General features: G+C 39.1%; 1 protein-coding gene across 2 annotated transcripts; it reads right to left on the reverse strand.

The window, feature by feature from the left end:
• Positions 1–22,477: 22,477 nt before the first annotated feature.
• On the reverse strand, positions 22,478–116,629 carry CRHR2 (corticotropin releasing hormone receptor 2). 2 transcript variants are annotated; one of them, XM_026051925.1, is made up of 12 exons: positions 116,405–116,629; positions 116,146–116,265; positions 85,408–85,493; positions 77,973–78,079; positions 65,655–65,772; positions 60,826–60,979; positions 58,395–58,455; positions 51,957–52,029; positions 36,698–36,783; positions 34,258–34,393; positions 32,534–32,575; positions 22,478–23,476 (listed from the first exon to the last, which is right to left on the reverse strand). In XM_026051925.1, the coding sequence occupies exons 1-12, from the start codon at positions 116,523–116,525 to the stop codon at positions 23,336–23,338; spliced, it is 1,245 nt and encodes a 414-aa protein (XP_025907710.1). In that variant the 5' UTR covers positions 116,526–116,629; the 3' UTR covers positions 22,478–23,335. The 2 variants fall into 2 exon arrangements, with proteins under 2 accessions (XP_025907710.1, XP_025907711.1); XM_026051926.1 differs by lacking the exons at positions 77,973–78,079; positions 116,146–116,265; positions 116,405–116,629 and having other exon boundaries at positions 85,408–85,449.
• Positions 116,630–132,512: the final 15,883 nt, after the last annotated feature.

The following is a 132,512-nucleotide window of genomic DNA, read 5'->3' on the forward strand; positions in this document are numbered from 1 at the left end:
AGTCCTTCCCAGTGCTCCTGTTAGAGAGTATCTGCCTATGAAATATTAGATGTGCTGACAGATGTTCAGCCTGGTTCAGGGACCCCCTTGGAATATCTAAAGGCCAGTCAAGGGTCTGTGGTGACCTTAGAACTTTCACTAACAAGGCAAAGGCAAGCTTATGGTCCAAGAAATGGTACTTAGAAATGTTTCTTAGTTCAGTGCAAGTTTAAGCAGTTGTTTGATCCATGAGAAGATCCCTTTCTCATTCCTGTGAAGGGATAGGAGAGAGGATCACTCAGGCATCTCATTCACCTATGGGCTAATTTGATTTGGTCTCCAACCAAGATAATCACAGGGGAATGATGCTCTTATGGGGCAGGGAAAGGCAGGATATTATTGTGGACAGATTCTAGTAGCTATTCACCATTGCTTCTCCATGAAGGGCATCTATTGCCTTAATTTTGTCAAAATAATTTAGTGGATCTACCCTGGAAATGAGGAGGGGTTTTTGCAGGGAGTTGAGTCAACCACCTGCCCTTGTGCTGATGCATTCTTTAGAGCATGTCTGACTGCAGCAAAAGGCAGCTCTGGAGGAGGAGATGGCTGCAGAAGGGGGCTTGTTTAGATCTGGTAAAGGGAAAACCTTTGGGGTTTCTTGCAGTCTCCACTATTTTCAGCAATAGAAATAGGATGCTAAGAGGTTGCTCAAAACTTGGATGTGAACAAAGGACAACAAAAAAGATGTTGACACCAGCCATGGATCTCTCCAGTGGGCAAAAGTAAAACAGATGCCCTTAGCGATCTGAATGTTTGATGAACTGCTGATGGTGGAGATGTTCTCCAGTGAAGCCATGGCAGATGAGTCAGCTTCTGTCTCACCAGAGGATTTTTGAGATGGGATTATTTCATTTAGACATACTGTGCAGCTGAATGGCATTATTTCTCTGTAGATAGTAGGAGGGAACTTCTTGGGGAATACTTTATCTTTACAGCTGATTACATTCCCCCTCTGCCCCTCAGGATCACTTGGTATTAGGAAGAAATCCAGGATTGGGATGATAGACCAATCACTTTGTAACAGCCTGTCTCAAGCTTGTTTTATATATTTCCAGGATGAAAATGTAGATGGATAAACATTCTGTGCGAAGCACCCTACTGTACTGAAGTTTTGCTAAAATCTGTGATATATTTAGAGAATAACTGCAAAGGCACTGCTGAGATTTCTGAGAGTTATATTTCAGAGGACTGCCTCCAGGCTGTGGAATTTTGTTTCTCTGGTGGATAACTCCTTTACCAGAGCAACTCCAAGTCAGACTTTTTTTTTTTTTTTTTTTTTTTTTTTTTTTTTTATTTCTTAAGGACATTTTCACGCTAGATGTGATGTTAGCATAGATATGACACTTGCAGGAGTGGGGACTGCGGGTGCAAGGATGTGCCTGCTAGGTCTTGCTCTGCAGGGTGACCCAAGAGAGCAGGTTGGATCAGAGTGAGGTTTGCTAACAAGTCAGAAATGTGCTGGCAGCCATGGAGGTCAAACATATGGTCCCCCTTCCCTCCTTGCCTTCTGCAGGGATGCTTGTCTTCCCGGCGTGATAGGAAAGACTTCTCATAGTTATAATGTCAGATACAGACTTCTTATCAGCTATCCTTCCTATCCCCTTTCCCTCTCTTTTGCTCAAGTCATTGTGTGTCCAAGTGAGGACAGATTTCATTTCCAATGGGACTTCTTTAGTTGTGGGGTCACTTAGTAGCTCTGTTGCTGGACACAATAGTGTGGATCAGAAACCAATCCCTCGGGAGCAGATTATTAGCTGATTTCAGCTATCAGAGTGCAACCAGCAGCCTTGGGCACTAGAGACTAAGAAGAAGAGTTTGTAAATGTTGCTTCTTTGTTGCTGACTACTGAGCTATTTGTTTTATTTCATGAGACAAACTGAATTCTCAATATGCTAAAAAAAACATGCTGGAAAAGGTTACAGGCAGCATAAGATTCTGTAAAGCAATGAGATATTTTTGAGCACATATTTCCTGAGACAATTTGATATTTTTAAGCAAGGAAACTGGCTTTTGATTGGACAAGGCGTGGGTGAAAGCTACAGCAAAGATCAGATAATACATTATAGCACTTTTCAAATTGTCTGTTGATGCAAGATGTGGGGAAGTATGGGACTCAGTGTTTGGCTAGGCTTGTTTGTAAATACCTACTTGTGTGCTCTGTAATACAGTGAGAAAAATTTGGTGGAATTTTTAGAGGCTGAGCTTCTACTGAGCAGTTCTCTGTCTCTCAGTCACAGCGGTGGGAACGTCCCCAGTGGGACAGAGCGGCGCCCGTGTGCTGTTCCTTGCCAAAACTGCAGATAGTGGTTTTATGAGTGTTTTTTGACATCATGGACTCCCTGGAGAGCTTCTCAGAAGATCTTAGTGGAAGTGAAGGGAACAATTCCTTTAGAGCAAGTGGCAAATGTGAAGGGCTGGAGTCAGCTTGACCTGCAGAGGGTCTTAATTCAATTAGAGGGCTTTGCAAATACAGAGGGATGAGATCAAGGACACTCAGCTGAGGCATTGCAGACATTGTAGAGGTTCAGGGTTAGCACATTGTTCTGGGAAGTGGAACTTCATCCTCTCCTCAGCATCAGTATCTACTCCTTAAGAGCAGTGCACGTTTCCTAGCACTGCTGTGTGCCTAACAGTCATAAGGAGGGCAGCTGATGGGTTCAGGAGTGGCTCATGCAGTTGTTTCCTCTGCGAAGAAGACAACTGAGAAGCTCAGGTGATTTCTAGGGGGTCATTCTGGAGTTCTTGGGTGCCTTTGAGAGATTTTAAAAATGTCCTGAGATGATACTGGCTATAATTGTCCTCAAGGAGGCCTGTGACTATTTTTTTTTTGTTCAAACTACATGGAAAAATGTGGAATGTGTCATGAGAAGGAGGGCCACTGGCCATATGAACAGAATTGCAGAGCTTTGATTTCCACATCAGCAAGCAAACTGGGACTGTGGAGAGAACTCCCACCCAACAGGGTGTTGCAGTTGATGGTCACCCAAATCCTGCCATACATAGCAAGGATAAGCAAGGATAGGAAACTGAGTGATGGAGAGAATGGGATGGGCTTCCCAAAGCTTCTAATTATGAACCTACCTTAGGTAGAATGGGTAGAGGCCTCAACGTTGTATTTCCTGGTCTCTTATAGCAGACTGCTGGTTCCCATGAGATGTAAGTGGGGGATCAGGAGGAAGCAATGTTCTAGCATTTTGAGATGATCTGGGAATTTGTTATGATCCTGCTTTCTTTTGGAGCCTTTTTGAGGTGATAAATGTCTCTTGGATTGCAAGGAGCCAGAGTGCAGCAAGTCAAGCTTGGGAAAGGAATGTTTATAGAGAATGTCCTACTGTCACTGCGGCATTTCTGATGGGGCGAAGGCACAGCATATCTGTAATTAGTGTTCAGCATTTTGAAGTTTTCATCTGGTGCTTAACAGTTTAATGCATTCGTTTTTGTCCTTTAACCTTGATTCATTTTAGAGGCTCACCAGACTATTTTATGTTCCATTCTAATGTTTTAGTGCTTGCCCTAGACAACTAAATGGGTCATCTGTCAATCTGTCAGCTACGCAAACCAGAGAGGAGTAAGTAAGACTTTCCCTCTTAAACTCTTGTGTTGTCTCTTAGTAACCAAGCATCCAACAAAACTCTGTCCTTAGTTATAATGAGTTGTTTTCTTGTTTCCCTTGTCTTATATATATGCTTGTATTGATCTTCAATCCTGGATAGCTCTGAGGAAACTGAGCCTAGATATGTCTGCGAATAGTCCAACAAGGGAGTTGACAGGCTTGATTCTTGCAGTAGCCCAGAAACCTCCATATTCTGACAGGACTTCACATTAAGGCTAAGTGGAGTTTAAACGTGACTGTAGAGTTGTCTGATCTCAGGATTGGTGTGTGTGAAGGTGGAGCAAGATACATTTAGACAATATGCCTACATGGCTAATTCTGGACTCCTGATTCCTACTCCAAAAGACAAATATTTGCAAATACTGGTCATTGTAATGCTGCTGGTGTCAGAAAGGTAAATGCTACTATGAATCCATAACGTTAGCTATTGTGGCAGGCGGCTTAAGTTGGATATATGGCTTGAGTTCATCAGCTGCTAGAGGAATATTTATATAGTTATAATAGGATTATATTGTCAGAGAGGTTTTTCTTTTGTTTCAGAATAGGAAGTCAAGGAACAGTGTCTAAAGATAGGAAGGTGACTTTTTTTTTTCATAACATACTGTAGGTTTACTTTTTTCATTGAAACATAAAGATTAGGCCAGGAACATAGATCCAAGATTAGACTCCAGTATGACAATTCTCCTTTTCCTCCACCATACATGGCTAGCAGAGAGAAAGACTGTCAAAACACTGCAGTTAGGGGAATTTCTTCTACTTTGACTCATCTAATAATTTCTGATTAGATTCAGAATGGCAATTTGAGCATGGATCAAAGCATTATGACATCTGCCAGTCTTTGATACAAAGTTTTAATTGGAAAAAGTAGTGAAAGGAACACAGCTGTTAGATTAGTGGATAATAGATTTTAAATTGCAGATAAAATCACACCTGAAAAGCCTCGGATTTGTGCTCAGAAGTATTGTTCTCTTTCTTTAGACCTCACTCTGCAGTTGCTTAAGGGAAAATAGGTTTCCAGGACATGACTCAAGGCTGAACTGATACCCTGTTGAACTGAAAATATTTAACAAGACCCCAAGTTGATGGAGAACAATCTTTAACCATGTTTTCTTTTTTTTTTTTCTTTTTTCCTTACTGTAACACTGAATCAGCAAAGCATTTCAGCACAAATATATTGCTGCTACTTGCAGTTCTCTGGCATGTGCTACTTGTTTGTTAAAGGTACACAACTTTACATTAATCTGTCTTGTGGTAGTGCTTGTTGCTGTTGTTATAGATTTACTCTCAAGAAGCATCTCAGATCCCTGGCAGTGCATAGACCAGGTCTCATGCAAGATGATGCACAACCATGTCAAAGAGACAGACTAGGGATTCATCCTCAACTAGACATTTGGCCCTGGGCCAGTCTCTCTCAGTTCCTTTTATTGCCAACAGAGACACTTGTAGTGTCCTCAAAATCTGTTTCAGAATTTAATTTGAGGATTAAATTGCTCATGCCCTAGGCTCTATTACAGATGTTGACTAACACTCTGAGGGCCACCAAAGGAATATATGGTAGCTAATGAAGAAGACTTATCAACCCAAGAAAAGCACCACAAGTGATTCAGCACAAAAGATGTAGCAGTCCTGGGTGTTGTGGTAGAATTTGGAAATACAGTTATCTTGGATTCACCTATATTTTTGTATTTTCTGTGTTCTGTGCCTCATTTTACTTCTGCCATATTACCATGTCGCGGCTTGTCTCTATCACCTTCTGCCACCTCCATGTTCCGTATCCTCTACGTGCTCTTCTTTTTTTATGGGCAAATAACTATCAAGTAGCTGAAATTTTTGAGGGCTGAGATTTTTTTAGGAGGAACAACCTGGAACAGTGTTTAATTATAGACAGAATGATATCTTAAACACAAAGCAGAGTCTTCTTTAGTGGTGTTATTCAACAACAAATAGACTGCATTAATCAGAGACAAGATACAAGGTTACCCTTTTGTTCTGATTCACTTTTCTTTAATTTGACTTAATTCCACCTACTGTCAGCTCCTTCCTGAAAAGAAATCTACCTGAGTTGCTATGGTGCTAGCTTATGTGATACTTTGTCTCTTCAAGTCCAGAAGAGCGTATTGTGCAGAGAGGAATTTCTGTAGCGGGACTACTTTGTGTTTAGTTTCAATATTATTTGCAATAATCAGAGCAGGATTATGTGATTATTGTATAGCCTGGCAGACTTTACATGGGCAAAGCGAGGATCATCATCCCCATGGGTTTATATGTAAGAATATGCAGTGTATGCTTATGCAGTTTGTCAACTAGTCAGGCCACTAGTCCTTAATATTGCTTTATGTAATTCCTATGTGGTCTATGTTATTTTTTTTTTTTTCCTGATATTTCAGTTAGCTACATATAAGTAGGTGGAATGCAGTGAACAGTCCAGGTATTATTTTGTATTATTACTGAAGCATGGTTTAGTAATACATGGAAGGAGCTCTTAGACTGTGCATTATTTGGGGTAGATTTGATTTTCTGATCTCATATATCCCACAATCTAATTCAGCTATGATTCCCTCCAATATGGAGTAATTCTATGAATATTGGGTAATGTTCTGAGCATACATTGATATGGATCTGGGCAGGTTGGTCATTGGGATTATAATGGGGTAAAAATGCAGGACAGAACAAAATCTGTGAGTGACATCCATCTCCAGTCTGGACTTCCAATTTCCCTTATAGTTCACAGAAATCAAGTCTAGATCAACAATGGTGCCTAGAGAGTTTTTCAATGGACTGAATAGGAGAGCTTTCATCAATTACCCACATTTAGGAATGCTCTAGCATTCAACACATCCTACAGTCTTTACAGTGGACTCCGCTGGAAAGCCTACTGGTAGGTCCTGTGTTATACAGGTCAGCCCATGTGTATGTCTCTAATATTCTGAGGCAGCTCATACAGCATTTGTATTTAGGTGAGCAGTGAATGAGGAAATGGTGTATTTATGCATGAGAACGCCACTCTTGCTGAAGGTTGTAAAAAAATGAATTGGAAAAAAGAGGCAGTAAATCATATTTTTGAGTGTCCTGATTTTTTTTTTGCTTTGAATTAAATGTTGTTTTTACTGTTTAATCTGAAGATGAATTTTTTGTTGCTATGTATTTTGTATGTGTAAATAGTGCTATTTAAGTAATAAATTTGGTAGTACAAAATACATATGTCAATGTTCAACTTTGCAAAATAAATTTATAGTGACAGTCTGATACAGAGAATGATTTCCACTAGAGGGATGATGATATCATTAGTGGTTTTCTCCTCCCACTTAATACCACCCTAGATCAAAAGAAGCTCAACACAAAACAGTAGACATGATTCATCATTACATTATATTAATTTAAAAATAAAAAGTGGCATAGCAATGAAATGATCCCAGTGGGCTCAAGCAGATACACAGTCAGGGCAATTTCCGTGCTGCGATGTAAAGGGTGAACCACGTGAGAGTCACTAAGGCTCCCTCAACAGTAGATAGAAAAGTCAATAGTCTAGAAAATGGAGTCCAGTGTGCACAGGTCAGGCCTCTACAAGAAGATGGGTTAATCATGGCCCCAAAACATCCATTTCTTTCTGCAGTATTGAGTGGGTAGTTCAAAGATACTCAGAGGTATTATATATTGTAGATCCATCAAACAAGGTGAGATGAAGCCTTCCTTCCAGCACCTTTGCCACCATTATCTGCAGACAAGTGTCCTCATTGTACATCTACTAGCTGCTTCAGTCTAAACTCCATGGCCACTTCAGAAAATAGCCCCAAATTGTGCTGAAGTTATTGATTTTAGTTAATCCAATACATTACTGATTTTAAGTAATCCAATCCATAGTGTGGAAGAAAAAAGGAGAAACTCAGAGGAAAACTAGGGCCTAACAGAAGTTGGCATTACAGAAGCTTGCCTGGAATGATGCACAGTTCCCACTTCCAGGATGGTTGGTACATATGGACCCTGCTCCTCCACATATCCCTAGGCAGGACAATCTGCCCTCCTTGCAGCTGCAGAGAGGAATAATGGAGGATGGAGTGGAGTGGAGACACCACGATCAAACTTTGTTTTACTCCTGGTGCTGGGTCACTGATAAACTACCAGTAGCTGCCCAATGGGAGATATAAGATGTCCGGTACTGAGCAAGCAAGGGTGCCAAATCACTCCTTTTGGATGAATTTTGCTCAAACTTTGCTCGTAATAAGCTCATAGTAATGTCAAAACACACCTCCACGTGAGGTACAACCGCTCCTCACTGAACATGAGCTCTAGATTTTCAATTGACTGTACCATTAAATGAAAACGAGAAACTTTTTCACAAATCAATAACAATATTAAGTATGACTACAGTCACTCAAGTTCGACTTTGAATGTAAAGAAAAGGTATAAAAGGTGAACTAAGGAGGAAAGAGGAGAGAAGGGAAGATTCTATTGTAAATTTTGCATCAGTCAACAGGTTGATCCCCTTTCCTCTCCTTGGGATGGGACACTGCTAGAGGAGACTCGAGGCTGAGAACCTTCTCCCATCTTCTGGGGTTAGTGATGGTTGCACATTTGTACATCAGAGCTAGCTAAAAAAACCCACGCTGTAGTAGAGAATTTCCTGCACAGACGTCCAAAACCTGCTTTGTAAATGTTGCATTTGAACAAATCATATTATTCATGATATTGACTACTTGTTAGGAAAGTGATCAGACCTGTTCACTGATAGACTGTTCATGAATCCGATACTGCCAGAATCAAGTTTATAGCTAAAACGGTATTTGATATCTCCTCCCTCCCCACCACCATGGCTTTCAAATTGTGACAATAGTGACCAAAATGAATGATAGCATACATAAAAACTCTGAGTCCTTGAGAGAAACAGGACCTTTTTGCACAGCCTGTAATATCTTCAGCCCTAGTTCAAGTTTTCTCGTTGTTTCCTTTGTCTCTGGGAAGATGCCACCATGATTTGTTCAGTTCTATGTGCTTATACTTTAAAATTTGCTAGTTGCCCTCAGAAAGCAGAAATCTATTTCTGCCTGCCAAATCTGTGGGAAAGTGTTCAGTCAGAAAGAAGCAATTGTTACAACAGTAATTGGTGGAAAAGATAAGATGCCTACATTAACTTTGTACCTCCTCTGACTGTTACTTAAATACAGCTCTGTAACTTCAATTTTTCCAAGTGTTGTGGCACCTGGCCAGGTAACATGATGGTGAACAAGTCTTCTGCTGTAGACCTTGTGATAGCTGAGGGGCTGAAGGAGGCTCTGCTGTGGGAAAGGGGTAGTGGCAGGTCCACCAGGCAGGAGTGGTGCTGGCCATGTGTTGGAGGCAGGCCCAAAGCTCTCTATTGATGCTTTTCTCCTGCTCTAGTTACCTGGAGGAGAAGGAGGTAGATGAGGCTGGTGGGTACAACAGGGCCTATTGGCATGTGTGGATCACATGCTGGACTTACTGTCCAATAGGACTGAACTTGGCAACACTCAGACTTGCCAGGCCTGCCAAACATGTTGAAATGGTCTGTGCCTTATCAAGGTGGACTTCGGTGTCTTCAGCTCTGATTTAACTATTTCTGTGATTTGTAAAAGCTGTACTTACTATGCAACTTTTGCTTTAGCTGAAACAAAATAGGGACACGCTCCTTCCATTTTGGGTTTCTGGCTATTTAAAGCCACGAAGGCCTGCAGCACTGGAAGACACTCACTATATTTGTGAGTGTGTGCTTTCAAATATTGATCATATCCCCGTCTCTGGTTTCCCATCTTACTCCTGTATCACGAAGCTTCCCTGCTGAAAACTCTTCTGAGCACTGATGATGGCTTTGTGGCCTGTCCCCAGGAGCAATCATCTTTGCCATCGATGGCCAGAGGTGCCTAAAAAGCACCCCTATGACCCAGGTTAAGTGAGCAATATAAACTTATCTGAGGTTTTATTTTAATCATATTCTTCTGGTAAGATCTTAAATTATGAAAGGCTGAAATCATTCAGTTACTGTTATAGAGGTGACTTTGAACTTTCTGACTGGTCTCTGGGAAGCAGCAAGTCATTGAAAGAAGAGTTGATCGTTGGAAGTCATTAATTTTGAAGACTCTCAAGGGAGAAAAACTATTAATATTCATTAAAAAGTTTTAGAAGCTACCACCAGAATTAAATTTGTCTTTCATATCAGAAGTTTATAAACATTTTTAGAGAATCCTTATTTCCATTTTTTTTTTCCTTGGAGATAGTCCTGGTTACGCTAATTTGCATTATGAGTCATTGACAGGCTTCATGCGAGGTCTTCATGTCTCAGCAGATCTGACATAGGTATGGAAAGTGAAAGGGTTTTAGTGCTTCCTTTCTGCTTACCGAAATGATTTGGAGTAAAGTTCACTGTCTGGAAACAAGGCAAGTGCTAGCAAGATTGATGCTCTCATGATTCTGGCTTATAGGCAATAATACTTCACATTAGATAAGGATTTCTCTTAGGTTAGGATTTTGTGAGTTTTACAGAAGACATTATAGGATAGAGAAATTTTATGCTTTTGATTTTCAGTCTCACAGAAAGAGTCAGATTGTGCGTGTTTACAGAGCTTATGATCCCTGTCAGTCCAAAATTAAAACTAATTATAATAACATTTGTCCTGGACTTTTTTGCTTTGCTACTACTAGAGCCTATGGTTAGGAGAAGAAGTAGAACTTACTTTCCTCCTGGGCTCTGTGTCAGAGTGTATATGAGCTCAAATAGATCGAGAAGTGAAGCTAAATCTCTTTAAAACAGAAAATAAGCATGAGAGTAAGATCATCATTATTAGTGATGATGACATTATTTCCAGTAACTGTAAACAATCAATCAATCTTAATTAACAATCAATGTTAATCTCTTTTAAGTTTAAATTGTTGGGATATGGTCTAAAAGCAAGGGCAATCACAAAATAGGGATGACAGAGTAAAGTTCTACCAAACACTAACAATAGTCTTTCTTTGGGCCTCAAAGCGTGCAAGATTGTCATCTATAACATGTAATAAAACAAGGAAGGGAGGAAAATATCTGATATGTCATTCAGTGGTTAGCATTTTGACACAGGAGAACTTTCTATGATAAGAATAAAGCTTACTGAAATAGCAAATATTACAGCGGACTAGTTTAAATCTCTGGGATGAATTTCCTGCATGAACAAATGATCTTCACTAGCATCAATACCTTTTCTTGGAGCAACTTTCATTAACAAGGCTGCAGAACTGCCTATCCCTATAGGCAGTTCCCTATATCCCTTAATATAACCCTGTGTTCCCCTGCATTCATACACAGATTGTATACAAGGAAAAACAAAAGAAAAAAAAATGTTAATACTGGTCAGATTAATGCCATTTTCATTACTAGTCAAGGCATTGTTAATATCACACTGATGTTTCTGAAGGGCTAGAGGTATCTGTCAGGAATGAAGCAGGATTTGTGAGGAGAGATGAGGTTTCTAACTTTCTCGTACCTGACTTTAAATGCCAGCATTTATTAATTCTTACCAAAGTTAGATAAATCTCTTTTTCCTTTTTTTTAATTGCTGAACGTTAGCTTGGCCAGATGATTATTCTTTACGTACAGTAAATTTTTATTGGAATAACATAATACCATAATGACTCCATGCTCTAGTCTGTGTTTGAATTAGCTAATAGACCCAGAGAGAAGATAGCAGTCAAATCCTAGGTCAGGCATAATCATAGAATCATAGAATCATAGAATGCCTAAGGTTGGAAGGGACCTCAGAGGTCATCGAGTCCAACCCCCCTGCTCACGCAGGGTCACCTAGAGCACGTGGCACAGGGCTGCATCCAAGCGGGTTTTAAAGATCTCCAAAGAAGGAGACTCCACAGCCTCTCTGGGCAGCCTGTTCCAGTGCTTTGTCACCCTCACAGTGAAGAAATGCTTCCTTAAGTTCCTGTGGAACTTCCGATGCTTCAGTTTGAAGCCATTTCCTCTAGTCCTATCCCTGCCCACCACTGAAAAGAGGCCGCCCCCCTCCTCCTCACTGCCTCCCTTGAGGTATTTATACACGCTGATCAGGTCCCCCCTCAGCCTCCTCTTCTCCAGGCTGAACAGACCCAGCTCTCTCAGCCTTTGCTCACAGGACAGATGTTCCAGGCCCCTGATCATCCTCGTAGCCCTGCGCTGGACTCTCTCCAGCAGCTCCACATCCCTCTTGTACTGGGGAGCCCAGAACTGGACGCAGTACTCCAGATGTGGCCTCACCAGGGCTGAGTAGAGGGGGATGATCACCTCCCTCGACCTGCTGGAGACGCTTTTCTTAATGCACCCCAGGATCCCGTTGGCCTTCTTGGCCACCAGGGCACACTGCTGCCTCATGGTCAACTTGTCGTCCACCATGACACCCAGGTCCCTCTCTGTGGGGCTGCTCTCCAGCAGGTCCACCCCTAATCTGTACTGGTGTCCAGGGTTATTCCTCCCCAAGTGCAGGACCTTGCACTTGCCCTTGTTGAACCTCATGAGGTTTCTCGCCACCCAGTCCTCCAGTCTGTCCAGGTCCCTCTGGATGGCAGCACAGCCCTCAGGGCTATCAGCTACTCCACCCAGTTTGGTATCGTCGGCAAACTTGCTGAGGGAGCACTCCAGCCCTTCATCCAGGTCGTTAATGAATAAGTTGAACAGGACCGGACCGAGAACTGACCCCTGGAGGACACCACTAAGTACAGGCCTCCAGCTGGACTCCGCACCATTGACAACCACTCTCTGCACCCTGCCATCGAGCCAATTCCTAATCCACCTCCCCGTCCACTCATCTATCCCACACCTTCGGAGCTTGCCCAGGAGGATGCTGTGAGGGAATAATGTGAAATCCCAGTTTGTTTATCATCCTGTGCATGAAGAAATGGAGAAACTCATTGAAAACTGAAGTCAAATGGATAATACCTGCACCAATGTCTTGAGAGATGGAGCATTGCCAAGAGGATGAGGGAGGTGATCTTTGCTCTCCACAATAGGGGAGATATGAGGTCCCTTCCAATCCCAAATATTTTGTGATCCTGTGATTCTGTAAATGTGCTGTGGAAAGCACATGGAAAAAAAGGAATGAAAAACAATGAAAAGGCAATGAAAAGACACAAAGGAAAAAGACAAAAGGAAAAAAAGCAATGAAAAGACAATAGGAGGGAAAGAACTGCTAGGGTATATTGTGCAGATTTTTTTCCTCAATTTAATTATAGTAGAAAAGCAGGGTTCCTAAAAAGTCAATCTGGGAAAATGAACAAACCAACCCCCTAGCCCTTCAATCCCTTCTTGGTCTCTCTCTAAAGAACTGCACATGTGTTAATTTCCATTCCCAAGAAGCAATTTTAGGATGGTGGCCTCCAGTCACTGCCATTTTCTATTATCACTCTAATCCCTTCTTAGCATTGAGATCCCAGCATGTGACCCCTGCTTTTATCAGAGAATACACGATGGTGAGCTCCTCTTTGTCCATCCCTTCATTAATTCACAATTTTTTACTTACAGTCCCCTCTCACTTCACTACCAGCCCAAGATGTGAAGTTCAAGCCTGCTTTTCTTCTTACTGAACTGAGCCCATGTCCATTTAAGTTTGCAAATGTGCTGTTTTCTATTTGCTACATTGTGCTGATTCAGTCATCACCACAGGAGAATGAGGCATAACCTCATTTTTTTTTTTCTCCCTTTTTCTCCGTGCTGTCCAATGCTGAGATAAAAGAACAAAATAAATATGTCTTCATTTAAGAAATTACAAAGTTGGAAAATGGGGTGACTAATGCAGAATAATGACAGTAACTTTGTCTTAAATGAAGAGCAGAAGGCACAGGAGAGATTAAGTAAATACAGAGTAGTTTTCTTTGACTTGATATAAAATGATAAAGCTAGCCAGTGCTTGTGATAGAAAAGGTCTCTGAACAAATGATTCTTCTATAGATGTTCAGAGCCTTTTGAGAAGAGCCAGACCCCCTTCACGGCTTTCAGTTTCTTGTCTACCAGAGTGCCTCCATGCAACTCCATGTGGATGTCTTGGATGCCCTATGACAGCTCAGATGGCACTTGGAACCTATATTCAGGCAATACAACTAATCAGCTTGTGCATTTTAGTTCAGAAGATAACTAAATTTACTGTTTTTCTACTCAGCTGTCTGCCCATGAGCTGGCCCCTGAACATCCTTTATGTCAGTGAAGATCTAGTCAATTCAGCCTGTGGTGTCCAGGAGCTGCTGGGTCACCCAAAGGTGACCAAATACCTGTGGTCAAGACGAGTAGCTCTCTGCATTGTGCTCACTGCATGGATAAGGACTCAAAAATGTAGACACCAACTCCCTGGAGACACATACATATGGACACATCAGCTCAGGTGTCCCAATCAGCGAGGAGAATCCTGATCTGTGGACCTTGGAGATGGGTAAAACAGCTAGTTGCAGACAGCTGCAGATAGATGTAGACAGTTGGCATAATCGCTGTAGAATTCATGATGAATATTTCGCATGGGTCTGATGTTAATCTTGGCCAAGGTACCCAAAAGATGCTTCCTTCAGCAATGACACAAATGGGATGTGCAGAGAACAGGAGGGGTGTACAGGCTCTGCCTTGTCAACAATTTACTGTTTTGAACAGTAAACTAATAGAGCTGAGTCAGGCTGATCATTTGTGTTGTTACTTCAGAGAGAAACAACTAATAAATAACACTGCTCAAAATGAAGCTGAAGAGTAATTGATAGGGAAAAGAGTGTGATCTTTTCTTGCTGAAATTCAGACCAGAAGGTCTGACACATTTGTTTTTTAATCGACTTTGACAGCAATGTTTTGGTTTTATGCTGCAGATGGGACTTCTTATAATTATTTTGCAAAGAGCCTATCTCAAATGAATCATAAATGTCTTGTGGCTAGAAGCTAATATCATTTCAGAACATGTGGGAAGAGCTGATTTATTGAAGGAGCCACATGCTAAATTTTAGCTCTGCAAGAGCTTGGAGCTTTCCTTTTGGTCCTTAGGCACACGGTGAGTTGGAGGGGGTAGCATACTGGATTTCTTTCATTTTACATCTCTGCCTTCATAAGTTCAGTCTGAGCAGAAACTACAAGCTGCCTAGAGGAATTATGAAGTTAGCAACTTTGATAAAATATTTATCACAACTTTTTTGCCCTTTATTGCTTTTCAAGCAATTTTCAAACCCAAGTGAATGCTGACAAAAGCAAGAAAACCTGCATGCACCAAATGTAGGGGGGGAAGAAACCATGCATGCAAGGCAGCTGCCTCTAACAAGGTACACGTTAGCCTATAAAACAGCACAAATGTGGAAGCAAATCACTAGTCACAGATATTTAGCAGTGAGCATGTGAAAGATTCAAAGTGAATAAGCCTATAAATACTAAAAACTATACAAAACTGAAACAAAGCAGTCTTACTAGTTAAGGCATTGGATGCTTGCATCATTCTGTACTATTTCCCCCAAGCAATGAGCTTCCAGAATACTTGACAGGGAAAGTGTTCTAGACTCTACCTGACAGTAAGGAGGAGAAGACAGTCTGAAAACAAAAAATCATATTTTCCAAAGGACTTATGTCCAAAACTCATCCACCTTTGTTAGTAATATGGATGTATTTAATAAATGATACTGTCTTTACCAGAAAGTTATATAACACTGGTAGACATATTTATGCTACTATATCCAAAGCTGATGTGGATTTTGGAATCTAGAACAGGTTTGTTGTTTGTCACGTTCTAGTCAGGCAAGTTGGAGGTGAAATGTGGAAATCATGGAGACAGTAGCGATCAAAAGATGTTCCCTCAGTGGATTGCTCTGGGGTCGAGATTATGCTGGGGCACATCTTCCCTTCTTCTCCTCTGTGCTTGTGGGTTGAGCCCCACAGTGTGTCTGTGCATGGAGCCTTTCAATGGGAAGGCAACATATCATCAAATGGACAGGGAACCAAGACCTGACTGGTAAGTGTCAAAGGGCTCGATGTAGAAGACTTAATGGTCTCACGTTCTTGCTTACATTATGTTTCTTGCCTCTATGAGGCACTCCAAAATCTGTTCATTCCAGCCAACCTGGTCATTTCCACTTCTAGAAAAAAGAGGTTTAATTACAGCACTTTTCCTTTGCAAATCTCTTCTGCATGATAAAGGTGTGCACAGTAATCAGGTATCTATCTGCTGCAGAAGGGAGGAATTGATGGCAGTAGGATTGCTCATACAGCTTAGAAATGCATCAAGAAAGTCACCAAGAAGGAGCACTGCTAGGAACAGGCAGTACATGATGGTCAAATTGACTGGGCAACCTGCTAAGTAGCTTTCATCTCTAATGTCTAAGGCAGAAGAGAAGAATCAATATTATTTTGGGCTCTTTGGGATAGGCTATTTTTACAAGCCCATCCTTACAAGATATTGTGTAGACATTTGAAGAAGGAATGTCATCCTCCTCTATTCATCCACAGATATATAACTTTTTTAACTTTGGTCAATTTCATAGTTTTAAAAAATCTCTGTATAAAAAGTCAGTGTTTCACACTCACCTGTGAAATGCAGTGCTTAGTCATCAGTAATGACACTTTGAGCAACCTCTTTTCCTTCAGTCAAAATTATTACCTAATTTAACACAATTTTGCAAACAACTTTGGTTCCTGTGAAATTCCCTTTTGGGAAAGAGATGTGAATTTTCTGACCATTGGAAAAATGTCACGTTTCTCTGGCTTAACCACCTAAACTGATTTAAGGATGGAGTTGGGTATATAATTAATATGACTTGCACATATTTACACCTGCAAAATGGAAGCATTGCCTAAAAGAAAATAGAAGAGAAAAGAAAAACCTGTTCATCTAAACAAAAAAAGAAGGTAGAAAAGAGCAGTGATTTATCCTCATCTTCTAATATACACCACCAGTAAGTCTGCAATGGCTTCAGGAGAAGGAGCAATGCTGTTCCTCCCTGTTCATGTTTTCTATATGACATTGAGTTCAAAATCTTTATGGTTGTTTTTAAAGTTCTCAGTGGAGTTTAAGTTATCAAAAAATGAGAGAGAGAAATCAGTGCTTGTGATTAATTATTTTGCATCTATGGATTTGCACTATGGAGCTTTCTACAGCATGCGGAGGACTCCTAATTACACAGTGGCTGGTCACTACCTGCTGTCACAGCTTGTTTTGCTCACTGGGACAAGGCTGGGTGTAGACAAAGTCTGTAGAGACCCAGCAAAGTCTTTCCATCCAGGGCAGGGGACATTTGCAGAAGACCTGCCAGATGTGCTTCACAAAGACATGTACTCGCTGGAAAAGACACGAGCACCTGAAATGTTTTCTACAGAGTCAATTAACTCCGATATGCTCTCTGCCACTCTACCTGAAATCAATAGGAATTAAGTACTCACCCTCTATAGGAAAGTCTGAAAATCTTATTAGGTGCCTATCTGCTTCCTTAGATCCCAAAATACGTGTGGTTGGCTGCACGGAAAAATGACTTTTGCCTTATTTCTGAAGAAAAAAAAAAAAAAGGCAATGTATTAGGCAGTCTCTTTCAGCAGCAGGAGAGTCATTTTCCTAAAATATACAGTTCACACTGCTGATATGTGTAAAGGCACGGTGCAAAATACTGACTCAGTATTGTACTCTAGTTTTCAGATTAGTATTGAACTTCCCAGATTATACAGGTCTGTATATGTGTATTATATATATACACACATGTATATATGTGTGTATATATAGGTACATATGTATACATATGTGTATATACACACACATATATACGTATATGTATGTGTGAGTATTTTTTGGTACTGCATACTGAAAGAAGATCATGTATTTTGTTAGGTGCTATACACACATCCTCTGGCAGAAGTCTGTATTTTAGAGTTTTTAAAGGCATTAATATATTAGATAAGGAAAGAAAAATTCTTTGTATGACATAACTATGCAGGAGTCGTGGGAAGAGTGTGCAGGGCTTCTGTTTCCAGTCCAAAACTTGATTTGCTTACCTAGTGTTTCTTGGTCTGTGAGTCACCATTTAACCATGAGACATTCTCTTGAGCTGACAACAACTAAAAACACATGCACGCTCCTATATATACATCACAAAAAAGCTAAAGGGTAATAAAAAACATCATTAGCTATTCAGAGAGAATGCTGTTTTTTATTTGGTTATTGCTACTGTGGCAATACAGCATAGGCTGATTGGATTAGTTATTTTTTCCCCATAAGGTTATGCAATCTTCCCATTAAGGAAAGGTTGCCTTAGACCTGATAAGGTGTCTGTAAGACCTGCACACATTAACGTAATTGAGGTAAACCTCAACCCAGCTGGGCAAGGAGAGCTGAGTCACAGGGATCTCTGAGAGATAAATAATCATCAGATGACAAAAAACCTGCCCTGCACTGCCCTGCACTGACTTGGCTGAGTATTGTTGCAGAGTCTGCCAAGAAGATGCTCTCTCAGCACTGTCCTTCAGAGAAATGCCCTCATTTCACACATCAGAGACACTCAGCTAAGGTGTCAGGAGCCACGGGTCGATAGGCAGCCCAACAGGTAGCCACAGACTCAACTGCTGAGCCATAAGTCAACAATCAACGAGCTTGCCCAAGGTGAAAGAATTAGCCAACTACTGAATCAAGAATAAGTTAGTTGAAAGACTGCCCAAAATCTCCACTGCCCAAATATGCTTTTGGGTTAGATGTGCCTGGTCAGGATTGAGATGACCTAGGTCAAGCACTATTCCCTGCTCAGGTTGAACTGAACAGCTCATTAGCTGTTGTACCAATAATCAGCAAAATAACATTGGACCCTGAGGAGAGCCTCCCTGCAGGCTGCTGGTGCTGCTCCTTACAACCCTACCAACAGCTTTATATTTCATCATTTTTCCACCCCAAGCGACTGAATTACTCATTTGACATATGCAGATATCCAGAGTGCAATTAATTGGTTCAGCCTTTGACATGATCCCGTGCTTTCTTGGAGCACAGAGGAGAGATGTGTTGAAGGGGTCAGAGGGTTCATTTCACAGCCTTTAGAGACTTCTGTGTGCAGATACTCTTCGTGGGAACTGTCTTGCTCATTAGCATCCGGGAAAGTCATTAGATTTTTATGAAAGCTTTTTTAAAGCTTTGCCTTTTCATAGTTTAAGGGTCACTGCAGCACTGCTCTATAGTAATTATACTAATCAGGAATGTTTTCTTCCTGCTATACCAATTATCAAGTGGAGAAACTTAAGAAATCAATGTAGATTCCATCCACATAAAGATGATGCACTTTTTTCTTTTGCTTTAGATGTGTATTTTGTATTTTAGCTATCGATCCAAAATTTACAAGCATTGCCCATTTTTTTTTCCAAAAGTTTCTTCTGAGATGCTTGTTCTCTTCCATTTATTCTGCCTTAAATAAAAAATAAAAAATAATAAAAAGAGCAAGGTGAACCAGCCTAAGGGTTTCTGTGAGACTTTCAGTCATGAACTGTAGTATCCTTTTCTGGATAGGAAAATGCTATTTTCTGTTTGAGGACCTGAGACTCAGAGGACCATATTCCCAACAGAATTTGTATGTAAATTAGTAAAAATTCTCCTGTAAAAATTAGATTTGTAGGGTGGAAATCATCCAGCAGAATACAGATATCTGTGCTGCACAGGGCTCCTCAGAGATCTAGCCAAAACATCAGTGAAGTGCAGCACATGATTCAGCTCATCGGAAAGTAGGTCAGCCAAATTCATGCCCTAAAAATGCCTGTTTCTCTCCAAGGACTATAAGGAAAGTGTAAGAGCAGAGCAGATATCTACACTGCAGGTGACACAGCGAGGCAAAGAGCAGGGTGGTCAGAAGCTGGCTGCTCCTTACACAGCTTCCCCTCTGCTGTACGCAGACCAGCGTGACTCATCTCCAGCTTTACAGCATCATTTCTTCCCAAGAACTTGCTCGCCCACAGCACTTGCTCATGTTGCAAAGCAAGCACACGACCACCATGACAGCGAGTTAGGATCATAAGTACTCCTAGCAAGAGTTGCAAGGTCTCAGGAAACAACCACCTCATCATCATCAACGGCCTCACACATGAGTCCAAACTATGGCACTCAGGAGTAGTCCAAACTGTGTTAGCACAGGAACATTTCAGAACTCATTGGAGATATGTGCCATTTTATAATAAAAGTCTGGTCTGTGGGCAGAAATTGATTCTAAGGCTCTCCTTTCTCTCCCAACCCTTCCCCAGAAAAAGCAAGTTACTTGTTTACTTGAGCAGTGGCCTTCCCAACAAGGCAATGATGAGCATGTCTATTTATCTATTAAATGGGAAACATTTAGCAGTTCTTCCTCGTACCTACTTCCCTCAGGATGCTGTAAGCCCTGAAGGTGATTTTAATTTGTGAAGAGAAGCCTATGTGCAACCTGTCCTCGGAGTCGCTTGTGCCATCCTGGGAAGAATTTCCCAAGGGACACTGGTGAGTTGCTGTGTTGACTCTTGTGACCATCACCTTAAACTGAACCTTAATACCTGACCACAGATTCACTCTGCAAAAAGGAGTAAGTTTCTCTCTTCTTCCTCTGATACTGAGGTTGGACTGCGTTCTGTGCTCCAGGGTACAAGCTCCCTTCTTTTCTTCCAGCAGATGGATGCTTTTGGACTCATCCCTCCCTATTCCTCATTCTCCTACAAGAGCTGGCTGCCAGATTTGCCAGATGACCTTTAAGAATGGCAAATTGTTATTTTATTCTTTGCTGGTACTTTTCAATTTTACCTTTGAGAATGATTCTGCTATGATCTGCTTAATGCTTCATGCCAGATGCAGAGGATTTTCACTGGCATTTTCTGAGGGCTGAGGCTCAGTCTGGAAGCAAAAAGAAATGGCAAAGGAGGTTCAAAGCTATTAATTTATAACTGATTTTTCCATCTGATACAAAATCCCATAAGAATGACTCTCAAAACCTCTCTTCAAACCTCAGTATCAAACCAAATCCCCAAGCTGACATCCTCATATCCAAATAAGCTATAATGCAGCATCATTGACTCTCAAGAGGAATAGTAAGGAGGAGACAATGTGCCCTCTCCACTGCAAGCTGGAACTGCAGATTTACCACAAAGGAGGTGGGTAAAAAAAAGTTTTAAACAGTGTCAGGAGGAAGCAATTAGCTGAGATTTGAAGTAAGCAGTGGTACTTGCTCTCACATGCCAGCTGGCACATGCACATGGAAAGTGCAACATTTGGCTCTGAAGAACATTCCCTAGAAGAGCTCATATAAATGCTGTTTCAAGTACTTGAGTGATAGAGTTTCACTTTCATGTAGTTCAGTGGAAACAAGAAGAATTGTTTTCCTATATATGTTTATACATAATATATTGTAAATGAAAATTAAATTGATCATGGTTCTCATACAAACACACATATACACCAGTTCAGTCCATTTTCCTCACAACCAGTTTCTTGGCATAGCTGAGACATATTCTGTAGAGCCAAAAGCCACATCTGAATCATCAACGCTACATGTTATGAATGATTTCGGAGGATAGTTGCCCAGGCAGAAATCAATCCTGCTCCAACAGGTCTTGGCAAACCCTAGCAGTGAAAACTGTTTATATTGGTCCCTTCAGGCCTTTAGTCATGTCTTCTCTCCTTGCCATGGTCCATGCAGCCATTAGCACATCCTGCTGTCTGGAGTGACCTGAATCCCCACCAACATCCTCTTGGGTTGACTGTCCATTTCTGGTCAAGTCAAATTCAGGACACAGCAATTTATCTTCCACAATTAATGGATGATGGAAGATTATATCAGCCATCTGAACTCTAGGGAACTGTAAGCTTTTGTCAGAAAACCATGCTAAGCAACAAGATACACTTGTTTAAAGATTTTTCTCTCCTTAGCCTCCTTGATATATAAAAAATGAACAACTAACCAAAAGAACTTTGAGGACTGTAACAGACTTGAGCTGTCTTCAACTCATGTATTTCCTCCTGGCAACTAGGGTCACCTAGCATCATCACATTTATGTTGTTAATCAAAATCAAATTTCTAGCCTGTGGATGTACCTGTCTCTTCAAATACAAAATATGAGGAGGCCCTGCATAACTAGTAATGTGTGCAATGCTTAAAAGCACCCTTACCTAATACAGTTCTCTCCCATTGGACACTTGTTTCCCAGCAAACGTGGTTTGCATCACTTTGCAGAACTCAAACAAGGCATTGACAGATGAGCAGCGAGTGGTACATTTCCAATGTTACAAGTACCTTTGCTAAATGGGGACCTGTCATGTTAACTGGCATGTGAAACAGAGGACTACATTTAAACTGTCCTACTCCTTCTCTTGGGCATACATATTAGGTCTACTATGCAGAATCTTCAACCTTTTTTTCTCCCTCCTTCCTCAGTCATGTCATTGAAGCACATGAACTTAAAAGAGATTTTGGATGGGGGAAATCTATGCAATTTTAGTTTGTTAATTTACATTTCCTAAATATCACAAGTGAGATCAATGATGAGTCCAGTTTAATAGGATGAGCTGAGAATGGACATGATTCACGGCCATACACTATTCATTAACTATTTTCTTACTGAGTTTTTGTCTTGTGTTTGTTCTTCTCATCCACTCTTTACCAAAAAAGTTTTCTTTCCTTGAGCTTGAATACAAAAAGATTTTCAAAGCTACTGGTATCCAAGTCTTTTCTTCCTTTCCAGAGTAAAAAAAATTCAATGCCTAATTTTATTGAAACCAACCCAGAGTAGTGTTTATTATTGAAAATATACAGTATTTCTGAACATTACATAAAAAGCCTAGTAAATACATCTGCTGTAATTCAAAATGCTGAATAGATAATCTCTGTGCAGCACATAGCACTATCATCATAATGCAAACACCTTCTTTCTTGTTATTGTTCTGTTTACAGTGCTTCCCTTTTATAATTTTTAAACACAGAAAACATGTTCTGCTGTCCGTCTCCACCTCAATCCTTGTAGGTGAAATCAAACAAAAACTTTACAAAGGTTACTTACATTTTGTCAAACATAGGAATAAAAGGAATATAGGTATTTTATGGAGCTGTTTAGAGATATTGCAGACTTTATTAAAACTTTATTCATGAACAGGGCATGGGCTCTTGCAAGGCAAAGTGCTGTTTTTCACACAGTCCAGTGATGCCCTGCTCAACTCCCAGTCTAACAAAAGGATAAATGGGCAAGGTAAATAAATTTGGATTTCCCACACTATCTCTCAGATCATCTTTTTCTTGCTGCCACATGTTCTCAAATGCCAGTTCTGCAAAGAATAAACTTTTACAAAGAATCCAGAAGACAGACTATTTACACACCTAACTGTCAAAATCATTAGGAGCCAATGTACAGGATGAGATGGACAGTATGATAAAAATAGTTTTTGTTCACCACAATACATGAAGGAAAAAGGAAAAAAAAAAAGAGAAAAAAATCGATTGTTCCTGGCACTGTGCTGTTTCAGATTTTGTACTGTGAACTTCCACAAGATACAATCAGTGCTGAATCTCTTTCTTCTTTGAATCTGCTCCCACACCATCCATTCCAGGAGGTTTTTGCCTGGTTGCCTCAAAGCAGCATCATGAGTGTGGGGAATGAGAGTCTACAAAAATATGATGGGCATCCCATTGCAGAAGAGCACAGTGCAGAAGAAAGAACGAAGAAAAGGGTTTGGGGAGAGTGAAGAAAGAAGAACCCTGAAGGCCACCGGGTGGTGCATGTATGCGTGGGGCATATCACACGGCTGCTGTCTGTTTGATGCTATGGAAGCTGATTCGTGTGGGAGATGTGGGGATAGACATGGCACGTGCCACACGGACTCGGAGGGAGTGGTGATCTTGCCAACGGTGCCATCTTTTCCTGGCAGCAGAACGAACCTGGTGAAAGAAAAAGGAAAGGATTTAAATATCTAGATTATTCAGAGGATGACCTTTCAAGGGACACTAGACCACATGTAAACAAATGATGACAAGCGCAAGCCACTGATAGACTTGGGGCTTGATTCAACTGCCCAAGCAGGGGCACCCAGTCCTATTGATATTCTTTTGGGCACTGCACGCTGCGAGAAGCATAGGCTTCCCATATATCTCCCAAATATCTGTGTCATATCTGCCCAGCTTCATGTAGATGTCCTAAATTCCCCAGCTTATTTCCAAAGGCAATAATCACCTTAGCTTCGGCATTCAAGCCCTCAAGGGGCATCTGCTTGATGGATTTCTTAGATAGACCTTTCTTAGGTGGTGGAATTGTTCACACTTCCCATTTTAAGGAAGAGAATAATCATAAATCATCTAACTAAACATTGGTATCTACAATGCAGGAAAACACACCTGAGCTTATTTCTGTAGGCTGCCTATATAGACAATGGAGAGTGGTTCTGCACAGTCAATGTAAAGTCATCCCCAACAGAAGCATAAAACAGATAGACAGTAAATAAAAGTGTCTATTTTATTGCATGGACTAAAGAAGAAGTCCAGGCTCAAATATATATGTAAACAGTGTAGAGAAAAGCAGAGGATGGGAACCTACCCTCACACACAGTGGGAGGGAAAGCTAATGGATACTCTTAAAGCAGACTGTAACCTCTTCCTGCCAAACCACTAGCAGAGAAGACTCAGAATAATAATCTGGAATGAAATTTAACAGCTTTTAGATCAGTTTCTGAGTATACCTGGTGACCTCAAATGACTGGAGACTTGAGAATTATTTATACCTTTTACCTGAACAGCAAGGTAAGTAGACAAAATGAGATTAAATGAATTTTGACCCAGCTTCTTGGACAGTCAATCACTAAATATAATCATGACACTTGAGAGGGATACTGACATTCAACTTTCAACATGAAATCCAGTAAAATTTAAAAAAGTGTATTTTAATATTCCAGCCTCTATACTAAATCAGAGACTCCTAAAAAAGATACCTTTGAGAAGGTGGTGTCATGAATAATACAATGTAGACATTACCTTTAAACTAGTGACCCATATTTCTTTTTATAACTAACAAAGAACCAGATAATTCAGTCAAAAGGTATGACTCATTTTCTCCTAAAGCCGATGTCCAAAACAGGCCAGATTCTGTGGTCTGATGAAGAATATAACTAACCAAGCTTTAGATGTCTGGATTATAAATTTAGATAAATTTAGGCGACATTGATACCCTGAATATTTTTCAGTCCTTAATGCAATTATGTTCATTGCAGGGGAAGGGACTGTTCTCCCCATTTTACCAACTGCATGCTGAAGCTTGGATATTAACAGCAGTGATGTTGTAGTAGAGTAGATCTCAACATGGATCAGCTGCCATGGCAACTGTAGAGGCCTGGGATGAGCTTGCATAGCCTGTGCAAAACCCATGCTGACACAGCTTCTCAGCTATCAGCACCTGAGTAAGGCACAACAAAGCCATCGTGGGTGTATCACCACTAGGACTTCAGGGAAGAGAGGATTGAAATAGCTCTCCACGACTACACAGCCACTAGCTTTCTTTTAAAGCCTGTACTTTGCCTTTGGGTGCAGAGTGAAGCATGCTCAAAACACAAGGAGCACAGACTTGAGGAACCAAGGAACCTGAGGAACCAATACCAGCCTCAGACCAGCTCTAACACACTGCATACACAGTGCTGCTCAAACACATTGTGTTGATGAGCTCAAGTAGAAAAGATATTTCCAACGCAGGCCCCATATTGTTAGTACTCAGTGTCTTAGATTAGCAGGAATGATGGCCTGGTGACAGTTTATAAGGAGGGCATGGGTAGGAGAGGTCTAGACTCCATCTCTCAGATTGTTTTTCTCCTCCCATGTCTTGGTGGGCCTTCAGGGTCTTAGACAGTCCCAGAGTCTGCAATGCTACTTAGAAACTCTGCAGTACTATGGTCTTATAGTCTTATAGCCCTCTCCTATCAGCTCTTAACAGTTTTGCCCATGAAAGATTCCCTATTTTAAACCTGTGAGTCTTAGAAAATAGTTTTGACACCTTCTTGGGCACTTTACTGGGAGAATACTGCAGCTCTCTTGAGCACTGAGGTGCCCTGGATCATGCTGCTGGACCTGAGACAGGCTACTTAAGTACTCTGACACTTAAGGCAGGTAGATGCAGAGGCAATGTGAGCCTAGCTAAGTGTCTGTCACCCTAAGGTGAATAAATAGCAGGAAAAGTGTTAGAGGGATATGCAATTTGTTGAAATTGCCCCAGGAAGAACATGGGATTTGCTTTGTAGATAGATATTGCCTCTAAAATGCTCATTTCTCTCCAAATGTGACAAAATAATTTTTTTTTTTTTTTTTTTTTTTTTTTTTTTTTTAATATTCCTGCTTGAGTCTAATTCTGCCTTGCACATTAAGTCTGTGACCCACTTAGGTCCAACAAAGACCTGAACTTCGTCACTGATTCAAGCACAGATAAAAAATCTCTCTACACAGTACAACCTTGCTAATATTAATAGCAGGCTGAGAGTCCTATGAATCCAGGTATCCAAGGTACTCCTGAAACAGTATTTTGCTGGGTCAGTGAAAAGGAGAGTCACTTCCGGGCCTTTTTGTGTTTCTTAGTAACTTGTGTGAACAGATACTTACTCAGCCAGTGAAGCCAGACTAGATTTATCATTTGAGCTTCAAACCAATCAAGTCAAAAAGATTCACCTGGAGATAAAGATGTGAGTCTAAACAAGCAGTTGTCTGAATGGCTTTATGATATTGTTTGGTTATGAATTTTGAGAAAGGATAAAAAATAGTAGCAAAAGTGCTGTCTTCTTGCATAGCCAGAACCATTTCTAGTGGGTTGGGCACATGGACTCTGAACTTACAAGATGAAATACATTTCTTAACGATAGAGTGAGTCACTGTAATTAGGAAGTGGCCAGAGAGCAAGCAGAGTAGGTTATGCTCAAATTTGTCTCCTACAACTCAACTCAGAGACAAAAAGCTAGCTTAAGTTCAGATTAGAAAAGAAAAACAACTGGCTGCTATAATAACATGTTGAAAAAAAAAAAACAAAAACCACACACCAAAGAAGCTGTTATGCACAGAAAGTAATAAAAAAAAAAAACAGATAAAGCAAAATAGCAACTTAGAATCTGGCTGTTAATCTCCCTAAGAGCAACTATGCCTATCCATTAAGCATTTGTAGAGTCAATACCATGTTCTAGAGTTCGAATCAACACATCTGTGACTCAAAATTAATAGCACTTGCCTTTAATAGCTCCAAGTTTCATGCAGAATCATAACCACTATTACAAGTGGTTAAAGCTTAATAAGCAGTCTCATGAATACAAATTATCAGCTTGATCTCTATATAACTTCAGTTGCTTGAAAAGACAAAGTGATGCTGAACAGACAAATTAGTTCTGTGTTGGCCTTTGGTCTGCCTTTTTTTCCTGCTGTTACTCTCTTTAAATCCCTTTTTTACATCTCTGCATTCTGCTGACTTCAAATAATCACAGTTCCTGAATATGTGGTCAGATTTACCAAATATTAGGCCTGCAGACCGTGGCCATTTTTTTCACAAGGCATGTTTTCTGACAGTCGAGAGAAAGAATTCAGGTTGTGGGGTAGATAGGTAGAAATCATAGGGTGATTGTTTCTCTTTCCTAATTGGGTTACCTAAGCAAAGAGACCTAGGAGTTCTCAAAATTTCACATAGTACAGATCACATCTAGTCAGAAAGAAAGTTTTTGCTCCATGAGAATATTTCTCAGTGATGAATTCAGCAAATTTCACCTACGTTTTGTTCTAAGCTTTGGATCTCTTTGGTAATCTTAGATAACTTTGGACTTTAAACATCTTTGGTTATGTATGGTGTTGCAAATTATATCAAAGTTGGTGAAGATTCATTCACTTTCACTGTGGATGAGGAAGAGGTACTTTCGGTAATGTCCAGATTAGCAAAAGGGAAAGGATATGCAAGTCTTTCTTAATTTCCTAAATACAGAGTTCACTGGAGTGATTGATCTGCAGATTTGTAGGAGAGGAACTAGTAAACTCTTGGTTGTTTCTAAAATACTTGGAGAAATGTCAGTATGTTTTTATGCATTTTTCTATACACTTATTGAATATACCTGTGTTCTACAACCATCTTTCACCCTATTTGTATGGCTTTACAAGGTTCCCAGTAAAGCCAAATCCTCAAGCCCCATGTTACTGTTAGACAAAAGAACCAGTCCACCATCTCTGTACACGCATTACTGGTCTTAACCTTCTTAGCATTGGGAGAGGAAGTAGAGCCCAAAAGAATTATGGCAATGTATTCTGTAATCTTAGGAGAATATAGCTTACATAGACCATTTTTTCCCCCAAATAGCCTACATTACAGTAGTATTTTATGTACTGTTAAGATTATTTTATGCTGTAAAAACTTCCATTTCACTGCTCTGCAATACATTCATTCTTTGGGAATCAGAGTTTCTGGCAGCAATTTCACATATCGCTGCAATGGGTGGATAGTTCTACAGTACCTGTCAGACTAGAAAGTTGCAGTCACATCAATGAAGGTGACTTTCTACAAGGACACACCTGGTTGTGGAAAAAACATATATAGAAGAGAGTGCAGCCCTGGAATGAACTGTTGCTTGCTGGTCCCAAAGGGAAGGTTTGGTTCCTTGAGTTGGCTTTACACAGATCCTGAGGGGCATTCAGGAGCAGTACTTTTACACCGACATCATTGGGCCACTTTGATCAGAAAGCAATCATTATGGAAGATTAAGCTTTAGCCTTCTAGTCCACCCCCATATTCATATTTATGCAGTGATTTGGAGGAACGCTTAATGCATGTCCTTTGGGTTCAGAATGAATAATGTGAAGTCTGCTTAGATTGATGGGCAGGTGGATGACTAACCATTTAGGTGATGATTCATACTTGGCAATTATAATGAATAACCTCCCAAGAAGATCAGATCAAAATAAGCTACTTTGAGCTTAATAGATTTTGAGAGACAGATGGTGCCTGGGTAAAGGGTCAATACAAAAAATTAAACATATTTATCCTTGCCTTGCACCTTGTTATGAGAATAGTTTATTGTGCCATCCAATGAAGTAACCTTTCTACTCCTCACTGGCTATGGTTCTTCTCTAAGTCAGCTAATTGATTTACATCTTAAATGCTAATTCATAGCTCATTTTTGATACAGACCAGATAATAGTGGAACATGAGGTCTGATCGAGTTGAGATTTCATGCTTTGCAGAATAATTTCAGACAAGGCCCTTGCTGGTTAAGTATCCCTCTGAGACATACTTGGAAATGAAGGGCAGCCACCTTTATATGCACATATGTTTCATGGAATTATAGAAAAATTAAGGTTGGAAAAGGCCTCAGAAGGCATCTAGTCCAAACCTCTTATCAAAGTAAGTGTACCTTAAAAATTATATACAATTGTGAAATTATGTCAGGGCCTTATCCAGATGTTTTGAATATGTCTAAGAAAGTGAGTGGTTAAGGAATCTAGCTTTACACATCTCTTTGGACCTCTTAATTACAATGCTCAACCTTTTCATATCTCATATCTGGAGTTCAGTTCTCCTTACCTACTGTCACAGGAACTAGACCTCACTTACATCTTTTCTTTCATATGGTTTATAAGACGCAAGCGCAGTTGTAATTGTCCTTGAAAAATGCTAAGTGAAAGTGTGCACAAACACAGAAAAGTCCTTATGAACGGTCAGTAAGAAAGGTCAATGCCTTTGGTCAATTATGAGTGTAAAAAATCTCATTCATCAGTTGTTCTAGAGGCTCCTGTTCTATATGCTGCACAAAACATTTTACCAATAATTGAAATATAATAGAACCAGAAGGTCAAGGAAAGAGCTGGTTGAGCAAACAAGAAACAGTACAGATAAAAATAAAGAGAGAAAGGAAAAAGTAAGTTAGTAGGGGTGAATAGAATAAAATAAGTTAATAGAGAGGAATCAAGACTGATAAATGGCTTCTCATGACACCAGCTGGACTCATAAGCCTTCTGAAGGACCTCATATTCACATATGAGACATTGTGGCATGCCATAATTTGCATGCAATCCTATTCAAGTAACTGAAGGCCAAATGATTTTTTTTGCTTTGTTTAACAATGTCAGCGATAAGAGCACAAATGAAGAGAGAATACAGATGAACCCTGGAAGTGTCAAGAAGACATGATATGTGTCAGTCTGGCAAAAATGGAGATTTTGGTGACTTGTGGTATGAACCACATCCTTGGTGCCTTTAGTGGCAGTGTAGTCTGTGCAGTACATTTATTCCACAAGGAGAAAGCATACAACGTTACTGCAAGTTCTTAATACAAGTAATGTGAATCTGTTGTTCAGATCAAGAGTGTGATCTGAGCAACATAACCTGTGAGGAATGCTTTATGAGCATGTGATGATCTGCTGAGAATAGGCACTGTTAGTAACGAGAACTTTTCTAACTGTATACTGTTACAAACTTCACAATTCTGGACAATGTAATCACAAACTCAGAAGGCTCTAAGAATAGTTATTTATACTTCATTGAATTTTCTACTTGTTTCTAGGTTATGGAGAGCTGAAGCTGGAACAGGATTGAAATCTCATCATTTTAAATCTTTATGATACTTTAAAGACATTTCCTCTGTACTTTAAGATGAGTCCGAAGTCCTTCTATGGTCTTGAAGGAGAAAACTTTGTAATATTTGCAGCACTCACCCTTGTCATAAATCTCAAAGAAGTAGGTATTGCAATTATCTAACCAAGCAAGAGAAAGCTTTATATTAGATATAACCATATGGATATTGTAGGAATTTAGCTCACCGATTTAGGTGTATATCAGTGTGCACAAATGAGATCAGCCTCTAGGCAAGCATTATAGACACTAAAGAGCTAGGTCATACTGTCAGTGAAGTCTAGCATTGCTCAGATGAAAAAATACTGATGGCTATTGTAGGAGAAGTTGATGAGAAAGAGATTGTATTAACTGTACTGACTAGAGGCTTGAATTATTGAATTATCTTGAGAGCTAGTACTATGTGGGAAGCCCCCTGTGTCCCACTTGGCTTCCCACTATGTCTCCAGAAGGTTTGCATCTTCTACAGGTGCTGTGCCATATCTGCTTCAGATACTATATGGCCGCTCAAGTGGCACTAGAGATCTATATGCAGGCAGTTGAATAAAGATATATATCTCCACTGACTATAATAGAATTCAGACACCAGATTACTTCCAGGAATTGGAAAGCCTAAGCCTCAAAAGTCAAGCTGGACATCTTAACATTGAGCTGATTCCCACAGAACTACCTATCTAAACTCTAACAGTAGTATGACATAGCTATAAAAATCACAGTTAAGGAAATCATATTCCAGATTTGCTATTAGACTGGGTTATCAAGGCAAAGAAGAAATACATGAAGTGAACCATTCTGACCTTCTACTAGACTAATGATGTTTGCAGTCGTCTAAGTTACAGCATATGGATTGATTTATGGTTCATTTATGACTGTGGAGAGGTTCAAATGGCTGTAGTGAAGAAGGAGACATTTCACCCACTTCAAGACAGCTGGAATAATCCCACAACAGCTCGAAGAATGAACTAAGATGAACTGCCTACTGGCCCTTGCCTAGGTCCACAAAATGAAACTTACCAGGGTAATGTAAAGTCCTGATTGCCTGCAAAGTTGATGGCACTAAGTTCCACTCCCAGCTATTCACTGTGTCACTGGTGAAAATAAACCAAACCACACTAACCTTACTGCCTCCATGGAAGGTTTTCATTCTGCATTAACAATGTAAACCAGGGAAATATTACAACCCCTGCTGAAGGGACATATGAAGCTTCTTGTGCCTTTAACCCCATCAGGAGAGGATACAGCACAGAGCCACACAAAACAGATATGTGTGTTGAAAAAGATCACAAAGGAGCTTAGATATATGGCAAGTTTTTGAGCTAAACATTAAACCACAGTTAAGGGTTCTGTATATTTCAGGGAAAATTTGACCTTCCTATATATTGAGGCAAATGTAGTGGTCAGAATTCAGTGAAAGATTAGAAAGACAACTAAAAATACTACCAGTCTCTAAAAATAGCAGGTGCCTTGTTGAGAAAGCAGCATTCATTCTTTTTTGCATCACTCCAAAGCTGATGGAGAAGGAGGAATAAGAAGACAAGCCAGAAAAATACTGGCACTTCAGTGGCTGAGGTATAGAAAATGTTACAGAGCAGCTGGGTGAGAGGACATGCTATTCTTTCTCATAATATCACACAGGGATTCCACAATGAAATTAAATAGCAGCACGTGCGAAATATACTTATACAGCAGGAATAATTATGAGATGGAATTCATTTCTGCAGCGGCCCAGAATTTAATTGGATAAAGATGACACACAATGCAATAAATGAGACACTGGCAGAAAAAGCAGGGGAAAAAGATATAAATCTCTCACACTTCAGGGTATTAAGTCAAACACTGAGAGGAATTAGTGAGGCATTGCTTGCATGAGTATCAGTCCCCAAAATTAACACAGAAGAACAGCACCAACCCTGTCCCCCATTCTTCTTTAAATCTCATTCAGAGATAGATATCCACACAGAAAAAGGACTTAACTTAGCAGGGCAATCCTATTACAAAAATAGGTCATCTACAGCATATCCTTAACAAGTCTAAAAGTAATGCACATATATACCCAGAAATTGTATTTGGAATTAATGAGAAACTTCAAAGAAGTCGGATAATGTAGAATAAATTTTTATAATCCGAGGAGACTTCTCCTCTGCCTTGACTTCCCACGTGATAACTTGCTTTTGATAAAGCTTTGTGAAAAAAGGTCACCCACAAAGTGGGTTGGGAAATTGAGAAGCACATTAAGGGAAATTTCTTCAAGAGTACCATACTGATGTGACTATGACCTTGTGCAGATACATCTCATTTCCCTGAAATCAGTCAGTCAGGTAGGATCCACCTCCCAAGAATTAATTACATTGACGGCAGAGGATACAACTTACCTCACCATTCAAGAAGCAGTAAAATACTGACACAAAGAAACCCTGGAAACAATAGAAAACAGTCAATTATTAGGTAAGTATTTTAACATGCTGAACTGGGGATTGAGCTTTATCCTGAGATCATCCTGAGCATACCTATGCTCTTGTTGAGATCATCCACTTACAGATGGATCAAATTTCTACCCTACTCTTTAATCAGCAAATACAAGGTGGAACAAGGTGAATTGCAGTTCACAGATAAGGCTTGAAAGCAGAATCTAGATGGCAATGCATCTAGATTAAAGGGGCAACTGCACCAAAATATATCTAGAGATCCCAGCTGCCTTCTCAAAATGTCACAGGCTTCTCACATATCTTGTATCATGCCTACCAGCTCTATGTGGTTGGATATCAAGGATACCACAAAGGGGTTTCAAATGGTCTTAGATGGTTGTGTGTGGGAAAATATTTCAAATCAGGTTGTTTATATTCAGCTGAGCTGAAATGCACTCTAGGATCTATTGACGGTAATGACTAGACCTCTTTAATGACTGCCAAGACTGCAATGACTATAATTGAAGTTCAGAGGATGACATGATGACACTTGAAGTTTTAAATCTGTTAGTACAGTCCCATTCTTTTTGCTTTCAGCAATGACTGTAATGATATTCTCAGAGGGAATCCCAAGCTATACTTCTTACGTACATCTTCATATCACTAACAATAAAAATAAACAGGAAACATTAAGCTTCAGGAGATATATCAAATTAAAAATGTGGATAAGTTCATAGGTAAGGGTTAAAGTCCTACTCTTCATGGATTTAAAGGATCATCATTATTTTGGGATTTTGTGCTTCTGGTGTGATGTTTTGGGTTTCAAAGTAAAAATAGTAATCTAGAGCTCAAAACCTTTGAAACCTGCAGTCATAGATTTGGTTTGAGAGTGTGTATGTGCTCTGTCTTTGTATCCATATCCTGAACACAAGAGCATCTATTCCTGCAGAAGTAACATACTAATGTCAAACACAGTCATACCCTGTTCCAGAGTGTCTCAAGGCCGAGGCAAAGCCACAGGACACATCTAAGCAGAAGTATGTGGCTAAACTTAGTAAGTTCTGTCTGGCTTTGCACTAAGTTCAGAGAGCTGGGGCAATTACTCACCTTCCACTGCCTTACACAATCTGGCAAAACTCCCATTAAATTGAAGTAAAGGAGGGGATGGGATACAAATCCTCACACAGTTGTCATGTATATAATACATGCTGAATGTATGCACCACTGCAGGAGAACTAGCATGAGATTGGAGGTAATATAGCTCATGTCTATGCGACACAAGCAAGCTTAACAGAGAAGAGTTGTTTTCCTTTGCTTTAGCAACTTCTCATCTAAATTTCACCTCCCTCTGTATTTTCTAAAGAGATACAGGTACCTTGAGAGTTTGATTCATCCTCCTCTCACAGTCAATTTAGAATGGGATGAATCATCATCTTTCTCATTAGAGGGAACCTAGGTGAACAGCTTCATCTGAAGACTTAACATATAAACTGATGTTAAAGGTGATGAATCCCTCTGATATGCATCTGAGAGGAGAGCTGCATGCATCTATTGAGTAAGTATGAACTACAAAGATGAATTCTTTTTAACTGTTACTTCTGTCATGGACTTCATTGCTAAAAGCTTCACAATTAAAGAACAGAGGATCCTCCTAGCAGCAGTTAATATCAGCTATAAACTTAGTCTCTTACCTGAAAAGATTGCAGGAAGGAATTGAAATAGATGAAGACAATCTGTGAAATGTCATCTTCACCAGGATTGACGAAGAAGAGCATATAGGTGATGCCTAGCAGAGGAAGAAGGACTAATGTTGCCTTGACTGCCTTCCTGTGAGGAGGAAAGAGAAAATACCAATGAACACAAGATTGAACAACAGTGTTATCTGAATTGCTGCAAAAAGATCCAATCCAAATAAATACCTCCTTTTGTGGAAAGAGAACAGGACTCTGAGAGCAATTCAAAAATTAAATATCTATATTACCTGAAGGGGGAATTTGAGTGCCTCCATAACACAGGTCAGCACCTGCATATGTTGAACATGAGTAAGCAAGAAGAGAACAGAAGGATGTCTTAAGACATGTCTGTTTAGGGCTGTCCAGCATGTACAGTCACGGGAGGAAAGAGGCATTTTCAGAAAAAAATATATATATATGTGTCCACTTCTGTCCCAATCAAGTGACTAGAGTTAGGCAATATTAGTACTACCTGTGTGTATCTATCTCCATCTCTTAGGATGGATATACACGCAGGTATACAGATACAGATATACAGATACAAAAAAATGCATTTTGCTAGTACATTCTCTGCAGACAGCAGTGAAGGCCTGTTTTTGCAGAATGGCCTAATATTATGAGCATTTACTGAGGGGAACATCCAAATTTCAGATCCTCTCAGTCTGCCTATATATTAACCATCTAAAAGCTCATGACCATCTTATTCTACAATCCAGGATGAAAGCTCCTTCCATCCTTCCAGGTCAGGCTTGGGCCTCAAGCACTGAAGGATACAAGTTTCCCAGAACTAGGGGAGGAATAAGTAAGAGGGAAGCTGATCACATGGCTGAAAAGGTGGACAGAGTGTAGCAGGAGGAACAGGGAAAGAATGACAGCCTCCAATTTGTTTTTAAAAGTAATAGGTGAATTTGGTAGCAACAGTTTCTAATCAATACCTGACTGCTTGAAGAAAGGTGTTTTGGGAGGGCTTCTACCTTAGATTCTGACTGTTTCAGTCCAAACCATGATCTCTAGCAGTCAAATGGAAACTTTTTTATCTCGTTGCCTTTCTCTCTTTGTCCTCCAGACTGTGTCTGTCCTACCACCAATACTTGCTTCAGGCTGAAGCCTTAAGGTAGGAAAGCATGGAGCACAAAGACATAGTGTCATATTAGACTGATAGTCTTAAATACCTGCCACATCATTTAATATTTGCTTAACAAAGCTTTGGAGTAGCCAGATTTAGAGCAACAAGGCTTGCTCCAGGCTTGCTTGGAATTGAAAGGGTTTCTATTTAGAAAAGGGGAGAGAAGATCACCTCAGAGAGTTTGTAATAGAGATAAGATCATCGTTCGAGGATGAAGACAGTTACTTCAGATTGCCTCAGAATCTAATATGTCTAATGATCCCTCCCAACTGCAGTACAGAGAAAAATGCAATGAGTTTTGAATCCAGTTCTTTTTTAGTGCTAGTTCTTGTTTTGTCTCAAAAAGTTTGAGCATGAGAAAGGGACATTTTCTTCCTTAATTTCTTAATGGGCGAAAAATAATTAAACAAGATAATTAGAGAATTGCATTAACTTCACAATTGGCCCTAAACTCCATACAGGAGCAACAGAAAAAAGAAAACAGATAAAATAAAAACCCATTAATGCAGCAAAATTGTTTCCAAAGTGAAGACTGGGCTGATTTGAGGACAAGAGGATTCGGGCCTCAGCTTGGTACTCTTTGCATATTTGTAAATATTTTCTTTCCAAATGACTTAGAGGGTCACGGCTGTCTTACTCCACAAAATCCATGCTATTTCACAGAATGGGAGGACTTCTTTATCTGTAGAAGAGCCCAGACTGTGCTCTAAAGGCCCATCTTGCAAGATGCTGCAAGTAGGAAGAGTTGAAGGGGCACTCACTGTTTCCTGGTAGATCTCAAAGAATGTTCTTTCATTACTGTTTGGGACTGATCTGATGCCAGAAGGGGCCAGGTCACCTTACTTCTGCTCTAGTTTGAACATTCCTTTCTCTTCCTTTCTGTCACTGTAGAATTTACGAGGTTGCACCATCACCCAGCTCATGGTACTGATCTGCTTGAAATACCACCCCATTAAAATGTAATGATTCATTCAGTCAGTGCCCTGACACAAATCCAATGAGTGGCTACATTAATGCTGGTGCCAGCAAATGAGAGGGCAGAAACATCCTTCATTCCTACACCCTACACGTTAAAGCAACCATCAAACCCTACTGTAAACATAGAGGCTTGAACAGTAATCTGTGAACACAAAGTAAGGATATTGCTATAGATTACAGGCAGTGCTTTGATGGAGATCTTTGCTCTTGTTACCCAAAGATGGAAGAAGGATAAGACATGGAAGGCAGTTCTTTCCTGACATTACAAACAGCAAGTAGTATCAGCTAACTTACCTATATTGTATTGTTTCTGAAGTGGTCGAAGCTCTCAGTTTTGTCATTAAAATACGAACTATGTTAAATAGAAATACAAAATTTATCTGAAAAAAAAAAAGAGAAAAAGAGAGAAAAAAAAAGACAATAAGCCAAACAGTGAGCTAAAGGAAGAAACACACTTTAAAAGGCCACTTTTTGTAGTTCTGATTCAAGTGAAATCAAACCCTTAGTTTTACCATTGATGATAGAAAACTCAGAAGTTTACCAGAAATACCAGGTTAGGTAACAAATATACAACTGCAATTAATGAAAACTGCAGAGGAAATGTAGTATAAACCTAGTAGTTCCAGTTAGGAACTTTTGCTGAGTGCCATAAGGAACTTAAGGAGTGGGATTTGTTAGACTACATGTATCTGTCTCTCAGCTGGATTCTCGAGGCTCCCCATGTGGACTCTGTGGTAGCACTGTGCTGTGTTGTTATGGTGTGAAATCATCCTCCTATTCCACAAGGGGTTGTCATGGTTAGGTAAGGCTCCCATGATCAAGGACCCAATGTACAAAGATACTCTGAAGAGATCTCAGTGTCACACTGCACTTTTATAACCTGTGAAAGCTAATCAGCTTACTCTACAGGCAAATTTCAAACGGATCAGATGAATCTTTTTTAATCTATTAAGTTGGATTACTGTTATATGTTTTGAAATATCACTGCTCCAAATTGAGATTTGCTATAATTACTGTTGATGTAACATATGCTAATAAGTTTCTTATATAAGTTGCCTCTCAGTGAAAACAGGAACAAGAAAAAAAAACAGAAAAAAAAAAAAGAAAGAAAATTGTGATTTCTAGGCTCTGTTTATCAGAAAGGTTTGGCACCTTGGAACAATTTGGGTTGCTTTCAATGCAAAAAATAAAGTAGTTTGCAAAATACTGCTCTATCTCAAAATTGTCTATGATGCACACTGGGAAATGCAGAACTGTTTTCTCAGGACTGCTAACCTACATTTGTAAAAAGATGTTTATCTCACATGCACCTCTAGAGTGTCAGGCCTCCTGGCATTTTGCAGTCCATGAATGGAGCAATTCTGTGATCGACTTTCAGATTTTTATGAACATTGTGGCAGCACTGCCAATTTAAAGGTGGTTCCATAATCCTTTTTTTAATATTTTTTCCACATGCAGCCTATTTCAGTAATTATAGCATCTTAAGAACCATCACATTACTCCCTGGGGCAACTCATAGAATCATAGAATGCCCAAGGTTGGAAGGGACCTCAGAGGTCATCAAGTCCAACCCCCCTGCTCACGCAGGGTCACCTAGAGCACGTGGCACAGGGCTGCATCCAAGCGGGTTTTAAAGATCTCCAAAGAAGGAGACTCCACAACCTCCCTGGGCAGCCTGTTCCAGGGCTCTGTCACCCTCACTGTCAAAAAGTGTTTTCTCAAGTTCCTGTGGAACTTTTGGTGCCTCAGCTTGTGGCTGTTTCCTCTAGTCCTATTGCTGTCCACCACTGAAAAGAGGCCGGCCTCCTCCTCCTCACTGTCACCCTTGAGGTATTTATACACGCTGATCAGGTCCCCCCTCAGCCTCCTCTTCTCCAGGCTGAACAGGCCCAGCTCTCTCAGCCTTTGCTCATAGGGCAGATGTTCCAGGCCCCTGATCATCCTGGTAGCCCTGCGCTGGACTCTCTCCAGCAGCTCCACATCCCTCTTGTACTGGGGAGCCCAGAACTGGATGCGGTACTCCAGATGTGGCCTCACCAGGGCTGAGTAGAGGGGGATGATCACTTCCCTCGACCTGCTGGAGACGCTCTTCTTAATGCACCCCAGGATCCCGTTGGCCTTCTTGGCCACCAGGGCACACTGCTGCCTCATGGTCAACTTGTCGTCCACCATGACACCCAGGTCCCTCTCTGCRGGGCTGCTCTGCAGCAGGTCCACCCCTAATCTGTACTGGTGTCCAGGGTTATTCCTCCCCAAGTGCAGGACCCTGCACTTGCCCTTGTTGAACCTCATGAGGTTTCTCACCGCCCAGTCCTCCAGTCTGTCCAGGTCCCTCTGGATGGCAGCACAGCCCTCAGGGCTATCAGCTACTCCTCCCAGTTTGGTATCATCAACTGTAGCACTGTTTATAATAAATTATGCAGTAGGCACCTTCTAATGGACACTGAATGACTGGTAATCTAGGAAATCATATACCATAAAAGTTTTTGTGAGCTGCCAATATTCTGCTCTAACAGTTAGTGTGTGATCTTTTTGAAAGTACTTTCTTATCATAGCACGGCCCTGGGGAGTTTAAGTAACAAATAAAATAGCACAGTTTGTTGCTTTTTCTTGCAAGCAATTGTCTTTGCTATATTTAAGAAGAGCTCCAAATCAATTTATTCTCACTTTATTTAACGCAGACCTAAACAGCTTCAGATCACTGATTTGACTTAAATTCTTCTTATTGTTGTCTGCACAGTTCCTCATTAATAAGAAGAATGTTCATGCAGTTGCTGCTGAGGGGTGGATCAATGACGATGTCCTTCAAACATGGGAAGAAAAATTCTGCCTCTGAAAATGTACTACCAAATCACATAAGATCAGAGCCAGGTTTCACTTAAGTCTATCAAGGACAAAAAAAAGGCACGAGGCCAAAACTCGCAGTTTTCGCAATCATAATGGAAGATGCCAAATGGAATTATAGACTCTTACACAAGGTCAAGTTCCAAATATAAGTAGAACTAATCAAATGAGATTAACATTATGAACCTTATTGGAGATAGCATTTCAAGTTCCAGGAGTCCTAGTCTGATGTAACAGCAGGGAATAAGAAATTTAAATTGCTACAGGCTGCATCAGAAAAAATAGAGATTTTGATCTCTGAAATTAAATTGTTGAAATATCATTCATCAGTCCAGAAGGAGAATTGCTAGGTGTAAAGGTTGGAAATTACATCACTAGAACTGCTGTTATTCTATATAAATTATTTTTTTCTTTTTCTACCATCCTACCATTTCCCCATTCAAGAAATACTAAAAGAAAATGCTGATCCAATCTCCCTGGATTCTTAGGGAGGGTCTCAAGTTTACACAGAATCACAGAATATTCCAGGTTGGAAGGGACCTCTAGAGATCATCTAGTCCAACCTTCCCGCTCAAGCAGGCACACATAGAGCATGTGGCACAGGGTGACATCCAGGTGGGTTTGAAGACCTCCAGAGAAGGAGGCTCCACAACCTCCCTGGGCAGCCTGTTCCACTGCTCTGTCACCCTCACAGTAAAGAAGTTCCTCCTCACCTGGAGATGGAACTTGCTGTGTTTCAGCTTGTGGCCATTACCCTTTGTCCTATTGCTGGCCACCAATGAAAGTAGCTTGTCCCCTTCCTCCCTGCATTCTGCCTTCCTCAACTTATACATGTTAATCATATCCCCTCTCAGCCTTCTCTTCTCCAGAGAATTTTAAATCTGCTTCCAACTCTAGATCTAATATTTACTTACACAGTCAATGTTTAACAAATACCTTCAAAATCTCCCTCAAAGCACTGGTAGTTACCTAGGGACAAATGTTAGACTTGAGCTCCATTTATCTAACCATGTTGCATACCTTGATGTGTTTAAGAAAGAGCATGAAGACAAAACATTTAATGATACCTCCCAAATAGAGTCCTAGCTTTCAGCAATGGGCAACTCTGAGGATGTTTTGAGGCAACTCTGAGGATGTTTTGAGGGCTGTTTTGACATTAGAGGCTCATGTCTGCAACTTGACAGATTTTCTTTACTGAATGAGTCTAATCCATGAATCTGATTATCTCTTGGTTACCACCCATCATCACTGAGCTCAGTTCATGAGAAGGGGAGAGGAAAAACTTTAAAAGAAAATAGATATGCCTAGAAAACTAAAAGTAACCTGATTCAAGGGAAAGAGACTGTGGGGAAATCAACACTGTTTTGTCTGTCTTTCCCAGCAGAAAACAGAGTTCCATTTTTTGAAAGAACTTGTTACCAGGAACAGCGGGAGAAGATGGTTGAAATATACTGGAAAGGGACAGCTCCAGACATAATTTCTTAGAGGCAGAAATGATTGTCAAGTCAGGAGAGACCCATGGCCTTCTTTATGCATGAAGGCAAGTTAAAAATCACTTAGATCTCCTATTTTTTAAATCTACAATTAATTATGCATAGCTTTTTTAAGGCTTAAGTTTCCATTCTCTCATAGGACTCTTTTAAACATGTGTCACTGCACCGGCACTGCACATGACTGTGGTCTTTGGCTTGTTAGGTACAAAGCTCCTTTTACCAGTTCCTTCCCAGGAACTTCCCAGAGGAAGGAACTTTTCTACAGGAAAAAAAAAACCCAAACAAACAAAACAAAACACACACACACACACACAAAAAAACTTTTTCTCCTCAATTCTCAATTCTAGATTATCTACATAAAAGAAAGAAAGAAAGAAGTGACTTGTCTTTGCTGACAGTGATCCCATCATACATTGAGAATAGAACAGTAAAATAATTAAGAGCTGAGCTGAATTTGCCTCATCTCATTTTGGATTACTACCAGGCATCCCAGAATGCATTAATATTCAATGAAGAGAAATAGGCATTTTTCAACAGTGGTTCACTTTACTCACAAATTTATCAGTATTTCAAGGAAAAAAATAAGTGTTCATGCTTGATTCACTTGCCCATAGAATATCATCCAATGAGCAGTCTTAACATCTTATATGAGAGCTAGTTCTGAGCTGGTGTGTGCAGTTACAGTGTCTATACAGTTACAGCGACTACCAGAATGATTCTGATCTACACGCAAAGAAAATGAAGACTTTAGTATTTATTCCGCATACATTGCAGCACTTCAAAGGAAGAAAGATCTTACAACTGCAAAGGAAGTTTTCCTAGAAAAGAGCCTCTGGAAATTATCTAGCAAAATACACAATTACCTGTCAAGGACTTTTCTGTTATTGCTAGAGCTCTGTGTCAACAAATTAATTTCTCTCAGAACTGAAAGGCTCTGACAAAACCCACGCATCGGTTCCTTAAAGAGAGACTGATGAATGGGTGTTTAAAAGAAGTTACAATGATAGACAGTACATTCCTTTATAAATTTATTTATCTATAATCTGTTTCAATAAATGTATTCATTTTTCTTTATTCAACATATTTTCCACTTTGTAATGGACAGGAGAATTAAGAAACGTTAATTTGATACATATTGACGAGCAAATTAGTTTGAAGATTAGGTTTTGATTCCCTTAGTGTTATTTTTGATGTGCCAAGGATATCTTTATTGCTAAAAGGAGACCCACAAGTACAACCACTAAGCAGCTACAGCTGGGAAAGAAGTGGTTTCCATATATTGCTAGAACATTGAGGGTTTGTTTTTTCCTTCTCCCAAACTGAGATAAAAAGTCAGGGCTTTGTAAAAAATGGCTTTGTAAACTAATGATTCAAAAAGCATTTGGATCACTTGTTTTGGCAATGTTCAGTTTTAATCTGAACATTCAAACCCAGAAGTCCTTTCCAAACAAAAGTAACTTTCCCACAAAAGATTTCTGTCATATTTTTTTTTTTATCACAAAAATTGCTAAGTTCCATATGAGTTGAAATTCATCTCCCTAAGTGAGCTAATGACAAAAGAGGAAATTCTGACCCTGAAGGCTTCTTTGCGCTTATCCTTAAACTCAGGAGTTTAAACAGGAAGTCATTATGCTGTTCTTCTCCTCTTTTGAGAATTTAATGGGCAATTAGCAATTATTTTGCTCATTTCTGCTGTGCTTCATTGAAACTTGGTATTTCTATGCTTCTCAGAATGTTTGCTCCTCCTCTTCACTCCCAGGAAATCTAAATATTAATCTACTTAGACTTTGCATTTATATACAATGTGGCAAAGTCCAACTGAGGATTAAGTAACCTAAATTGGCATCAGAGAAGTCATATCAGCCAAAGCATTACATACTGTCATCTTGACCTCAAATGAGCAGTCTGCCCATTTCTTAACTCCTTTTTTAATTGTCCTGTCATACTGTCATGACATGATTATCAGGCAGGATCTTTTATTATAGAAGTTCCCCTTCCAAAGGTCAGAGACACCATAATGATTCTTTTTGGCATACAGAAAAGGGAATAATAAAATGTATTTAAGAAGAGTGAGATGTAATGCAGTGGAAGGTCAGGATCTGGGAGACCGTGGAAGAGTTTCCCTAGAGAAACAGCAAAGATCCAGCTCTTCAGATAAGTACAGCAGGACTACAGACATTCTGAGGAAATGGGCTGGATGAAATTGCATTCTGGTGAGTAGAAAGGGGGAGGTAGATGAACAGACACCTTTCTTAACAAGCATCTTTGTTACATGTCAACACATGGATCATCATTTTTGTCCACACTGCCCCCTAAACCCAAGACACAACCACAGTCCTAGCTGGGATCACACTAGTCCCTCCACTGGAGCCCTTACTTATGTTTGATCCACATCATCCTTTCCCATCTTATGACTTCCTCTGTGATCCTCTCACTAATGTGTCTGATCTCATCTCTCTTCTACGGGCAGGCATCTCTCTGATATGCCTTCCTGGTGTGTCTTGCATTCAAAAGTCTTTGTTAAAGCAACACAAAGCAGGTCAGTACCCAGTGAAGTCACCCACCATGGGGTCCTGGGCCACACTAGCCTCAGCAAGGCTTCTCTCTAATTATTTAACTATAACCTAGCAAGACAGAAGCACTGAATATTGCACCACCAGTAAAAGCAAATCGTATCAAAAACAATGGCACACAGACAATAATTGCCTACAGGGAGTGATCACCACCAACCAAATCATCACATCAGCACTTTAAAGATGACATGGCAGCCTAAAACATGGGCACATTGCTAGGAACGGCCCAGTTGGTAATTCCTATGGCGGGGTAGATGCAAGTAGCCATGTGTGGACATTAAGGGCTTCAAGAGAAAAATGAAGAGGCAGTCTTTCTCCAAACAGAAACCATTCATCATCTCCCATATGAAATTTCCTAACTGGAAAGGATGATGAATAGAGGGAGAAACTTCAAAGGATGGCCAATGAAAAATAATTTTAGAGAAAGATTTCTGTGTAACTGCTACTGGTCGTATGAGTTCCTTAGTGGCTATGAAACAAACAAAATTAGAAATGATTGTAAGAGACACAGGGAACTGCAGATCAAAGAGACAATGCAGGATCATATACGGGTGTTAGATTTTTTGTTTGAAAAGACTGTATGGAATCAAGAGCTACAGAACCTATGAAACAGGAAGAAAGTAATAACAATAAAGGCAGGAGGTAAATGGAGGTAAATTCTTGATGGACTCTGATAAAATTAGTTCCTATAACCCAGGAGTATCTGGCTATGACAGCATACTTGTAAGCCAGTGAAAATGATAGTAAATGACACGTAGGAATAACTCAGGGATGTCACAAGTCTGCAATGCATGAAATACAATCTTGTTAGTCATGAAAGAATAGGGAATAGTTAGAGAGAAATAAATTAGAAAAAAAATCAATAGCAAAACCAAATTAATTAGCAATCCAGTTGTTGAGAAAAAGCATAAACCAGTTAGATAGGAAGGAAAAAGGAAAATGAAAAAAAAAAAGATCAATAATAATAAAAATAGATGAAAAATTCTCTGTCTCAGAACAACAATGCAGGATTAGAAGCAGAAGTGGAAGAAGAGTTGAAAGACATTTAGAAAATATGCAGAAGAAATTACATCAGCAATGAAGTTGTTTTGAAAGAACTAGGGGGTGCTTTTCAGAGAAAGTAAAACCAAAATACATACCCATGTATATATAAAGGCAATGCATGTATATATAGAATTGAAATGAACAAAATTCTTTTATAAGAATGGTCAAAAGAAAGGAACTATAGAAATAAAAAAATAAAGGATGGCAAAAAATGTGAGTAGAGCGATACAGTCAAGCATTGGGAAATCAAATATCAAAATAATATGCACTACAAATATTATTTGACTGAAAAGCCAGGAAAGGAATCCACAATTATTGTTTAAATTACATAATAAGCATGTATTTCTTGCTCACAATATATCAAAAAAAAATAGAGAAATGTGTGTAACAATAATGGTGTAAATACAGTTATGTTCTTTAGAAGTGAAAGCACCTTTGTGGTATTACAGCAATCACATGAAAGCATCAAGGAGCACATTACAAGAAAATTTTTGCTGAATGAACAAGTTACTATCCAGCATGAGTTTACCATATCACCTGAGACATAATAAATGTCTATGAATGTGCTTTTAGCCCACACGAAATGCTACAGTAAAGTAGCTTATTCCACAAGAATTAATATTCATGATTTTGGAAGACCACTTATAACCTCAAACTGGGAAACATTTGGCCAGGGAGTATATTGCATCATCCGGTTAGATGATGGCCAAGAGGCCTTTTTGATAGGAAATTTTACTTAATAACTCTTGTGTGTTGATTGAGCTTTGTCTTCTGCTTTATAACCAGAGACTCTTTACGCTAGCAAGAGAGTAGCTAGCATAAAGTTGTGGGAAGTGGACGTCTGCATCATAACTCCAAGCATTTATCATTGATCTTTTTGAACGGTCAGAGTATTATGGTCAAATTCCTACACTGAATACGTCTTCATTCAGCCATTGCAATCACCTATTCATTTTTAAATTTGCACCCAATTTCAGAGATGTCTCATTAATATCTAGTGAAAAATGAAAGCATCTGTTTTCCCATTTTTATATAATAAATCCACAGTATTTTTCAATTTCACCTCAGCAGATTCCACAGAGGAAATTCTCCTTATTTTGCTCTCTGACTTGTAGCTTTATTTACTGCTATATGTTTTCCTGGTCTGGCATTCTAGTTTCGTGGTACTTGGCAATACTAGCTGAACCATAATTATAAACACTGGGCTGACTGCAGTCTCTCTTAAATGGTCCTAAAACATTACAAGATGAATCTAGATTACCTGGATGCTTTTCCAATAGCACCGACATTTTAAAGATCTTAAGGTCAAAAAGATAATTACACTGATAAACAAGGAGACAGAACTAGAAGAACTGATAATTCCTACAGTTTTTATAAACAGTTATATTAAAACATCATTTTGTACAAAAGCGATATACTCTCTCAAATAAGTGGCAACTATTCCTTTACTTGTATTGGAAGCTGGTTGCTGAAACTTACTTGTCTGAATGTTAGAAATCTTGTTATTTGTGGTTTAAATATATTAATGATCCTTATGATAATTTTTTTGTCAATAATCTTTTTAAGCTTAAGTAACTTTTCTCCCTTCTGTGACATATTTACAATGACTAGTATTAACTTTCCACAGTCTTGATTTAGGAAAGCAAATATGGATATTTGCTGCAACTTTCTCCATGACATCGTCTTACAGGACATCAAGAAGTGATTGCTCTATCAGGTCACATGAATTAGAACTTAGTTGGACACTGCAAAGGTATTTGTATGAATAAGACATAAAAAGGAACAGCTGACATGGCTAATGTAAAGTCCCCTGAAAGAGTCACTAAGTGAGGGAAAAAGGAGATTCATCCCGCTCAGATTTCCTAAAGGAGATGTTTCCGAGATGTTTCTCCAAAAACTCCTAGAAAAATTAAGCTGTTACACACTGGAAGAAAGGATGTCACATGTAAAAGTATTAGAAAAAAAGGGTAGGAATGTATAGTTTTCTCTGTGGTGAGAGGCTAGTTACACGCAGGAGCAGTAGGTGGACAGCTAAGCTACTCAGGATAACAAAAAAAAAAGCTGATTGCAAAGAACTGTGAGAGATTTACAGTATTACGTGAGAAAGCAATAAAAAGGCGCATGAATTTGCATTATATAAAAGTAATGCAATGGGCAAGTAAAACAACTTTAGCTATAGATGCAAAGCTCTGAACTCTTGTGTATTTTCATGTAAAAAAAAAGACATTGGAATTATAAGAGCTAGCTCACTGAAAATTTAATCTCAGTTTCCACTTTTCCCACAGAAAAGGAAGTAAAAAATGTTTGGAATTACTGGGAAAGAAAGAGATAAGAAAAAAGAGAACATAATGCTGCTTAAAAATCCATTCCTGTGGTCACATCATGAATAGCATGGGAAGCTCTGGTCTTGCCACCTCAAAAATGTTATAGCAGAATTACAACGCCAAAGAGTGGTGTGACTATCAGCTATGGGATGGCTTCCACACAAGGAATGCTTAAATGAATTCTTAAGCACAGAAAAAAAGAAGATGAAGGCAGATGATGATAGTGGGCCATATAATGGGGCATAAAACGGGGAAGGTCAATAGGGGGTCAATAGCGGCTGTTTTGTCATAATATTTTCTAACATAAGAAGTTGAGGGAAACAACTAACAATAACAGCTGCTAGCTAAACATAAAAAAAAGTTTTCTTTTCTCTTGAAGTTGAACTGTGCACTTCATTTTGAGAAAATACCATCAATATTACAAGTTCACTGGGATTCAAAACACAATTCAAACAAATTCACTGGAAAGAATCAGCAAAATTCAAATATCAGCATGCATAAGGACACCTCTGAAGCTTAAGTCTCTTTGCTCCAATTAACTATTGCGGGGGTGACAGAGCCCTGGAGCAGGTTGCCCAGAGAGGTTGTGGAGTCTCCTTCTCTGGAGATCTTCCAAACCCACCTGGATGCCGCCCTGTGCCCCGTGCTCTGGGTGTCCCTGCTGGAGCAGGGGATTGGACTAGATGATCTGTAGAGGTCCCTTCCAACCTCAACCATTCTGTGATTCTATGACTTTGAGATTATTCTAGGGCTGTATTATCACCCTCTTGCTCCCTTTTAATTTCCTTTCCTACACACTTGTTATTACCCACTCTTGAAGAGAGATACTGGACGAAATGAACTTCTAGTCTGAGGTACTGTGGCCATTTTTATGTTAGCCAGAGTGCCTTTTGGAAAGAAATTCATTTCAGTGTAAAGCTACTACAGACACACAACAAGTCATTGCTATGGATTAGCCCATCCCAAAGACCACTTCAGTATAAATGCCAGTTCTTTCCTGGGCAAAATTCCCCATTACTATAAGCATGAGCCCATCTTCTCAAGGACACTTAACTCTTCCACAGCACTTGTCATTCAGGGATCTAAAAGCAGTTTATAAATGAGAAGAAGTACCAATATGTTTGTTTTACAACTGGGGAAACTGAGATCTGGAGTAGCAATAGAAGTTGCTCAAAGGCAAATAACTGATGAAGGCAGGGACAGAAGCAAAATCCAGGTCATCCTTTCAGCTCATTTACTGGCTCATTTTTAGCTTATAAAGCAGCAGTTAGTTGTTTTCAGTGAATTATTTCAAAGAGTACTCAAAAAACAAAGGTTAGAAAACTGTTAAATTCTCAAGAACAGGGAAAAAAATCTATTGAAATTGAATATAAAGTTTGAACAGACTAAACATTCAAGTTAATGGGATACCCAAGATTTGCCTGCTTGAGAAATTGAAATGTTAATACAATCTTAGCTCTGAGAATATTGCAGTGCAGTTCATTTTGAGAGGTCACTTCGCAACACTGAAAACCAGCTCAATTAGCTGCCACCACTGCTTCTTTTCTGAGAGTCTTTCTCTGATCTTGCTGTATTTTCATGGTTCACCAGTTCTTTGACAGGGACTGTATTTAAAATTGCATGTGGGAAATGTATTTTTCATAATAAATTCATGCTGAAATTCAGTTTGGCGGCATGCGCTTCCAGCCCTTTTCCCTTTAGGGGCAAAACACTTACCTTCAGGCAAGGATATAACATTAAAACCTGGCTATACCATTCTGAGGAAAGAAACTAGAATCAAAAATCCACTCATTCCAACAGAAAATGCATATGAGAGTGAATTTTCCAGTGCTTTTAGGAACTCAATTTCAAAGCATCCAATGCACCATATTATGCAAATTACCTGGCGTATGTTCAAACAAAAATCCTTTCAGGAATGAAATAATCAAAAAAAGGATGATTAACTACATTTTCTCCCTCATATTTTTCTCAATAAAAATATAGATCTGTTGCACAAGGTACAGTTTGAGCATTTGTACCTAGAGCTTCTTTTGTCTCTGAAACTGATACAAAAAAACTTCAAAAACTTATGTCATATTTCCTTATTTTTAGCCTAAATCAAGATTCTGGTTTCTTCTACATACAAATAGGAAAGCAATCAAATGTGTGCACTGATTGTTCAAAATTCTCAAACCCTGAGAATTATCTGACAATAATATAATTTAAGGATGAACTTAAGGACTGCAAAACTTGAGGATTAAAAGGGCCCAATTCTTGGCTAATCTGTGTTTTGCCAGTGTGGACCAGAATTCCTGCCTGACCTGTTTCTTTGTATTAAGCCATTTCATACTGTAGCATTTCAAAGAATACAGTGAAGGAAATGAGAAATTGAGAGCATTGGAAGTAATTTTTGTCAGGCTAAATGATCCTGTCTTTCCAAGAGACTCAGGCTCTGTAGAAGAAGGTTTTAGACTGCTGTAGCTGAAAATAAGAACAGTTTAATCATATTGCCACTAGCCTCTACATTGATGGCTTCTGAATATCCAGTCATTGCTTAAGAAGTTACTACAACTCACCTGAGCTGTTCATTGGGCACTTGACTCTTAACTAACCAAAAATGTACAGTTCTCTGAATTATCCAAGACCACTTTCTCTGGAACTCAAACCAATTTTAACTGCCCCATATTGAGTGTTCACATGTGGACAGGCATGGATTTTAATGGAATCATGGCAGCTTTTAGCCTGAGGTTATTGGATCATATGCCTAAGCCTTCTTTAGGAAATAATATTAAGTTCTTTTAGCACCGTTCATGCCTGTTTATCTTCCCAGTAGTACACTGGGATGGTTCCCTTTGGTGAGCTTCTGTTTACCAATCATTTTACATTCTCATTGAATTCAAATCCAACTTATTAATCATGACTGGAAGAGATCACAAAATTATATTATGTTTGAAATCTTTGCATCTTCTATTTCTGGTGGCTGTTGTTTACTGGAGGGAATAAAAAAATGGATTTAGCCCTTTGTGTCCCTATTGAGGTTAAGGCAGAAGCATCCTGACATACTGGGGGGAGATCTTCTCTGTGTTGCCCTGGGTACATGGCAGATGGCAAACTTCAATTTTGACATCCTTGAAAGAATCAGTAACTATAACAATAATAAGTGATGCTTGAGTCATTATATATGATTTCATTTGACTTGCATAAGGATTATAAAATGATTTTGTCTAGTTCCTTTAGCACACAGTAGAATCATGTATTTTTAATTATAAACACAAGACAATTAGCAGCAAAAAATTCATTTTTCAAAATTTCATTTTGGTAATCAGAGGAATATTGTAACATCAGATTTCTGATTTGCATTTTAGACTAAATTTTCAGAGAACTCTTTTCCTCACTCAGTGATGCTTTCTGTTGGGAACAACCATAAGGATAGTGAAAAGGGACTTGCCCTTGTGATTTCCTTAAATTGTATCAGTTGCTCCCCACTCCACAGTGCAATTACTGTTGTTATCTCATTAGCAGTTTAATTAGAGCTTAAGTGCAAGTTGATGTAGAAAAGTCCAATTCACAATGTTGATTCAGGGTAGTACATGTAGGGCATCATAAGGGGAGTGTTTAATTATTGACTCACTCTAGAGCTGTCTTAGATCTGTTCTAAATTAGAGACAGATATATTTGTCTGTATTAGAAAGATGAAGTCTTTGTATGTTTATTTTTGTTGTATCTTTATTTTGTATGTACCTTTATTTTTTGCGCTCTTTTTATTTTTTATTTATTTTTTATTTATTTTTTATTTATTTTTTATTTATTTTTTATTTATTTTTTATTTTGTATGTACTTTTTTTGTGCTTGTTTGTGGTCTTTACATCACAAGGGCTTTCTGAGGAAGAAGATTACTCTCATGACTGTGAACTACATATTGTGTTTTCTAGTAATCTCATCCAAGAAATTTACAGACTTTTGATCACTAGGGGAAGGTGAAGGGATTATGGTTCACAGTTCAGCTTCTAGGAAATTCTATATAAACTAAACCATGCTGACTACTGTAAGCTTATTAATTTGTGATATCTAAACAGGAATTGCTTGTAGGAAAATCTCTGTATCTTTGAGGCAATTTACTGTGAAGCCACTTGTACTTTTGGGATAACTCCCCTGGTGACATGCATACCAGCATGCTTCTCTCCTTAGCATGCAAAGAAAAGAATTTTTAAGTGAAAAGGACTTTCATTGCCTTTTTATCTTCCCTTCACTTGCACACAATAAGATGTTTGCTGCATCTTAACAACTAGGACTAAAAATAACCCTCCTGCTTTCAGTTCAGGAATTGTTCCACTGAGTAGCTGAATTTCTAGGCAATGAGAAGCTGTTTTCATACTGAATCACATGAAAAGTATAGCACTGACTAGGTGATAACTCAAGGCTTCTAATCCTTGGAAAAAGATGAAAGTGGCTGTGTATTCTGGAGTCTTTGTGCTTTCTCCATAAGGGTTGAGGTGGCATGAGGGACAACTCTACCCATTCTAGGTTCTCTGCTGGGGGAGACTCCACTGAAACCTGGGAATTTTTTGTAAGGACAACCTCCTTGCAGAAAAGGATGGAAAAGTAGAATTATCTCTTTCATCATCATCATTTCTAATTGCATTAGTCTTTCCCATTCACGCACATTTTTAACGGGCCATATGCCCACATATAATATACACCATGTATTTTAGTTGAGGGTTCAACATGGTTTATGAATGAGCTTCCACTCTTTGCCCACTGTTGGTTGGTACTGGGGACAGAATACTGGAGAGAGAAACAGCTCGTTAACTGTAGGCTGCGCAGAAAAGAAATTAAATAAAAAGGAAAGCTAATGAACACACTCTAATAATGGGGATGAAGAAATACAGTTGACTATACAAGAAGAGGCATTTTTTACTGCAGTTACCACATTGTTCTAATAATGCGTCTGGCGGAAGTGCCCTAGTTCTCAAGAGGATGAACAGATATTGTACCAAACCTACTGTTTTTTGAACATTTTTCCTTTTTAGGTCTCAATACACTCTACAAAGGAAGGAAAATAGAATAAAGGATAGAACTGAAATGAATGACCTAATGTCAAGGAAACAACCAAAAACAGATCGCAGCAATTATGACTTTAAGTGTTAGCTACTGTGTCACCTTGAGAGAATAGCTGAGGACATTTGACATTATTTGTCTTATTTTATATAAAAGTAGATATGAAACATCATAGGTGCCTATCAAATCATCCCTCTTTAGAAGACGGTAGTGTCCTTCCACCCACACACATCCTTACCAGAAGAACAAGAATCACTGGCCCTTGATATATGTAGTCGATATACTTTCCTGGTTCTTTTCCAAACCAGCATCTGTAAGAAACAAAACAAATAATAAAATCATTTATTCAGACTGTTCTTCTGGGTGGACTATAATGTCAAGGACACCACAGAGTTGTGCCCTTATGCCTCTGAGTTGTCTAATTACGTACACAACAGGCAACTAATTACATTTAATGCTACAATGTCTTCTATGTGGACAAGATATGAGCCCCGTTTTCCCCTTTCTTTATGTTCCCACTATCTTTCTGGCTATTACCTATGTAAGCATTTGCAAGAAAGGTGACAACCCACTATAAGAAAGTGTAGAAAATGTATCCTGTTGCATAAGAAAGAAAGAAAGAAAGAAAGAAAGAAAGAAAGAAAGAAAGAAAGAAAGAAAGAAAGAAAGAAAGAGAGAAAGAAAGAAAAAAAGAAAGAAAGAAAGAAAAGAAAGAATAAAAAAATGAAATAAACATTATTTGCAAGGAAAAAAAACTGTCAAGGTATAGTAGTGCTCACAGACACTTCAATTCCAGAAAGTAAGGAATAGCAAATATTTCTCAAGTTCTGTTTAAATAATGTAGTAGAGGAATAAGCAGTTCATCCAACTGGCTTTGAATTGCTCCAGAGACCACAAAATCCAGCAGGCAGGGGACTTTTGCAAAGCTAGGAATAACCTGATCCAGCACTTCCAGAAGGAAATTAACCTAACTTGGGTAAATAAAGCCATAGGTAAAATGCTGGGCCTCATACTAGCAGAAAGCCTGGATGTGTCATGTGTGATTGAGCCCTAGCTTGACTTCCGCTAATGACAAATGTTTTTCTCCCTGCTGTGTTTTACAACAGACTCTGTCTGTGCTTTTACAATGACCCATAATGATATTCATTCCATTCCTCTAACTGAAAGAAATAAATTGGTTATATTTATGCTAGTAAATTAACCAGAAACAGGGCTTAGGCCCAGGTTCAGTCATTTATTGGATAACTGTTGCAGTGTCATTGGTTCAGTTTTGGCCCCAGTCAAACAACGGCCAACTCTCAAGCATTTCCTAGGGAAGAAATCTGGAGCTAGCATGAGCCAGGAACCTTTCCCAACAGTTTACAAACTGCACAGACTGTGATTTGGAAGCCAAAACAGTTTAATAAAATGGATGTGAGCCTCTATATGCCATTTGGTCTCCAGCCTCAGGAATGATCCAGCTGATTTACTTGTACAGATATAGCCAAAAAGTCTAGATTTTCCTCCTATCAAAGACAGATAATTTTGTTGTCATAAACTTATATTCTCTCAGTTATTGGAGCTCCAGATCTTGATGCTTAAAAAGGTACATTTTGGAGTTCAAGGGGCTGAGGTTTTTCCTCTCTTTGTGGATGATACAGAGTGAGTTCATATAGGCAAAAATGATGGCTTCCCCGTGTTTGCCTCGTCACTAAAGATAAGCTTAATATTGCTGGAAAAGTAGAACCAAGAATTATTCCTGAGCTAAGGATACCACGGATTTGCCCATTGGAAATGGGCAATTTTATTGACATGCAAGAAATAATATTTTTTTTCCTCAAAGAGGTTATAATCCATAAGACAGGACATTGGGAGTACGACAAGCAAACAGATATAAGGAAAGTAATGACTCAAATGAAGTTATTTTTAAATAATATATTAGCCAAAAAGTCTATCTTTCTCTGGACTGGTTTACTTCCGAAGACAGAAAAACAGAAGGGGCTACTTGCCCATTTTTCAATGGCAATTGAACTGAATGTACAGAAATACTGAGAAATGCAGCTTATCTCTAGGTCAAGAATTCACTATCACAAAATTGTTTTTCATTTCCTGATTCAATGTCTACATCTTTCAAGTTGCAAAAGAATGAGAGAGCTTTGAATATTTTATACATATACAACATGACTGTTATTCCCTGTTGCACTGACTACAAATTAGTGTAAACTGATAATTTTGCAACTAATCTTCCAAAATCTGGCATGGAGAACAGTATTTGGAATAAAATACTTCCTGCAGCCCACGTCATTATCCAAGAAGAATCCCCAGAACAGTCTTAAATGAATGAAACTGATTTTTTTGATTAGAGAGAGGAAAGATGTGAAAAAAAAAGGAATTGCAAGATATGCCAAGGAAGGAAATAAAACTCCCAAACTTGTAAGGCCTAGATTTGAGGTTGTTGAAGGGCACTGGGAGAATTATTAAAGATTATCTGAAATTTAGAGAACCAAGGGTCATTAGCAAAGAAATTTCTGGGAATCTGGCTGTTCTAGCACAAGAATCCAAATGGGGCTAATAAGGAAATAGACTGAGGCATGTGGCAGAACTCAGTAGGCTAACAAAAGTCAGTGGAGAATTTTCAGTGGACCTAGTAGATCAGAAAGGAGATTAAGGGCTATAAGCTACTCATTACGCTTTGAAATTTAAATGCTACTTAAGTATAAAACCATATTTAGAAGCATAATATTAACAAACCTGGTATAAGAAAAAGATTCCACTGAGTGAACCACACATATACAAACACATTTTAACACAATTTGAGCAGGCAAAGATGTGGCCAAGGGTGGACTTCTACAACAGAGGCATCTCCATGTGAACTAGATGCTCAAATCTCTGTTTGGAGTGAGTCGAGGAAAACAAAGGCAAAGGTGGGTGATTATCTCCTTAGGAAATAAGTAAAACTGGTCCATTAAATTGCAATCTAAATATTTCTGCCAATTAACTCTCAAGAGGGGTCAAATATATGCCAACACCACATACGTCTGTGTGTGATTAGCTATGTCTCAGATTTACAGATTAATTTCAGATTGGGACTTTAGTTGGAGTATTGCAAAATGGACACAGTGCAACTCTGCCTTTTCTGCCTGTCATCCTAACTCTTATCCAGTATTCCTGAAATGAAATCTGCACCAAACACTTCCTTAAAAGTAAGCATACATAAACTTAATCTCTCACATTGCTTGTTATAATTTCAGCTCTGTGAAAATACATATAGAAGCTTTTTTTTTTTTTTTTTCTTTTTTTTTAGCTCTGGACGACTAAACAAACATTCCCTATATATTGAAGAGAACTATTTAAAAAGACAGCTCTAATTAAACTCAAGAGACATACAAACACATTTCTATTGAAGAACACTAATTAATATTCTTAATGGTTCTCTGATAGTTCTTTACATAACAACAAAAAAATACTGCTTTTACCATTATTGTTATTGAGGTTTTACTAATGTTCTTCTTATCATCTGTACATCAGTAAAATTGCAACATTATTATCCTTCAAATAGGACGGTATTTTTTACTGAGATTTAATAGTACATTTTTTCAGAGAATTGTCAGATTCTGCTAAAGAACTGCAAAACCCCAGACAAGATATTTGTCACAAAACCAATTATATTTACTTCACTACACACAAAAAAAAAATGCAAAAAGAACCCAAAAAACTAACCAGTCAGCTGAAGCAGTTTTAAAATGTTCTTCTTGTACACTACTTTTGAGATTTTAAGCTATTCTAAGCTTCAAAACTTGAACTCTAGCACAACCTCCAACTTCGGTTACAGTTCAAATGCATTCTCAGCTAAATAATAGAAAGCTCCCATTTTGTCTGGATTATAGGCTATCCATTGGGATATCCAAACAGACTGGGAAGTTGCAGAAATGTATGTTTTTTATGTTTGTCTCCAATTTGCTAGTTCTAGCCACATGCAGGACTGACAAGTGATTTTCCCAGTAGTCAGCATGAACTGAGTCAGGACAACTGGAGAATTAGTCTATCTTGTCTAATAATGGTTTATCCAAGCTAGAAATCAATTTTTATTCTTTGATCTATATTTGTACATACTAACGGAATACAGATTAAAGAAACAATATCAGCATTATTCCCATTCCAGGAGGGGATGGATTCTGTTAAGTGTCACTAAGTTTAGTCCAAATTGTCCAGGTGGCAACAAAGAATGGAGTGGAGAGAAAAACAATTAGTTAAATATCCGCACACTAGCACCAGAGGCAGATGTTCCAGAGGTGCATTCCAGTATGTCCTTTCATATGACTGTTTAGGAGAATCTGCCACTTTCTCCAGATCAAGAGGCTCCGAGTAGGAGCTATTTGGAATATCATGCGACTGAACACATTTAATTCTTGAGAAAATGCCAGAATATTCATGAAAATTAACAAATCCTCAGCAAACATTTCATTTCATGCTATACTTCATTTCATTTACTTCAGTGAGTCTCCCATGCATATGACATTACTATACATATGAAAAGCAGCTTTCATTTAATAGTCTTTTATTTACAGGCTAATGCTTTTATCAGCTTTCATTTACAAAAGCTCTGGCCTGTCTCTCTGTGTGCCTTTGTTAGATCAAGAGAACAACAATATTGAAGGACGCTGTTTTGGTTTTTCAAGCAGATTGACAAAATATATAATTCCTGGCCCCATAGCTGACACTCAGCAGTACAGTGCTGAAGCTCCAGTCTGCCACAACTCATACTATGGTAGATACACGCCAAAATAATTCTCAATGCACAATATTTGCAGGAATTGTGATATGCAGTGAGGATGTATATGAATGTTTCACTCCAAGGTAAACATCAGTTTAAATATAGAAAGGTGTTAACATACCAAAGCACTAGGTTTAGTTGGCCAGATTGAAAAAGAGTTAACTCACCAACTCTCCTCACAGAATCACAAAATGTTTAAGGTTGGAAGGAATCTCTGGAGATCATTTAGTCCAAGCCTCCCTGCACAAGCAGAGTCACCTAGAGCACATAGCTCAGGATTGCACTCAGGTGGAATTTGAATATCTCCAGAGAAGGAGACTACACAACCTCCTGGGCAGCCTGTTCCATTTATATGTCACTTTCACAGTCAAGAAGCTTCTTCTCAAATTCAGGCAGCAACTCCTATGCTTCAGTTTGTGGCTGTTGCCTCTTATCATATCACTCATGACCGCTGAAAAGAGTCTAGACCACCACTGAAAAGAGCCTGGACTCATCCTCTTGACATCCTCCCTTAAGATATTTATATACATTAATAAGATCATCTTTCCACCTTTTCTTCTTTAGGTCCAGATCTTGCAGCCTTTCCTCACAGGACAGATATTCTTGTCCCCTGATCATCTTTGTAGTCCTATGGTGAAGTCTCTTCAGTGCCTCTATGTCTCTGCTGTACTGGGCAGCTCGGAACTGGACACAGTACTCCACATGAGGCCTTACCAGGGCTGAGTAATGAATCACCTCCCTCGACCTGCTGGCAACACTCTTCTTAAGGCACCCTACACTACTACTGGCCACATTAATTGTACAAGGTAAAAACTGTGAAGAACCTGGCCATGAAGTAGACCCAGAATGCTGCAATCTCTTCCGCACAAAGGAAGGAGCAGTTCTGTGAGCACAGCAATCAAGGAAATCTGGTGACCTAGCGTTATCTCCCAGGATTACTTGATATGAATTCCTGAGGAGCAGGTTCTGAATTTTTTACAGTACAGTATAGAAGATAGATTGAATAGGACAGAGAAGAATTCTTCTCTCCTTAATGTAGATGCTTACCGTGTAGATGCCTATAGCTGAGCTAGGCATCCTATTCATCACTCTTGTAGGAGAGAGGAATAGTGCTTGGAAATCTACCTCATCTAACCTCCTTGCTACGTCTCCTTCAGCATGAGATGAAATGCAGTTGTTTTGACTGATCATAAAAGAGACCACTGGTTAGTACAGATGGTGATACCTACAGATGGTGACACTAAAGTTTAATCAGACTGGATCCAGACAGAAAGACAGTGTAGTCACATGATGAGGACTTGTAGAGAAAAGGTTTTTTAAAGTTAGAGAAGGAAGCTGTATGGCATCAGATAACAGACATCGACTCAGAAACTAGCAAAAAGCACAGTGTGAGCCAAATCTGACCAGTATTGATGTTTGGGAGGAAAAAAAGAGAGAGAGAGAAAAAAAAAAAAGTACAGATGTTTCCCTGTCTACTGTGCTATTCAATTTTGTGAGCTTTTTTCTTCCATCTGGAAAAGCCAGAAGCAGAAATGAAACAAATTCCAGGCATAAAACTGTTCTTGGCAGATTGAAAACTGAATCCTGCACATCCAGGAGGATAAATCCTTTAAACATAATGGCAATTTTTACCAACGCAGTACCCATGTGAAACTCCCAAAGAAGGAGACTACCCTGAGTGTAAATCATGTATAAATCTATGAAATTCGAACATCAGGGTTTGGACGAGGAGATCTGGGAGAGGCTTTATATTTCCAAGAATTTATTCAATCAGGGCTCTGAACTTTGGATGGTCTCAGTTTGGATGGAAAGATTTGACCTCTCTTCTATCATCAACTTCATTTCTGAATCATCTGTTCAATCTGGATGCAATTGTTAATTTGTTTGGAGAGCTATATAAACACAAATATTAATATCACTTACTGTTCATTTTCATAATATAGTTTTCCAATGGCCCAGGCAATGATGATTGGGCAAGGAATACCTGCAACAACAGCAAAACATTAGGTGTTAATCACAGCTGAGCTATATATAGAAGAAACAGATGTAGAAAAAGATTTATATAAAGATAGGAGAGTCTTGGTTAGTGGACTGAAAGATTTTAAATACAGCTGGTCATATTTTAGCTGATATATCTGAGATGTTGCAATTACTAAAATCTATGTATAAAAAAATCACCCCAACAAGAAGAAAACCTTTAGTACCAGTAAGAAAAGTGAATACATTTCTTAGCAAACACACACATATGTGCATCTATTTCCATATAAGAAATTAGAACTATTTTGATGACTTACAGCAAATTTCCATTCCATCTCATTTTCCTGTAGTTATTATAGCAAAATCTTAAAGACTGTGTTTGTAGATGTTTTTATTTCCTAGTCTGTAAGAAGCTTGTAAATGTTTTAGGCTCTTTGGATGGAACTCATTTTCAACATTTTATTGGCAACTTCTGTACTTGAATATTCCCTGTGAAACAGGGTGATGGGAAAGAATCTCTTTATCTGTTGCTATATCTGCATTCCTTTCTCCTATGCCATCTCTACACCATATAGCTTCCTATCTTTTTTTTTCTTTTATATGTTATTCTGCTTACTAAGATATGCAGTATCACTGCAGTAGATGAGGTGTATATGTACACTTAATGAGACTGAACTGACACCTCCTCTGCTTTTCATTTCTATTATTATATCAATCTAAATTGTTATTTCAATCTCATGTCCAGAGCCTTGACCTTGCTCTGCTAGGCCTTCAGAGTCCATCTGGTTTCCAGGGGAAGAGCTTCTTGCTGGAGCAGGAAATCAGAGGTGAGCAAAAGTCAAGAAAGCTGATCTTCCAACACAAATCTGTTGCAGGAAACAACAACTTTTTTCACGCATACATCCCCAGGTGAAGTCTGGATTTATGCCAGAGTTTGAAAAGGAGAGTTTCCTGATTGCATTTCCCCTTAATCTTTCAGGCAAAAAATAAACAGCAAAATAAGCATCTCCAGCTCCAACCCTCACTGCAGCTCCCAGATTCATGTACCTCTGAGATCATTACTACTCTAAGGCTAACCATATTCTGCATATAGAACTCCTGCATTTGTAAGCAGAGACCCAGAGGCCACTGAGTGAGAGAGAAATGTCAGGGCACCAGTTGAGTAAGGAATTTGAGAGAGCAATGTGAACAGTTAATTTTCGACTTTGGTGATGAAATTGAAAAATTTTGAAAATACATCTGCACACATAATACATTGCCCATATAAACATTTTTCTACTATAATAACTCCACTTTCCCCCTATTCCATATTGGATTGAATGACATACTCTGTTTTTAAAGCATTTTCTGCCTTTCAGAGTGAAATTCAATTGCTTCTGTTCAATACTGACATGAAGCAGTGTTTCTGAAAAAAATATCATTCTACCTTTAAAAAAGATTATTTTGTGATCTTTTTTCATCTTTCTTTTTTCAACAGAAAAAAAAAAAAAAAGAACTGACAAATTCACAAGTTCTGCTTGACCCCACATTTTCTATTCAAGAGAACAAGCTTTCTCCAGGGTGGCTGTTTTGCCAACCTGCTCATGGCTAAATTCAGATATTGGCAATGTTGTGAGAAAGGACCTTTCAGAGCATCAAGTCCAAACTTTTGCTCAAAGTAGGATTATCACAAAAAAAAAATACCAACTCAGATATGGCTTTGCTGTTCTGAATTTTGAAGATCTTCAAGGTTAGAGATTCTACCACTTCTCTAGAACATCTGTTCCAGTGTGTTTTCTGTCTTTGGGCAGACATAGGGATGTAACAAAGAGGATATGTGAGACTTGTTAATGGCTGTTTTCTAGGAACAAGCTCTTCAGTTCAGACTTATCACAGTTCAGACTATGATAAGCAGTGGTAAGACTGGACTGTCAGGCTCTCTTCTAGTCAGCTCATCACTTAGAAGCGTCTCATCTGTCTCTTGAGACTGAGTGGTTCATAGGGAATGTACAGTGTTTTTTTTTTCTGATTCATGTTGTGTTGGCAGCAGTGTCTAAGGGGCTGTGATCAGTATTTTGCCTATCAAAGTGAAAGGGACAGGGCAAGAACTGCAGAACTCCTCAAGTGCTAAGTCTGGGGATTATATTTTTCTTTCCTTAATACCAAGTAACCCAGGCTCTAAATGAAGAACATAAAACCAGAAATCACTTATTATTAATTTATGTCATCAACACAGTGAAGAACTGAATCTGACTTCATGTGCCTGTGACATGAAGTTGGATTTGAATATCAGATTTCATCACACTGCGATTTTTCAAGTTTATTTTTCCTGCTCTTGTTTTTATCACTTTAATGAAAGGCAACATGTAACACCAATTTGAATGTGCATGGAACTTACACCATCCTATGAAGAGAAAGACCCATTTCCGCAGCTTATCTGTGGAGTAAGTCATTACTATAGCAGTGTGCAAGTAGCAGCCTTCCACAAACATCCAGAAGAAATTGGTCACCACAAAATAATTGTAGACAGTGGTAATACAACGACACCAGGGCTAGAAAAATAAAAGAAAGAAATGTTTTAAAATCCTGGTGAGAACATTTCAAAAATTTCATTTCTAGGTTTTAAAAATAAATGGTAAGTTTTTCAAGGAATGCAGAATTATACCTGTGGTTTGGAATCAGAATATCTTAAGTGCTGTCTAGACATATGTAGCTATGTCTATGACTTTCTACTGAGGACTGACTTTGACCACCACATGCAGGATCACCTGTACCTGAACATGTCTGGAAAGTTAACATGCCATAAGGCATGTCCACACCAGCAGCAAATTGAAAAGCAGTGTGTGGAAAGAAGGCAAGAGGAAGGTCATATGATTTGAGATGATTTTTCAAAGTGTAGCCCCTAGTCTAGAAACAGATCCAAAGATGACATAAGAGTCTATGTCTTAGACAGTGTTACCCACCTGCTGAGCAACTGGAATAAAATACAAGAGAAGTTTACATTACAGGATGTCTCCTTTCCACTGAATGGAAGAAACATCACTGGTATTTTATATATATGCATATATATTATATATATGTATATATGTGTGTGTGTGTATATATATATATATATATAAAAACTTCAGAGCTCTTTTACCAACTGCTTTATCTCCTTTATTTCCACCATTGGTGCTTCAGTTTGTAAATTGCATCACTGTACCTCTTACCTATGATTTCTGTCATATTGTGAGCAGGATTTTTGGGGCAAGCTCAAAGCATCCTTAGGGCAGCTTTTCTAATAGCCATGCAATAACAACACAGATGTGGAACAGATGACTAACTGTAGAGAGGGAGATGATAATCACAGTAAATATTGATGGTAATCTCCACAATGCTTTATATAAAAGCCTTAAAAAAATCCTTTCTGATCAAGCAGATATTTAGTATATGCAGGCATTTGGCATACTGACTGAAGTGTGACACTATGTACCTATGTTAGCTGAAAACATTTTTGATCTTATCATTCACCATCATGTTAACTGGCATTACTAAATTGTTCAAACTGAAATCTTCAGTTTTTTTGTCTAGGACTCCAAATTCATGAGGTATTGATCATATCTAGGAAATGACCACAGTAGCAGGTAAACGATCAAACCCAACGTCTCATTTTGTGGACTAAGAATTTACTGGATGAAAAACACACTTGCAAATGATTGCCCATTGACAAGCTGTAATCATTTCTGTTTACTGACCAGTAATAAACAAAAAAACACTTTTGAATGTGTCAAGACTTTGCATCAAAATATTTCATTTCCACATTCTTTTATCAAGATTTGAAATTTTAATTCTATTCGATCTTTAAAATAGAATTCAAAACAAAACAAAACAACTCAAAATAAGATTAAACACTTCGTTTTGAAACAAAGCTTCCTTCAGTGTGAGTAAAATTGTCTTTGTTCCTCCTTCTGGCCTGATAAAGGAAAAAAAAATCAAACCCACCCTTTTTGATTAACACAAGATATTTTGGCTCCATTTCTGATTGGCCCCAAAGCGAGTAAAACCAGGTTTCCTAGGGAGCTGAGTCACGTACTTGATTTTGTTCTCTAAGAGAGTATGAGGGTTTTGCTGCAATTATACTACTTAGGAGGTATCAGTCTCATACACATTCGCTGATGTCTGGACTCATGCTCCACTCTTTCCCTCATGTGCATCACTTACATGTTTTTTCTCTGCTTCACAGATGCCTGTGTTCGTAAGCCTGAAAAAACTTTATCTGTGAGCCTTTTGCTGTGTTGTCAGACCATAGTAAAATTAGAGTAAAATTAAAGGTAATAGAACACATAGAGACAAATACACATAAAGGTGTTGAGATCTCCCTTTGCCCCATTTCCATAGGAAACAAGAAGAAAATTAATTTTTGAGCAACTCCACACAATTCCTTGTGGAATTATGAGTTTATTATTATTGAATAATAAACCAAATTAGCAGAACTCATTAATTTCTAACATTTAATTTATTTGACTAAGAATACCGGATCCCCACACATATCATTAGGCTCTAGCTATCTTCAGCAATTATCCCTTCTTGTTTTACTAACATAAGCACTATAACTTCATGTGAAATGTTGAGCCCTTAATGCTTTTGTATCTTCATTGTTTAATCTCCACTGATCAGCACAAAAGAGATCACATCATCAGCAAGCGTAGATGATGCTTCACTCATTGATTTCAGTGGTGTCATTTTCATTCTGATTTACTCCACAGTAAGACCACCAACAAACCATCAACATCTTCCCCAGAAGACTATGGGGAGCAGATAAATATAGGGAAAAGGAAGCATGAGAAGATCTGTCCTTATATTTGAATATTTATATTTTCCTTGGTGCTCTGTAGTCACATTTTAAAAGGCATTTGAGTTCCTGACTGCAGCTTATTTTGCTTAAATAAGTAAAAAATTCTATATCAAGATTTACAGTATTGCCATCATAGTAAAATCAACAGCATACAAATGTCAACAATAAAGCTCACATACCATCTTCTATGGCCTGAAAATGCCAAAAACACAGACCAGCAAGCAATGAATTAGCAAGAGTAATATCTCTTCTTTCTTAAATGATCACTTGCTTGAATAATAATACAGAATTATGCATAGGTGACCCAAAAACATGTCATTCAAAGATGTCATGCAGAAGACAGAGAGCTGTTTGCTCTCTTCAGTCCTCCGGTCTTTTGAACTGGTTCTAACTTAAACACCCCACTAGAAAACTGACTTGCCTCACTGTTCCATCTGAATGTTCTTCCTTGAATGCTTTTCTTGGCCTGAGTAGTTTTCCACCAGTTCAGCAAGTTCATTTTCCAAATGCTCAGTCCTCTCTGAGGTGTTAAGCAAAGGACCAGAGCTAGACTGAAGGAAGATGCAGGAGCCAGACTAAGGGGTTTAGGGCCCTAGTGGAACAAACCAGCCCTTTCCTGACAGGGAGCTGCTGATGGATATGACTCAACTCACTTCATCCTAAAGGCTAGCACTACAAGAAGTGATTAGCAGAAAAGTGGAATTAAAAAAAGATCAAGGAACAAAAAAATGGACTGAAATTATTTCAGCGGTGTTTCAGGGCTATATCTCATTTTCTTTAGAATTGCACTGATTCCAGAGGGCAAGATGCCTGCTGTCATTAGACAAAATAGCTGACTCAGAGCCGGGACAGCCAAATCAATTATTTTTATACTCCGTTCATGAAGGTGATAGCACCTCTGAACTGATTGCTTATCACACATGCATCACAGCAAGAAACCCTAATAAATACATTCAAGAATGACTCAGTTTAGTGTCTTGCACTGTCCTATGTCTCGTAGTATAAATTTGGAATGTATCTACAGTTACTGAAGACAGGAGAGAAGAATTATGATAGGAGTTGAGCAAGGCTTTTGACACCGTCCCTCACAGCATCCTCCTGGGCAAGCTCCGAAGGTGTGGGATATATGAGTGGACGGGGAGGTGGATTAGGAATTGGCTCAGTGGCAGGGTGCAGAGAGTGGTTGTCAATGGCGCAGAGTCCAGTTGGAGACCTGTAGTTAGCGGTGTCCCCCAGGGGTCGGTCCTTGGTCCGGTGCTGTTCAACTTATTCATTAACGACCTGGATGAAGGGATGGAGTGCTCCCTCAGCAAGTTTGCCGACGATACCAAACTGGGAGGAGTAGCTGATAGCCCTGAGGGCTGTGCTGCCATCCAGAGGGACCTGGACACACTGGAGGACTGGGCGGTGAGAAACCTCATGAAGTTCAACAAGGGCAAGTGCAAGGTCCTGCACTTGGGGAGGAATAACCTCGGATACCAGTACAGGCTGGGGACCTCGGTACCAGTACAGGAGGCCCAGCTCTCTCAGCCTTTCCTCATGGGGCAGATGTTCCAAGCCCCTGATCATCCTCGTAGCCCTGAGCTGGATCCCTCTCCAGTAGTTCAATGTCCCTCTTGTATTGGGGAGCCCAGAACTGGACACAATACCCCAGATGTGGCCTCACTAGGGCTGAGTAGAGGGGGACGGTCACCTCTCTCGACCTGATGGAGATACTCTTCTTAATCCCATTGGATCCCATTGGTCTTCTTGGTCAAGAGGGCACACTGCTGCCTCATGGTCAGCTTGTCATCCACCACGACGCCCAGGTCCCTCTCTGCAGGGCTGCTCTCCAGAAGGTCAGTCCCCAGCCTGTACTGGTGTCCGAGGTTATCCCTCCCCAAGTGCAGGACCTTGTACTTGCCCTTGTTGAACTTCATGAGGTTTCTCACCGCCCAGTTGTTCAGTCTGTCCAGGTCCCTCTGGATGGCTGTGCAGCCCTGTGGGGTATCAGCTACTCCTCCCAGTTTGGCATCATCAGCAAACTTGCTGAAGGGGCACTCTGTCCCTTCATCCAGGTTGTTGATGAATAAATTGAACAAGATTGAACCGAGGACAGACCCCTGGGGGACACCACTAACTACAGGCCTCCAACTGGAATCAGTGCCACTGATTACCACTCTCTGAGCTCTAAATGAGCTCTGATGCTGTACCACAGAATGTTGATATATTGTAATCACCAAAGAAATTAAAATTTAGAAGATTTTTTCATCTTTGTGAAGTTACATCACAGTTTCCCTGAGAATGTGGTTAAGTGCCCCTTCCAATTATTTTAAAAGTTGAACAAATTCAGCATTGCCGCTCACCCACAAACTGCATGACAAACACACGCCATGCCATCCCCAAGCACTTACTTCATTGCTTTCATGTATGTTGTGATCAATCATTTGAAGAAGAAACCACATCACATTCCTCAGGATGAATGTGGTGATGAGGTTCCAGTGGATAATATTCCGCAGGCATCTGATACTCCTAAAAGAGAAATGCGCTTAAGTCGTCATATATAATGAATACACATGCACACACTAATGAGAATATAAAATAAACAAGCTAATCCATTCACAGAAAAATCCCCATGGTTTATCTCCAAACTACTCCTCATATATGGTGGAAAAGGAGATTCTTCTGTCCACTCGGACAGAAATAACAGTTTATGTAGCTGTGTACTGCTTTTTCTTTAATGGTAAAAATAGCAGGTTTGAGTCCCATTTCCCGATTCTGAGGATACAGTTAGTAACACAGCCAGTGACAATACCACAACTCAGCCTCTGCAATGCAGTCACATTCCAACCAGATATTCTAAACATAAAACAGCTGCAGAAAGATATCAAAATATATGCTTCTTCTCATGGTGAAATATTTTTCTTCCAGAAACCATGCAGCTTTACCAGGCTATGTAAAGCAATTTCTCTTACTACTTTAAGGAGTTCCCTATGATGAAATTAATTCAAGACAGTGAAACAGGAGCTACTGAAAACTCTCTAAAATTCAAATGGTTATTTTGTCCATGGTTATGTGGTTGCCCCCTGCCAATCCTACCAAATCTATTACAAACCTAGTTGAACCAAAACAAAAAAAAAAACTGCAGGGGATTCTGTTGAACTGCCCACTGAAGGAGGTTTGGTGACAAATATCCACACAGAATGTGTTATTTTCAAAATGGCTTAGCTGACATTGTTGGCTATCGTTGATCCCGGAGACTGCAAAGATTCCTCAAAAAGAGAAGGCACAATCCAGTGACTATCTTTGCTATTGTGTCAGGTCTTTTGTATGACAAACAGACCAACTTCTTGATGACAAACACTGGTTTGTTACCATAAAACTCTCATTGCCCTTTTCCCGGGATCTGATTAGTCAGTCTTAGCTCAAGAAAAAATCTGTTATCTCCTTCAGCCTCACAAATCTCTCCAAGATTTCATTGCAATTCAACAAGAAACAAATGGAAAACCTCCCACGTATGAGATACTGAAGCTTACAGAAAGGTGCTTAGGGATATAATCCTACTAAGTCAATGTCAAAATAGCTTCTGACTTTAACAACTCATACTACAGGTATGAAATCTCTATTTTGTTTTCAGAGCCTCAAAGACTCACAACTTCTGCAAACAGTTGCTGCTCAGATCCGTACAGTTTATATAGGCTACAAAACAAAAGGGCATTAAAGAGTGTAAGTTGTGTTATCAGGAAACCCGTCAGCGACATGGCTCACTGAGAACTTCAGTTATAATAAAATGGAAAAGTTCATGGTAAGATTTTCCGAGAAACTAGGCAGCCAGCACCAACTGACATTCATGCTGAAATGAACTGAAATACCCCAGAAACTCATTTGGTTCTGGACAGACTTTAAAACATGCTGTTAAAATCTGTTGTCTGTTGATCATTCTGAACAGAAATGTCCTGTAGCTGCTTGTTCATCTAGATATTTTATTCAGTCTTTTTTGATTAAGGAGAAGCAGGTTAAGGAAGGAGTTTGAAATACTGTCTTTTTGGGAGGGGGGACTAGAAAATGAGGAAATTCAAGTCAAATTGAAGAGCTGCTGTCACAAAATTAATTCCTTTTGAAAACTCTAACAGCAAATCAGATCCAGAGAACTTTCCATCTAAAGGCATTCTAGAAAAAGATAAATAAAGCACTGAAAAAAAATTCATGCTACATCTTTCGGATGTAGTTCAGTCATTACATACTCTAGAATATCATTAAATCCAACAGGAGAAAAAGATGACCATCACTCACAAGACATAGAGCAGGACTGTCCAGAGATGCAAAGAGAACCAAACCAATATTATAGATGTTTTTGTCTGGTTCAGTTCCTAAGAAAAGCTTTTCCATGCTTTAGGATCCTAGTCCTCAAAATCCCATTCTTTGTTGTGTCTTGGAATAAAAAGGTAACTTCAGTATCTACTGGCCTCTCTCTACCCTTCTTACTACTTCTCAGTTCACAATTTCCTTCTCTTTGCCCATCTGTTGGCATCTAGCCATTGGTTTTTGTTTGGATTACAAGTGGCTTGAGACAGAGGCCACGTATTAGTAATGACCAGGACCACAAGCAAGGTCTGCTTTTGCTGGGAATTCCCAAGAATGCAGATAACTATGACAATCAAGAATCCTCCCTGTGTTTGGAAAAGTCTCCAGCTGAGAGCAGACATGTTAACCTAATGTTAAATTAAGTACAATCCTACATGTGGACGGCAACTGTAATTCATGGAGATGGAGCTTGCAACATTATCAAATGAAGGTTTGGACTTGAAATATGGGCAGTTGCCTCTATGTCCCACTACTTTTAAGAAAAGCCTGAAATATGTAGGCTTATGGTATATTAAGAATGTTCAGGGAATCAGTAAATCAGCACCATGGCCTCATTCCCCTTCTGAGATACCTCATATGCGGCACAGTTGATAAGTAGATTTTAAGAGTTTCTCTCTTAAATTTACTGTTTAGGTTTCAAGTCTTTGAGGCTAATGAAGCAAGCTGAAAAAAGAGACTGCAAGGCAAACCATTTACTTTCCCACGCTCCACAGAAACATTCCCCTCCACACTGCTACTTTGGCAAAGCAGCACAAACAGGCGAGGTGTTGCAAGTGCTTTTTGATTTTTTGATGTCTGCACCGTTAGTCTTCTGATGGTAAGTTCAGTTAGCATCTTAATAGAAACACCACTACAGTCAGGCTGAGAAATGCACCTTTGAAAGTGCTGCAGATTCTCTGTGATTCCAGTATTTAGGTGGCCAAGGCATAGAATGGTTTTAACATTTCCTATATTCTTTTTCTTTTTTGTTTTTTTTTCTCCTCTCCTCTCCTCTCCTCTCCTCTCCTCTCCTCTCCTCTCCTCTCCTCTCCTCTCCTCTCCTCTCCTCTCCTCTCCTCTCCTCTCCTCTCCTCTCCTCTTCATTTAGTAAAATTTCCAGTTACAGACCCTAATTACTATTATTATTATTACTATTACTATTATTACTGGGTTTGTAGAGAGTCCAGATCATATGTTTTGTTTGCTTCTGTATCCTAACTACTACTAGCACAGAAATTGCAGTGGCAGTAATATAACTCATAGCCAAAGACAAGAAAAGTATAGAAATACCTATGTCAGATTCATATGGGGAAGGGAGAAACAACATGTTAATGTAGTGTGTGGAGGCTGCCAGGCACAAACTCTTCCTGGCCACCTGAGGAAGCTGCTTTTGCTTACAGACATTGCCAATGAACGTTACCATTCTGATAATTATTGGACATACCATTGTCCAGTGTAGGAAAGGCTTCCAGAGGGACAGTAATTGAGAGAAGGGTCCACGATCTGAGAACAAATGCCTCCTGCTCATCTCAAACACACACACACACACACACATACAGCATTGTAGGTGGCATTAGCCTGAGTTCTACAGCAGAATGTTAGACACAATGAAGCAATTAAGATGAAAGCAAACATATCTTTTGTTGGCCCTACTAATTAGTAAATGAAAAAACAGGTGTATGTCGGGAAATTAAGTATAATGCCCTCTTTATTAGCTTTGAAATTAGACCTGTTTCAATCCCAAATGTTTCTGGCTTGATATCATAATATTGGTATCCTGAATTGTTTCCATGTCAGGCCTAATAGCTGCAAATGAAGAAAAGGCAAAATTTTCTCACAGGTGACTGCAGCCTGTGTCAGAGGTGGGCAGAAAGAGTTTCAGCCTGTTGCAGAACACTATATTAATTAATTCAATGAAATTACCCCAATTCTAGGAATGCAAATAGAAAGCAGAGATTAAAAAAAAAAACACATTATTTTGATTTGGGAAATGCTAAGATGGATGAGAAACCATGAAACATGATCAATTCTTTCTGTACAAGTGGCCTCACTGATTTAGGAATGTGTATCTATAAAGGGATTTCTAAAATAGCATTGGTGAAACTCAAAATAGTCTTCCTGTTGATTCATGTTTGTTTTCCTCTCTGTCCATACAGTGTTGTTTTTCCTCTGGGATATGTAGAGCTATTATTTTCTGATTCAGAGTATGACATAAATAATTAACATTAGCAATCACCATAATGTGCCAGCATGGCCAAAAGCTAGCTGAATTAGTAGAATCATCTGTATGGAATTAATTGCAAATGATAACTTTAATAAAGGAATTTGGAAACCTTCTATTAGCTCATGTAGGATTCCAGCAATAATAATGTTCAGTTAAGACTGCTGTTCCACTGACTATCTGAAAACAGCTGGCAGGAGAAATCCAAAAGTGCTTTCCTGGAGTCCTTCCCATTCTGTAGAACAAGCAAAAAGGGTAGTCTTGGACAATACTTAAAAAAAATATGTTTCCCTTCCAGTCTTTTCTAGGACAAGCAAAGCTCATGGATTAACCATACATGGCACAGAGAGGGAAGAACACCTAACTGCAAACTGTTTCTCAGTTTGTGTGGCCTGTTTGCTATCATCCACATGGAGACCTCCCCGAGGTCTTCATTGTTTCCACTGCATGATCTTGATTGATCAATGCCTGTATTCTAGTATACCTAGTGTTCACAGACGGGAAAAGCAGTTGGAGATTTTGGCAGGAAAATGAACTTTTTGGTGGCAGTTGCCTAGGAGAACATAAATATTCCCACATTCTTTTCCAAGGGAAAAAAGGCAAGAAGAGAAAAATGGCTTCAATAGGAGGGTGGGAGCAAAATGCTCAGGTGAAGAGGAAAAGCAGCTACTTCTGTGTTTATGATGTACTTAGGTGCCAAGTAAGTCTATTGTAGAGCCATCTGTGCTCACTAAGACTTCTCCAACACTTTATTCCTGTTGCACTCAAGCCAACTTCTAATCACAGGACACAGCAGATTCTGCTTGCTTTGGCCACAGATATTTCTAGGTTTGAAAGGCTGCAGAAAACATTACCTAGGAGAGGACCACGGGCAAAACAATCCCAGAGCAAGATGGACTGCCTGCATTCATTGTCACCAGTGCCACCTGGCAATGTATGGCTGTGTAGCACTGTGAATGATGGCCAAATATAGCCCTCTGCAGACAGTGATGTATTAACTGTTCCTAGGGAAAACATCCAAAACACGCAATTGGGGCATGCAGAGGGACATTTCTTTCACTGTGAATATATCAGACCTAGTCCAAGGAAAATATAAGTATTGTTTCTGCTTGAGAGAGACTGTACTTACTGCTGCTCATGACAGGGAGATGTAAATGGACATAGGGCAACTCTTTGAAATTACTAGCATCCCAATACCATGACCATCATCCAGCTACCTACAAGAGAGGATCTAGTCATCCTGGCATTTAGCATCTGTCCTGGAGGGTGAGGTTTTCCTGGAAGACTTAGGATCCTCATGCTGCTGACCTGCACTGGTCAAATGCCCTTAGGAATGCTCAAGTTCAGTCTGCTTAATGAAGGCTGCTGAAGCCTTAATGAAGGCTGCTGTCAGTCATACTGAGCTAGAATGTAAAAGGGTTTGTGGAGTATCTTTCTAACAGGACCCTTCTAGCAGCTTAGGTCTAAGTTATCCTCCAGTAACAAACTACTTTTAGAGTAGCAGGAACACAATAAGTAGCTACCTTCCTCTGAAATTTAGCTAGGACATCTTCCTGTTGACAGAGGCTGTAGTTATAAATCCAGACAATGGAAGGGTGAATGTTTGCTATGAAGGGTGACCACCGCTACAGGATTGTCGAAAATAGAAGTTAGGACTTCAAAAGCTACATATTTGGGGAATATGTGAGTGCACGACATATCCTCATTTATTATGATCTTGTGGGTTTATGCAAAAAAATAAATCTAGAAAAAAAACAGTTTAAAAGATCAGCTAGGAAATTCAAGCTTGATTTTTTTTTGCTTATAATAAAATTAACATTTGTTTATTAAATTATTTTCCTTTGCAGATACCATGCATATAAAACAACACAAGAGAAGTAAATGGCTCTGATGCTGCTCTTAACACTCCCCTTGGCCTCATTTCTATCTAAATATGGTGTGGAATATTCATCATTTTGGCATATTTGGCAAGGAATTCAGAGAAGAAAATATAACATTATTTATAACCTGGGTGCTTCTTCAGCTGTTCAAATATTCATTCCTACGTTTCTATACTTCCCCAGCTAAAGTGCCTACAGGAACCTGTTCTGCAGCAAGCTACGAACAAATGAGAAGGCTTCCCTCCATGCCTGCCCTCATTCTTGCCCTCCTATCTCTCTTCTTCTTCCTCATACAACACCAAACCCGTTGCAAACTTCTGCAATGTGGGAGCCAACTGCACTTTCTTCCATGCCTCCCCTTGCTGTTATCAGCTTCATGGTGATCACTGAGCAGATGGGAAGGTCCCCAAAAGGAGCTGGCTCCTTCTATAATACATATGCAAGAATGGTATACAGACCTATCTAAGGATTAAACCTTAAACACCTATATATAAATTTCTAATGGATAATTCTAAACACTGAGGCCTGAAAATATCTTGTCTGATTCACCTGTCCAGAGATATCTCAGAGCAGGGTCTTTTTTTTGAAGTAAGTTGGGCTCCTGAACATGACACACACCTAACAGAAAAGAAAAACTGCAAAGATGAAGCTCTATTTTCTTTATTCCTCTGAGATTTTAGTAAATTTGGAAGAATTACTTCAAATACATTTATTCATCATCAATAACAAAGGCAGAATGGAGTACAAATGGGTTTTAGCTTGTTAATTAGCACAGAGCAGTTGTGTTACCTGAATTTAAACAAGTTAGAGTCTGTCTCCAAAGACAAATTCATGTAGCTAAAATCTCATCAGTGATAGAAATACACTGATAGGAACACAATTCAAACACATGATGGAACAACAAATCCTAAACCTTCACAGACCACAAAGTCAATGAGATATATAGTTCTTCATAAAACTGAAACTCTAGTCTAAAACTTTCAATTTAAGTTTTTCTCCAGTACATTTGCTTCAGACCTTACTGTTCTGATTAGAAATAATCCTCTAATATCCACTCAAGGGTCTATTCATAATGTGCCTCTACTCTTTTCCTTTTGCACTAATATTGTCATTGATTGTAAGTAGCATTTATGCAAAAGGACCTATTTATAGGTAGCAATCACACTCCTTGACAACCTTAATATTTCTAGGTTACAGTACCATTATTTCACATGCAGCTTATGAAGCCTCCCATACCTTAAGAATATAGCTCTCTGGACACTCTTAATTAGTGGTATGACTTTGGGAGCTCGTGAGGGTTCTGCTTTCATTTGTGGTTTCTGTGCTAGGCTCTGTACAAAGATGGAGCATCTAAACTAAAGGAAAAGTGATACAGATATGAGAGGAGAAGGAAATGAGTAAGGACAGCAGGAAGCAAAGACATTGGCCTACGGCTAGTCAGCAAGAAATGTGTTACTGTCCTTCATCTTAATCACTTAGCATACTTCAGATGGTTTCCAGCAGTATAGACATTTCAGATATTTTGTTCTCAAAAATACCCACTTAGTATCTCACTGAACATATGCTTATTTACAGAACTCCATTCCTTACCACGGCTGCCTCGCTGTTGAGAATCATACCATGGACAGAGTTCTGTCTCCAAACCAACAGCCATTCCTATCCACTAAACACATACTGCGCCATTACCAGTATTTAGAGAGAAGTTTAAAATATGTCATGTGCCTGAATAATTTTTAAGGCCCTCCTGAGCTAACTGGCAAATAGAACAGACTTAACAGGACTAGGTGGAAAGCCAGCAGCTAACAGAGAAAACGGAGCATTAACATGCACATTCATTTATTAATTCGTTTATTTGATGTTGTGTCCTGAGACTGACACTTCTTCTCCTTGCTCCATAGTAGAAAGGGATATACAGGATGACTATGTATTAGATCTGGCACCTGCTCTGTTTTAATCACATCAGGTATCACATCTCTTTTAAATTCAACTCCATATTAATTGTGCAGGTCACCTACTCACACGGCATGTTCTCAACACCCAGAGTGCTGCCTCTGATCAATGTCATTTCACTCTACTCTATGAAACATGCCCTGCACGGATGCTCTATTCCTCACAGGTTCTTACAAAGCATTTAATCAAGCTCTTTCATCCTTACTAATAGAGACCTGCAGCAGCTGTCTCACCAAATGCACACAAGACTGAAGATCAAGAGATAGTTCAGAGGAGACAAGAAAGGATAAATGGGTTCTCTCACTCCTAAAACCTAGGAGCTGGTTAAAAAAAAAGGGTGAAAATTTTCTTTCAAGAAAAAAAAAAAATTCTTTGGGAGAAAAAATAGATGTGATTTAGGCAATGTGGCTCTTACCAGCAGAAGGAAGGGGCACACTTCCTCAGGTCCATGAGAAATACTATGATATTTTCAAGAGGAAATAGAAATATATTAATGAAAGGGAAATAAGAAAGCAAATTATCCCTCAGGCCCTCATTTGCCTTCATTAACACCATACTAGTGACAAAAGATGCCATGAGAACACAACTGCGTAGCTTTTCAGAGCTGCCTTTATCCAGCAGTTCATGCAGAAGCACTTGTCCCTTTCAGTGCTCAGCCTATCTTCTTTTTAGCACCCTTCTTCACGGGGTTCAAAACTCAGTGGGGACTTAGATATTTCCTAGAACAAACACCTGTGTTTCTGTAGTCAATGCCTTTGTTTCAGTCCCTACTGCACAAATAAAATATCTGCTGACTGAATCTCATTATGTCACTGCTGGCATCACACTCTTTAATAACAAAGCAGGGGTTCTACAAAGGAATCACATTTCAGCTCCGAGGCTGATATAACAGCACACTAACAAGGAAAAATAGCCAGAGTACAGCAATTTGGGCTTCTGCATACTGAGCAACAGTAAATGAAAAAAAATATTGCTCAAAATATATATATTCCCTTTCTTTCTTTAGCTTGAATGTCATTACTGTTACCAAGTTTCCTCCTATGGAAAATTTCTGCTTTATCAGAAATCAGAATGTGATTGTGTGGGAGGGTGAAAGCCATGTCAGCAGGAACTGCCTGTAAGCACCTGAGAGATGAATTAAATCTTTATTATTAATGAAGAGAACACACAGCCTGCGAGTTTCACAGCAGTGCAGATACATTACATGAATGCCATGTGAATCTGTTCCAATGCCGCATCAGAGATGAATGCTCCTCTAAAGCTCCTCTATCTGGTTTATGCAGAAAAATCCTTACTTTTCCTTCTCAGTATTTTATTTTGTTGTTTTTGTTGTTGTTTCTTGTGATTTGCCTTGTTAAGATAACAAGGCTTTCACACTTCTAACGCCACTTACCACTAGACTCTGAGGAACCATCCTTGACTTAGCCCCTCAGGAGCTCTCTCAATGAATCATTGCTGTCCAGTGTGCTACAGAAAATCAAATCAGGCTTCACTATTTTTTTTTCCTTAGGTTTTGAATGCAAATTTAATGGCTTATTTTTCTTCAAAATGACAAGGAAGAAAGATTGGATCATAAGCCACAGAACTGGAAAAAGATGGAAGGGGTCTTAGCAGTAGAAGGGAAATCTTGGCTCAGTTCTCCCAGGGTCTGCCTGGGACTGCTGGCAGCACAGAAATATGGTTGGCAGATTTCTTTACTTGCCTCTACATCTGAGCTTTCTGCCCCTCAAAATAACTTCTAGTGCAAAGTTATTTAGGATTTAAGACAGCAGAAAAAAATATATCAGGATGGAAGGAGTATTTTGACTAGAGGATAGACGGGTGCATAAGGAACAGAGGGAGACAGGAACTGATAAGAAGATGACACAGGACATATTTGGAAAAATAGGGAATGAATCTAGTTCTTCCAATTCTCAACCCAGTAAGACTGAGAACTTAAACTTCCCATTGAGGCAAAAAGTACCTGGGCTGGAGCAGTAAAAATAACAGTGAGGTTCATCCCCAAAAGCAAAATATTCTTCTCACCAGCTCATCACCAAAGCAACACTCTCTTTGCCATGCCTGACAGAGATTTAGCTTTCTCTTTAAACCACCAATGCAAGAGATTTCTCAGACTTCCTCAAATCTATGTACCACTGCAGCAGATGTGCTCCCATTTACTCCTTTATCTCTCTTCTAACTGCATTGACAGAGGAAAGGAAAATGAGGTAGACGATAGAGGAGAACTCTAAAAACAGGGAGTGATTGTGTATCATGAGACTTCCTTAGGGTCTTCTTTCCATCCTCACCCCGAGCAGGCTCCATGGTTAGCGGTGTAGAGGACAGGAAAAAAGAGCTGAGAGATTTCTACTGTGGCTAGAGTGGATACAGAAATATCAGATTTAGGGTTTTTTTACTGCTGTCATTCAGTGTTTTTGTTTTTACTTCTGTGTTTTTTTACTGTTCTTTTAGCCAGGATATATTTAAATTGTCCTGCTTCATGCAATTACTAGAGGCCCTCTTCCATCCAGAGTAAAAGAAAGCGTGAATAACGGGGCTCAAATCATCACAACTGATTTGCTTTTGAGACACTTTGCAGAGATAAATGTAACGAAGATGCTCTGCAGAGACCAAGTAAGCTCATGCTGGTTTGTGCTGGCTAGACAGTTACATCAGGACACTAGATTTGTTCTTTATGGTGCAGTATGCATCTTGAAAATGGAGTATCTTAATTCAGGGCATGTTCAGGGGACTATCTAAATGCTGCAGTCATTTTTAATGCTGAAATTGACTGCAAAACTTAAACCTTAAAGTCAAAGATCATATATCAGAAAAAAAAAAAAAAAAAGATTAAATAGGCTACATTGATGTTTAAAGACAGATACATTTATATCATATTATTTAATTGTTTCTGCTTTATTTACTTAAGCATTTATAAAAGTTTCAGCATCAAAGAAGGGAATATAGTTACAATGAGTAATTTTTAATCTTTCTTCAGTGCAAATTAATTTAGGGCTTCAAGCACTATGGGAATTAGCATTATATGCACAATACAAAGGTAGAAACTGGAATATAAAATCACAGATCTGAAATGCTCTCACTGAACCCTCCATTTTTTTTTTCTCCTTATTAGTGTACATTATCTGCATAGAGAAGCTGGAGTGAAAGAAAATTCCTATTTTTGATAAGAAAAACCCTCTCGTTAGGACTGCTCAAGATAAAAAGTTAGCATAAGCCTTCACAGAGATGTTCTGTTCTAGGAAAGTAGTAATTCTTTTCCCGAAATCATCGTCTGTCATCATGTTGCAATTCTACGGGCCCTCCTCAACCTCTTTCTGCTCTGCTATAATTACAGCATTTGTCTCAAGGATGATTATTCCAGAGCACACAGTGCATTTGAGTCCAAGTTCAAGCTGAATGTTCCTAGACAAGACAGCACAAATAATATAGAAATACTTTCATCAGGCCATTACTATTAAAAAAAAATTCCCATGATTCAGCCTCTATATGTATTTTTAAAGTATATGATAGTGACTGATGTTTATTAACTGTCACACAGTGTCCTTCTCACTTGTCCTTTCTTTGTTCCTTTGTTTTCAAAGTGATATCCATGTGATCTGACACACAAACTCCCTTCTGTACCACTGAACCAGGAAAGAGAGGAGTTCCTATGTAGTTTCTACCTGGATGCCACCCTGTGCCCCGTGCTCTGGGTGTCCCTGCTTGAGCAATGGGGTTGGACTAAATGATCTCTAGAGGTCCCTTCAAATCTCAGCCATTCTGAGGTTCTCTGATTCAATAAACTGAATCCCTAATCTCATGACTACTGGTGGAGATAAAATTCTTAGTCTTTATTTAAACAAACTTTTAAGTTCTTCAATGGGACAAGATTTGGAGTTCTGTGAAAACACAGTGGAAGGAATACATTCCATCTCACTGGGTCTAGATCTGGCCTAGTCTGCCAAGGAATGCAAAATGCCTTGTGTTATCATGTCTAGCATTATAGAAAAACAAACAAACAAACAAAAAAACAAACAAAAAAAAAAACAAAACACTCAAATCCCAGTTTCCCTTAATGAAACACTCTGTGTGCTCACAGGATTTTTACTACATCAATAAATCATGCATAGTTTTCTTCCTGAATACAAATAGACTCTGGGTCCTAAATACAGAAGCCATCATTACGGCCCATCCACTGCATCCATCAATGAAATCATGTACATGCTTGGGAGCATAAATGCCATGATCATTTTTCAAGGCCATACACAATCCGGACAGTGTTGTTAGAGGGCTCAAGTAACCCAATAATAAGTGTCACACACCCAACCAAGTTAGAAGCATGCAAACAGATTACTCACCTCAAGCACAAGAAAAGCATAAAGGCAACTATAAGGGCCCCTACTGATATACAGTGCCCCAGGTAGTTTATGATGAGAGCAATCTTGTAATGGAGCGCATACTTCCTCTGGAGGTAAAGAGATAACATGATTAAATCAGCATGACTCTCTGAGCACTGACATTAAGGAACAGTTAATCAGTTTAGGAAACAGTAATTACTTTTCTTGACTTTAAAATGATATAATAACCCAAGGGCCAATGCTTATGATTCTTATGGCCAAGCTTGCTGGCCAGACTTAGAAGGGCATGTTTGGTTTCATTTCAGTTTGGAGTTTGTTCATGGTTTCTTACAGATCTCTGCATAAAGCTTTATTCTTCTTCCTGTCCTGATTTTTTTCCCCTGTGGTTTCCTCAGGATTTGATACTTTTTTTTTTTTCCTTCAAAATTTCATTGTGAAACATCGTCATTTAGAGACAACAAGGCCATCAAAGATGCAAAGTATCTCTTTGTGAGGAGTCTGGATGGTCTCAACAAGCGAGTTTGTGTGTTTTTTTACTATTCAAATAGATTGATTTTCATAAAAGTGAATCAATTGTCAATTAGAATAAATAAAAGACCTTTTCTATAAGAGCAGTATTTTCTCTGAAGTACTTTGCTTGCAAACAAAGATCCTTATATTTCCAATTAAAGGCAGAACCAATGCAGGCTGAAAGACCTAGAATCTAATAGAATCCTCCAGTTTTAAGACAGCCCAAAATATTGGAGATCTGCTGTTTTAAACAGTGATCCAGGTACTTGATGAAATTTATACTAGTGTAGGTAGTATACTAGTAGTAGGTCCTTGATCCTATAAACAAAGAACAAAAGTGCTCCCACCTAAATCAATGAATTTAGTGATGAGGTCAAAATTTGACTTGGGTTTGTAAGACCTCAGCCTAATTGTCTTATTTTCCAGAAGTAAATGAAAGATATTTTTGCCGGCTGCTGCTGGCTACAGAAAAAAAGAGGCATCTCCTTTCATTGCCTGATGGAAAAAAGTAGAAAATATGAAGGCTGAAGTTGGTTAAAAAAAAAAAAATCAGAGGTATTCTACTTAAGAACAAAGCTTCCTGGAAACAGATTCTTTATTGAGTCTGATATTCTTTTTTTTTCTTTCAGGCTAAGAAGATCTTTCCCCCATTTTGGGATATTCTCCTCTCTCAGAAAAGAGATAAAGAAAAATAAATACAAAAATAATAAAAAGAAATAAGAAAGACTGTTTAAAAATAACTACCTAAATCTCCTCCCTCATGACTAGAATAGAAAACTAAAACCATGAAAATGTCATCACTTTTCTAATTTGGGTTGAACTTCCTTTGCTTCTTTTTTTTTTTGTAACAACTTTGCTTAAAGTTTTATTACAGGCAAAGAAATTTGACAGTGAATAAATGTTGTTATTAAACTACAACTAGCAGCAATAATTAGTATTTGCTCCACTGTTAAATGAAGGTAATATCTTACAGGACTTTGTTAGAGAGCAAGTGAGCTCTTTTGGAACCATTTTCATGAGGAACTCTGCCTATATTTCCAGCCCATGGAGCAACGTGCTGTTTCTGGACAGAACTCAACCATATAAGGTATTTGCATGTCTATGACAAAATCCATGAAAATAAACTTCCCTCTACACAGGCCCATTTCCCAATAGCCATGAGGAGAACCAGAAAACAAGACAATGAACTTTACTTACTCTAAAGTCACAAAGTCACTAAAAAAGGGAGGGATGCACACTCTTATAACCTGGACTGAAGTTCCTACCTCTAATGCAATGGTATGCAACTCAGCATCCCTGAACACTGGCTTGCTCATCTTTCTTCCCTCTTAATGTTGGTGTGGTGCTAGAAATCTTCTAAAAGAAGATGACAGTGTTTCTCCCATACAAGCAACCTGATCTTTGAATTTGATCAGTCTTCAGTCTTCTCCTTTGACTCATAACTACTATTTCAATTTCTCTCAAGCTTTAAGAGGTTACAGTTTAGAAGAGAAGAAAATTAATTGTAAAAATACAACAAAGCTCCCTTCTGAGGCACTGGAGTTGAAGGACAAACAAGCACAACCATTTTTTTTCTGTTGCTGACACTAACAATATTTCCCAAAGACAAATTCAAATATCATATGAACAAGCCCTGCCTCAGTGCCTATAAAAAAATGAGTTGACAGGGTGGGAAGATCACTTCCTACCAGTTTATATGCATTCTGCCTCTCTGCTAGAACTGGATACAACACCTCCAAGGCTGAAAAAGCACGTGCCCAGAATCAGATGCGCTGGCCAAAGCTCAGTTCATGTAAAATACTTGTATAACACTGTTCTGTCTCACTCTTTTGAAGGCAGATGCATTTAAGAGCTAACAACCTTCTACTTAGTACTTCTCATTTTGGGAAGATGTTTCACTCTGCTACAGTGCAAATTCAAGTCCTGTTCATGGATAAGGAGGAAGGTCTTTACATGAGAAAGGAGCTAGAGGAGGAGATGGTCAGGACATTCTCCTTGCTGTGCTTTCCAGATTACAGCAAGCACCATCACCAGAGCCTTTTCTCATGTCATGTATTATCCACATCAGTCATCTTATATCAGACAGAGCACTGTTATCTTCCAACCACCTTTTACTAGGCTAGTGGAGGAGGAGGAGCCTCTTTTCTATCTGCACTAGCTTTTTATACTAAGGTGCATTGGGTTTCTTACTGTCAAACTTTAGGCTCCTGCAAGGGCCATTCTTTCCATAGGAATTTTTCCTTCCTTTTCACTAGGATGTGACTACTAATCTGTCCAAACCAAAGCAGTTAATGATGGACCCTCTCAAGATGACAATGATTGTTCTTCCTCTAACAGGTCCTGCCTGGATTTACAGCATGAGCTCTCTCTATGTCTGCACTCTATTCTCTTTCTATTCTCAATTTAGATTTCTTGTTCCACATGACCAGCCCAGCTTAAAGACATCACATCTCCTCTCCAAAGTGTACTGCGAGCTGCCAATAAGTCTTTGTTTTTTGCTAGTTGTCCTTTCTAGGAAAGACAACTTTACTTTCCTTTTCTAGCAAAGGACAACTCCCGCTCCTTCCTTCTCTTTCCTGATATCCAAACTAAGGCTACCATCTCAACTAACACATTCCCTAAAATTTCATTGACTAGGTAAAGTTGACTGACTGTGTCTCTTTGGCAGTAATGAAAAAGAGACAAGCACCACACTAGGACAGTCCAGTTGCAAAATACTCAGGATAGTAGTAAATCACTCCTTGAATAGGCTTCTATCTCCTTCTCTTGATTGTAGAAGAAAACTGGATGACTGGTTTGGACTAGGTGTACCTTTTAGGTAATTAAAGATCAGCCAAGGTGAATCTTACCCCACTTAGGCACTGTACAAGCTAGTTAAAGGTCAAGTAGACCTAGATTGCCTCGAAGTGGAGGGAGGAGACTATTTCCTTGCACTTTTGTTTGCAATTGGGAGCTCTCTCAGTTTTCTCCAAGTTCACTGCTTTCTTGCTCTGAGCCAGCTGGAAGCTGTGTAACTGTGGCTAATATGACTGTACTCCTGAGCAAGGTAAATTAATAATCAGGCCCAGAAAGGAGCTAACATGGCTACAGAGCACCAAGCCATCTCAAAACAGTAGCAGAGCCAAACTCACATTCAGCTGCCACAGGCCACAGAGGCAAAGTTTAAGGAGAAGCTTCTAATTTACAGCTCTTTATGGAGGCTGAGATATATTCTTTGCTGCCTGAGAAACATTTGTCTTCTAACAAGAGCACAGATTTTTGCCGAATTCAGTGAAGCCCTCTCACTTAATAGGCTGAGTGAAAGCTTTTCATTTATTACACATTGTGTCATCCAGTACACAGATTTTTGTGACTAATTCCTGAGCCTAGAGTAGGAGCTAAACTACCACGCGAAGGGTGGGATTCCATATAAGATTAAGACACCTATTTGAGTACCTACCAAGCATCTTAACCCCATTCCAAGGGCTGGAAATAGTTGTGCACACACAGGCATACCCCTTGGGGCACACTCAGGAGACTCTGTGGTTCCTATGATGTCTCATGTTGAACATCTACTAGACCCATGGGTACACATTGAGGCATGTAGCAAGGTGCTACATGCAGGGCAAGGAAATCCCACCAAGTCTATCCAGGAGTATAGCAGCCCCAGAGCATGTTTTTCTTGAGTATTATCCTGTAGCCATAGCTTATGAATACCAAGATTAACACTAATATATGGGCATAATCCATCAGCGACTGCATGCTTTAGGAACTTATGTCCTCAGAGAGCTCATAAAATTTGCAATTTCCCTTGCTATGTTACCAATGTTATCTCATAATGAATGTAGCAATTGACACTGGGTTGACCTTGAAAACTCCTGTTCCCATGATCATGTATCTATCAATGCATTTGAAGTTAAACCATGTACTGCTTAGAGCTTTAGCTGTTATGTAGCTAAGTGTGAAATTTTTGTTGTTTTCTCCATTATGGGCAAACAAAACCACAGAAAATGGAGCTGGTGCATTGCATCTGCTGGTATCTAACAATAAATAAAAATACACCTTCCTGTGTGTTTGCATCTCACCTTTAATCAAAATGGAAGATTATGGAAATCCATGGGGGGAATGAGGGATTTTTTTTTTAAGATCACAGAGTAATGTGTGTATTCATCTGTAACACAAAGCATTATGTAGAGATTTCAAAACTATTGACGATTGTTAATATTGGTGAAGCTTGACACAAATCTTAAAAAGCTACCAAATGAATTTTTAAGCTTTTGCAAACAAGCATGGTTGTGTGGGGGCTGGGGGGGAAGAAAGGAACATCTGCACTTCCCTGTTTAAGGAACATTCTGTTTAAGAAGTCTTAAGCTATTACCATAGCTACAAAGTTTTTAAAAGCAAAAACAGAGCAAAGGAAATAATCCTGTCTTCTAGTCACAACACTTCTCCAAACTCCTTAAAATAAAATTTGCCTGTTCAAGTCACACAGATGAGAGATAATGAAGGCCATTAAAATACAGCAGCATTTTCTGGTAGTCGTGCGGCTCGATCAGGTCAGGTTTCCCATGCCAGCCTAACCCAAATCAAAGCTTTGAATTTTGTCCAGCTCTGAATCCCATACCCCTACCAGGTGCTATCCACATCCTCTTTTGATTATTGTTAAGAGGATGGTTTCACACAAGTGTAAAGCCATCTCACTTGGAGCTAAAACAGTCCTCAATCATGGTCACACTTTCCTTCTCCTTGTTTCTGCTGACCCTAGCCCTCCTGCAGTAATGCAATAAGATAGTTCAAGGAATTAATTCAACTGAAAACCGACTTACCAAAACACATTTAAGTTTTTCACTTTCAGTGAGAAGGGAATGTAAGGAGGGGCTGAACTGGGGTGGTCCTACCTTAGATCAGGTAAAAATGCCATGAGAACCACCTTATTGCAGAATCAGAATCACAGAATATTCAAGGTTGGAAGGGACCTCTAGAGATCATCTAGTCCAACCTTCCTGCTCAAGCAGGCACACCTAGAGCATGTGGCACAGGGTGGCATCCAGGAGGGTTTTGAAGACCTCCAGGGAAGGAGACTCCACAACCTCCCTGGGCAGCCTGTTCCACTGCTCTATCACCCTAACAGTAAAGAAGTTCCTCCTCACCTGGAGATGGAACTTCCTGTGTTTCAGCTTGTGGCCATTTCCCCTTGTCCTGTCGCTGGCCACCAATGAGAAGAGCCTGTCCCCTTCTTCCCTGCATAAACACTGGAACTATCCTGCATTACGCTGGAACACTTTGAACACATCTATCAGTCCTTTGGGCTGCAGTCCTTCAGTGAGACTAGAAGCCTCTAGCAACTGAAGGGGAAGCTACTACCCAATGGACTAGCCAGTGGGTGAGAGCGGACACCCCTCAACAGCTGTTGTGTGGTTTACCTGTTCTCTCATGCATTTGTCAAAGCCCTCATCCAGCAGCAAGACTGATCCTATGGGATGGATGCTGAGCCACAGCCAAAACATCATGCCATTTCTGTGTGTAGCCCTATAGTTCCTGAGACCTAAATCCTCATTAATTCTGCAAGAAATATAAGTAGGCTGGGTTTTTTTTTTCTTCCTCCTCTCTGTTTGCAATGGATCTGGCACAATTCCCAAACCAGAAAGAGTGGGGAAAAAAAAAAAAAAAAAAACCAAAAAAACCCTAAAACATAAATAGGCCTGAACTGCTGGGCATTACTTCAGAATATTTCAGAATATTTCAGAATATTTAAGGTTGGAAGGGACCTCTACAGATCATCTAGTCCAACCTTCCTGCTCAAGCAGTCACACCTACAGCATGTGGCACAGGGTGGCATCCAGGCGGGTTTTGAAGACCTCCAGAGWAGGAGACTCCACAACCTCCCTGGGCAGCCTGTTCCACTGCTCTGTYACCCTAACAGTAAAGAAGTTCCTCCTCACCTGGAGACGGAACTTCTTGTGTTTCAGCTTGTGGCCATTACCCCTCGTCCTATCGCTGGCCACCAGTGAGAACAGCCTGTCCCCTTCCTCCCTGCATTCTCCCTTCCTGAACTTATACATATTAATCATATCCCCTCTGAGCCGTCTCTTCTCCAGAGAAAAAAGGCCCAGCTCACTCAGCCTCTCTTCATACGAGAGATGTTCCATTCCCTAAATTACACTGACTCTCAGAAGGAAAGTCGTTCCTGGCAGAGGGACAGCACAAAGCCTATATGCTTTTTATGTCCCACCACAGCACTCAAAATAGGGGAAAGGAAAAGAGGTCAGAAATATGGGCAAAAAAGTCCGGAAGCTGTGTAAGGGTGAATGTCTATAACACGTCCAAGAAAAAGCAAGCAATCTGAGAAGAAAAGGACTTCACATAATCCTTTCCAGTCTTTCTGAAGGAGTTTAGCCCTATATGCTAATTTAATTCTGTAAACTTCCATACAATGCAGGGTTGGCTCAATCTTTAAAAGACAGATGGGACCCACACTCACTTTTATGTAATTTTCTGCTGTTGTCCCCTTAGGTATTTGCTGAAGGTAAAATTATATTGATATCTGGAAAGGTCAACTGTTGATAAGACAGTTAGAATTAATAAGTGCAAAGTGGAATCAGCTGGTGAGAGTTTTATTTCTGTACCAGGGAAGCTTTTGGTCTCATTAGTATTGTTACTAACATTTACTGTAGCAGCTATAGGCTCTATACAAAACTAGGAAGGATCTACATAACCATACATCATTAGGGACGTTGTAATAAAGCATTCTTTCTTTTCTGGAAAACATGTGAAGAAGGTGTGTAAAGAAGGGATAAGAGTTTGCCTGAACTCACAGGGAGGATTTCAGAGAAAAATAAAAAAAAAGAAAAACAGCTCAGAATCTTAAATTAATTTGTTAAGCTTAGCTTTGAATCCATGTATGCTGAAAAATGACATTGAGAAAAACAAAAGGAAAAATACAGACCTTGTCATCCAGAATAGGCTCACACTGAGAGTAGTTTATCTTAGAAGCCCATGTCCCATTGCCCAGGCATTCTCTGTAGGCATTTCCTGATTGGGACCAAAATAAAAGAGTTAATAATTTTAAAATTAATAATAATAATAATAATAATAATAATAATAATAATAATTTCAAAAGATCCCCAAAGGACACATATAAACAACTGCATAAACAACTGCATAATCAACTCTTTCTGAGGACTTTTATAAAAAAATTCTCATTGAGTCTTCACCATGGTCTTTCAGTGCTAGTTCAACAGCCAGACATTAGGCATCAAATAAGAACATCAAACTGAATGATAATAAAAGTGCTATTAAGTACAATTCATTGAAAAAGCTATTGAGCCTTTATAAAATGTACCCCTTTTTAAAAAGAAGAAAGTCCACACAGAAAGCAAAAAGGAACAGTTGACCGAGTGCTCCAGGTTGCATTATATCCAAACATTGCATTCAATTTCATGCTGCGATAGTCTATTTGTACCTTTTCACAGCTTCCTCTCAAGCAGCAGAGCCAAATGAAATAGGAATGACCATCATTTTGATCCAGTAATGAGGTTTCATCATTGTGGTCTTGGCTTTAGAATAACCTCTTTTAGCATTCCCTTCTGGTGCACACAAAGAAGTCTATTCAGTCTCCACACATATCAAGGACCATCTGAGATGTTTTGGGTACTTGAGATATTTTCTAGGACTAGCACACATGCCACACAAGCTAGAGCAGATCTGTGAAGCAACTACAGGCTAGCTGGATAGCTTAGGATATCTCAGATGGCACTAGATGCTTATATATGAATAACTAAATTCACGTTAGATAAGTTCAGGTAGATGGGGTATCTACCTGAGTTCTAGAAGGTCACAGCTTTCCTAGGAGAGCAGAGTGATCTTGAACACAGAATCTCATATAGTACAAAAGAAATATTAAGAAGTAGATCAATGAGGCAAAGTTGAGTGTAATGAAGGCCATTCATTTCCACCTTCATATCGATGGGTAGCCCCTTCACTTAGCATGTTAGGAACAAAAAAAATGTATTTACAAACTGTCTTTCAAAGCAGAGGAACATTTTCTGTATGTTCATACCAAGTAAGAAGCAAAAGAAGCAGAGGTATGTATTGCCAGATAAGATCTCTCTAAAAATGAGCAAGAGAATGATAAAATCAAACACCACATTTCTCTGGTCTTGTACCCTCTCCATTATCAATTGCTTCTTGGAAACAAACCCAGCAAGTATATCTGACTTCTGGGAATTGTCTCATTCCAAACTCTGTATTCATAAGCAATTTATATCCCAGAGCAGAGGTCTTGTTTCTTCCTTCTGTGTAATGGATTTGCATTACAACATTAGTTGTAATGAAAACAATTTTCCAATCATACTGAATGTATTTTCATATGTAAGTTTTAATAACAAAATGCAGTTCATTAGTCTTTCAAAGGAGAAATATGTTTTAATGAGTGAGATATTTATTAGAGAGTAAGAGCTTGACCACATGCATCCTGAGGAAATGGCTTTTCTTTGTGTATAAATCCATGGCATACAGTCAGTGAGTCTAGCATTTCTTGGGGTTGTTAGACCAGTTGCATACGCACTGATAGGAGGCATTCACATTGTCAGGCAGTCATATCTGGACTGATTTTCCTGCATGTGCTTGCATATTTCTAATCAGAAAAGTCTGGGTAAAATAATGGTAACTTTTAATGAACAATTCTATTAATCCTTTCTACAGCAGCAAACAGCTGCTTCATAGCATCCCTGCTTAGCGTCGAAAGTGCCATGTAGAAGGTGATGAAAGAACTGAGACTGAACTCAGTGATGGGCTGAATCACTGGGACATGCACAGTCATAGCAATGATGCAAGCAAAGTGTGGCACCAAAGGGATGTCAATCAGAACTTCTACCAAAGACCACAATGGAGAATTTATGTCTACCAGCCTCAGAGTATAGAGAAAAGAGGGAAAATAATAGTCCCTAGAGACTTCTGTAATTTCTTTAGTGATTGAGCATGCTGAAAAATATCCCTTCCCACCTGTTTTTACAATGTGATCTGGGATTGATGTGCTTTATGCCATGCAAATTCTCGCCTTTTGCTCTAAAGCACTGTGTACAGAGAAAGACTGGATTAAATTTATTTGTTCTTAAAGATTCATATGAAAAAGGAGAAAAGGGGAAAGACACGAGGGAGAAATCCATTGCAGAAATACAGAAGAGTGCCTGGGCAGAAAGTGCACATAAAGAATCTTTTAGGGACACAATAGTTAATGTGAGCTATTAGCACAGTTCCTTTTCTTTCTGGTGAAACATTCTGTTAATTTCATTTCCTTGAACAAGCGACATATTGAAGAGCTAAGAATATTTTGTTTTCCTATCACTTTTCATTCCTTATTGATTTTATTGTAAAGAACAGATATACTAAATGAAGACATTTATTGTGGTTATAACTTGTGATTAGTTGGGCTGCGCATGCATTTGCACATAATACAACCACACAAACAGATTTAATCTTCCTGCAAGCAAATAAGGAACAGAAGATGATTCACGATGACACAGGCAACACAACCATTATGCACTTCGTTTTTGACACGCCATCAAATATTCATTTCTATGCTTCAATGTGTGGCTTCTTCATTGATCTTGAAAATTCTGGGTTTTTTTTTTTTTAGGATTATTCTGCTTCATTATCTACCCAGCAATTGGACAAAATAGTAAGAGGGCTCTCCATGAACACACAGAAATATCCAGAAGTGCTCAGATTGTCAATCAGGTTGTTAGCTATAAGAAAATGAACTTAATTCCCACCAGGCCAACGAGTACATCCTATGCATTTTTATATTCTCTTAAGGTCTGATTCCATCATGCTGATCATGGCCATATTCTATCAGTGAGGCCAATGACAGCAATGGCAATATTCCCAGTCAAACGTAGCAATTGCAGCCTCTCAGTGAACTGCAGTGTGTTCCACTACCGCTGCTTGCCTGGGAATCTTCACAGTTGGAATGGGGAATCTTCCTTGTACAAAGTGCATGCAGGTAATGTAAGTTGGCTAGAGAGAAACTTCCTTTCAAATGTAACATTAAAAGAGGCACTTATGTGAAATATTGGCCTGTAAAGTCAGAGGAAAAGGTGGCTAAGACCTGTTTTCTCTTGGTGCTAGGACTGGAGCTAGGTAGTATGAAGCTGGGTAACATTTTTTTCTGTTCAACAGATGATTTTTGAATCACAGTTTTAGAGCAAGCAGAAACTCTTGCCAAGTCTTATAAATTCTATGCAAGCTTCAACTAAAAAAAGACATGAATAAACTGGAGGCTTTGGAGATTTTTAACATTTTGTAAAGAGTCAAAAAACAAAGTAAAATAAAAGACATCTTTGAACATTGCATCCCATCAACTAGGACACTTGCTTAAAACATGGAGAACTTATTGTAAACTTTTCTCAGTGTCTCCAGAACTAACTCTGTACTAAATTATTTTTTTTTATTGAACAACATTATAATTAGTAATGCCCATCATGATTTGATGAAAAAATTCAGTGTTACTTGTGATCCAACTTTCCAATTCCAGATCATTTTTATTCATTTTAAAATGAAATTCAAAATAAAACATTTCCCTTTGGATCAAACAGAATATTTTCTCTTAGATGCTTACCCACTATGATCCATGTAAATCCAACAATGTAGGATTTCTAGATCAAATGTAACACAGGAAACTGCATAAACGATATGCTCCATAAAGGATATGTCACTTTATGAACACACTATTCTTAGGCCTTTTTTGAAGTCTCGGAAGAACAGCAAGCTACTAAAAATAACGAATGAATCACATGCCATAAATTATTTATTCATGTGCCATCCTTCCCACCTGAGGTCTTTAGTGAGTTTCTTCTGATTGTTGTAATGACAAGTTAGACAGGATTCACAGTGCACCAGGCACTGCTTGCTATTTCTAGAAAAAAAAATGAAGGGACGAATGTAGCGCTGTGGTCTAACAGTAAGAGTGGCCAGAAATCCATGAGTTTGAAAAGAAAAAAACCCTCTCCAAATACTTTATCTGTGAATGAAGGATGGTCATAGGAAAAAATAAAGTTTTTCAACTAATACTTAATATCTTGTACATCGGCCACCACTGCACAAAAGCCAAGGTTTGTGCAAAGCTAAATGTCATGTATTTTTATGTGACCCACATGTAAAATTATAATGCACTTATACGTTCCCCTAGAAAAATATTTCTGCCCTCACCTTCTCAAGGTGACCAGTCTGATGTTTGTCCAGGCTTTCAAGCACACAAAAAAAACTTTGCTCAGCTTTCTCTTGTTTCCCCTTGCCAGAAATCCTTAAATGCTTTATGAGAAGCTCAAAGTCTGATTATACTCACTGTATCAGTTTCCTATAGGCTAAGGAGCTCAAGTGATTCATATATGACAAAATCAAAAGAATAAAACCTTTCATGCCCATACCCTTGTGCACACTGACACACAGACCTCTTTCTCACACAGGCAGCACCTTTGAACACTGTAAGGCAAAGTTGCTTAGGCTGAACAGTTTTAATGCTTGCTGCACTCTGGGTGTACAAAATGTCATGCAGGGTATATAGTTCTTTTTGTCTGTACCTTCTTTTCCATCTTCCATTTCTTCTCCTAAATGCTGAGATCCAAAAATCAACAAACTAATTATTTTAAGCTTTCCTCAATGAAATAACTGTTAATACAAAACTAAGTACACATTCGTTCTCACTTTCTCATCTCCTGCAAGTAAACCCCACACAGCACTCCTTAGGAAACACAAACTCAATTTCTCACAATCATTCTTCTTTTTCATCCGTTGTTAATAAAAAGTATTCCACAAAGTACATCTCTTTGATTCTATACATGTTCTATTTTTTTTACAAGTTCATTTTGGACTGTTTCAGTATTGACCTGTATACAAGGGAATCCCAAGACAGTCACTCCTTAGAAGTATGTTTAGAAAATTATCCTGGAAACTGCTCTTATTGTCACATCTATTATAACTCCTGTTTGGAACTTTTCTCCAGCCCTTTTGGTTACTAATTCAACAAAAGAGAATGACTATTCCTATGTAAAATTATTATCCCTATATACTATGAATTCTGTTAGGAATCTATGTCATTGCTTGTGATTTAGAAAACTCTTATTCTGACATACCAGGACTATTCTGTTATAGAAATGACTGAGAAAGCAGCAAGAATACAGAAACAGGTAAACATACTCACTAACAAGGCCCAGTTAACCTTGTGTCCACACACATGAAGGTGTACACTTGTTCGTTTTACACTGAAGACATGACAGGGTTTGGCCCACATATGTCACAAGCACTAAGGACAGAAATGAAAATAACTCCCTGCTTTCAGTGTCTGTCAGAAAGTGCTGCAGTGCTTCGAATTAACAATGAAAGCCGTGGGAGCTTGCAAAATTCAGCTTCTCAACAAAAGCGGAGGTTACTTGGTCCACTATCGTGTTGCTGTGCTGAACATGGCATGAAGATGGTGCTGAACTTACCATGGAGATGCTAGGCAAGTCTGCAATTACCTGAGGCTATGTGCATTTTGCAGCTGATTCCCTGAGACAGCATGCACACAAACATGAATGCGCATAGAACCCAGTGGTTTTCAGTTCAGTTTGCCTGCATTTTTGAACAGACAGAAAAGAAGAGGGAGATTATGAAGCCATTTATACTGGATATAACCTTTTCCCCTCGCTTGGTTGTCAGCACTTGAAAAAAAATCATCAAGAACCAGTGCTCACCCTCTTCATTCTGGCTGAACAGGAAAGAGAATTAATTTAACTTCAAAAAACTGTTGTGAGAGGACAGTCTGAAGTTCATGCTGGTCTTAAAATTGCCACACACGCCTATTCAAATTAATCTTTTCTGTCAGGTTATCACATGCAGGAAAGATGAACCACTTGGCCACTCATGTGTCTCTGCATAAAATGTTTATTTTGATTTTATTACACAATAAGTATTCAACTGTGTCTGCTTTGAGAACAGCAAATTCTACTGAGGAATTTTCTTATGAAATATATTAAAGAATATTTTTCTTAGGAAAGTCTGAGCTCTCCAGGCAGGCTAAACTTTGGCTAGTGGCATTCTTTATGGCTGGTCCAACCTGGAGTGCCACCTCCAGAGGAGGTGGCAGGTACGTTCTTCTCTCATATCTTTCTCTCTCAAGTCACCCTGTCCTTGCAACACTTTTTGCTCACAGACTTTTTGTTGTTTAGGATGCTGAGCTTTATTGTATTTAAGAAATTCTCACTCTTCTACAGGCTGCTAAACCACAACAGCCTGTAGGCAAGTGCACATTATTCTTCACAAGAAGAGTCTGATTCAGTCTATATTTGAACTAAATTCTATCAACCTATTCTCAAGAGCAGCTCATATTCACACATTACAGCTGACTGTATAAACCAAAAGTTTACTGGAGGCAAAACCCTACTCATACACAGACATTACCTCTAGTCATAGTGAGTCACAGAAACTTGGATCACTGGGAACCAAAGCAGCACAGGAACAATCTCTCTTCATGCTTGCCCTATTCTTATAGACTTCCCTACCTATTAAAATGACTTTAAAATTAAAATCCATAAATTCTGATGTCATGATGCAGGTGATCACATGCAAGTAAAGGTTTTAATTCACATGTGCTGGATAGACCAGTACTAGGCTAGTGCTACTCAAGATGTCCTATAGTCTTGAATGCATCCATTCAATCCAGGCCATCTCCTAACTTTAAGCAAGTGAGTTGATTCCCCGTCAATGTAGTCAACATTGTCTAGATTGATATTCAGCTGATTAGTGGTCATCTAATTTATGGAGCTAAATTGTTCTCTTTGTCCCACTGACAAGGTCTACTTGACAATAGGGGAACTTAGATGCCTAGAAAATATACACACCTTCATATAGACAACTAAATTTAGGCTAAACAAAATATTGGCCTGGATGTTTGTTAGATCTGATGTGGAACCATCAGTCTTAAGTGTCATTTTAAACACTTCCCTTTCTTGAATCCTAGATGATTTAGTTGCTTCGAGGAATATATGCTACTACTCAAGTAGAACCCATGCGGATTGTGCACAAATTATTACAAAAACATGTGGGAATATCGATGTACACAAATTCCTACAGAACACAGGAATGAGAAAGGGTTATTCCAAGAAAATATTCACTGCTGGGTAGTCCAATAACTCATTGACTGCCCAGTTGTTCTGCAGTATTGCAAAGCACTTAGCCTGAAGGAGATAAGTCATTTGCCAGGGTTGAGGCAGGTTTTCTTTTCCTCCTTCTGAGAGCCTAGGAGAGCATGGAGCTATCAAGTTCCCTGACTAAACCCTCTTCTGGAATGCTATCAGTGGTAATGATGTTTGATCTTCATAGTAATTGCCTCTTAGTTGAAATTCAGAATTCAATTAGTCACTTACCATAATTACTGAACGCACAGCGAGATGGGAATGACAACAATGAGAGGAGTAACTGCTCTTCATTACACATATATAGAACATGGAAGTGAGAAGCAATCTGAACTGATGAACACTGCAGAGAGAGGGAAATAAAAGAAGCCTGGGTGTGGAATTGTCCTACAACAGCTGACTCTATAGACATATAGATATATAGACATATAGACATATAGATATAGTTTGTGCAATCTGCTAAGGTAAATAAGTCCCAGTCTCCCTCGAATTTAATTTCTGCTTAGGTAAGTGGGCATGTGGGAAGCAATGCTCTTCTCACAGTGCCTTCACTGCCCGCGGTTTATCCAGGAATTTGCTGACTTTATGGAATCTGAATCGTGATCACATAAGTGAAACAAAGCAGCTGTCTCTTCATGACGGAGCACAGAAAATGAATGTTCATCAGCAATCCCGACCTAGTCTCAGCTAAGAGCTCTGCAGAAATGATAAGAAAGGTTGCTGAGAAAGAAAGGAAGAAGCTAGGGAGATTATTGGATTACAGAATGTACCCTTCCCTTTGCATTTGTCTAGTATGATTCAAACACTTTGGGAAGCAAAACTCAGATGAAATCCCAGTCTGACAGCCACTGCTGTGAGATAGAAACAGAACACAGGGCCCTCAGAAAATAACGGAGTGACTCAGGAACACAGAGAGGGAGATACCACACATGACACAAGAAACTGATCTTGCTAAAGGTCAAGAGGACCTATAAACCAGACTATCACAGAGTCAGTGTTTGTTTGTTTTTTTCTCTCTGTACCTTTATAACTTTCATCACGAACCAGAAAAGTTGCCTAGATTTACAGGGATCTTTATTTTTGTTGATTGTGTCCTTCATGTCAAACACTTGTCTGGATGATAGATCCAGTTTTTCACAAGAGTCATCACATTTAGAAAGTTAGAGTGTTACAGGATGATTCAGACAGATTCTGTCACATTTACATGTCTGAGGATGTCAGTGTCTGGACAAAAACACAGCATACAGTTCTATTAACTTATTCTAGGTTTGTTTGCCAGAAAATACCATGTCATCCTTATGCCTACATATCCAGCAGGGGAGCACAGGCTGTCTATCTAACATAAAAAAAAAAAAAAAAATGCAAGCACAAAACCACTTGCCAAAGTAATTGCCTGCCAGCTTTCAGAACCAAATCTGATACAAAAGCATAAAAATTCAGGATGCTTCTTGGCAGATAGGTTTCCCTTAAGCTGAGCCACAGCTCTCTAAAAATATGATTTTAAAAATGTGGTAAGAATGGGCATGGGAATCATTTTCTGTGAGGTCAGCTGGATTCTTCTTAATATAAAATGCCCCCAAATTGTACTATCCTTCAGGGTGAACAAAATATTCAGTTACACCAAGAGCCTGAATTTTGATTGTGAAGATGACTGCTGGTGTGACAGGAATGATTTTGGATACAAATAGCTCCTTCAGGCTATCACAGACCGGGTTTGTTTGAAACAAGAATGCAAAGTCTCTGAAAATACAGGAATAATTCTAAAGTCTTAAAGTCCAGTTACACCTAGTAATGGCACTACAGTTTCTGTTGATTCTCCTTCCCTATAAAAACTCTCTCCCACTAAGGAAGGTTGAAGAAGGTTTATAAAAAAACTGCATGGATATTTTGCATGGATATAACTTCATGGATATGAACAGCACAGGGCCCAGTACTGATCCCTGGGGGACACCACTGGCCACAGGCCTCCAACTGGACTTGGCCCCATTTATCACCACCCTCTGAACTCTGCTATCCAGCCAGTTCTCAATGCACCTCACTGTGCACTTGTCCAGTCCACACTTATGGAGCTATTCTATGAGGATGTTATGGGAGACAGCTGTTGAAAGCCTTGTTGAAGTCAAGGTAGACAACATCCATGACTCTCTCCTTGTCCATCCAGCCAGTCATCCCATCATAGAAGGCTGTTAGGTTTGTCAAAAATGACTTCCCCTTGGTGAATCCATTCTGACTACTCCTGAGCACCTTCTTTTCCTTCATATGCCTAGAGATGCTCTCCAGGATGAGTTGCTCCATCACCTTTTCAGGGATGGAGGTAAGGGTGACTGGTGAACTGGATTTTCCAAAATCCTCCCTCTTGCCCTTTTTGTCGTCCCATTCCAGGGATGAAATCAAATATATTACATAAATCAAGTACAGTACTATAATGGGGTACATGGTCCACAGATGTTTTAACTGGTAGAAATGGCAATAGACATTAGCTGACTTTGTAGATATGCCATGTGCTACATTGCTAATGTACCTACTGGTTAGGAATTTAATTTGAAAGTCCACCAACTGCCTAAATCACTTAGGGCAACCCTTCCTGTGCTCTGTGTAACTGCTTCAGATACTGTAAACACTGCAGAATTTGAATGTTTTCCAAAAAATGTGCTATTAAACATGTATCATGTGCCAGCTCTTTCCTCTGGGACAGCATGTGCCAAAACTTTAAGTGGGATCAGAAGCCTGATGAAATATTTCCTCTGATGCACACTAATACTGGGCAGATATCAGCAAATCATTTGATCTGCAAATAATAACACAAGGGAAGTGAAAAAGTATTAGGTTGGATTTATGGGGGAGCTGTAAAGAACTACCTTGTTTTGGAAGAGTTGTTTTCATATATGTACCACTTTCTGAATCAGAAAAGGCAGATCAAATATGTTTTACATTTTCACTCTTGAGTGCAATATAGGGTTTTCTGCAATACACCTTAGCCTCTGTTTCAGTCCAATTTCCAAGACAACTCTGATCTTCCACCCAAATGAACCTTGTTTTCAGAAGAAACCCCTTGTGAACAAGGTCCAAGGTGATCACATATGGCCTACGAAGGCCATGCATGATCTGTAAGCAGTTCAGGCAAATGGGAAAGAGGAGAAAATATTGTTTTTCTGACATAACCTTATCAATAGAATTCATCACTCATCTGGATAACCTGTTGTCATGTGGGAAGTTGCTTTCTTATCACTGACAATTATTATTTCATTGGAAGTTTGAAAAGCATGAGAGAGAGAAGGGAGATTTTTAAAATAATCTTCTAATTTTGTATCATATAATGGGTGTTGTCAGCACATGTTATGACAGTCTAAGAAAAGTAATTCACCGACCTCATTTCTCTATTAAGCTTTCCAATGAGTGTTGCCTGAGCTCCTTTTGGTTAGGAATGGCTGGTAAGCCATAAGAGAACCACCTCATGCAGCTTCAGGTTTATCACCCCTTGGCAAATATGGTATGGCAGCTTTCCGATCTTTGCACACTCCTCTTTGAGATCTAGATACATGTGATCTTACTGCTGTCTTTAGTCCTCTCCATGAAGCCCCACCACAAGCATCAGGGTTTCCAGCTAGTCCAAGAATCATCTTGCTGATGGAATATCTAGTGTATTTAATCCCCTGCAGGCAAAACCATCTTCTGTTAGAAGTCCACCTCAGGGAATGGCTGGAAAAAGAGGTTGCTCTGCAGAGGGGAGGTTCTTGCGTTTCTCTTCCAGCATCAGAGCCAAAATAATACAGAAACAACAGGGACAGAGGGCAAGGAAAGACTCAAAGCAGTTGAGGTTTTGGCCAATGTTGCATCAAAAAGTAGTATGCATTCATATGCGGAGAGAAGAGAAACTGTGCTCCCAGGTCGATACTGGATTTAAACAATCCAATAGGCATTGCTATGAGTCCTAAACACTATGGATAACCCTGCAGAAGAGAATTACATAACATGCACCTCCACACAAACCTTTCTCTCATGCATGACTTGCATGAGTACTGAGTCTGAAATATAAAAGTTGGAGTTCCTCTGTGTTCAAAACTAGTTCTGACAAAGTTAGCAAAGAAAACTATTCCGTTAGATACTTTTATCACAGTTTTGTGCCTACAAGGAAGTAGATTGAAATGACTAAGTCATTTCATACTGGTGCAAAACATTGTACAATTTGTATATGCTGCACATCTAATTCTCAGTAGTTACATGCACTGCACTGACACATGATACAAATCTTGTGTTGGGATATAATTCTGTTCTCTGTGTAAAAGAGACAAGAGCTCTGATAACATCCTAAACACTTCTCCAGGTACAAAGAAATACGAATCTTCTTATTGTTCCAACATAACTCATTTTTTTCCTCAACAAGGTGTTCCTTTCCAAGATAGGCCCTCTCCTGTTCTACCAGCTTGGAATGACATCATTTTGTTTGCTTTAAAGTTGTTTTATTGGTAATATTAATTCCCCACTTTCAGGCAATCTTCTAAAGTTCTGTCTCTTGTTATAATGCTGGCTCTGGAGGTTCTGAAGAAGCTCCATGAACTGGATCTAGCCTGAAATTAACACATAAAAAAGGGATGTATGATGATATTTTTAAAATTTGATCTGTCCTCTGAGACTATTCATAGTATGGTTCCCAAACAGCAGAACTAGAAGAAGAACATGAACATAAACGTGGAAATGAAAGAAGGAAAGAAAGAGGTGAGGAGAGAAAGACAAGCTTCTTACCTCAGCATTGTCTCTAAGGAAATGATATATGCAACTACAATGTCAGCCAAAAACTTGGGGAAAGGGGAAATGCTCGCTCTAGATATTTCAAAGGGGATAAAAGAGATGATGATGCTTCAGCATACGTCTGCCCGAAGAGAGCAGAAGGCAAGATGCTGTAGAAAACTCCCTGTCATTGAGCAGCTCGCTCTGCTCACTCTTTAAGCAATTTCAGGCTTCCTGCCATGCTAAGATGAGCACAAACAGAATTGCTGTTCACAATTAGAGTGCAAGAAGAGGATTTTTCTTTTCTTTAATACAATGAGAAATAGAAGGGGTGGGGTGAGGGGGAGTGTCTGTAAGAAGATATAGAATTTCCTTTGGGCAAAGGCAGAAGTAAGGTCAGACAAAATATGTCTCAAAGTGCTCATTCATCCAAGCAAAGTATTTAGTGCTCACCATTCACTTCCATTTAGACCAGACTCTTCCATTTAGACCCTTTCTACCTTCCTTGGTAAAAGGTTTTCTCTTATAAAAAAAAAAAAAAAAAAAAAAAAAAAAAAAAAAAGATCACCGAGCTCTCATAAACTACATTTGCAATATGACAGGGGCAAATTTATCCTCACTGTCATTTCAACTTTGGGATAACTCCAAAAGAGAGCAATTAAGCTTTTGTTATTTAAGCACTGTGTATTCCCCCTTTGTCCAGCCCTAGGGAGGCCACATCTGCAGCACTGTGCCTGGTGCTGGGCTCCCCATTACAAGAAAGACATGGGGCTACTGGAGCCAGTCCTGTGAAGGACCACTAAGATGATGGAGTCCAGCATCTCTCATAAGAGCATTAGCTGACAGAACTGGGCCTGCTAAGCTTGGAAAGGATTGAAAACATTTCATCAGTGTAATGTATACAAATATCTTAAGGGAGGATGTAGAAAGGATGGGGTCAGACTATTTTCAGACCAGATACAGGACAAGAGGCAACGACCACAAAGTGAAAGACAGGAAGTTCTGCCTGACTTTGAGGAAAAGTTTATTGACTGTGAGGGTGACAGAGCACTGGAACAGGCTGCCTGGAGAGGCTGGGGAGTCTTTTTCTCTGGACATATTCCAAATCCTCCTGGATGTGATCCTGTGCAATGTGCTCTAGGTGACCCTGATGGAGCAGCGGGGTTGGAGTGGATGATCAGCAGAGATCCCTTCAAATCTTAACTATTCTGTGATTCATATTCTATTTGGTACCAAGCCACAAAATCTTAAAGATCAAGTTTCCCATGAACAACTGTGTGGTAGAGAAGAAAGATCGAGATGTGAATGGACAGACAAACCATAAGGGACTTTAAAAAATCCAAAATCCATGAAAAGGAATTTTTAATTTCAGAAGTTTTCAAAGCAATGTGACTTGGACTCCATCTGCCAAATAACAAGAAGAAACTATCTTATATATCAAACATGGAAGTGGTGGCATTAGCCATGTTTAATTTGATATATGAATCAAGGAAATATTTGTAGACCTTTGTTACAGGATTTAATTTTGATTGCCTTTACAAAGGAGTGAATTCCATTTTCTGGAAATACAACCTTCACCTGCAAGCTACAACCTTCACCTGCAAGCTACAACCATAATACATAAAATACGTAATATTTTTTTCAAAATGTATTAGCTATGGCAACCGTTTGGATATAGTTCTTCCCAAATGAGAACAGAAAAATATCTGTAGAAAATATCAGCATAAGCCCACTGTCTGAATTATATATCTCAGCAGATCAAGCAATATCAGCTGCCAAATAAGCAGCAAAATTCTGAAGCCTCTTCTGAGGCTATTCTGAAGCCTCTATCTCTTTTCCATTTCCCTATCAGAAAATATCACAATTTGCCACAGACCTTCTGGAACACCCACAGCTCCCTGGATGTTGGATAGTAGCAATTTCCCAGGTTAACTTTCAGTACTGTATTCACCACCTCAGAAGGCACATAATTCCATTTGTGGGTCAGATATTATCTCTAGACACATTAAAAGGCTAGGCAATAGTGGAAAAAAAGCTGGAAAAAAATTAAAACAAGGTAACAAAATACTGTATAGAGTTCCATAGTGATAAATTCTAATTAGCTATTGCAGCATCTCAGCCAGTTTGGCAAAGTTGCCTAATTAGCTGCTACGAACTTCTCCAAGGAATTCCTCGAGCTCCCTCTTTTCCTTGCCCTGTAATGAGGGCTCCCAAAGCCCATTCAAGCAGCCTGTCTTTCCTAGGTCAGGGTGGAATGGTCTTTTCCATATGTACTTACTTCTAAACATAGAACAGTATAGCTTGGAAAGGACCTAATTCATAGAGCCAAGCCCTCACTGTGCTCTATCAGGTGCACTCTGGTGAAACTGAGAACAGCACCTTCCCCAAAATTTTATGAGCTAAATTTATGAAGAAACAGTACAAGAACTAACTGAGCACTAAAGGGTGGGATCCAAGCTCGTCAGTGAGGAATTACAAATAGCATGATAAAAAAAAGCCAAAAAAAAAGAGCAAAACCAAAACCAACAAAAAACCAAAACCAAAACAAACAAACAAAAAACCCCACGACAGTCTACCACTAGCAAAGAACATAGTTGTTCCAGGACAGATTTCTATTAATTTCTATCCAACCCACACAGCACCTGTGTTCACAGAAAAGTAATGAACACAGTAATGAACATCAGGGGAAAGATGGTTTCTACATAAATTCTATTGGCCTCCTTGATAAAAAGAAGGAGCAATCTTTATAGAACAAAAATTGATTAAAGGGTTCAAGTCAAACCCTAATTTCAGAATTACCAAGGGAAGTTTGCTGCATATCAGTTAATAAATGAAATGTTAGTGAATAAAAGACAACTTTGTCATTGCTTACAGAGTTGCGATGTTCTCAAGTAGCTCATATGAAATATTTTTTAAGGAAATTATAACTAAGAATTTTGTTCTTCTCAGGTATCTGATCTTAATTATATCATGTAGAATGACATCATTCGATGCACTAGTTTTTACCTCTGCTCCTCTTAAAAAATAGAATATAAATCTTTATATAGATAAATGGTTCATTTTGTAGCTACACATGAAGTGTCCATGATAAAATGTCTTTGCCTTTCCTATAAAGGCAAATGGTAATAATTATCTTTGGACCAAATCAACAGAAAAAGGTTAGCAGACTTTGTAATGAGACTACAACCTTAAGCAAGATTTGTTCTTGTTATTTTTGAAACATGAAGGAGATGCAATATATATCATGTAGCAGTTCTTTTTGGTCATCATCTGTGAAATTCAGTTAATCAGATGTAAAAAGCTGTTATATCAGTATATCCAGAATATCAGAGGGAGAAACCTTCAGCTTCAGAGAACAACTCTGGATTTAGTTTGATCTAAGAGAAGCATATAGCTCATTATCTCTGTTTAGTCACACATATAAAGCAGGATGCACATCTCATCAGTTTGAGTACCTCTGTTACCTCAGTAGTAAAAAGCATTTACAGAAACTATTCACAGCGTGATGCAGCTGGCAGAGAAAGCTGCTTGATTGCATATGACAGCAGGTCAGATTATTCCTTCCTTTAAAAAAGTTCTTCTACTTCCTCAAACATTTCTCTCTCCTCTTTTTATCACTCACTTTCCATTTATACATTTTTTTTTCCCATCCTGAAATACCATTTCAGCATCAGTCAAAAGAAACAATCTCAGAAAACTTCAACCAACACCGAGTTACATATATATTGGTAGAAGGATTTTTGTGACCTGGATGGTAGCACTAATGGTTCCTAAATTGCTGCAAATTTCTAAAGACTTCCTCATTCTGTAAGTAAATGAAACATCTGGGTCAACAGAAGCTCCTTTAAGCAGTTCATGCAATTATGTGTCAATGCCGCTTCCTTTTGTGACATTCAAAATGCCTTTAAGGAAGTCCCAGTTGATTAGAGGGGAAAATACTGAACAGCGAGAGCTTAACCACCTGCCCTTTCCAATATCCCGTGAGACAGCAGTGTGAAAGACAACTTGCCATGCGATAACTACGAGGGAAGTGGCTTCACAAATGCTGCAGAGACAGTGCAAACAGAAGTTCTTTGGGATCAGCCGAATGGAGTGTAGTCATTGCATGAAAACCTCAAAGTGTCACCGTACAGCTCCTTGACAATCAGCTGGTACCAGATTGCCTGCAAATAGAGTGCCTCTTATTTTTGCAGCGGGGTTAGAGGAGCTAGAAACACGCATTCAGCTTGCACAACCTTGGGGAGGGTTTGAAGGACCATGTTCCTTGGGGAGTTTTAAGAACAATGTTAAGTAGGACATGATTTAAAATATATATATATAAGAAAGTTTGAAGATTTTAGCAATGAAGATAATTAACACAGAGTAGTGATTTTTTTTCCATTGAAGAACAAGAACAGTGACATAATCCTTTGAAGTAAGAGAACCAAGCTAGAACTTAAGGACTAAATGACAAGTAAATTTAATTCAGATTCTCTTTTTTTGGGAAAGGACATGTGCTGGAGACAGACAGAATTTCTCCATGTGACTTCACTAAGCTATTAAGAGATAAAAATGTCTCTCAGTCAGTAAGCTAAATTCTGACTGCTGAAATTGAAAATCAGGTAGGGCATTTAGTTATGGTCCCATATTGATCACATGTTGGATTTGAAATACTTATATCTGTCTTTAAATGAAAAATGATATCCAACCAGGAAAAAAAAAAAAGCAAAAAAAAAAAAAAAAAAAAGCACCCACAGAGACTCTTGCCTGATCTCACCAAAATTGCATCCAGTTCTTGCAACTGAAATGTGCAAATATTAGCATATACTTGCTAATCGTGGAAATTTCTGAGAGTCTATCAATGCTCTCTAATGCTTTCATGCAAAACTTTTTCTTGCAAATCTCCCATCAAAACTTTTTTAGTTAAAAATGAGCCTATGCCAATTTTTTTTTTTTTGCAACAGGCAACACAGAGCCTGATTAAGAGCTATTTTTATTTTTAAGTTATCACCTGAGAGTCTGAACTTTTCTTCATTGGGATACAATGCTGAATGATGAAAACACATTTTCAGAAAATTTTATTTGCACAAAGGGAAGCTCAGTTTGTAGAAAATAATGACAACCTCTACTGAAAATGCCAGGCATTTCAATAATTTATTTCACTAGATCAAGGAAAGAGGCAAGATATATTGGATGATATGGGATATATGACAATAGAATATGTATTACAGTAGCAAATGTAGCCTAGGAAACAACTCTGCATTGCAGAGAAGAAATGTGATTTTGATAACTAAGCATTTCCTTTGGCATACAGAAAAAAACTGTAGGTGCTACGGATCGACAGATCTGCATGTAGGCAGTAAGGCCTGAAAATAAAGAGATATAGATAAACTATAAAGATAGACTGAAAAGCATAGAAATCTCTTGGTATCTGTAATTATCACTTGCACAGATTACATTGCCAAGCTTATGGATATTTTTGCAACTCCGAAGATGTTAAATATATTAACCTCATTTTTCCCATTTTTCCCCACACAAAGGGATGTTTTTCATCCAGTAATGCTAACTTAATAAGAATAAAATATTTCAGTGCTGAAAGAGAGTCCTAGAGACAACAGTAGAAAGATAAGTAAGACACTAAAATCTGACAGTCAGCTTAGCACATTGTACATCTGATATTCTTTGCCTGAAAGCTCTTACAGACAACTGCAAAACAATCTGTCCTCAAAACTGTCCTGTTCAGCCCCAAAGAACAGAGTATTTTCAAGGAACAGAAACAATAGGATATTAAGGAATTGATACGAACAGATATCCAGGGCAAGGGTATCTTGGGCTGCATTAGGAAGAGCTTTGTCTGCAGGCTGAGGGAGCTGATCTTCCCCCTCTACTTAGTCCTGGCAAGACTCCACTGGATTACTGTGTCCAGTGCTGGAGAGACAGCACTCCCCAGTACAGGAGAGACATGGAGCTACTGGAACCAGTCCTGTGGAAGGCTGATAAGATGATAAAAGGTCTCAAGCATATGAGGAAACGCTGAGAGAGCTGGGACTCTTCAGTCTGGACAAGACTGAGCAGGGATCTTATTAATCCATTTAAATATCTGAAGGGAGGGTGTACAGAAGATGGGGCCAGACTCTTTTCAATGGTGTCCCATGACAGGACAAGAAGAAACAGGCACAAAATGAAAGACAGGAAGATTTGTCTGAACATGAGGGAAAACCTCTTGCTGAGAGGGTGACTGAGCACTGGAACAGGCTGCCCAGAGAGGTTGAGAAGCCTTCATCCTAGGAGATATTCAAAAGCCATGTGGGTAGGGTCCTGGCCAGCCTGCTCTCACTTTGTTTGAACAGAGAGATAGGACTAGATGACCTAAAAGTCCTTTCCAACTTCAACCATTCTGTGATTCTGTGATTTAGTGCAAAGCATGGTCAAGCTTTGCATTTATACTTAAAGATGCTTTTTCAAGGCAAGCATACAGAACCAAAAGGGCTTTAACATGACCCAGTGGTGATTTTACCCATCTGTTCACTCACTGACAAACTCAGAGGATTTGAAAGCCAGAGAGGAAAGAGAAAAAGAAGATCACAATGTAAATGAGAATAGGAATAGTTGTAACTTTCCAGCACAGGAAGAGGAAAAGAACTCAGACCAAACATGTGAAAATAAGCCAGTCACCTTCTTTTTACTTACAAAACAGTAAGCTGCCTCTGTCACGATGCTGTTTATCAATTTACTGAAAGACTCTGGCAGGACTGCTGTTGGTAATAGAGTCTGTTGTTCCCTTCTGCCTGCCTTGGACACAGGACAGCATGTATCACACTTGCCCTTTATATCTGCTGTTTAACTAATAACTCCTTTCTCTCCCTTGCTGCTTTTTGGGATAGAAGCTCAGAATTTTGTCTGTTCATTGTGTCACAGCTGGCATCTGGCTTGCACGACACTCCAATTCTTCCTCCCTGTTGCTTTCTCTGCTTCTTAATGTGCCTCATCCTTTTGTGAGGGTTCATGCCCTGTGTTCCTCTACTGCATTAGCATCTGAGGAGTTATTGCTCATCTGTGCTCTGCTTTGCTCTTTTCCCATCTAACCTCAGAACGTTTTCTCTCTTGTCTTGGAAATGGTTGACAATTTCCCTCACTTCTGCACAACATGCCATGCTATGCTGCCCACTCGTATTGCTGTTACTCCTGCACAACTGTACTTCTACATCTTACTTCATTGAACTCATTCACTAAGCTCCTTCACATCAACTCTACTCTTTTTCATTCCCACCATGAGACTTAATAAATATTCTTCTCTAGGCACAAGGTCTCTGTCTCTCCAATCATCTTCACCTCAATTACTAACCTCCCTCTCTTATTCCTAATCTGCTCGGCTCATGTTCTGGTCTTCCTCTGGCCAGCTTATTCTCTGCCATCCTTTCTTTTCCTTCATATTTCCACTCTCCCTGCAGTTTTGTGCAATTCCTTTGCTTTTGCAGAACAGCAAGAAATTTACAATGAGAAACTTCTTAGTCCCAGTGAGATGAAAAATGTTTTAATTCTGAGAATTGTCCCAGATGGCCTCAGAAAAAGTCATCTCACAGGTATGGCACAGACTCCAGCATCAGTCATTTTCCCCAGTGTTTGGATGCAAACTCCAGGTTTATCACAAGGACATCTGGACCAAATCAGTTGTGCTGTCTTCTGAGAAGTGATTAAGAGGGTTATTCCTGTTACACTAACATGGAAGAGGATGTGGATTCCAAAGTTCAAGTTTCTAGCAAGCAGCATACAGTACTCAGACTTTTGAAACTTCTAGTACTTAAATTGCATAACCTTATCTCAAAAAAAGACTAAACTTTATTTTTATCTGGTGCTTCTACCTTGAGTATCTGCTTTCCTGAATGAGCCATCAGTGAGTCATCAACATTTAAGGATTAAATCAAAGCAATTAGCCCTGCCTTTTTCAGCTGATTTTCATTAAGGTAACATGGCAACTAGACAAATGTCAGTGCCCTGTGATCTCACTTGATTCCCCAGAAAGCAGTCAAGGCAGGAACTAAAACAATAAAAATGGTGCAACATAAATATACATGTCAATCGGTGAAGTATGTAGAATCTAAGCATGAGTTTGAGACCATTCTTATTTTGTTATATCACATGGTATAAATCACAAAGTCATAGAAATGCTTGTTGGAAGGACCTATAAAAGTCACCTAGTCCAACTTGCAATATGTCTTCTTTCCACACTAATCTAGAACTTTCTGAGCTAAGCCCTCAAAATTAATAGACACACTTCAGTTTCAGAAAATACTGGGCAAATCAGAGTAATGTTTTGAAAGCTGCTCATGAACCTAGGGATTTAAGTACACAACTGACTTAGCACAGCTAAAGGAACCTCTTTCCCTAAAATATAAGGAAATGCATTTTAGCTAATGTTTACCAGAAAGTGACTGCGCACACAGTCAGTTACCATATGGTCCCAGAACATCTGAATGACTCACTCAGAAGTCTGCCCCATTAATGGTACTTTCTGTGCCTTGTCAGGTTACAAAATGGGGAATAAGGAATAAAATTTAAATAGAGGACCTAGTCAAGGCAGTCAGGAGCTATGCAGATCACACCACCAGTTGAAGAAGCGATGAAAAGGGTAAGACCACAAATTTTCTTGAAGCCCTGTGATTGGAATGAGCTACCAGGTGTTACACCTCTGCTCATCTACAGTTTGCTGCTGTAATCACAGTGACTCAGGTATGGACCTGCAGTTTAAATCTAACAGAGAATCAGTGTAATAGGAATCTCTAGGAAATATCTTAGACTCGTTCTCTGAAAAATCAAACACAGTTATTGTATTTCTAGTTACAAGAAAGTGTTTTCTGAATTCACTAATGTTTTAAATTGAAACCTACTGTTATGATGCTCATTCTTTTCTGGCACACTCCTCTGTAAAACTCAGCTCACAGGCCCTTCTGTTTTCCTCAATGCTCGCTGAATGAATAAAGCAAAGTAGCAAACACAAAGAAGCTTGTGTAGCAGTAAATTTAATATTACTATTGTTGCCAGAATTTGTTTTACAAGAGAAACATGCAACAAGAGCAGGGAAGATAAAGGGATTAAGAACAGATTAGCACAAAAATGTCATGGCGAGGCTGAGAATTGGTTTGTAGGTGGATAGTGACAACTAAAGGAGAAAGATCTTGGTGTATGATCTTGTAGCTAAGATAGTTCCTCTAGATAAGAACTTGCAGCAGATCCCAGTATCCAGACTACTACAGCCTCTCTTCCCTGGTTTATCTGTAATAAAGAAATCATTGCAGGAGAACATCTTGGCTGCAAAATACAATCATTCACCACTAGCACTGTAGCTGCATTTTGATTCACCTCTGTCATATTTTCTGACTGAGGCTTTGAAGCACAAGACAGATCCAAACAGATCTCACTGTTCCTTCATGAATAAAAGAGAACAGAAGAAGAAAAGACTCTTCATATTTTAGTGTTGTATAGAAGGTTTCCTTAGTTATAGACAGTTTTGGTGCAGTACTGCCAGCTAACAGGTGGAAACATTCATTTTTAGAGAGGCCTAAGGAGAGGGAGACATTGATGAAATATGAATTATTGGACCAGTCATGGGAAAAGTATGTACATTTAATCATGAAGCCTGTGAAGTGGGAAATTCTGACTAGCAAGACAAAATGAACCAAATGTGTATATATATGGGATTTCATTAAAGAAGGTTTTAAAAAAATACATAAAGCCAGTTTCTGTTTTTATCATTTGCTTCAATGCACTGCTTGTTGCTTACTTGCACTGCAAAAGTCTCATACTGAACCGAATCTACTCCTCTGTTATTCCCAGCACTGCAGAGAAAGAAATCAGAATAGAGCAATCTGAGATTTATTCATTTTAGGATTCATCCTGAGAGCTAATAACTTAAAACTCCACAAGTAACATCTGATGTGAATTAAACTAAGAAATAAAAATATTTACTAAAAATCCATCCCCTCCAGTTGCCATTGGACACCATATTTCTCATTGGACACCATTTTTCAGTTAATCCAGCAATCTGGATAGCAAATCAGAACAAAGTCTGGAGTTCAAAACTGAGTAACAGTGCCCCTTTCACAAGGCAGCAGAACACGAGCAAGGTCTTGAATGACGTTTGCAGTCTGTGAACTTTACTGGGACCACAACAAAACTTGAAGTATTGCCCTTACAAGTTACAGAAGTCCAAGGATTAACCATTACCCTTATCTCCCACCATGAATAGCCATTGAAGAACACAGAAGGAAGTACAAAGAGTATAAATACAGTCAGTATTTGACTATTAGAGTTTCCACTCCAACAGGAATTGGAGAGATGCCTTTACAGTCAGTAGGAGGCAAGCTCTCCAGCCCCACAGCTGAGAAAAATATTGGCCAACTGTTAATATACCTATTTGTTATTCTTGTTGAGACACCCTGAAGCCTCTGTCTAGCATCCTGGGGTTTACAGAGGGAATCAAAAAGTTCTTATCAGGAAACAGCTTTCATGCAAGAAAGATCAGCTTGATGCATAAGGAGAAGATGAGTAATTAACATGGGGATGACAACAAGGAGGAATCCTTATCTCATCCAAGTGCTGGTTTTTGGTTGCCTGGTGAAGCATCTTGGATGGAGATGGTTCATCCCGGAATGACTATACATGCTTTACACAGCTCCATGTCTTCAGACACCATCTTCTAGGGGAATGAACTTGGCACTTCCCTTCCTGCAGCCTTATTGAGTAGCTCTGGTAAAACCACTGCCTCCTATCAGCCAGTGACCTACTCCCCAGCAGGTGCTCCAAACAGGTGGGGACAACAAGGTTCCTTCCAGAACATCCTCCATAGCCTCCTCTGCTGTGTCCTTGCCCTCACCTCATTCACTGAAGGGATTCATTCAGTGAGTCTCTCTTCATACTCAGTAGGATGTGGAAGTGTCAGAGGCAGCACTGTCATTAGCAGACCAAATCCCAGGGCCACTCTTCACACTAGTTTTCTTTTACCCCATCTATCATTTCCACCCCCAACTGAGTTTGTGTACTTGGGCTGAGGACACCTACTTTACCTGCACTTTAAGTGACACCCTGTGGCTGCGAGAAGGAATTACGGGTGGCCAATCCCTCAGTGACACTCTCCCTAAAGTCTCGTGTCAAATACCAACGATGAAACTCAGTCGGTCACAGACAGTCCCTAGCGCTTAGTAAATGGAGAGAACAGCCAGGGTCCACTTTGCTCTGCAGGGCTTCGATCCTCTCCCTCCCACAGCTTGGCTGGATGGAAAGCTGGTGGCAGGAAAATGAAGAAAATCCCACATCCATGAGTCCCCACATGAGAAGTGAGTGCATGGGATTTTTCCACTCAGTTCAGTGTTGTGTGATGGGGAATTTTCACTGTTTCCACTGTTGTGGTTTTGATTTCCATCTTTCCCATTCCTATTTGTTCCAATGCTGTTCCCTCTACTTATCCCCCGGTGCTGCAAGCCAGTTTTACAAGCCACCAGTTTTACAAGTGCCACGCATTTCCTAACTTGTGGGAAGAAATTGAGCCCCAATCCATCTGTTTACCAGCTGACAGTTGCTATCAGTTTAGACAACCACTCACTATCTCATGCAAGAGATGGAGAAGGGTTTGAGGCAACATCCTGAGAGAGAAGGTCATAGAACCCTCTAAAACATAAGGGGAGCTCTAGCATTTCTCACCCTTCAAAAGACTTGCGGCTGTCCTCTCAGGGTCCCATCACTGCTTTGTCACTTTCCTCAATAACTCAATGGGAGTAATCTCGTTGCCACAATTTCAGGACCAGCACCCTGAAATACCACTTGAGGCACGGCAAGGACCTGAGCCTCCAGCCCCTGAAGCCAGGTCTGATTTACCTCGCTGGAAGATCAGACAAGCCTGGTGCCAACAGCAGTAGCAGCTCCTGGCTCTAGAAAATGGATGAAGTCTGCCTTGGAAATCACACATGCCTAATGTTAAGAGAATCTCCATGAGGTACAACAGGATCACAACACAGTCATCTCCTAACTTACCAGCAAAGAACAAAAATACCAAGCAGTATTTAATTAACTAGAGAAAAGGTCCCTCGAGATCACTCAAGTAGCATTAATATTCCTATTTTACTACACTTGATTAACTTCTGTTTTGTCCTCAGTTAAAAGATCACCTATTTCAGAGGATGGCAGTAGCAGGAACAGGAAAGTTGGTTTATTTTCATTCTTTTTAAATTTTGTTTTCAACACTCTTCTTCCAAGCTGCAATATGATCGCTTACCAAAAATTATACTTTACATGGGAAAGAAAAAATTGTAAAGTGTAAAAAAACCCCAAAAGTGTAAAACAGCTTCCATGTATAAATACACTGGAACAAAAAGCTTCCCACAGCCATATTTATGGAAGAACTGAACCTAAATTAACAAGAGAAAATGAACAAAGATGGTTGAAATCTTAATCCGGAAACAGCACTATCAGAGTCAAGCTGACCTAATCAACTGCAGATTTAGTCTCCTTAGAGAGAAACTTTATGAGACTAAAAATACACTTTATTTCCTCCCTCCAGAATTCCAATTCTGGACTTCTTTTCCCTCTGCCGTGTTCACCCTGTTTCCCATCTGCCCATTTCTGTTAGTTTTCAGATACCAATACTGGACTGGCAAATATCAAGTTGACTACCTCAGGATAGCTGAAACGTGGCTCCTCCAAGATTGCTAGCTCTGATTTTCACGTTTTTGTAATAAGCAAATGGTTAAAGTTGGTTACCAAATTTACTTTTTTACCCAATATCTTCTCCTATCCTTAAATAGTCTGGTGCAGGAAAAGCCTCCTGGCTACCTAAGAAGAGCACAGAAGATGGAAGCGGGTGGGTGGGTAGTTTTAGGCCTCAGCAGTACTTTCTTGAGTCTGCAAACAAATGTGCACAGCTTAGCAAAAAAGAGGAACTTGGATATTTGATCTCCAGCTCTCCTCGCCCAGCAGTGTGTTTTAAATATATAAAGAGCCCTTCAGTCCCAATGCCTGTACACCAGAGCTGTTCAACATCTGCTGGTTTTCAGGCTCTTTCACCTTGTTCTTTCCAGCCCATACTTTAGCTGCTGCTCTTCAGTGCACCCAGCTATACCTCCAGGAATCACTGCTCAGGCTAGCAATGCAGTGTTGGCTGGCATTTTATTTTTCTTCCTAGTTATTCTTCCAGAGCATAAAGAATGCTGTCTTTTAGGAGCGGAATTAGCTTTGAAATTGCATCATTTAGAAATAAACTAGAGAAAGTAAGTGATGTGAATGTGATCATAGAAATGCTCAAGATGTTAAAATACACAAGATAGATAAAACACTGAGAAAATATTAATAGAGCCTCTAGGCCAGTCATTTATAGAAATTCAGATTTCTTTAATTGCCAAGTCCCGCTTGTAGTATGAACTAAGCTCTAAAACTGACCATTTCCAAGGAAGACTCAAGTTTTATATACAAGCTGAAACCATTGCTCAAGAAGAACTTTGAAGAATGCTTAATCAGAAAGAAAAGCAGCAAAGGTTAGATCTGGTGAAAAGAATGACCATTTAACCTATGAAAATTAGTTCTTTCTGCCTTTTATAAACTAAATCATCTCTTCATAAAGAGAGGGACTGGAAAGAAGAAGCATCTATTAATTCACTTCACCTTTTCTTCAGAATAGAAAAGTCTATTGAAAGACTATTAGCCAGTGTTCTAGATGAAGTGATACTATAGGAACTATAGGAATTTTTCAGTCGGTGTGGAGCAAGCAGTGTCAATATGTACAACCACCACACTTGTGTCTATGTCCTGCTTTCTCCCATGTCTGTCCACACTAAACAAGAATCTTGGTTGCTTGGTCTCCCATCTCCTCAAAGTCAGTCTCCGCAAGGGCAGGTGGATGTAGGGCCACATAGGAAAAGGTGGTGTACATAACCATGGGACAAGGAACAGGCAAACAAGGAGGGACTTCCCAACAGCACGAGGTTGGCAATGCTCATGTGCTTGTCTTCAGCAGCATAGTCATTGCAGTAAATGAGGACTCTTTTTGTAACACGAAAAACACTTACAGGAAGTGACTATCTCTGTCAAAGAGCTTTCCTAAACTCAGAGGAAGGTTGTTTTGAAGAGAGAGGATCAGAGCTGTAGAGACCTTTTGTGATCACAAAAGGATTCTGATCTCCTGAGGTCAATCGCTGGATGTAGGTCCAATTCAGCTCAACAAACGCCCAGAGATGGATTTATCTGACTGGCATCATAACGTTTGTCTTAGTGTATCTGCAAGACTCATAGAGGTTGGAAGGTAAACACACCTACAGAAGATCTAGAGTTCTGTGCCAGGTAAGACCCCCCTGGACATATCCAATGGCACTAGCACATGTGCAGGGACTGCTGAGCTGATCTGTAGGTGTTCACTTTAAGCAGAGCTGAGTAAATTCCCATACTTCATCTGTAGTCCCTTGAGCTCCATTAACTTGTACTAGAGCCTATATATTTAGCTTAATTGTTGATAACCTACATGTAAATAACTACATTTGCGTATTTTAATCTAAAAGCTGGACACCTTGCAGTGCTTCCACCTTCTGCCTGAAGCTATCACAAACCAAGCAATCCAGGCCCCAATGGACTTATCTCATCAGAAACATGCCCTTCACTGGATGTTGTAGACAAACTCAGATCAGGCAGCGAAGGCTACAAGTGTCACCACCCATCACCACCCATTAGATGACTATGAAATACTGGAAGTCCCCACGGCAAAGGACAATTTGTAGGGAAAGGAAAGAGCTAAAGTAGGCATACTTTAGCCTGTGACATGGGGAAATGCAATAAGTGCTTATATATATACTTTTTTTTTTTTTTTGTAAGCAGCAGAAAGAGTCTCATTACTGCCCATTTGCTGAATTAATCAAGCTTCAGGAAAGCCTAATAAGTGAATTAATCTGTTTTCTAAAATGAGAATAAAAGCTTCACACTGTCAAAGCATAAACACACCTAGAGGGCAGTAATCATATTGTCATCTTTAACTATATATAGATTCCGATCAGAGACAAGTGCAAAGCAACACACTGCACCAACACATAATTTTTACATATTTTTTCCTTTTTTTTTCTTTTAAGAAATATACAAGAGTTTTCCTGCAAAAAGAAAGCAAAGTTGCAGGCGAAAGGCGTCATCTTTAGATCCTTGGCCCAAGAATATTTTTCCTATGTTCACAAATCATATTAGAGTAATCAGATTTTGATTTGTGAACATGACTTTGTTTCCCAAATAACAAGAGAGAAAGGAAATCAAAATAGAAGTATCAGAGATGAGAAATACTCATGGACTGACAGACTTTCTGTTCTATGAATCCATCTGAAACTTATCTGTGTCACTCAGCAGGTCCCAAGAGACACACAGACATACACGCACAAGTTCATCAGGATTATTTTTTGTAGTTACAACGGAAATCTGATTTTTTTTGGAAACAGTTTATTTGATAGTTCATGTTTTTAAATCTGTGACTTGCATTAAATCTGCGACTTTTGGTTAAGTTCTGTTGACATTTTTCAGGATTTGACAGTGTGTGTGGGGCTTGTGTGTTAGACAGCGTGACAATCAATCACAACGTTACGGTGCTGAGTGAGATTCCAAGCATGGGTAAGTCTATATGAAGCCTTCACTGAGTGGTGCTGCTACTTGATATTTTATTTTGAATGCATACACTCCATACATTGAGACTGCAATAAGTCAGATGAACAACCCTGTGACTACCAGGAGCCTGGTTTCTGGAGGATTTGTGTCTTATGCTTGACCAAGTCTGGCATATTAGAAGGTGAAAATGCTAGTCTAAGTTTTCCATTAAATTTTCACACACACAAGACTTGGTATATTGTTCTATTCCTGTCCTCTAACTGATTATACTAGTAGGAGCTTGTAATCTTTTGAGACCTTGATTAAAAAAAAAAAAAAAAGCTGAAATTTCCCCCAAAGGCATATATATATAAAAATGACAAACATGTCCCTAGCAATACAAAATAAAAAATGTGCTATAGTTCCTACAAGGTAACAGCTCTCAGACCAGCGATGCATGACAGCGTAATAAATAGATGAGTTATGATCCAGCCCTGGATAAGCCATTAGTAGAAGAAAGGCATTGCACACTGCCTGCTCTGCACTTTTCCCATTTCTCTCTCAAACGCAATCCAGCACAGTTTTGCACACAATTATTTCGTCCTTTCTCCCTGCCAAAATGCAGAAGAAAGAAAATAGGACAAAATTACACTACACGTCCTGGGCAAAAATCTTGTGTTATTCCAAGTCATCTCCTAATCAGAACTTGTCTTTACAGATGGATTAATCACCTCCAGCATTTGCAGGCTCTATTTCTTGCTGTTTATCAGTTGACTCTGCTTACTTTATTATTTGCATTAGATGCATAGTCTGGGTTTGAAGCATTATTGAGTCCTGCTACAAATGGCCCTCTAAGCATCCCATAAAATAACTTGGGGAAATCATGCAGGTAAAAGCAGTCAGACTGCATCAGTATTGGACCTACTCAAACTTTTGACATGTTCTTTATCGGCTGCCACAGATTTCAAATCAAAAGAGATTGTGTCTTTGTATTCAAAGTTTAAATTGCTGTCCTGCTGCTTTCCCAAACCGTAATCACAAACTACCAAACCATGAGAAGCTGTTTATTTTACAAGCTAACTCAAATCTACGTATTGTTCTTCTCTTCCTCTTCTGTCCCAGGACTTGGACAATTTACACACACAGAAGGGAGCACAAGATGGACCACAAGGCTTCTATAGGTTAGCTCTCTATTGCAAGCCATATATGTTATAGATCTGAGCACCAGTATGCTCAGACTATCAATCAGTCCTGCAAACATACACTTTCTGAATGTGAACAATTACGTTTTGAAAGGATAAAAACACATATTCTCCTTGGTTATGATAAAATAACATTTCAGCGATTCAGTATAATTTCTTAATAAGTATATTTTTAATTAAAACAGAAACATCACTGTTTTAAGAGCAAGGAATTAAAGAAAATTTACTAGAAATCTAATACACATATTAGCCATATATGAGAAGAAGGAAAGCAGGGAAGAACTTTAAATCAAGTCAATGACGAAATATTGAAAACACTAAGGGTCAAAATGTGCTTGGGTATTTAAGGTTTTGCTGCTGTTGTTTTTAATTTTAATCCCCTGCACAGGGAAGTCATTTGAATTCTTTACAGCATGTTTATGACATAAATAAGGAATCATCTATTTCTGTTTTTTTTCCCCTTCATTCTTTTTTTTTTTCCTTGGAAAAGCAAAAATACCACAAAGGGAATATTGATATTCCTCCCCCCCTCAAAAAAAAAAATCTTTCAGTTTCTTTCACATACCCTTTCTACGATTAATCTCATAGGCTCCGCTCTAATACACTTCCTCATCTCTAAATTGTCCTTAGCTTTTAACATATTTCCACTGAATGGGACTAGGAAGGTAGTGGACTGTTTGCTATCATCAAAGGCAACACAACCCAGCTCTTTGTCTTTGACTACATATATTGTTGTGAAGCACACAGGTCAGAGAATACATGTTTGAGGATGATCCTACAGTCCTCTGAGGTAACCTTCTTGCTGCCCTCATAGAATGGCAGAACTTAGTCCCCAGGAACAGAATTGGAAGAGAACTTTGTTTGCATGGGAAATAAATATAGCACTTTTGTCAAGTAATCTGATCCTTGATACCTGTGAGGAAAGAGGAAATTCATTTTCACGAGTAAGAAAACAAGGTGACAAGATGATAGAGTCATGCTTTTTTGGACTTACTGTGAATGATACTCCTGTGAAATTAACCCTAAAATAAAATTAAATCATTAACACCTTAGTGAAAATTAGAAGAGAAATACACAGCAAAATGTCCACACAGTCAAAAGCACCCTAAATCATTTGAGAAAATACCTGGCAGGTAAGTGGGATATGCATAGCTGGAGCTATGTATATAAGTGAAAAACTACTAATGAAAGGTCTGAACAATATTGATAGATAAGGAAAAGGAAATGAGTGCCTGGGTCCCACAGCCTGAATAATAAATTCTTAGTGAGTCATCATGATTGTTTACCTCTAAGACCAGATTGTCAGTTCCAAGAGATTTCTAAGGAGTCCTCATACTCCCTTGCTCTGAATTTTATCTGCCTTGTAATATCCTCTCTTGTTTCCTTTGCAGCACCGATGCAGTCACCCGTCTCAAAAGCCAACTGCCAATGAAGTTACTAAACAGATTCCAGACTTCAGACTTCTGCTTGTTAGATATAACTTCCAGTCCAGTTAGTCCCTTCTGTTCACACAAACAGCCTCTCAAAAAGAGAGTCATTTCAAAACACAGTTCTTAGGTGTTAAGAGTAGGTGCTTTGCAAGACAGAGGATTTCTACGTTAACCAGATGACTGAGGCTCAAGTACCTTTAAACATACATATCGCCATACACCTGGAATAAACACACCATCAAACACACAGTCACTCAGCACAGGGCATTTCATTGTGTCCTTAAACTGCAGAGGATAATTTTGCACAGATCTACCTAAACACACCTAAGAAAAGAAGAATCAATGCCCAAAATGCTATGCTTCTGAGAAAACTGCATCATTCCAGGCAGGAATTTTGAATGCACAGGCTGGAATGTGGAGGAAATGTTGATTCCCAGGCAAACACTTTTGTTGTTGTTATTTGTTATTTTTTTTTCTCCTGCTGTTGTATTTTTCTTTTTATGGGAAAGATATTTTAAGTTTCCCTATGTGCCTCTGCAGCACAGATCTATGCAGAAGAAAAGGAGTTTGTACTTACTCGTGGTGTTGTATTTGATCCCATTGAAGAACTCCGGGCAGGGTCTCTCTACTAGCTCCCCCGCGGAGGTTCTGGGCCAGCAGGTCCCGATCTGATCAGTGGTGGCATTGCAATATGGACCTTTTGCATTAAAAAAGAGACAGAGAGAGAAAAGGGAAAGAGAAGCAGTTGAAAAAGCACAAAAGCGACATGCTGTGCATCACAAAGCAAACTGTGAATCTTAGCTTTTCCAAGCCCAGGGCTAGGTAATGTTTCCTACCATCAAAGCCCATGAAAGGGATAGAGGAACTCTCTAAAAAAGTCTCTTGCAAATGATCCAGGAGGCTGCAGTTGGCATCAAATTCTTCTAAGATGAACTGAGATATGGTCACATCCATCATTCCCCCCTGGGGCTACTGGACTGGAGGAGACTCCTTCCCCTTCTCTCGTTGTTGTCCCCTCTCCTTTCTTCCTCTTTGGAAGCAAATGACCATCGATCTGCGGACACCCTGCAATCTCGTGTGCGCGCCTCTCTCCCTCCCAGCCTGCTGGCAACTTGGCTCAGAGTCTGCGCCTGGCTGTGCAGTTCGATCCCCCGAGCTCTTCTTTGCTTTAAAACAGCAGCTCGGGAGCCAATGGGATCACAGGGAGCCCAGAGCGAGGGGTTTGCATCTCTCAGCCGTCTCCCCTGCTCTGGCGGCTCCAGTGCTGCCTCGCGTTGCCAGACTGTTGTATTGCTCGCCCTCCCTCCCTCTTCTCACTCTCTTTAACACGCACACGCAGAGTCTGATTCTAAGCTTCAGGGTTGATTGCTTCTGCAAAAATTCCCGCTGCAAGTTAGGGACGTCAAGAAAACAAAAAGGCTTTGGATTAATATAAGCTCCTCTGGCTGGTTGGGAAGCAAAGCAATTTCTGTATTTTGGACAGGGAGGGAGAGGGGAAGGGACCCTCCCCCTGTATAAAAGTTGGGGTACTGGATGCTGAGCAGGCTTTGTGAAGGAGGAGAAAAAATGAAATTTAAGACAAAGGAGATAGAAAGGGGGCAACAGAATAAAGGAATCTGGATCTCGAGGGGAAGCCTAAGAGGGACAGGAAGGGAAGGAGTTGGGGATCCAACCTGGGAAAAGCAAGGCATAGAGGCAATGCATCTTTTAGCCGTTCATAGAGGTGGGATGGGATGGAATAGCACAGGACAAGGAGAGACAAGAGATAGGGCAAACCGCTTGGGACAGAATTAGAGCTTCGGTCTGAAGGACAGAATACTCAAGGAAGAAGGAAGGAAAGAGAGGCAATCCTCTCCTTCTGTAGTGGAGAAGAGCAAGGAGTGGAGAAGACAGAGCAAGGCATCCAGAAAGGATTCATACCCATTCTGCCAGGACACAGGAGGGAGATCTTCTGCAAGAGGAAGATACAGTGCAGGTAGGGAAGGAAAACCAAAGGGCTTGAGAAAACAAATTCACCATGGAACAGGATGAGAAAGGTGAAGGAAGAAAAGAGATGGATGTAGTTTGAAAGGAGATGTTCACATAATTGGTTATCTCAGAGGAAGCAAAACTTAGTAAAGAGGAACTGATTAAAGTTCTTTGCCCTGGGACATGCTAGAGAGCAACCTAGACAATCAGTCTTTATGTCTTGCTACATAAAGAAATGAGTAGTTTTTTTAGGAAAAAAATGGCAAAAACTTGCTAAGGAGAAATGAAGATAGAACTGATAACAGTAGGCTCATAGATTTAGAAGGATTTCAGGAAGCAAGCGGGAGGCTGACTTGGGAGAAAAGGAAGATAAGCATATATGCTGCTAGCACAGATGAACACAGAAACTTCAGGCAAGAACAACCAAGAAAGTTCCTAGATTTAGATTGGACTTTTAAAAATTTATTTATTTTGACTTCAAAACAGTAGTATCAAACTCTCAGTAATCTCTTTCTCTCCCTCTTCTTTGGCCCAGACTTTACCTTTATTCACATAAAGGTATTCACAATATTTGAGATCAAATTTCTTCATCCTTCAAAGACTGCAAAAGTGCATTCTCCAATGAAAAGAAAAAGAACAAATTCTTTCAGAAGAATTTGTTCAGGTTCAGAATTTTCAGAGAATTCAGAGGGAAAATAAATTACCAACATGCACTGATGAAGGAACTAGACAGTAACTCTTTTGCCATCTGAGGAATCTGTGATTTTCATAGGGTTGCAACAGAAAAAGAAAATTAGTTCTATCATATTTTGGAATGTGGATTTTTATTCTAAATATGCCAAATCCACAAATTAGTTAGTGTCTTAATTCTCTAATCTGCTTGATGTTCTGAGTCAGGTTATTGCCTCTTTCTGGAGCTATGATCTCCTCCCCAGGTGAATGCTTCTAAAATTGGAATACTTGAGAAGGATTGGAATCCTTCTTGAGAAGTCTGATTTCAACAAAACAGTCTTTGTCTACACCACCAGATCTGTTTTTCCACACATTTCTAATCCCAAGTAGCACTACTGCAGACTTCTTCAGCATCATTCATACCACATGACCATCAACCTGAGGCCTTGGGGAGAAAACACTATTTGTGGAACTCCGAAGCCAGGAGGATTAAAGTAGCTCTGAAATTCCAGGCAACTCACAGAAGTCTCAAAGTCTCTCTCTTCAACTCCACACTTTAAATTTCTTTGCTTCCTCCTAGAGGGACAGTTGAATTCAGAAAATTTTGAAGTTTAAAAGAAAAAAAAAAGTTTCTCAAGAGGATCTTTGTATAATGGCTGTATGGCTATGAGATATTCTTAGCGGCATCACTGCATCCAGTGACGGCCATTTCAGTTGAGGCCGAACTGATCAGTGAGTAGTGCCTGGGTCTGGAATGCTGATTGGAGTTTCTTTCCTGCTTCTTGGTTCTGTAGAACAAAATCATATAGTCTGGGCCACAGTCTCCATTTCTTGTTATCTGCCTCTTCTGTTTCCTCACACCACTTATACAGCACCTTGGCTAGAGGCTTTGGGTACTATACTTCTCTCTTTTTTTGTGAGGAATGCATTGTTTTTTACAACTAAAATCAAAGAAAACTATTCTTAAATTAAATAAATGTTTCACTTTTCTAAAACTTGGTGCATATTTTTCAGCAGAAAAACTTGCAGTTTTTTTTTTTTTAAAGAAACCTTTCAAGTACGACAAAGTGCGATTCTGAGATGGATTTCATTTCAGAACTGTTTTTCTTGTAGATGTTAAGAGACCAAAAAGCAGACCAAAATGAAACTAAATATTTTTTTTCAGGATGAAGAAAATGATCCTCATTTCAGTGAGAATAGACAGAAAATCATCTAGTCAATCTAAAATGAATCTACCTGTCATCACTTTTTCACTTCAGTTACCTTTAGAAAACAGAAACTGTAGATATATCACAGAAAATAATGCTACCTTACAAATATGTAACAACCAAAAGAAGACACAAAATAAATATAGAGACGATGAACAAATGTTCTGGGAGTCAGTCTCAATGAGGAAGATAATTTATTTTACCACAATCCACAAATTAGCGCTAGTGTTTAATAATATCTTCCCAGCAATACAGCAAAGTCTCTTGCTGAAAAAAAACTACTTTTGCAACTTTCCCTGGGTACTTAGTAAAAAGCCTTTCTTTAGCTAAATCTAGTCAGATGCGGATCCTGTTAATTGGACTCATTTGATGCGAAAATGTTGCTCTTTTTAAAAGAAATAAATCCAATTAAGTTAAAGATTGATAGAAATGTTGTAGCTGCTGAAACTGCTGATTCTCTGCCGATTCGCTACTCTTCTGTGATGTATTTGATACAAATGAAGAGTTACTAGAGAATGTCAAGCAGTAGGCAACAGAGATCTGGCCTAAGAATAACTGAGCAACCCAAGAAGGCTGGTAATTGCACTTGGCAAGCAGAAAAGACTTCATCAGCTTGTAAGTGAGCTTGTTTTTCTCTAAGGGCTTCACTTTTAAACACTGCAACATTACAGTTTTCACCTCTTATATAGAAGAAAAAGCAGCCTATGGCTCTTATGGAACAGGAATTAACTCTACCCATGAATGGACTACTATACCCTCCTGGTACTAGATAGAAATCTTTGCATGTTAGCCCTTGCACAACTGTTAACCAAATAATTTCTCATCCTCCTCTTCAATCCACAGTTAGTAGATTAACCTAGAGAACATCTTTCAGTTTGCCCCCCAAAAGTTAACCAAGGAACACGACACTGTGCTGTTTAATTGTGGCAGGCAGCACCAAAACACAGCCTTGTGTGGCTGCAAAACCAGCTGACTGCTCCTCGGTCAGGTTTAGTAGAGTTTACCTCCTCTACTCAAACACTCAACTTCTACAAAATCAAGAGACCAAGGTATATTTCAATATCCAAGGCAGGGGAAAAAGCCAGTTTGCTCCTTATTCCTCTTGACCAGAACCAGAAAAGCTAACTCACCGTAACTCATCCAGTTTTCTTCACCCACCACAGTGACTGCTTTATGTCTCTTTATTCATCTCCCATTTCTCCCTACCTATTTAAGAAAAGAGCTTTTGCTTTCCAGATACATCTCTTCAACACACGAAGCTCAAAACAACTAAAAAACACGTAATTCATCAAACCATCTAGTTATATCATTATTCTTCCTATTGTACATCGACTTCACTGTCTTACATTCACTCCTCCTGTCTTCACTCCTATCTTACATTGACATCACTAAGATCTAATATAGTTCTCAGTGATGAAGGGGAAGGAAGGGAAGGAGTAAGAAATACAGTTCGAATTTGTAAAAATCCAGTGTTTACATCCCTACAGGACAGTCCAGAGACAGAATTAAGGGTGATGGGAGAAACAGTGTTGTCAACTCATATTTTGTACAATTCAGCTGCTCTCATGGGAAGTTAACTTCTCTACCTTTGCATTTGTCTACTCTGCATTATTGGCACCTTTATGAGGCAGGATGGTTTCAAATGGCACAATAAGAAGTATTTCCCCAACTCTCTCTCATTTTTATTTCTGGAAAATATTCCCTAGTATTCTTAAATTAAGCAATGACCTTTCAGAACCCAGATTTAAAGTTGGTGGGACCTTTTAGCTTGGTAATGACCACGGTATCAGATATTTTAATGAATATACTAAACTACTGTATGGGCTTCTGGACTTCTGAAGGCCCTCATGCTCAAAAAAAAAAAAAAAAAAAARAAAAAACCTGCAAAATTGATCTGATTGCACTCTCAAGTGCACAAGTACACAAGTATCTCAAGACAACATGGCCAAAGACTGGTGAAATATTTGCCTTTTCTTCTTGTTCCAGGTAAGTAACAATTTATGCAAAGGCAGTTTTCAGAGTGGGAACAGGAAACGCTTATAGGACGTAGAACTAAACACAACTCAAGCACCAAAAGAGATGGACAGTACATCTCAGAATGAATCTAGAAATGTCATATATGGCTAACCTCTTTGCCACACTATGATAAAACTTCTCACAATTAATTGTATTCTGCTACAGGAGTTAATTCGAAAGAAAAAGACTCTTCTCACGGAGAGAACCACTCTAAAATCTTCTTATCGAAATCTGTTCTTTAATATATGTACTTCGCCTGTACTCAGAATGAGCAGAGCTGCCAATTGTTGTGTGCAGTTAGAAATATCAGTCAGAGATGCATAGAGATTTTTGTTTCGGGTGATAGACTCATTTGCTAGAAACAGAATACACCTGTTATTGCTAGAAATGAAGTATGGCTATAGTAAGCAAAGAAAAAAAAATTTAAAAAATGCAGGTCTGCAATGATGAATTTCTGCAGCTTCATTGGTGTTGGAAAATATTTACTGTGAGTGTAGAAAGATTCCAACAGCATAAATAATAAATGGCTTCTAGCTACACATTAATATATTTCATCCAGCACATTAATACACTTGTCATTCTCTACAGCAATAAAATGTGTACAAGTGAATCATGTTACATGAGAAAAATGATGAGACATTGCAGGGAGACTGTAAGAACACACAAAGGGACCAGCCTTGACACACTCATAAACTGCCAATGTTACGTTTTTTTTAAAGAGGTGCTTTGAATGAACATGCAAAACACCATCTACCATGTAAGAGACTGCAAAAATACACAATCTAGAATAACTGTAATTCTATGCAAAGTCAAAACCAAGGTCAATGTTTCACAGGCATATAAGAAAAAAAAAAAAAAAAAAAAAGCACAAATTTTATATATTTATTTATGCCTGGCAATAGCCTGGTCCTGTGTTCACAGTGTAAGCAAACAGCATCAAAAAAACGGATATTAAGTGACATCAGCATAAATGATGACAATGAGCATGTGTCTCAGTCCCACTTTCTGCAAAGGACAATGGCACCACTGCCAGATAATAAGCACAGAATCAGGGTGCCTTGCCCTGCTCACCTCCTTGTAAAACACACAAGGATTTTTTGTGGTAAAATTCAGGCTGGGCCGGACAATATTTTGCTCTCCATGCCTCCCATTCTCTTTCATTGTGATGGACTTCAGTGCATGCTGGAAGATTTGAATAGTTGTTCCATATGCTCAGAATCATCTCCCTGAACACACACAGGTAGAGTGCATTATAGTTGACTCTGAAACATCCGATAGCTTCAGAAAGCAGAAGAAGAACACACAAACCACTTTAGTTCATCTTGTTCAGAATACCATCTCTAACTGTGACCAGAACCAGATGCTTCAGAGAACAATGTAGCCCACAGCCATAAACCTCCTACTCTAAATTCACAGAATCAGAGAATCACAGAATGGATGAAGTTGGAAGGAACCTTTAGGGATGATCCAGTTGAACCCCACTCCTCACATAGGATCAACTACAGCACGTTGTAGAGGACCATGTCCGGGCAGCTTTTGAATGTCCTCAGAGAAGAAGAATCCACAGCTTCTTTAGGCAACCAGTCTGAAAGCTCTGCTGCCCTCAGAGTAAAGAAGTTTTTCCTTACTGTGTTTCAGTTTGTTGTTGTTGCTTCTCGTCCTGTCGCTGGGCACAACTGAAAAGAGTCTGACTGCATCTTCTCTACACCCACTCTTCAGATATTTATAAACATTGATAAGATTCCCCCTCTGTCTTCTCTTGCTCAGGCTGAAGAGTCCCAGGTCTCTCATGTGAGAGAGGCTCTAGAAAGGAACTCAGAATCTCTCTCAATTCTTATGTGAACTGCTTAGTGTATTCAGGAGGAGAACGATTAAGGGCAGAACAAAGTTTTCCTGATTCTTTTTTTTTTTTTTTTTTTTTTTTCAGTAAGACAAGATTAACAAATGATCCTGTAACACATAAAATAAATTACCAGGCAAGATATTGCCAGAAAGCAACATGAAAAGTCTAATCCAACCTAATAAAAATAGTAGGTGGTGGATAGGAGGAAAAGTCTTTGTCTTAAGAAAGCTGGATTTTGTTACTGTGTTTGCTAAGACATTGCCACATGATACTGACAAATATGTCTTGCGTATGTGGAAAAAATTTTAGACCCTATCAATTTTTTTCCACTTGGCCAGAAACTTGTATTGACTCCTTTTGTTTTCCCTGAAATCTGTAGCTAATCTAATTTTGAACTGGTTCCTCTGGAAAGGGAACAAGCAGTGGGTGATCTGTTATACAGACAGTCTTGGAAGATGGTTGTGCTTCTGTTTCCTCCTCCATAAAGCAGAGCTAGTGGTATCAAACAGCTTCAAAAAGGTATTAAAAGCTTCGCGTGATTGACATTTGAAGACATTATAACTGTTAAATATACAATGCTTCAGAAACATTGTCACATGGAAGCTTCCAGTTATAATCCCATCAGTGGTTTGGTATGAGGACATGAGGACCTTCTTGAAACGGTCACTATATGCACACCTAGGGGAGAGTCCCCATCCTCCCAAATGCTTAATAAGGTGAGATAAATGTAGCAAAGAGGAGGAAAAAAAAGTCAGAAGCACAGAAATTCAGCCAAAGTCAGACAAATACCACCAGCAAAGGAAAGAAACAGGTGTGTGGAAACCAGTCACAGATGTTCATGTCACAACTGCCTAGGTATCTCCAGTGCAGATGGCTCCAGATCAGCAATTAAACTAGACTGCTTTCAGTGGAAAGTCATGGGAAATTTACCTCATCTATTGTAGTCATTTACTTTATGGTGAGATTCCTTTTGCTTCAATTTCCACCCAATATCCTAATTTCGTAGAAGATTTGTAGTAGATTTCTGCTGTCTGTTAAAGAAAACTGCAGAGATTAGGGCTGTTGTAAGTGTCTGCATTTAAGCAAAATCTAGATGCCTAAAACACAGGCAAAAATGTTTCCTTCTCCAAATGACCTAGGGAACCTATTTTTTTGGAGTGTCTGGCAACTTTATTCCCATGAATCTGGCCCACTAAGCAGAGTATCAAACAAAAACAATTTAGAAAAAAATAGATCAAGAATAAATATATGAATAAAAATGTAATAATATGATAGGACTATCACAATACCAGCATGCATAAGCATCCCTAAAAGAAAATCAATAGAACCAGAACACTCTACAATCATCTGGCTAGCTGATCGTTATACGGATTTCAAGATGGTCAGTGAGCACCAAAGAAAATGTGAGAAAAAAGGGAGGAAATTATAAGCAGTCATGCCAACTTCAAAAAATGACATAGCAGTTCTCAAGAGCATCATTATGTAACAGATAGCTAGGGAGGATCCAATCATGCTCCATAGAATTTGGACTGATTAAGCATGAAAAAATGGATTATCAGAATTATTATGACCATGGTAACTGAGGAGAGATTTAGAAAGAACCTCATGATTCCCTGATTTGACTTGCAGAGCACTTTAGAACCTTATGAGACTGCTGTCCCCGTGGAGAAGGAGTCTGTGTTACTCCCATACAGAGTTAGAAATATTTTCCATCATAATGAAGAGGCCAAGGGGTAGTGAATCCAGCTAAGGACGAGATCTGAAGGGGGGTAGATGGAGCCTGAGTGATTCAAAAAATAGAGGCACTTAGTTGAACTTGATAGTGAATGCTGCTTTGCTTGAAATGCTGATATATTTGTTCAAATATATTGTTTTCCTTTGGATTTGGTTGGACTTGTATAAAGCTTTAGAAAAAATTATTATTCTGAAGCATTCGTTTTAAGCCACCTGTAACTCACTGTGTCCACTTTATGGATGAGAACTTTCAAAAAAGGAATTTACCTGGAAAACCATTTAAAGCATCAAAAATAGTTTTTCTTTATCTTTTTTTTTTTTTTTTTTGAGTGATTGGATAGAGACTAAGAATCAAATCTATATCTGATTTCATTAGCACCAGTTACAGTATATTTTTACAAAAGCCAAGAATCAATCCCCAAGGATTTAACAGGAAATAGCTGAAGAGTGACATAAAGGCCAACATTAAAATAGACTAATTTTCAAGCATGTAACTATCATGAAGTAGAAGAAAATAGTTGCTATTGTGATAATATTTTTATAACAGGTGCAGCAAAAAAAAAAAAAAAAAAAAAATCTCAGGAACTGGGACACCTCCAATCTATTTGACAGCACAACTGGGTTTCTTTTCCAATTATGTATTAATCTGTTTTCTATTTGGTAAACTGCTCATCTCACCCAAATGTTTATTAAAACAAGAGTTTTGGGGGGAAATGTAACATTCTGATTAAATATTTTGTCATTGCTCTTCTCTCACACTCCAGTGCAAAAAGACGACTTATTATCTTTTCACTAAGCAAGTGCTGTTGCTTTGAGGGTGTCATCAAGTCTCTTCATTAATCTTTTCAATATCCCCTGCTTCCAGTGTAGCCTATGGCTTTTCACATAGTAGCTAACTGGCAGCTGTCACACTATGTGGATTGATATCTGGAAAAGATTTTTTTAGCATTTCTTTTCATCCCATAGCTAATGAAATCATCAGAATCATCATTTACTACAATATTGCAGACAACAAATACCTGCTTATCATAACTTTGCCCTTTGGGGCTAAGTAACAAAGAAATTATTATTTGTGAAGAAATTTTCCTGCGGTTATTGCAATTTGAATGCTAAGAATTATTTTAATGAGGAACAAGTTCTCTTGATTTTCATTTCCTGTATGAAGCAGTAAGACCTATTAGCTTATCCCTAAGGAATTTGCATGTAAATAACCCTTCCTAGACAAAAGTGATGAATCAATAATAAATAGCATTCCGTTCTGGGACAGAGAGAGAGTTTGACAAGTGCTATGAAATTCTGGATCAAAGACACAAATGTGAGCAGGAAAGAAGTCAGCCCTAAGAAGACTAGAAATTACCTCCCTGGAAATATTTAGCACATATTTTGCTCACTAGTTTCTAGACTTGTTTTGCTCATTAACATAGCAACATGGATTTCTTTTGCTTGGCCACTGGAGGGCTCCCCTAATTCTCCACTATAGCAAAATTACTATCTGAATTTTAAAAAAAAATCAAAAATTGTTTACAGTTACCTGCTTTTATATATATGCTTATAAATATATATAAGTCTAAGCTTATAAATATATATAAGCTTTTTATACATATATAAACTTATATATATAAAAAACATGAAAATAAAAAAGAGAATTCACCAGTTCATACATAGATTTGCATGTGGGCAAATAGTACTCTACTACCACTTTTTCTTCAACAGCAAAAATGATGGCACAGCAGTTTTACAAACAGGATTATCAACTGCAAAATAGACCACGGATTTGGGGTGGATGGATATCAAGTTTGGTCTTCATCACTTTTTCTTACCCATACTGCATCCTTTCACTTTGAAAAACACCAGCTTTGTGATTTCTCACCTCTTTGAGGGGATGATTCTGCCTGAATGAGACTGATGACATAATTTAATCTAATTGAGTCTCAGTTTCCTACGAGACTCAAGTTGCCTATCTACTGTATGACCTGTGGTGTTTTTCCTGTTCACTCATTTACATTGTCATGTAGCATGAGTAAAAAAGACTGAAATGAGAAGAGTGGGGTCTACTGAAGGCCATGAAAGTTCAGAAAAGGGTCAAACATCACTCAGTCGTCTCCTACAAATCTGTCACTACCAACCAGGAGAAGATATTGATGTTGGCACTACATTGTTTTTTTGCCTTGGATTTATTATACTGTAAGTGACATTACATATATACATAAAAGGCACCCAGATTACCACACATGGCAGAAGACTTTTTATTCTCCTTGATTCGGAAGAATTGGCTTGAATAGACAGTCCTGAATGTGATGATTTAACCCAGCTCCTACAGACAACAGAAAGAAAATGTACGATAGCAGAAAATTGATTTCCCAGTCTCTTTGAATCTATTTCTGTCTTTGAATGTAAAATACGCTAGAGTTGATCCTGAATGTACTAAGGAGTCAATTTAATTACTTTTTTTTTTTTTTTTGGTCTGAATTGCATGGGGTTTTTTTTGTTTCCCAAATGAGAGGAAATGTAGTGGGAAGAAGAATGCTTTAAAAGCTGGAGCATGCATGTACATGGGCGTCCTACAGTTTCTGAAATCTTCAGTTTCCTAAATGAAATAAAAGATGGGCCTTAAAATTTACTTACTGATTAGTTTATCTTAAAGGTCTATATGAGATCTGTACTGTGTTACAGTAGCCAGTTATACAGTGTTAAATAATATTTCTGTGTTTATACCTGTAGTAGGTCCTTGACAAATACAGACTGGCAGTCCTAGGTGAGAACACACTGACCAAGCAGATGTACAAAGAAACTGCCTGTGTCTGCATCAGCTTTATACTTATAGTGAAGAGAACCAGACACATTTGGTCAAAATTCATTCCATTATAAAGTAGATTTTTAAAACAGATGGATTTATAAATGCTAAAACTAGAAAATGTCTGTAAAAGGCGCCTGAGGTATCTGACTTAATGCAATTGTCTACAAAGATATATCTAAAGTTAGATATTGCAGTTGTCCACATGTGCATAGATATTTAAAGTAAGCTGAATTGGATCCTCTCTTCCATCTCCAAGCATAAACACAGATTATTCTTCCAATATAGGATGAGCATGTAGCTCCTTTCAAGACCTGTCTGATTCATAATTCAGCAGCACTCCTGAGAGTTTAAGGTTAAAATTCCAGTCCCCATTGAAATCTCTATCTGAGTGTTCCTCAACATCAAGAAGGCCATGACTTTATTTGAAATAAGTTATTATTTTATGGAGATGGAAAAACAGCTCTTTTTAAACTAACTCTAGCAAATTAAAATCAACAACAAAAACAGCTCTCTTTATTGAAAACCTCTAAGAATAAGAAGTGTTTTGTATTTTTGAAAGGAAAATGCCACTTCTTTTCATCAGAATTGCATTAGTTTTTATGGGTTGCATTCCCTAGAAGTCTTTGCTGGAGGGAAAATCTGTAGAAAATTTAAACCATGTAGCCCACAGATGACCTGATAGATAGACACTGCTCAGGCCAATTCCTGCTCTGAGTTACAGACAAAGTGAGTAGGACCATTTGTCTCAGTTTAAAAGTCTGCAGGATAGCTGTCCATGGCAGAAAAATCTCTAGGTTCCCTTGAAAGTCAAGAGGAATCCAGCCAGCACAGTAAGTGGACTCTGCAGTATTATTTCAAGCACTATGAAATAGATATCTAAAATAGGTCAAATGAATCTTCTTCTAAAAGTTGTGCTTTCTTGACATTAATTATAAAGGCACTGTGGGTTGACTTGCTCACAGGGACATATCTATGTTACAATTGAATTAGGGGTAGGACTCAGATTCCCACCTGCTGAGAAAATAAAAGAAAAATCTGTGGAGATATCTACGAAAAAAAATGTGGCGAGTGTAACACCTGGATTTGGGGCTTTGGTTTTGGTCTTTTTGTAAAATTTTCTGTGATAATTTTTGTTATGGCTCACTTAGGAAACCTATTTCTAATCACAGCATCTTATTTCATCCTTGCAGACAAGCTCAGGCAGTGTGGGTAAGGTGTGTGAATAGTGAGGTAGGCTGAGAGCTGGCTGAAAGGCAGAGCTCATACTGTTGGGTTCAGTGGTACAGAGTCTAGTTGGAAGCCTAAAGTTAGCAGTGCCCCTAGGATCTGTATTGGGTCACTTCATTCATATACCAGATAAAGAGAGAGAGTGCACCCTGAGCAAGTCTGTTGCTGATACAAAACTGGGAGGAGTGCCTGGCAGCCCACATGGATGTACTGCCATTCAGAGGGACCTGGAGAGGCTGAAGAGCTGGGCAGAAAGGAATCTCATGAAGTTCAACAGAGGCAAGTGCAGGAGGAATAACCCAGGCACCAGTAGAGCTGGGGGCTGACGTGCTGGAAAGCAGATGTGCAGTGAAGGACCTGGGAGTCTTGGTGGACTAGAAATTGCCCAGGAACCAGTATGTGCCACTGTGGCAGAGAAAAACAGTGGTACATTGGGTTGCATTAAGAAAAGCATTGCCAGCAGGTTGAGGAAGGTGATCCTTCCCCGCTCCTCAGCCCTGACAAGGCCGCAAGTCAGGTACTGTGTCCTATGCTGGGCTTCCAACATCAGAAAGACATGGAACTACTGGAACCAGCCCAGTGGAGGTCTACTAACATAATGAATGGACTGGAAGAAATGCTGAGAGAGCTGGGTGTCTTCAGTCTGAACAAAAAAAAAAAGACTGAGGGGGATCTTATCATTACATTTAAATATCTGAAGAGAAGGTAGAAAAGATGGGACGAGACTCTCTTCAATTACGCCCAGTGATAGGACAAGCAACAATGGGCAGAAACAGGAAGATGGGAAGTTCTGTCTGAACATGAGGGAAAACTTCTTGACTGAGAGGGTGACTGAGCACTGGAACAGGCTGCACATAGAGGCTGTAGTCTCCTTCCCTGGAGATACTCAAAAGCCATGAGGGCAGGTTCCTTGACAGCCTGCTCTGGTTGCCCCTGCTTGAGCAAGGGGGTTGGAATGGATGATCTGCAGAGGTCCCTTCCAACCTCAACCTTTCTGAGATTCTGTAATTTAATAGATAGTTGATTTGTACTGACCAGTAACATCAATTAAAACAAAAACCGATAGTGAGCTAGGAAAAAAAAAAAAAAAAAGCTACCAAAGTTTGTGAAGAATAAAGTACTTGTACAAATACTTTCATATATTACAGATGAATCAATTCAATGTTCTTCATAGAAATTTGCAGAAACTGTATTAAAATGTTTTTCTGCAGCTGATACCAACTGCTCACCTCAAACTCTGGGGGTGGGCAGAATAAAAGGCTATCTTGAATGCACCTTTTGATGTTTCTGATACCTGTAGTAAGACTTGAGTTAGAGCTTATATTGATCTTTCTCTGGTTAGTTGTAAGCCTAAAATTAAATGAATCTGGAAAGAAAACTGTCCAATGCTACAACCCAGCCCAGTGAAGCACACTGTAGGAAAGCTTAAATAATAGCTCTTATCTCGGTACACAGGGCTAATCCGAAGCAACTGGCCCTGAACAGCAGGTTACCACATTTGGTTACCACATTTTAAGATAAATGATCTTGCTCTGTATTTGTTGCCATAAGAGATTCATGGCCTGCTGTAACACACTGACCAGTTGAACAAAACTACCCATTCTGGCCCTTTTCTCAGGGCCCAAGGCTAGGAAATCAGTGCCAACATGAAATTCATATAAGCACTCAAAAAATATTCAGCCACTGAAAAGTGCTAGGTCTCGGTATTTTCTACTGAGTAGATAGCTCTTGCCCAGAAATCATACTTTGATTTCTGGAGTTTACACTGCTACAGTTAATACACTCAATCAGTCTAGTACTCATGCAATTTTAAAAGCGTTAAAGTAGCAAATCTCATTGAAGTTCATGCTTTCCAGAAAAACACAAATGGATGGAGGGAAGCAGGCAATATTTAAGAGTTAAAATATAAAAACTCTTCAGAGCATGTTCAAATCTGCAGTGTCTATCTCAAGAGACATGCTAATCTGATTTAGCTTCTAGATATTATCATAATATGAAAATGAAAAATAACAACAGCAATACCATTTACAACCACAAGACGGACTGTGACTATTCTGTTCTGAAATTAGAACAGCCACAAAAACAATAAGAACTCATTAGTCTCCTAAAGGCTTTCATTAATCAGCTGAAACAGACAAAAAATAAACAACAGCAACAAAGCGGAGGAAAAAGAGTGAAAAATCCTAGAAAAAATCCTAGAAAAAAAAGTAATGTATGTACATAGGGTGTACATGCATTCGCATAGAATAAGATATTTAAAAATTAAGATATCCAAACCAGAGCTGGACATTTCACATTAATGTCCTGCAGAGAAAACAAATGCCTCCACAAGCCAATTCATTTAATTCTAATATTCACTTCAAAGGATGACTATCCTTCTGGAGATGCCTGTTTCTTTGTATTAACTATAAAAATCAGTAACTAATTCAGAGGTAGACAGCTACTGTTAGGTGAGGTCTAGCTCTCCAGCAAGGCAAAGATTTGGGCAAGCCTCAACATACCAAAAGCAGACCTTTCATCTTCCATCTTGTTGTCCAACCACTTAAAGGCCAAGCTGTTGCCTTCTGGTATCACGTGTCCTCCTCTCCCCATGGTCACAATATGATCTGCCGTCTTTGTTTTTATCATCTGACTCATAATTGTCCTTTCTTTTATAGATAATAGAGAGATTTTGTAATACTTTCAAAGAAGACTATCTGCACTTTAATAATCACTGCAATTCTCAGAGCAGAAAGTATGCACCTACCTTTGTGACTCTAAAAGGAAGTAAAGTTTTTAATTAACTAATCTACACTACAGTGCATTGATGGTAAAAATGTCGTCTTTTCCAGCAATAAGGTAGATTTCTTTATTATGAATTACTGAAAATCATCCGTGGCACAAAACTTGCGAAAGTGGCACAAAAGCAGTGGAAAAGAAGTGTTATATACTCCTTAGAAATGCATTTGCAACTTTCTCTAATTGATCCAGAGTTCTCCCAAATAGCACTTTCCTTAGATAATTGCACTCAGTTTCTGAGAGGAACAGACAAAGACACAGGCCAAAGGCTACAGAAAGAAAATCTTTATGACACCTGAATAGCACTGAAATCAGTCTAAGAGAAAAGACTTGGTTGTGCAAATAAGTGGAATAGAATTAATCTCACCTAACTGTAGGCATCTATAGTGGAGGATGGTCCTAATGCGATTTATTTTACATTTTAATTTTAGCCTAAGAAGAATGATGTCCTGGAATCCCTGGCCTGTGTTGACTAGCTCTGCATGGAATAGGTGGCTGGCTCTGATGGAAATGTCTACATTTACTCAGAGAAATTCTACCTCTCATTTTTGATGAGGTATGGCTTAAAAAATCAAACTGTAGGAGAAAACTTGTTCCATTTAAAGATTTAGTGGTTTTTTTTCAATATATAGATTTTATAAAAATGTGAAAATGAGATAAAAAATACTTTATGATGACAAAAAAAAAAAAAAAAAAAAAAA

Source organism: Nothoprocta perdicaria, unplaced genomic scaffold (genome assembly GCF_003342845.1).
Source record: "Nothoprocta perdicaria isolate Ctin4 unplaced genomic scaffold, notPer1 scaffold_80, whole genome shotgun sequence".
In the NCBI taxonomy this organism is placed as follows: Eukaryota; Metazoa; Chordata; class Aves; order Tinamiformes; family Tinamidae; genus Nothoprocta; species Nothoprocta perdicaria.

Excerpts from the sequence above, each read along its gene's own strand:
- CRHR2 (XM_026051925.1), bottom strand. The coding sequence starts at position 116,525 with ATGATGGATGTGACCATATCTCAGTTCATCTTAGAAGAATTTGATGCC. Across the intron at positions 58,456-60,825 it reads CTTTCTCTTCATAGGATGGT|GTATTCCTTGCCCAATCATC; the intron begins GTAAGTTCCATG and ends CTGTTGTTGCAG. Across the intron at positions 23,477-32,533 it reads ACTGCTTCTTGAATGGTGAG|GTTCGTTCTGCTGCCAGGAA; the intron begins GTAAGTTGTATC and ends TTCTTTCACCAG.